The sequence below is a fragment of the Panthera onca genome, chromosome D1 (genome assembly GCF_046562875.1).
Source record: "Panthera onca isolate mPanOnc1 chromosome D1, mPanOnc1 haplotype 2, whole genome shotgun sequence".
In the NCBI taxonomy this organism is placed as follows: Eukaryota; Metazoa; Chordata; class Mammalia; order Carnivora; family Felidae; genus Panthera; species Panthera onca.
Genome location: NC_138348.1, coordinates 97,687,075 through 97,828,270, shown reverse-complemented (window position 1 = coordinate 97,828,270; position 141,196 = coordinate 97,687,075). Strand labels below are relative to the sequence as shown.

The 141,196-nt window shown below is 52.7% G+C and overlaps 1 protein-coding gene and 3 long non-coding RNA genes across 7 annotated transcripts; 1 reads left to right on the top strand and 3 right to left on the bottom strand.

Annotated features, from left to right (window-relative positions):
• Positions 1 to 40,904: 40,904 nt before the first annotated feature.
• LOC132662291 (uncharacterized) lies at positions 40,905 to 46,666 on the bottom strand. The gene is made up of 3 exons (XR_009602564.3): positions 46,580 to 46,666; positions 46,033 to 46,230; positions 40,905 to 41,401 (listed from the first exon to the last, which is right to left on the bottom strand). It is a non-coding gene; the product is annotated as an uncharacterized LOC132662291 (long non-coding RNA).
• Positions 46,667 to 54,313: 7,647 nt separating this feature from the next.
• Positions 54,314 to 86,534, top strand: LOC132660985 (uncharacterized). Of its 2 annotated transcripts, XR_009601994.2 has the most exons (5): positions 54,314 to 54,433; positions 60,407 to 60,584; positions 61,918 to 62,032; positions 85,573 to 85,719; positions 85,854 to 86,534. It is a non-coding gene; the product is annotated as an uncharacterized LOC132660985 (long non-coding RNA). The 2 variants fall into 2 exon arrangements; XR_009601993.3 differs by lacking the exon at positions 85,854 to 86,534 and having other exon boundaries at positions 85,573 to 85,835.
• On the bottom strand, positions 66,244 to 67,225 carry LOC132660986 (uncharacterized). Its single transcript, XR_009601995.2, has 2 exons — positions 66,776 to 67,225; positions 66,244 to 66,462 (listed from the first exon to the last, which is right to left on the bottom strand). It is a non-coding gene; the product is annotated as an uncharacterized LOC132660986 (long non-coding RNA).
• A 5,548-nt stretch (positions 86,535 to 92,082) lies between the features above and the next one.
• Positions 92,083 to 117,831, bottom strand: TRIM29 (tripartite motif containing 29). Of its 3 annotated transcripts, none has more exons than XM_060605032.3 (10): positions 116,932 to 117,831; positions 108,879 to 108,974; positions 107,866 to 108,099; positions 106,459 to 106,657; positions 103,798 to 103,899; positions 101,337 to 101,429; positions 99,228 to 99,323; positions 97,733 to 97,834; positions 96,186 to 96,262; positions 92,083 to 93,245 (listed from the first exon to the last, which is right to left on the bottom strand). In XM_060605032.3, the coding sequence occupies exons 1-10, from the start codon at positions 117,733 to 117,735 to the stop codon at positions 93,183 to 93,185; spliced, it is 1,866 nt and encodes a 621-aa protein (XP_060461015.2). In that variant the 5' UTR covers positions 117,736 to 117,831; the 3' UTR covers positions 92,083 to 93,182. The 3 variants fall into 3 exon arrangements, with proteins under 3 accessions (XP_060461015.2, XP_060461016.2, XP_060461017.2); XM_060605033.3 differs by having other exon boundaries at positions 97,733 to 97,831; XM_060605034.3 differs by lacking the exon at positions 97,733 to 97,834.
• Between the last annotated feature and the right edge of the window lie 23,365 nt (positions 117,832 to 141,196).

The following is a 141,196-nucleotide window of genomic DNA, read 5'->3' as shown; positions in this document are numbered from 1 at the left end:
CTTTCTCGCCGACGCCGTTCATCCTTCGGGAACCCCTGGTCCTGCTGGAGCTGGACTCTGGCACCCAGGAATCCAGCGCTCAGGGACAGCCATGGCCTTGCACAGTCCCACTTGTGCTTGGGCTTTGACAGATCCTTACACACTTGTGCGTTCATCACTGCATTGGACCTTCCCAACGACGCTGTGGGGGGGGGGGGGGGAGGGGCGGTGTGGATTCAGCCCCCATTCTACAGAGAGGGAACAGATGCCCAGACATGGGGACTCATCATCAGCAGGGCAGGACCAGCTCCAAATCCCCTACTCTTCACCCCAGCACAGTTGTTGTTTTCCTGTTTCAATGTCAACCTGAGCCAAGCGTGATTAGAGAGGTAAGGTCTGATGGAAGCTAAAAAAAAAAAAAAAAAAAAAAAAAAAAAAAAAAAAATTCTACAAAGCCAAAGAGAAATGGTTCAGGAATTACATTAGCATTAATAATCGAGAGCCGACTGCCTGTACATTTAAACATTTCCAGACCTAGCTTTTACCCAAGGTTGGGAACAAAAGCATGGGCCGCATCACAAGGAGGTGGTTGTAGGTGGTGGGGGCGGGGGGTTCCTTTTTGACAGTCCAGGAGAGGGGCTGTGCTTCCCAGGTGGTGATGGGGTTGGGGGAGGCAGGCTGCTGGCACACTTCAGGCAGCTCGCTTTGTTTTTGAATTGTAGATTGCCCGCTGTGATTGGAAAGTCAGAAGTGTAGCCAGGCCCCCTGCAGACCTATTTATGTAGAACTGGTCTCCTCTCTGGGGCTGAATAAACATCAGAGACCACCCAGCCCATTGTCAAAGCAGGTGCCAACTTCCAACTAAAGCTGAACATTTGGGGAGCGCTGGAACCCTGGACGGCACCCCCCTCCCCTCCCCCTGCCCTGTGTGCTCAGAATTTCCTTCTCTGCCTTCCACTCTGCATCCAGCCACATGAAACTTTTAGCACCTGCTTCCTCCTCGGCTCCTGTTTGGTTCAGTCCCTTTTCTTTCTCCCCCACCACTTCCGTTTCATCTCTAAATGATCTAATATTAACGCTCTCGTCATCCCAGCGTTCAGAGGAAAAGAACAGGTTTTGTCCACAGAGAGAGGGAGTTGAGAAATTAATATAATATTTGTTCAGGATTGATTTCAAGCTGTAATCCCTGCTGCCGGAGAGACCCATCTGTTTAAAACTATCAGACACTAATTACTCAGAGCTCAAACACAATAGCAGGATTGAGGAGCGATGCCCTGATACTCCCACACACGCTTGCAATTTAGCATTGTTATTTATTAAGGAAAAAAAAAAATCTCTTAGGGAAGACGGATCCCCCATCCACTTGACTGGCAGACGTTCCCAGAGGACCGAGCACAGGAGGGAAGAAGCCCCAGGAATTTCTTGATCAAAGACTGCCAGGAATTGCATTCATCCGGCTGTAAAGGCCAAATCCATTCCCCATTCTTTTCCTCTTGCCTCTCCAGCCGGGTCGGACTCCCCACCGAAACGACTCTTTGGTGAGAGTTAATGAAGATACCATCAACCTCCGGGTAAACCAGGGTTGAGACCACTGATTCATCTTTGAGCTCTCTCTTTCTTGCGTCCTCCTGAGTCATCGGGTGCCAAGTCCCACAAAGTCTATTTCTACCACCTCCCTCATATCTGACCCTGCGCCTTTAGTTTCAAGGCTAACACCCGAGTTCTTGGACAGTATTCCAAGTCACAGGTATCCAACTCCTGTCTCTGTCTCCTTCGAATCTATGTTAGGCTCCATTGCTAACTGAGTGGGAGGACAGTGAGGCTGGAGGGGGAGGAGGAGGGGAAGGAAGGAAGAGGAAGCAGAAAGGGAGGATGGAGGGGAGGAGAGAAGAGAAGGCAGAAGGGGAGGAGGAGGAGGAGGGGAGGGGAAGAGGAGGAGGAGGGATGCAGCAAATTGGCAGTAACATAGCTAATTAAGTCATTCACCTGTTCAAAAACCCTCAGTGGCCCCCCTGGGCCACCAAATAATTGGATATTTAATACCCTCCAAACTCTGGCCTCAAGGCATTTCCAGCTTTCCTTCTTCCTACTCTTGTCATTCTGTGAATGTATAATATGGATGAAATGGGCTGTTCTAGTCCCCAGATCCACCGTGGATGTTCTTGTGCCTTCCTCTGTTACGTTCAGTCTTCCTACACGGAAGGCCTGACGCTGCCTCCTGTGGCCCTTCCTTCTCCAAGCCCTTCTGCATTCCACAGCCAGGTCTCTCACCCTTCTCCTCTGCTCCACTGTCGTGTTTTATTTGGGCCGTGCTTTACAGCACCTATACTTTGCCTAAGATACTTGTGCGTGTCCCTGTTACAGTGGTCCTAGGAGCCCGAACCCTTCTTGAGTGGGGGACCAATATTTACGGAGCTCCTGTTCCGTACCAGACATTGAGCAAGGCACTGGGAAATAGCAGTGAACGGAAGAGACTCGGTTCTTCTATGAAGAGTACAGTGTGATGGGAAGACAGACAGTAAATGACGCACTGATGATGTCGCCACCCCTGAGCAGGACCTCAGTGCTAACCAGAGTACTTGACTGGGGTTGTGGGGGTGGGGGGGTGGTCTCCAAGAAGAGGCAGTGTTTAAGGTAAGGATGATCTAGGCAAAGGGAGGAGAAGATCCTCTTAGTTTCTATTTTTTATCTGGAAGGAACAACTTGTATCAAGGCTTTTCAGACATCACACACAAATTCTAGAAATCTCCCATTGGAAGTGGCTTAGAGGACTGGAAACCCAGTTAGAAGGCTATCCTAGTAGCTCAGGTGTGAGGTAATAATGACCTAAACCAGGCTGGAGAGGACGGGCTGAATTTAAGAGACACGACGGAAAGAGAGTCACCAGAACTTAATTTCTGATTGGCTGTTGGTGGAGGAAGAGGAAAAAGTCCAGGTTGGCTCTCACGTTTCCGGATTCTGGGTAGATGGCAGTGCCTCCAACCAGGAGAGAATATGTCAGGAGCCACATTGGAAGCAGATCAGAAAAGGAGCACCATCTTGGAGATACGGAGTCTGAGGTTCTGTAGACGTTAGGAAACTTTTAGCACTTTATAGGACTGGCCGTGGTGTTATTTGAAACCACCTTACAGGGGGCACCTGGGTGGCCAGTCAGTTAAGCGTCCGACTTCGGCTCAGGTCATGATCTCATGGTGAGTGGGTTCAAGCCCCGCATCGGGCTCTGTGCTGACAGCTCGAGGGGCCTGGAGCTACTTCAGAGTCTCTGTCTCCCTCTCTCTCTGCCCCTCCCCCGCTCACGCTCTATCTCTGTCTCTCAAAAATAAATAAACGTTAAAAAGATTTTTTAATCCCTTTGCTGAAGTATAATTGACATACAATGAGCTGCCATATTCAAAATGGAGTTTGGTAAGCTTCGTCACATATCTACCCCCGCGAAGCCATCGCCACAATCAAATCGTGAACATATCCACCACTCTGGAAGTTTCCTCCTGCCCATTGTAACCCCCTCCTTCCTACCCCTCCTCACCTCCCCTCCCAGGCAACCACTGAACTGTTTTCTGCCACTATAGATTAGTTTGTGTTTTCTGGAGTTTTACCCCAATGAAAGCATACAGCGCACACTCTTTCTTTGTGTGGCTTCTTTCATTCAGCATAATTCTTTTGAGACTCTTCATGTCGCTCCATGTTTCATTAATTCATTCCTTCTTATCAATGAGTAGTACTCCATTGCTTGGCTATACCACAATTTGTTTATCTATTCACTTACTGATGGACATTTGGATTGCTTCCAGTTTGGAACCATCATAAAATAGAGCGGCCAGAAACACTCGTATACAAATCTTTCACCTCATGAAAAATTATGTATTTCCCTTTCTCTTGAGTGAATACTAAGAGTGGGACGACTGGCTCGTATGCATGGCTCTAAGACTGCAGTCCAATTCTGGCACAAACCATCCGAGTCAATGCGGGCGGCACGGATTAAGGGCATAGGCTTCAGGAGGACTGTCCCCACTTCAGAGGCCAGCCACAAGTTCGGGGAGTCCCAGACCACCTGCACTTCCGGCCGACTGGCAGCTAACTCAGACATCCTTACAACTTCCTCAGCCTTGACAACTCACTAGACCAACTCACAGAACTCCAGAAAGCATAATACTTACAATTACCGTTTAGGACAAAGGATACAAATCAGGACCAGCCAAACGAAGAGCCATATCAGTGAGGTCTGGGAGGGTCGCAAATGCATAGTTTACTTGTCCTTTCTTTCCTGGAATCCAGACATGTTGCCCTGCTGACACATGGATGTTCTCAGCCACCAGGAGGCTCCACTGAGCATTTGGTGCCCGTAATTTGTATTGGGGTTTCGTTAGGTAGAAAGGGTTGACTGAATCATCAGCCATGTGACTGAACTCACTCTCCAAACCTCGTCCTCTCTCTGGAGGGCATTCAGTCCAAGTCACATAGCTCAGAGCCCAACCCTCTAGTGACAAGCCCCCATCCTGAATCATCTTTTTAGGGTACACTCAGGTGTGGTCCCAGGCCCTGTCATGAATAACAAACGCATTCTTTTTCAGGGTGTGAGAGCTCCGCCCCGCCCCCCCCCCCCCCCCCAGGAACCAAGAATAAAGATCAAATTCCTTGTGTATAACAATGGTGTTTTATAGTCAATAAATCTTTGTTAAATATATTAATGACTAAATTAATAAATGAAACCTGAAAAAAATAAATGACCAGGAATAGCTCTTCTTAGTTGCATACGAATGAAGACCATCCCAAACTAATTAAGCAAAGTGTTGGCTTGCAAAGTGGAAAATAACTATAAAGAGTGTTCAAGGAATTAACAGCTGCAGGTATCCAGCCATCAGGAGCTAGAATCAGGAACCAGGATCGTCAGAAATCTGCCTCTCCACATCCATAAGTTTTAGGGAAGAACTCTAATTGGCCCCTATTTGGGTCACGTGCTCAATTCTCGATCTGGTCACAGTCCCAAGGGAGGAGGTGACTGTCCAGGCCTGGGTCACATGCCTGTCGCTGTGGCCTGCTGTTGTGATTGGCACACCAATTAGAACCATGGGGACTGGTGGGTCCCCAAAGGGAGAGACGGCGAACTGATAAACCTCGGATATCCACTACCCTTTCCGTCTACGTTCTAAACTTGAGAACAGGCTTTCCCATGTATTATATCATGCCATCCGCATAGCGAGAGACTCAGTGAAGTAAGACCACGTTTCACAGATGAGGAATGAGGTTTGGTGAGGTTTTGTTCAACTAACAAAGTGAGAAATGACGAGCGCTTGGTCTTTTAACTATGAGTCCGGGAAAATGTGCTCCTAGCGTGCAGTTCAGAGTCTAAGCAAAACCTTTTCATATTCTTTTATCAACTAGTTGGCCACATGTTAATGGAGCTATACCAGGAGACACAGCAGGGAGACAGTCCTGTGTCCTGGGAGGCATACGATCCGGGGAGCAATGGGTGATAAGCTGACTTAGCTGGCAGTGCTATGCGGAAAATAAGACAGGTCAGGAGGAGGGGGCTCTCTGCGTACAGCGGCCAGGGAAGGCCTCTCTGGAGAGAGATCATGGGCACTGAGAGCTGAATGAACCACCCCCCCCCCCTTCCCCCCAGGCCGGTCCTCCTCCAGCTACAGCTCCCAAGTATTGACCATTCCTTTGGGAAGCTGGCCCTGCCTCCCCGGTAGTCGGGGAGCCGCGTAGTATGTCCACGTCAGAACCAATGACTCTCCTGGGAGGCTATCAAATTAAGACCCTTCAATCGGAAGGCCTAATGCTATTGATTAAAGGACAGACACCGAAGTCTGGACTCCCCCGGCCCTTGGCCGAACGGATTTATGTTCTCCCTGCCTCTAAATCTTGAGCCAGGACTCACTTGGCATCTCCAGGAAATCAGGATTCAGACAATAAACGGAGCCCTCTACCCTTTCCCTGGAACATTTCTGCATCAGCCCCAGTAAGGGGCTTGTCCTGAGTCCAGGGCTCTCTGTGTGGCCTGGTGTCCCCCCATCTTTCTGAACAGCAGCAGACATCACATGCGAGGTACCCTGCCCAATTAGAAGGATTCACAATATATCTCATGATTTCAGAATCTTTGCAGCTCAGGCGCTCTTTGCATTGAGACAAACGCCATGGACAGCAATTTAAATTGTTTGCTCAAAGAATGTAACATCGAATGTAACATGTAACTTCTCCTTCTTGACTGTAGCCAGCTCCTGTGTTTCCTTTGAAGGCACGGCTCAAATGTGGTCTCTTGCGTGATGCCTTCCCTGAGGCCCCACGTACAGTCACTGTCCCTGTGGCACTTTGCACATACAATGCAATCACCACACAGACTGTAATGCGCATTTGTATACACTCATCTTCCCCAAGACCATGAGTGCCTTGGAAAGAAGGACCATGTTTGGGGTGCTTGGGTGGATCAGTCGGTGAAGCGTCTGATTCCTGATTTCAGCTCAGGTCACGACCTCACGGTTTGTGAGTTCGAGCCCCACCTCAGGCTCTGCGCTGTCAGTGTGGAGCCTGCTTGGGCTTTTCTCTCTCCCCCCCCCCCTCTGCCCCTACCCTGTTTGCTCGCTCTCTCAAAATAAATAAACCTTGGGAAAAAAAAAAAAAAAGACCATGTTTTATTTCAGTCTCCCCTGTGCTTTGCCCTGTGACTGGTGGGGCTAGAAAGTCAGGAAGCGTTTGTTCAATGAAGAACTCGATGAACAGATGAATGGCTGACTTAAGCAGACCAGGGCCTTTCCTCGCTCTGAAATCTCTGTGGCCGTGGGTCACAGGTTGGAGAACGTCAGTCAGAATCTCAGCCTAGTTCAACTGCTATGAGGGTCTCGGCACCCAATAAGCAGTTACCCCGCCCCCCAAAGCTGTGCTTTCTCTGAGATGCTGTCTCAATTCCCACCACCACTGGGGATGGTGTCCCATCAAACGGAGATGCTAACAGGAAAAGAGCCATTTTTGGAGCCTGAACCAAAGATGGAGATGAGACGGAGTGGGAGTGACGTGGACAAAAGCCACAAATGAGGAAGGGACACCTGCTCCCAGTTCCTAACCTGCTAGACTCCTGACCCTGGAGACCAGGGGAGTGAGACCGAACACAACCTGACTTCTAAAGCTGCCGAGAGCAGGATTTAGGTTACACCAAGTCATTCCCACAGGAAGCCCCCAGAAGTGGGGAAGTGTGGAAGACAGAAAATAAAATTGCCTTTTCTGCAGTTCTTTGAAAGGGCTACTATTTGTCCCACACCGCCACCCTCCCCAGCCCAGGCAGAGAGGCCAGGGGACAGTCCTGCCTGCAGGCAAGGGGAAGAGACTAGGATCGTCACCAGCAGAGAGAGGGTTGTGGGAATAGCCTGGCGTTCTGTTGCCAGCATGCTGGGCAGCCCACCGGGATTTCTCCAAGCCCCCATTCGAAGCACAGCAGTGTCAGTAGTCAAAGCTCACTCCTTCCTGACACGAGCAGAAGCCGGTGTAACCAGAGAGGCCCGATCTCACACAGAGGGAAGCAAGGAGGGAAGACCATTGCTGCCGGCTGCGATCCTTCCTCCCTTCCCGGTTGGTCTGAGGCAAAGCCAGGTGCAGGAAGCAGCTGAATTAAACAATGTCATGGGGGTGGGAGCAGGAGGGAGGGACAGTGGTGACACACAGGAAATGCTCATTCCGACAAAGGGAAATCAAAGCCCCGATGATCCCACAGGGAGGGAAGGTGAGTGAGAGGGAAATGAAATGGAAAACAGCAGCAAATTGGAAATCAGGCACAGGGGTGGAGGGAAGGAATTTGGAGGCTATCAGGCAGGGAGACAGCTCCTCAAATGGCTGGGCTTTCTGGAGAGGACCTGAGACCCGGCAGGTCTGAATCGCATTTCCCTGGAGTCAGGGGGAGCCCAGTACCTGCTGCTGTAGCCAAGAGGTCTGGCGTTCCTCTGGCTGTTCTATGGCAAAGTCAAGTTAGTGGTCACCCCACGAGACTGGCTGAGTCGATTGCAAATGGGGGTCTCCCGGGAAGGTGAAGGGGCTCCTGGGTGCCCTTGAAAACACCCCTCATCTGGACCTCACTTCAGTGAGAGTGCTGGTGGCCAGACACATTGTGTCCACGTGCACGGAGAAGCCCAAACGCAGGTGTGGGCTCCACCCAAGTTCCACATCCAAAGGGTCCCCTGTCCTTCGTGAGTCCCCTGGGACTCGAGCATCCTTGCTAAAAGGTTTTCATAGGCACAGGGCTCCTCGCGCAAGGCTTCCTGCCAGGTCTCCAGAGCCACCTGTGGATTGCCCGTCTCACCCTCTAATCTCCCGTTACCCCCAGCACGGCCTCCCAGCTCCCTCTGCACCTGAATCTCTGGCTCCTGCCTCCTGCCATCAGGAAGGGGCTTCCTCCTGCAGGTTGACCCTGCTTTCTCCAAAAGCCTTGGCACGGGGTCACTGGGCGCTTCCTTCGCTGTGCTGCTCCAGATCCCTTGGGAACGTCACTCAGTCTCTGTCTCCTGTTTCTTCGAACCTGCCTTAATCCCCGAGAGGCCCCGGGAGCCGGCTCCAAGTCTCTTCCTTCCGTGATCCCCTCTCTGAGCCTGGGGTTCAGGCCAAAGGAGACACCCCACCAGCTGACTGACTGGCTCCCCGGGATCGGAACGTCAGCAGCCGGACAAGATTCAGCAGTTATGATGTCACTTTTACAAACCAACGGGAAGAAGTCTGAACTGAGATGGAATTTCAGCGTTCATTTCCAATCCAAAGGAAAAACTATGCGTGAGAAGAGCAGTTTAAGGAAGTAAAGGTGTTCTCCTGGCGGAGGTCATGTGCTAGCACCTTCCAGCGTGAGCCAGGCCATCATGGAGCAAAGACCTGACTCCATCCTTGTGCTTCAGGGGGAGCAGAACCAGAGCCAGTGGGTAGCAACTCAGTGAGGACAGACTCAGTTCAGTGGTTGGAAAAGCCATTGAACCATCCAGGCGGCCCTGAGCCTTAAGACATACCGACTTCCCTGCTGGCAGAAGGATACAAGTGCAGTGATGACCAACTCGTAGGGAAGGTTTAAGCATGGAGTGAGGGGAGGGGGAGGCAGTTAGCGGGGAGGGAGAGGGAAAGGGACCACATGACATTCAAAGTCTTTCCAGTCCTGGAGAATCTGACCATTACATGGGACAATGGCTTCGAACAGCAAGGGGCTTCAAAGGCCTTCAGGAACGATCATCCTAATCATGCGTCATAAAGTCTGGATAGAACTCCAGAGGTTATTTTCTACAACCTCCCTGTCCTAGGTGGCCCTCTCCAGCAGCGAATTTATTACCAGCACAGGTGGAATTTCTATGGGGCTGCGGCCGGGGGTAGTGGGGGGCTCCATGGTGGCTGGAAGGGAGGAGGCCAGCTCTCTGGGCTGGGCAGCAAGCTGGGGGGCTCTTGCTGAGGGCTCCCCTACCAGCCGTGGATGGATAACAGTGTGCAGATGTCCTCTCTGGGCCAGAGGGAGCCCCACTCAGCTGGCAGCAGCGAAACAAGTGTCTTCCTATCGTTGAGCTGCCTCACCAGCTGCTGACAAGGAAGGGGTCTGCAGACAGATTGAACCTACGGAGGGGATAAAAGTCGCTCCGAGACAAACACACACACACACACACACACACAGCATTTCCTGAGCTTAAGCTGTTTGGAAACCCCTGTCACACAGGCACCCCCAGCAAAGCGAAAGGAGGTGAGCGGGAAGTGACAGCTGCCGAAAGAGGCTGGGAATGTTTCCCCAGTGCCATTGCCACTCCGGGTAATTCTCCTCCTTCGTTACCGAAGCTTCCTCGCAGACCGATTGGGGAGTGGTGTGGCTCATGACAGCAGCACCTTTACTTCGTGAGGAGCCACACCCTGGTGGCCTCGCTGCGGGGTGGCTCTCGATGGGGAATTTCCCAGACGCCTCTGGGGCTACCTTGTGCTGGCTAATGTGGGCCACAGCCCCTGAGATGCCAACCCGCTGAGCCCTGGAAGCATCTGGTGAGCTTTTCACACTCCGTCCAGGTGGTTGGTGTCCTGTGGGCACGACCATGGGACCTCAGAGCATGCGCGGGCCAAACCGTCCCCCCGATGGAAGAGCAAGATGACCTGGGTTGCGAACGGGAGCCTGTGCTGCCGGTTACCTCCTGCTGGTGGATCCTTGAGACTCTGCCCTGCGGTCACCTCCTTGGCCCCGCGCCTCACGCCCTGGGTGAGACGCCGCCTCTTGGTCCCCGTCATCCAGACTTCTCTCTACCTCTGCTTGCCACGGCACACAGTCTGTCTCTGTTTACTGCTCCGCCTCGCCCAGAAGAGGCTGAGATCCTTGAGGCGCCTCTGCGGGGTCTGTTAAAACCGAGTGAGTCTGCTCCTGAGATCATAAATTGCTCAAGGGCAGGGCAGGACGGGGACGAGGGTGAACAAGACAGGTGCCCACCTGAGATCCGATGCCTCCCTGAAATACCTTAAACTGCCAGGCTGGGCTCACTCAGCTCCCGGCCCTGGGGCGCAGAAGCGGAACAAATATGAGTTGTTAAGCACCGACCACACAGAGACCACATATTACTTTGTCGACTCAGAGCAGCTGTAGGAAACAGGGGCTGACCCCTTACAGGAAACGTGCAGCCCCGGAGGCTTGGTACAGCTTTGCGCCTTGCTGTTGGTCCCCGAACTAGTACAGAGGCAGAGCTCGACCCCCGAGTGTTCCAAATGCTGAGGTCCTTGCTCTTTGCACCAGACCACAGGCTGCCTCCGGCAGCCGGGTGCAAATGCTGCCCCGGGTCAGGGAAGCACAACGCTGAAGGAGAGTCCCTGGGGCTTTAGAGGTCCCCATTAGCCCTGAGGGGATGGAGACCAACCCCTCCGGACTTGACCAGAACGAGCGTTGCTCTGGCGGGTGCCTCCCAGTCCCGGCTCAGCAGCCCTGGTGGTGGGGCCTGGGTTATCTGTGGGTACCAGGCTCCCCAGATGACTCCCGTGCCCGCCGGCAGGGGGAGGCCAGCCCCCCCCTTCACAGCTTGCAGCTCCTCACTGCCTCTGAGCAGAAAGTCCTCCCTACGGTCTGCCCTAATCTGCAGCCCTTGGGATGCACATGCCTTTCCCCACCTCGCCCAGGGCCTCCCCGGGGACTTTCTGCAGGCACTTCCTCGCCTGGAGCTGTCCTGGCTGCTCAGGTGGGACCCCGGGGCGGGGGGTGGGCAGTCTGTTTTGCCCGCTGCCATAGGCCGAAGGAGCAGCCCTCGGAGGGGCCTGGTGCTGCGGGGACTGTGCCCAGACTCAGACAGCTGGGCCATACGCAAGCACAGAGTTCTGCCAGCAGTACTCCGGGGCCCGGATGGTTCTGCATCCTCGGCCCCACCCCTCTAGCCCCTGCCTTCACGGCCTTGCAGCCTTTCTACCAGGGACGGCCACAGAGAAGCGGGAGCAGCCAGGGGGTAAGTCACGGGACGCATAGAAGAGCCCACCGAAGGGGCGCAGGTGCCCAGGCCGGCCTGAGGGGGGGGGGCCTCGTGAGCCCCCACCAGCAGAGCCTCCCCAGCAGCGCCAGAGCCCCCTGGCTGTCAGGGCACCAGCCGTGCTCCACGTTTCCAGAGAGAAGAAAGGATCCGGTGCTCGGGATGGATTCCAGGCGGTGAGATCAGCAGGTGGCCCGACTTGGAGCCAAACTGTCTGCCCTGATGGAGAGACCAGAGGCCCACCCAGGACACGGGGCTCAGGAGAAGATTTTCTGACCCCTCTCCGCCATCACCACTCTCATTACCTCTCGCCTGCCCGAAGTCCTCGGGTAACAGTCCTCCATGGACCGCCCTGCCCCCCACAGGCTGTGTCCAGCCCAAACTAGGGAGCTTCGCGTGTTTCCTCTCCCAAGCACAGTGCTGAGAAGCTGCACGGTGTGCTAAGGGGGCTTCAGGCCCCGCCCGTGGGTGGGCATGAGAATCACGGGGGGGAGAGACCCCAGAGAGACCCCACAGAGACCCCAGCCCCCCCCCACCCCGAGCTACTGAGTTGGGACGGGGGGGCACTGGCCAGAGCGACACCTGCCCATACCCCTGCACCCACTGAACGGAGAAGCAGCCCCTAGGCCTGGTGTTCCCGGGAATTCCTGGGGGCGGAGACCCCACCATTCTCACTGCCCTGCTTCCTTTCTGCCCACCCGACCCCTTCCACTCCCGCAGCCGTTTCCACAACAGAGGCTCTTCCTTTAGCGGACCTCTGGAGACGGGAAGTTCTGCCTTCCATCTAGTCTAATTCCGCCCTGCTTGTGGTTTGTTTTCATTCCTCAGTGGAGATGGAAAGCGGTGGATTATCTTCTCCTAAATAATAACCCTTCTGAGGCTTTAAGACTGTTATTAAATCACCTTTGAGCCACTTTCCCTCTCCAGGCTAAATAATTCCAGCTCTTTTCATGTTCCTTCAGAATGTTACCCCTGCCCTGTAATTAGCTTGGCAACACTTCTGAGTTCGCTCTGGCTCCTTCACACCCGGAATGAAGAAGGCACTCGAGAGGGTGACAGGAGGAACTGAATTGAGGGCCTACTGTGTGCCACGGATGTGCACACATGCACACACACGAAATTTAATCTTCCTGGCAACTAATGAGGTAGCTGCTTTTCACCCCGTTTTACACATGAGGAACGGGCTCACTATGGTTGACAGGGTTTGGCAATCTAGGCACTATTAATGTTTGGGGCCAGATCGTTCTGTCGTGGGGCCTGTCCTGTGTGCTCTAGGATGTTTACTTAGCAGCATCCCTGACCTCACTTGGTGCCTGTAGCAAAACCACACTCCCAATCGGGACAATCCGAAATGCCTCTAGATGTGATCCGGTGTCCTTTGGGGACCAAAAGTCACCCCTAGTTGAAAACCATGGGTTAGGGGAATTTCCCAGCGATCACTCAGCTCCTAAGTGACAGAGACTAAACTCAGCTCTGTCAACTTCAAAGACTTTTCTTTCTTTTTACTATCTCTATACAACCTCCTGAGACACGGCCTCACCTGAGACAATTATGGGATTTTAATCCTACCCTAACATTTAATCCTCTCTCTGTGTCACTGGGATCAACTAATAGATTACTTGGCTCCGGGTCGAACCTTATACTCTCCCAGTTTACCCATATTCAATTTGAAAGCATTAGCTTAAGTCCACTGTGACCACAGGAACTTTTTTGTTTTTTTATTAGTGTTCCATCAATTTCTTAGTATCACTAATTTCATTCCCACGGCAGGCACCTGAAAGAAAAGAAAATACCACGGGCGCCTGGGTGGCTCGGTCAGTTAAGCGGCCGGCTCTGGCTCAGGTCATGATCTCACGGCTCGTGAGTTCCAGCCCCGCATCAAGCTCTGTGCTGACAGCTCAGAGCCTGGAGCCTGCTTGGATTCTGTGTCTCCCCTCGCTCTCTGCTCCTCCCTCGCTCACGCTGTCTCTCAAAACTGAATAGACGTTAAAAAAAATAAAAAATAAAATAAATAGCAAACTCCTCCTCTTCCTCCTCCTCCTCCGCCTCCTCCTCCTCCTCCTCCTCCTCCAAGAGCAAAAGGGCTGACCTGGGAACCAGACGTACATAGGAGTGGTTCCAACGCTTCACTGGGAAGTGCACAGACCATTCTTGCACCGCCCCTAAGCAGGCATGTGGAAAGTAGGAACACTGAGTCCACTGAGCAGTTGCTTAGACTAGCGATGCCAAGCAGCCGGTTTAAGGAATCCGCTGAGAACAGCCTTTGGCACGGTGAGGACGCTACCATAACCAAGGCAGACGAATATCGTGGACGGCAGATTGTGGCGGGGACACGCGTGCGGATGAGACGCAGTGTAATGGAAGCAGGCGTCTGCGTGCCGCTCTTGCTTATTTCCGTGCCCTAGACCAGCCCCGGGGCGCCCGCTGTGCTCTGAGGCAGGTGCCCTGCCCGTGGTTTTGCCTCCTCTCCTCCAGGTGCCAAGGGTGGGAAAAAATCCCAGGCTCGTCCTCGGTGAACCGTTTCCTGTTCTCCTGGGCGTTCACATGAAGCCACCCCCCCACCCCACCTCCAGCCACCCGAGCCTCAACTGCAGCTCATTCTTTTCAATCCCCCTGTCAAAATCCGACTTCTTTAAGACCCATCCCAGCCCCTCTCCTTCGACTCCACCAAACCAGTCTGCCGGTCTCACCCAAACCTACGATTTGCCCTGAACATTCCTTCTCTCATCCATTCTCTCAACATATAGATTCTGAGAATCTCTCCGTGCTGGCACTATCCTAGGAACTGGGGATACAGCAGCTGACAGAAAAGGCAAAAATGCGGGGGCGCCTGGGTGGCTCAGTCGGTTGAGCGTCCGACTTTGGCTCAGGTCATGATCTCGCGGTCCGTGAGTTCGAGCCCCGCGTCGGGCTCTGTGCTGACAGCTCGGAGCCTGGAGCCTGCTTCGGATTCTGTGTCTCCCTCTCTCTCTGCCCCTCCCCTGCTCATGTGCTGTCTATCTCTCTCAAAGATAAATAAAACATTAAAAAAGAATTTTTAAAACAGACAAAAATCCCCATGTTCATTCCTGGGGGGAAAGCTGACATTCTGGTGTTATTATTTCTACCTGGATTCTATGGCCTCCCCCGCTCCGTCTTTAACCTTAAAAACCCAACCCTTCCTTCAGCCATAGGTCTGACCTCACGTCCTCCAAGAAGCCCTCCCTCATTCTGGACTTCTGTTGCCTTTACTGCATGAGCCATGCTCATAGTGTATGTATGCATGCATCATGCATTGCCTTTTATTATCTGTGTGTGTCTGTCCTGTCTCCCAACCACAATGTAAGCTCCCCAGAGGGCAGGAAACGGGTCTGCTTTCCCTCTGTAACCCTACAGCTCCCAACAGAGCGGCACACAGGGAGAAAAGAGCGTATTAGGACAATAATAACAATAACGAGTATTGATGTATGCTTACAAAGGACCCACTGTTGTCCTAAGTACTTAATAAGTATCAGCTCACTTGATCCGGGCCACAAGCCTATGGGGATTGGGGGTGGGGGGCGCTCTCAGGGGTAGGAACACAGGTGGAGGTGGCTCTGGCGGTGGCGGCTGCAGCGGAATGGAAAACGTGTGCGGGGAGAAGCTGAGCAGGTGGCAGCAGACGCGGGCTCTGGACTGAAGTCCTGGCTCCATCACTTCCCAGCTGGGTGACCTTGGACAGGTGGGTTATCTTGCCTTGGTTTTGGGGTCCTTTGCAACGACTGGATAATTCCGGCACCCACATCATGGAAGCACATGATGATGACATGAGCTAATGATGGCGCCTGACACACTAGAAGCGCTGGACGCAGGTGCCTGCTCTCATCATTGCTGTCATTGTTGTCGTTTCCCCCTTCCCGAATCGCCCACACCTGCTTCCTGCCCCGCCCTGCCCCGGCTCCCCGTCCCCCTGGGCCACACACCTTCACACATCCTTGATGGAGCGGAGGCATCTTTGAGTGCAATACACTGAGAAGAGACTCTTCAGCCTCCACCTTATTCCTCCCCTTGCCACCAATGTGCCCTGAAACAACAGATCCCAGACATCACACCTCATTTATAATAACCCAGGCCCTTGGGACCAGAGAAGGGGTGGGAGCTCTGCCTGGGCGTGGCCAGGGCATCAAGGAGTCAAAAATAGAATCAAAAATAGAAGAATCCAAGGGGAGAGCCCAGGAAACCAGCTGCAAGTGAAATGCTACATCTCTCTCGGCCACAACGGACGTCTGGACATCGGCTGGGGACTTTGGCCAGAAGGCTCATGCTGCTGCACGCAAACACCAGCGGGCCCCAAATGGAGGCATGAAACACTCTTCTGGGGGGAGCAGCTCTACTTCTGGCTCGGTCACCCACTGCCTCTGAGTTGTTTGGCTCCCCAGCCTATGGCCTTTGGTGACTCCGCGTTTGGCAGGCTGCCAGGAGGGCTAAACCCTCCACGTTGCCCGTGCGGTAGAGCAGTCAGGATCTCCGTTTCTGCCCGCAGCAGCGAAACATCAATTATACACTCCAATTATGTGATTACACATATTTTCACTAATTAATAACAATTCTTGCTACTCATCTGCCAGCTCCTATTGGAGGACCTCAGAGGCCAGGCGAGAGGATAACTTGCAGCTTTGACACCAAGGGGGGAACAGGCAAGGCCTGTAGAACTTCCGAGACGAAAGGGAAACTGAGTCACCGGGAGGCACCCTCTCCAAGTCTGTGATAGAGGTGACCATCGACTCTAAGACTTGGCTTTGTCTCAGTTAATTATTTACCAAACGTATGGGCCTGCTGGATGGTGCCACCGCCTGGAGAGGCGGCCGGAAGGAGAAAGTAGTTTGGCCCAAGGGCAGTACTTTGTGGGTGTCACACTGGCTGATGTTAAGGTTGAAAGTTTCTCCAACTTACAGAAAGCTGGATCTTTTGGGTTACATATCATGCTGTGTCCTCCCCTCCTGAGACTTATTAGCACGCTGTGACGAAAAGTCGCTTCCTGATCTGGACAAGAGCATTGCTGTATTTCCCGGAATCATATTTCAGAGCAGGGTGGCCCTGGGAGATCACCTGGTCCAGCCTCATCATTCTCCACAGCAGAAGCTTGAAGCCCGAGCCAGTAAAAACTACAAGGATACCTCAACATCACGTCCAGTGTCAAATTTAATTATCAAAAAAAAAAAAAAAAATACTGTGAAGTAAATTTTACTATCCCCATATTACAGAGGAAACTGGGGTCTTACCGACTTGCCCAAGGTCCCACCGCTTCTAAGTGACAGAGCTGTGACAAAACCCAGGTTCCAGGACACCCTGAAACCAGTGACTTTTTCACTGTGTCATGCTGATCACACAGCCAATTGGTGGCAGAAGACTCGAGCACTTTGATGCATATGACAAATCCATGAGCTCTTGGAATAGAAGATAAGCCAAACTGACAAAGAGAACAAGACATTCCATCCTTAAGCCGAGTGGTATCGTCAGACAGCAGCCCTGGTCACTGAAAAGAAAATCAATCAAAGCAGTTTTGAGACTGAACAGACTGATCAGCATAAGGGACCTGATGAGTTCAGGTCCCACGGTTCATCCAGGCCAAGTGAAAGCCTTGAGTGATGTCAGGATTAGATCTGCGTGCCCCCCACTGACAACCTCACTGGACTGAGTCCTGCCACCAGAATGCTATGGCCAGCTCCCCCACTGCCCAGCCGCCTGGGGCCAGGACCAGCAGGGAGAGCTGGGCATGTGGGCCCCTCAGCTCTGCCCTCCACCGCAGTGGGGAACCGAGGGTCAGGATCTTGCCCCTGTCGACTCTGTGGCCAAGGGCTTTGTGTCTGTGGCTCTGGTGGGCTTGGTGGGCTGAGAGTCCAGGCAGGCTCAGAACTTATGTCCAGGAACAAGGAAACCTAACGAAAGGAGGTGAGGCTCGGGGTCAGCCAATCCACCCACCAACCCACCACCCCACCACCCCACGGGTCTGTGCCCAACAGAGAGGTGGCCAGTAGCCAAGCACTGAAGCACCCCCATCACAGAAACGGGTCTGAGACCCCTTGCCCCTGTCCCAACTGCTTGGTTCCAGGAAAACGACACAGACCAGACGCGAGCTCTCCTCCCTGTCACACCTATACCTTTTCATCAGTCCTTTTCATAGAACTGATTCGCTGTGCTGTGAATTCATTTTCTGTATAATCTTCTATTGCCTCTGTTAGAGGTTGAGAGAGTCGGTATCGGGGTGTTATTATGTACAAATAGATATATGAATGGCCAATAAGTACATGAAAAGATGTTCAACATCATTAGTCATCAGGGAAATGCAAATGAAAACCACAATTAGAAACTACTACACACACACCCATTAGAATGGCTAAAAGCTAAAAGAATGAAATGCTGAGTGTTGCAAGGACATGGGACACAACATGTGCTGTGTACAGCCTCATGAAGTAGACCCTCATCCATTACCAGTGGGCGTGTAAAATGGCACAACACCTGTGTTGGGAAAGATACATGCTAGACCCAACATACACTGACCCCAACATACTCTAGACCCAACAACCCCACTTCTAGATACTTACCCAAGAGAAATGAAAACATGTGTCTACACAAAGACTCAGACATGTACATTCATAGCAGACTGATCTGTAATACCAAAACCTAGAAACAGCCCAAATAGCCATCAGCAGGTGAAGAGAGAAACAACCCATAGCGTAGCTATACAATCAGTGGAATATTGCTCAGGGAAAAGGAAAGGAAGGAACTGATTGTATATGCAACACAGTGCATGCATCTCAAAAAAAAAAAATTATGCTGAGTGAAATAAGGCAGATAAAAAGAGTACACAGTATATGCTTCCATTTGTATGAAATTCCAGAAGACAGAAATCTAATTTATGGTGACAAAAAAGCAAATCAGTGATTGCCCGGGACTGGCAGTGGTAGGAGATCAGACAGGAAGGAGCACAGGGGAACTCTGGGGTGGCGGAAATGTTCAGATCATGACTATAATGGTGCTTTACAGGAGGGTATGCATTTGTCAAGACTCTTTGAGCTCTGTACACTCAAAAAAGGTCTATAAATTATACCTCGATAAAGCTGGGGAAAGGCTGTGTACAAGATTATTATGAACAACCTTAATTTGGGATTTCAATAACACCTTGAGGTTAATAACACTTAAATATAACCCAAACTTAGAATAAAAGAATAAATGTCAACCCCCCCTCCCCCACCTCCCACACACTTGCTATTATTGATGGACTCTGGCCTGGGGACCCAGGAATACCTAAAAGCTGCCCCTAAGGAGAGTCCTTAAAGAGACGGAATATGAACAAAGGAGGAAAGCAAGACAAAGAAATAAGTTTTCATCGGCCACAACTTTGCCCCCAAACGCCACTGCAAAACCCTAGTAAGCTAGCCTGGCCCATGTGGAAGTGCCCATTTGCTAGGCCAGGTGGCCTTGAATGGCATAAAACCACCTAAGCCCCACCACTCTACCATTGCTCAAATCCAGGTCTCTGATTATGCCCCGCCCATGTAAGCCACGCCCACCAGCGCCGGAGGGAAAGGAGCCAGAAATGGGCATTCACCCACTCAGGTTTATTTCATTCCCTAAAGTACCACCCCCCCAGCACACACAGCCTAATCCATGGCCAGCACATCCTTACTCAAAACAGGGCTCACAAATTCAAATTCCCATAGGGGTCCACAGGTAAGGTACAGAAATGGGCAACTACCGTGAGACAAGAGGGGGTGGGGGGACTGCAGTGGACCGGGGGATTCGCAAGTGCTACGTGAATGGAGTGCCAGTCTGCAGACCCGCTGTTGTGGCAAGCGGGAAGTAGGGCTAGTGTTGCTGGGCCCTCTGATTTCTCAAGAGAAGCCAAACATTCAAACTTGTATGCAAACTGTCTCCATTTTAAATACTGGCAACCAGTTTTGGGGGCACCTGGGTGGTTCAGTGGGTGAAGCCTCCAACTCTTGGTTTCGACTAAGGTCACCATCTCAGGGCCATGAGATCGAGCCCCGCACTGGGCTCTGCACTGAGCGTGGAGCCTGCTTGGGATTCTCTCTCCCCCTCTCCCTCTGCCCCTCCCCTGCTCACTTGCAATCTCTCTCTGAAATAGAAAAAAAAAAAAAAAAATCTTTTTTGAATAAAAATAAATAAATATTGGCAACAAGTTTTTAAAACGTTAAACACGGTATGAGCCAAACAAAATACGTGCTCAGGCCAAAGCAACAGAGAACCACAGGGTTGTGATACTGCTCTAGAGGCCTCCATGTAGGGGTCAAGGGCTATATGTGCCCTTGAAAAGATCGCAGGTAAACTGCCTGTCAAGGCGTAAATCCCCTGTTCAACATTTCCAGCAAGTTGTTTTCCAGCACATTCTTAAAATCTCCGGTGACTGAGAGACTGACCACTCCATCACGGGATGGATCACTTTATCCTCTACCCCCTCAGCTGGCTCTGACTATTCATCCAGGACTCAGCCGAGAGGCTACCTACTGCAGGGAGCTTCACCGGACCCCCATACCTAGACTGGATACTTTTCATGTTTGCTCCGGTGGCCCCCCAGACTTCCCCATCTCAATACTTTCCATACTGCATTACTTATCTGTCTGACACTAGACTCAGAGCTCCTGGGGGGGGGGGGGGGGGGGGGAGCTGGGAAGAGGGTGTGTATCCAGCGATTAACCCATAGAGTAGGTGTATCAGCTAGCCTCTTCTGATTGCAAGTGATGAAAATCTATCAGGTTCGCTTAAGTGAACAGGAAATGTATTCTCCATGTTAAGTGGCCAGGAAGACATCAGGTTAGACTCAGACATAACTGAATCGGGGGTTCATACAATGGCAGCCAGCGTCCATGTCCGTGTGGGAGTAAGATGGCGGCCATGGCGGGGGGTGGGGGAGGGCGGTGATCCAAAGTGTATATGCGTATCATCCCCCTTGTGGGAAACAACGTACACAGAGGGTACCGACCCCATAGCACACGCCATTCCCGGCACCTGGTGGGCAGCGAAGTTCTTTGTCCTCCCGTGTGTTTTCTGAGCAATCTCCCTTGGCCGCTGCCTTCCATGGCTGTGTTTGAGACGGACACTGGGTGGGGAAGATGCAAACTCCAGAAAGGAGCGCTCCACTTACCGAGGTAGTGGGGACCTGAGGACCGCCTTAGATGACGGCACCTTACATAGATTACTCGACAGATTGAGTGTGTCTCTTACAGAATAATTCTCCTGGGTCTTTAGTAGGCTGTTGGCGTTTGCTTCGGGTCTGGTCCGTGGGTTAGAACCTGCAGTCAGAACTCTCGCTGAGGCACAGTCCTTCCATGTGCAACCTGGCCAGTGCTCTGCCCGTCCCCCTAGCCAACAGTTTCCCAAGTCTGCATCCTGGACTCCACCTTCCTAAGGTCATTGCAAACAATGGCCTTGGGGTGGGAAGGGATTATTTTGCTCCTCAACCCCTACTGTATCCCTTGCATGGGGCAGGGGTTCATCACAGGAGGTGACTGGGAGGGGCCAAGGGGACCAGGGCGTTCCCAGGTCTCAATCCGGTTTCTGCGGCTTCCCACTTTCCTGCCCTTGCCCACACTAATTTTAGGTTTGGGAAAGATAATTGAGCTTTCCAACCCTGCAGGCCTCCATATTTCTGGATTCTCAGCTGTTTGGGATTTCAGGTCACAGCAGGAAGTGGCTCTCTTTGTCAAGCCTCATGGAAGGGCCCTCTGCTTTTAAGCAGGCCAGGTTCAACCTAACCTTTGCCATTTCCCAATCGCGCCTTCCTGAAGGTCACTTCTGTACAAGGTTCCCTCCTTTCAACCCAGGGGGCACCGTCCTGGCACTGCCCCGCACCCTACCTCCACACAGGGTGGTCTGCCATTTGGACATGCCCACTCCCGGAACTAACATCTGTACCAGTTTTCTTAAAAAGTAAAAAAAAGAAACAAAACTATCCTAAGTGAAAAGCCAGGTGTTGGCCCATTGATCTGAACATCCAGGGTCTGGCTCCAGGCACAGCAGGCTTGAGGGCCACACACAACACAGTCTCTCTGCTCCGTTATGTTTTGCTTCCGGTTCCCTGTGGTTAGCAACGCGTAGCCCATAGTTCCAGACCTATGTCCTCACCGATCACCATCCAGCAGGTCAAAGTTAGCGCTTTTCTTCTCCAGTAGCCAAACAAACCCACCGGAGGCCACTCTCCCCGGACCAGACTTGTCAGAGTCCATTGTGGAACTGATCACAGGGCGCGGGAGATGCGGTGCTCTGATTGGCCGGTTCCTGGTCACATGGCTGCCTCTGGAGGTGGAGTCACCCTTACCTGAAAGGAAGGGAAGGAGGAAGAAGGGGATTTCTTCGCAGCGAAAATGGCCCTCGTGTAGCTGCCTCCTACAGGGCGAGTGGAGGCCTAGTGACCAAAACAGCAGGAGTCCCTACAACTGATGCTCAATAAATACCCTATGAATGAACACACAAGGGACTCACCCTCTGAACAGCAGTGGGAACGTATTCTGGAAACACATGCCTTACTGTTCCTTCTTACTGAAGGAAGTCTGAGCCAGCAAAAACAGTGTGTCCCGAGAACATGTTTACATTAATAGGGACGCCTGGGTGGCTCAGTAGGTTAAGTTTCTGCCTTTGGCTCAGGTCATGATCTCGCGGTTCGGGAGTTGGAGACCCACCATTGGGCTCTGTGCTGACAGCTCAGAGCCTGGAGCCTGCTTGGGATTCTGTGTCTTCCTCTCTGTCTCTCTGCCTCTCCACCACCCCCCCCCCCCTCAAAAATAAATAAAGACATTAAAAAAAATTAAATACATTAATTGTGAATTTCCAATGTTCAGGAGTGGCAGATTCTCTCTGGATTATCCAGGTCACGTGTTGAAGCCTTCGTGAGGGTCCTCTGGCACTACAGGGCTCCAAGCAGAACCCACGAGGCCAAACGAAATTACTTTGAAGTTCCCTTCAGTCGACAAGGCCTTGCCCCATTGCTCTGGACTGAACTGTGTCCTCCCCAATTTCATAGGCTGGAGCCCTCGCCCCCAGTGTGCCTATATTTGGACCCAGGACGTTTATGGAAGTAATTAGGGTTAAATAAGTCATGGAGCCCTTCATGCATACGCACCGAGGAAAGGCCACGTCAGCTGATAGCGAGAAGGCAACCATCTGCAGGCCACAGAGTGGCTCTGACCAGGAATGGAACCCTGCCAGCACCTTGATCTCAGACTCCCCCACCTCCAGAACCGTGAGAAATAACACCCATTGTTTAAGCCACGCGGTCGATGGCATTTTGTTACAGCAGCCAGAGCCGATGGAGACGCCACATTCCAGCCCTCGCAAAGGGTGTACTCAGGGAATGTAAGCTCATTTTAATGGCTGTCCACGCAAAGCAAACATAGGAAAGCAAACCTGGTTTTGGTAGCAGGAGGCAGGGAGTGGGGCTGGCGTGGGAGGTCATAGAAATCCTCCAGAGCCAGACCTGGGAAGTTGGATGTGCACATGCGTGCACACCTCGTATACGGTTTGAGTTATCAGCCTCGCTGTCTCCAGCCACTGGCGTAGGTCCTCAGGACCTGACCGTCCTGGTGGGGCCACCACGCTAACCACCCCGATATAGACTAGAAAGCGTGTGAACTCACTGCCGCTATCCACAAGCCTCTTAGGAGTGTGCTTCGGGCCTGTCCTAAGCTGGGGTCCCCAGAAGCAGATCCTGAGAAAAGGAAACACACGCAAGGTATTTATTAGAGGCACGCTACCCGGGGAAACCAATCAGGCATTGGGGCCTTTAGTGAGCACAGGGAAGGGTGTGATTTCAAGCGAAGTCCCAACCTCAGCCTGACCCCATAGAAAGCTCTGGAATTTTACGTAAGTGACTCTGCAGAGGTTTTTTTCCCAAGTTGAGGCAAAGGTACTGGGCTTCTGTGCCACTGCCTTGGAGGCGGTGGGTGAGGGTGAGGTCGTCTCACACGCACGTCCGGGTCGGAGGGCTCCGGGAGCCCCAGGAGCCCCCGGCTGAAGGATGCCCATGCAAGTTGTGAGCAGCAGGGCACTAGGCAGGGGCCTGGGTACACAGAAGCATGAGAGGGACACGAGGGGCCCTAGACAGGGCACCAGCCGTGTCCACTACAAGTGTAAAACCACAAGGATGTTGTGTTAGTGCACCTGCCCCAAGCCCCACAGGAGCAGGCACCTCTTGTCTTCTGGGATCCTCACTCTGACGTGTTTCCTTCCACCTCCCCCACCTCGCTCCCTTCCTGGTGTGTGGTCTTCCCTTCCTTCCATCTCTCCAGACTGCTCCCGACCGGACACGAGGTAGCTTGCTTGGAACTGCCCTTCTGCTCCTCCCCCACCGCCCCCCAGCCCAGGGCCCCCAGCGGCGAGCAGAACACAGAGTCCTGACTTCCCCCAAATGTGCTGCTCTGCCGGGGGTTCCTTCTCAACAGATGGATTACAGCAAGTTCGCTTTCTGTATCAATCACGTCACAAATCGTTAAGCATATTGACAGAGAGAGGAGCCAGCCCGTGCGCTAGCAAAGGGGTGGGTGTTTTTCTGCTGCTGAGATGGAGGGACCTCTTCTGCCCTGTTGCCAGTCGTCAGGAGACCTGTCTCCCTCCAGGGCCCAAGGCCAGCCGTCCCACCTGGCTTCTTAGGCCCACAAGGTGGGCAGAGTTCATGGTGATTTGTCTATATCCCTGTAAGGACCCTTCCACGGGCCACAGCTTTGCTCAGGGCTCTTCAGAAACCAGAGACAGGAGGGGCTACCTAAGGGAGTCCTTCTCTAAATCCATCCAATAGCAAAAGTTGGTCTAATATATACTCAGGGCCTCAACCTCTATAGACAGAGCCCCACACCTTCAAGGAGCCCATGGGTTCCTCCAAGGTCATATCCTCCAACCTCTGTCTCTGCTCGGGACCCTACTTTCTGATATCATGAGGTTTTCCACACTTTCTAACACTATCTCCTAATCCTCAGAAAAACCTCCAGGCAGTTCATATTTTTATTGGTATTTTATTTATTTTTTATTTTTTCTACGTCTATTTATTCTTGAGAGAGAGAGAGAGAGAGAGAGAGAGAGAGAGAGAGAAAGAAAGCACAAGCAGGGGAGGGGCAGAGAGAGAGGGAGACACAGCATCCAAAGCAGGCTCCAGGCTCCCAGCTGTCAGCACACAGCCCCAAGCGAGGCTTGAACTCACCAACCATGAGATCATCACCTGAGCCAAGCTCAGACGCTTAACCGACTGAGCCACCCGGATGCCCCAACTTATTGGCATTTTATAGAATTGGCCCAGAGACGTCCAAGGCCATGCAGCTAAAAAGCAGCAGGGCCTGGGTTTCAAACTCAAAACTGTCTGGTTTTACAGTCAGTACCAGTAACTACCACGCTATATTCTCTGCCTTTCAACTGAGGTTCCCCCTGTAATCCTGTCAAATAGTCCTCACTATATGTGCTTTCTGTTATCTGAATTAATTCCCTCCAGTTGTAACTTAAACCCACCTTCTGCCTCTTTTATACAGTTTGCCTTCATAATAAACTTCATTCACTAATGGACGGATGCTGGCCCAACCCACTGCCTGTCCTTTTCCAGACACACTTTTAATGTTTGTTTGAGCACGCTTGGAGGAAGGCGGAAGAGGAGAGGGGAAGGAAAGAAGAGGAGAGGATCGTGTGGGAAACAGAGTCACCCCCACCCCTTACAGATGCCCACAGCCTCGTTCTCAGAAGGAGGAATTGCTCCCTTCCAGGGTAAAAGGGACTTTGCCAGTGTGGCCTGGTTAAGGATCTTGAGATGGGAAGATTATCCTGGATCGTCTGGGTGGGCCCAGTGGAGCCGTAAGGGTCCTTAGAAGAGGGAACAGGGGTGTGATGATGCCGGCAGAGGTCAGAGAGGGAGATTTGAAGATGCTACACGGCTGGCTTTGAAGCTGGAGAGAGAAGCCACAAGCTGGGGCAGCTAGAAGAGACTAGGAAATGGGTTTTCCTGTCAGAGCCTCCAGAAAGAACTCAGCTCACAGGAAACTAACCCATGAAGGAAAACAAGAACGTTGCCCGAACAGTTAGGAATCTATTCTGGTGGCATATTTCCACAGAGTCAAGCTATTGTCACAAGGAGAAAGAAGCCCAAAGGGGTTAAGATTGCCCAAGTTCACGTACTTAGCTGGCATCAGAGCCCGGACCGTTTGCCACACTTAACACTCCATTCCATCAGCCAACAAATAGATATTTGAGGTAGGAGCCTTTGGCAAAGGGAGTGTGGGGAAAGCTCTTGAAAACATTGCCATGAGTCCTTCCAGAACCAGCTTCCAAGAGCTTGGACCCCTGTCTGCTGAGCTTGACCTGGCCGGCTTGGGCAGCTACCGCGGTCCTATAATGGACATATGCAATACGTCCACGGGCAGAATGTCACAAACGCAGAGGCATGCAACGCTCCCTCCCCTCGGCCACAATTCAAAGAGCTCCCCAAACCATCCCTACCTCCTCCTCCAGGAAGTCTTCCCAGAGAGACAGAGGAGAGTCGTCTGCTCCTCAACCTTACCTTCCCGGACGGGACGGGACGCAGCTATGTTACCCTAAACACAGTGGCTGTGCCCTCCTGCCTGTTCTCTGCACGTTGTCACTCCACCTTCTGTCTGTATCGTGGGTCTGTCGGCAGGGGGACGGGGGGCAGGGGGCGGATTGTGAGCCAGGACCTAAGTCAACGGTGCTCCCTCGGCACAGAACCCAGCCAGCACCCTGTGACAATTAGAATCCATTTGCACGGACCTGAGAGTGCCGCCCCCTTAAATTCTGTCCCCCGGGAGCCTCGGACCTCACCCCAGTCCAGGCCCGTCAGACAGTGTGCAGGCTTGTCCCTGTCATCTCCCCCGCAGCTGCCCCAGACCCCCATTTCCCCGACCCCTGCCACACAGCGCCTCCCATCCCTGGCTCCGACTACCCCCACCCTCCCTGGAGTCCCCCCCACTAATACGTGAAGCCCCACACAGCCCTCCCTGCCAACCTCCCCCGAGCTCCAGCGCCCCAGGTCCAAGAGCAGAAGCTACTTCCCTTCAGAAGCCACCACTAAAGAATTGTGTTGTGATTTTTCAAAGGAAATTGAAATCCTCTCTTTACTGCTTTCTAAATGAACCTTATAATTTTTCCCTGTCTACAACATCCCTATGAATTGCCGTGTGTGTGTGTGTGTGTGTGTGTGTGTGTGTGTGTGAAAGAGAGAGAGACAGAGCGTGCATGAGCTCAGTGCCGGCCAGGGGCCAGGCTGGGCCTGCACCTCAGGTAGGGGCAGGGGCAGGGCCATCACCCCGACGGCGTTGAGTGCAGGCTCCACGTCCAGGAGCCACATCTGCACAAAACAGCCTTCCCCCACCCAATTCTCAGTCCCTTAGACTGGAGACTCTGAAGGGGAAATGGCTCTGCCATGGCTGACCGGGGAATGGGATGGGACTAGCCCAACCTCAAGGGAACTCAAGGCTGGTGGGGTGGGGCGGGGGTGGGGGAGGAAGGCCAGCCTGGGGAGGGGCACAGCAGGGAACTCTGGAAAGTAATGGGTATGAGGATTAAAGGGTGGGACAAAGGTCCTGGGAGACCAAGAACAGAAGGTGGTCCTAGCAGAAAAGTCACAGAAGGATCTAGAAGAGAAGCATTGGGACAGGGAGGAGAGGGAGCCCGGGCCAGGGCAGCATGGGTGATGGGCACATTGTATACAGCATCTAGCTCTCCAGAAATCCCTGACCCTCCCTACGCCTGCCGCTCATCCAGGGAGGGTGGGAAATCGGGGACCCCTCTGTCAGTCAGTAGGAACAGGGAAAGGGGAGTCCAGGCAGAGGATGAGCCAGGTCCTACCTGTGTCCTAGGAGTCAGCCAGTCCCCAAGTATCCTGATCTGTCTGAGGACAGTGGTCTTGGATATTTGGGCTGGAAGTCTACAGAATACTGAATGGGATTTTTTTTCTGCTACCCCGGAGGAGGAGGAAACCAGGGCCGACAGTTGAAAACAGAGACATCAAGACTCCCATAGCCTACAACAGTTAGGTTTAGACCACCCCTCGGGGCTTACTGAGAGACACCCCTGCTGTCCCAATGCCACTGACTCCTCCCCCTGTGCCTGTCCTTCTGTCCATCGGGGGTGTGAGCCCTAGGCCTCTTCCATCGGACAAAGAGCAGGGATAGGGGCAGATGTCATGCTTGGGGTAGGACTCCAAGAGACTCAGGGGCTGGCAGAGTCTGCGAGAAGAGCAGTCTGGCACCTTACTCAGGCAGAAGGTCATCCGTCCGGGCAGCAGGCATGCCAAGGTACCCTGCACCTGCTGGGCAGGGGAAGGAGACTGGAGATGGCAGCGTGGGGGGAGGGACAGCAGGGAGTGGTCTGCACACCCGTCATGCCACGTAGCTGGGATAGATAAATTCTCCATGGGTCAGGGGACACTGCAGAACGTAATGGCTTGTGCCACCTCGCTGGTAGCCCCCCCACAAGAAAGCAGCCCACCAGGCAAACGAGAACTTGGTGGTGGTGATTGGCACCGGCCGATGGAGAGAGGACCTCCATGCCCCTGGTCAGGACTAGGCTCAAGTCACGTGTCCCTCCCCTCCCTGTCCTCGCCTCCAGCGGGGAGGAGGCTACCAGCGTGGAGAGGGAACATGCCAGAAGGAAGCTGTCCCATCCCCACCCTCCCTGCACCCCAGGAGGAGGAGGAGTAAAAAGCAGACCACCTCCGGCCCCACTCCAAGGCCCCTGGGCCACAGGCAGGGAGGAGAGATGAGTTTCCAACAGAGGCGAGGTTTGAATTCTTAAATTTGGTTTATTTAATAATCAGAAAGAAGTTACAGAATCTGCCCCGGATGTTGTCAAGGGACAGAAAAGAGAGATTCAACAGAGTACAGCTGAAAAGAGTGACTTGAGAAAAAACATTTTAAATAAGTATTTCATGTTTATGCTGAATTGAATTGAGCCTGAACGATAAACCAGTTACAGTAGGGGCAGACTGTCTTAGACGAGCTCAAAAATGCATGTTGGGGGGGGTGGGGGGTGGGGGGGGTAAGGGGACTATATTTCAGGAGACCAACAAAATAACAAGAAAGGAAACCAGAATCCCAAGGAATTGCTAACAGTGGGGCCGAGCCTCCCAATAGGAGAATCCAAGCACTGTTTGTTCAGAAGCTGACACTGTCCTATCCTCCATTCAGCCCCTGGACACAGCAGAGCTTTGTGGTTGGGATTCAAATCCTGGCTCTGCCACTGGCTACGTGAGCTTGGGAAAGCCATTAAGCCCCCTTGTGCCTCAGTTTTCTCATCCATAAAATGGGAGTGCAGCACCTACCCATAGGGTGGTTGTAAGGATTCCGTAAGTCAATACAATAAAAGTTCTTAGATTGGTGCCCGGCTTGGCCATTTTCCTTCCCTCCGGTGTCCCGTCTTTGGGGCTAAGTTACCCTCCCCGCACCTGCGCCTGTATCTCCCTCTGCCTCTTCCCCTGCTGCCCGCCCTCTACCCAGCCTTTCCTCTACCTCCCAGCCTCTCTTTCGCATCCATAACGGTGGGGCGGGGGACTTGTGCGACCCCCGCTGGCCCAGAATCTGCATCGGGGCCTCTTGCGGTCTATGCAGGCTTCAGCTGCTGCTGCTGGGTTCACAGGCTGATGCTTCCTGGGTTTCCTGGTTCGGCTTCTCAAGAACAAGAAGCTGGATGGCCCAGCCCTCCGGTTTAAGCTTGCCCTTCACAGGACGCTGAAAAGCGGGGGCCAGGGATGGTGGGGGTCACGTGATCTCAAACCCCAGGCCGAAGAGGCTTCCCCTTCAGCAGAGGCTGTGGGGGTGTGGGTGGGCGGGGCACAGTTTCTCATGGAAGGAGCTGTGTGTGAGCCAGACAGGCCCCACGAGTGGCACACCTTGCACAAACAAGGACACTTACTCACTCTGTCTCAAGGCTCCCATGATGGTAAAACTGGAAGAGCGTTAGAAAGACTCGATCGACGATGATTTGTCCCATCCCATCTGTGTGCTCAGGACGAGGCTACGTGACCAACGGACCTGGCAGCAGAGGAGAGGAGGAAGGTGGTAAGGGTGGTCCCGGCCCCCAGGTGAGGAGGCGGATTGGGTCAGACACAGACTTAGGGCCCCATGTGTGGTGAACACCCCAGGAGCCGCCAGAGCCACAGTGAGGACCCAGTGTGCCTCCCTCCTTCCCTCTCTCCCACCGCTTCCCTGCGCCATAGCCTGTGCTTCCCCAAGTCCAGGATCCTGCGAGGCCTCGGGTCCTTGCTCCCCATCCTCCTTCCACCCCTTCAGCAGAGGAGCTCCTGCCTGCTTCGTGCCGGACGTTCTCTTCCCAAACCTGCCAGGTCTATTTCAGAGGAAGCTTTTCCTGGCCCCCCATCAGCCATTCAGTCCCCGGGGCCCCTTTGTGGCCGACCTTTGTGTCTTCATTTTGTTTGCTTATTTACGTATCAAGGACCTAACTGAGGTCCTTGAAGGCAAGGATCAGGGCTCAGTCATCTCTAGATTCTGGCCCCTGGTGGCTAAAAAACAACAACAAAAAAAAAAACCTTTGTAAAATGACTAGCTGAGTCAATAAGGAATAAGGGCTAACGCTGCCTGGGAAAGTTTCCCTCAAGAGGGAGAGCTCTGAGAGTGGGAAGACAGGACTGGGGGAAACGAGGCACGGGAAGACATTCCCCGGAAACAATGTGGGCAGACGCAGGGGGATGGGATTGGGGCAAGGGAGCCCTAGAATAGTAAGACCACTGACGGGATGAGAGGGCCAGGTGGGCGGGGGGAGCACAGGACGGTCGTGTCCCCGGGCCTTCTACCACCTCAGCCATCTATGACCAGGTGCCTGCCTCCCCTACCCCACCCCAGAGTCCTCCCCAAGGCTCCTGACTTGACCCCTGCCGTGGATGTACCCAAAGCCCATTGTGGATCAAGCTGGCCTGTGCAAGATTGATGCTAAGAGATGCTCCAAGCACCAGAGCAAGCCCGTGGATTGATTGGCTGTCCTTACCTTGACAGTTGTCCTTGCCTGGAACCCCGCTAGGAAACCACCTCTTCACCTTGTCCTGCCAAGTCCTGGGCAAGCTGGAAGTCCTGTCCTCCTCTGGACAGCTCCCCCCGCCTGGTCCTCCTGAGACCTCCACTGTCATTCTGGGGTCTTCTTTTTTTTTTTTTCCAGTTTATTTATTTTTAAGTAATCGCTATACCCAACATGGGGCTTGAACTCACAACCCTGAGATCAAGAGTCGCACACTCCACTGATCGAGCCAGCCAGGTGCCCCATTCTAGGGAATTCTTTGATGCCAGTTGTGGAGGGCTCACCCACGGAAGTCCCCTTTACTCAACGTCAGGCAACCCAATCTTGCTACTGGCCTCAGAGAGGAAAAGAAAAAAGCCTAAGACCTCAAAGGGATTCTTGCAAACTCCCTCCCTACCTCCCTTTGCCTTCTTGGAGGACATTTCGTGTTTTGCTGCATTTCTCAGTTCTCAGACTGTCTTTTCTGACCCAGCCACCCTCGAAGGGAGTCAGTGGAGCCAAAGCAGGGAAGATGCCCTCTGACTGAGCTCAGACTAAATGCCACCAGCTTGGGGGCATCACTTCAACTTAACCCAGCAGTGGCAGTCTGAGTTCCCTCAGGTCACCCCCCCCCCACCCCCCCGCCGCAACTCTAGACGTTTCACAGAGGAAGCCGTGGGATTTCGGAGGTTGAAAGAAAGCTCCTGTCTCCACTGGGGTTCCCCCCTCACTGCCCATCCCCTGCCGCCTTCCGGATCATCAGCAACCCCAGCTATAGGAAGAACCGCCCGGGAGACGTTTGGATAATGAGATGCCCAGGCCCCAGGCCTACAGAGTGGGGGGAGTCTGGAGTTGGCCAGGCTGCCCAAAGATCGAGAAAACAGATGAGGACCCAAGGATCAGAGGAGAAGTGACTGCACCCCCACCCCCCATGCGTGGCGAAGGAGGCTGGCCTAGAGGCTGGGCCTCCTGGCTTCTTGCCCTGGGATCCCTTAGCTCCTCCATGGCAGCTCAGCAAAGGTCCTGCCTCCTCCGTACCAGCTTGCCCATACTGGCCCGCGCTGCTGGTTCCCAGACCTCCCTTTTTTCTCTGCTTGCCCGTCTCCTTCCCCCTTTTTGCACCGGGCTCCTTCCCCCTGACCTAGCCTTAGCCTCGGCTGCTGCAGAACAGAATGAGGACTCCCATCTCTACAGCAGCCTGGATGCATTGCCTTGTAACCGCTCACCACAGACTGAGTCGCTGGGAGAGGGGGACCCTGACTCTGTATCCCCAGGGCCCGGCACCAGTCAAGTGGAAGGAGCTCAGCGTTTGTGAATATTGTGCGGCTGGGGTAATGGCTTCCTTCCTGAGGCTTGTGGGGATATTTGCCATGTTTAGGGGCAATGCTTGACCCCAGGGCATACCCTGTTAAGGGTGGGATTTTGACCACTGGTGAGGGTTCTGCACGCTTCTAGTCCTCCCCTCGTATCCACACAGGTCAGATGGGCCCTGAGACCTTTCCGCTTCCCTTTGGGGGTTCACAGGCCTCCTCACTTGCGAGGGGTTCTCCTTGACCGAAGGGCCGGCTCCCCTTAGCTCCCACCACCTGCCAGCTGAGCGCAAAACTCCAGGCTCCCCTCATATGTGATGCCCCGATTTCTAGATTATGGGCGGAGGTGGGAACCTGACAGGCTCATTCAGCGGCCTCTTCGGGCCTTGGCCAGGCCAGCAACCACCTCTGGCCGGGGTCTCTGGGGGACTGCCGGGGCAGAGGAAAGCAAATATGCTTCTGTGGGGCTTTCAACGGATGAGCATATTGGTTCCTCTCTCCGGCTGGCTCCTTCTCTCCGCAGATAATCTCACAGACCATCGAGCTTCCTGTGACAAGAGACAGGCTTTGTTCCGGAGACGGTGGCGGGCAGGCAGCTGGTGTTGGAAGGCTTTGCGTGATCCTCTGTAACCCCGCCAAGCCACCTCCTCACTGGAGCTGGACCCGTGAGAAAGAGGGGAGCAGGCGGACAGGAGACAGACGTCTGCTGTGATCCCAGCTACGCCAAGTGGAAAAGGCCATGCAAATATTTTCCAAGTGATGGGTTCCAAGGAAAGGAGCTGGGGAGAAAGGGAGAAAGAAGAATCCCTTCCTGGACCCACAGTCTGTCTCACTGGCCACACATGTAACCCCAAGGGAGCCCAGAGCCCCCACGGCACCTGCTCATTCCCCACACCCACATCTGTCCCGGAGATGGGCTCTCTGGCTCCCTCCTTCTTCTGCTTCCCAGGGTCTGCCTCGCCTGACTCCCTCCTCAGAACACCTGGGATTTCAGGACCTGGAAAACTCACACCCTGGACCTTCTTCATCTTCTTCCCGACCAGCATTTCCTGAAAGTCACATCGTGGCTTCTAACACCTCCCACAGTCCTGAGGCGGGTTATCCTTCTCTTGGACAACTGAGACAACTGAGGCAACTGAGGCAACGGAGCCTCAGAGTAATTAAGGAACTTGCCCAAGGTCAATGCAAGCAGCAGATCAAGGAACCCAATCCGGGTCTGAGTTTCCTCCCCGCCTCCATGAGAACAGAGACCCACACACGGGCCTGCTGTGGTCCAGCTCCCTCCACTTTCTCCTCCAGGCTCCTGGTGCCCCAGGAGCAAGGTGAGGGTTGGGGGTGGGGCAAGAAGTCACCTTAAATCTCTTCCAGAACAAGACGGGGCATGAGCCAAGCAAACCCTAAGTGTCTAAGTGAGAAAAACTGAGCTATTTTTTCATGAGGCCTGAGAAATGTGTTCGGGTTCATCTCTGTGGGTTAAATAATTCTGGTCAGAAGACTGTTTTTGTTTTTTTTTTTTAACTCTCAACTCTTTACTATGAAAAGAATTTATACATCTAGGAAAGCTCAAAGAATAAGACAATGGGGTGGCTGGATGGCTCTGTTAGTTGAGCATCTGACTCTTGATTAGAGCTCAGGTCATGATCCCAGGATCATGGGTTCAAGCCCTGTGTCGGGCTTCATGCTGAGCATGGAGTCTGCTTAAGATTTTCTCTCTCTCTCTCTCTCTCCCCCTCTACCCCCTCCCCCACTCATACTATCTCTTCAAAAAAGAAGTAAATAAAATAAAATAAAATATTAAAAAAAAATTTTTAACATTTATTTATTATCGAGAAACAGAGAGAGAGAGACACAGAGCATGAGCAGGGGAGGGGCAGAGAGAGAGGGAGACACAGAATCCAAAGGAGGCTCCAGGCTCCGAGCCGTCAGCCCAGAGCCCAACGCGGGGCTCGAACCCACAAACTGCGAGATCGCGACCTGCACAGAAGCTGGACGCCTAACCGACTGAGCCTCCCAGGTGCCCCGAAAATAAAAAAAAATTTTTAAAGAAGAATAAGACAATAATAGCCCCTTGGCCCCAAATCTACATTCCACAATGAACGTTTTGTCAAATTGGCTTTATCTCTGTATTTTTCTAGACCATTTGAGTCTAAATCGCAGACACCAAGAGAGTACACTCTTAAATACTTCAGCCTGTATCTCTTAAAAAGGACATTCTCTTATGTAACCAAAATGTCACCCGAACACCTTAAATAATTAACGATTGCCTAATATCATCTAATATCCAGCCCATATTCAAATCTCCACAATTATTCCAGAAATGTCTTTCATAGCTGTGTTTTAATATTAGATGCCAAAGGTCGAGCACAGCATTTGGTTGTTATATCTGTTTAGTCTTCTTCTGTCTAAAAATAGCCCCCCCCAACACACACACACCTTATTTTTGTCCCGACACCGACTTTTTGAAATGATTGAGCTGATGGTCTGGCAGAATGGCCCAGTTTTTGAGCTCTTGTGGCTGTTTCCTTATGGTGCTATTTAACTCGTTGCTTTATTCCCTATATCTCCTGTAAACTGTGCCTTAGATCCGGAGCTTGATTAGATCAGAACTGAAGATTTTTGGTGAGAAACCCATCTGTGGTGACAAGTCCTAAGATCCCTGCCTCCTGGTACTCCCACTCTCGTATAGTCGCCTCTCCTGGAGCTTGGGCTGGACTTTGTGACTCGCTTCTAATACGTCGAATAGAGCAGAAGTAATGGGTTGTCACTTCTGAAATTAGATGACCTAAGAGCTGTGGCTTCTGTCACGGGTGTCCTCTCTTAGTCCTGGGTTCCCATCCTGGAGGGAGCTAGATGGCACGTTGTGAGGCCGGCCTGTGGAGGGGTCCAGGTGACTGAGGTCTGCCCCCACCACATGCATGAGCCTGAAAGCAGATCCCCCATTAAGCCTTCAGATGAATCCGCAGCCCCCACCAAGAGCTTGACCTACAACCTCATCAGAGAGCCAGAGGCACCCAGCTACGCCGTGCCTGGCGGAATCCTGACCCACGGATACTGTGCGGTAATAAGCATTTCTTGTTTAGGCCACCAAAGTTTGGGGTATTTTGTTGTGTTTTGCTATAGACTAAATTGTGCCCACCACCACCACCAAATTCATACGTTGAGACTCTAACCCCTAATGTGACTGTATCTGGGGATAGGATCGTTAGGAGTAGATAAGATTAAAGGAGGCTATCTGGGCGAGGCCCTAATCTGATGGGACTGTGTCCTCATGAGAAGGAGAGGGAAGCTCTCTCTTTTTCTCTCCCCACCATGTGAGGACACAGCCAGAAGGCAGCCTTCTCCAAGCCAGGAATAGAGCTCTTGCCATAATCAGCCGGCACCGTGTTCTTGGACCAGATGCCAGAACCGTGAAGAACACGTTTCTGCTGTTTAAGCACCCCCACTCCCGTGTCTGTGGTCGATGGTGGCCCCAGCAGACCAATGCAGAAATTAATAGATAATTAACACAACTTCACAGGCGATACTATCAACTTCATATTTCCTCCCATGAGAAGGCACATAAGGCCAGGGTTCCCACTGATCCTCATCACTTGGTTAAGGTGGCCCCTGCCAGATCTGGCCATTGAGTAATGGTCTTTTCCCTTTTTACAATCAGTGAGTAGCCTGTGGAACAGTACCTCGACCCCCTGGAATGTCCTGTTCTTCGACACGATCACCGATGCATTGACCATTTATTGATGTTTGCCTGAGTCGACTATTTCTTTGAAGATTGCAAAATCATAATTTTTCTCATTCTGCCACTCATTCCATACTCATTGGCTAGTGTTCTTTGCAAAGAAGTGTTTCCCCTTCATCAACAGGAATTAACCATAATTCCTCCTACAAAGGCGGGATAAATGCGTAATTCCGTCTTTTAATTACTAATTTCCTGAAAAGAGAACTGGTTCAAAAGTCGCTTCCAATAGTGGTGAATGAGCTTCTCTGTCTTTCAGCTCATACAGTTATTTACGTATCTATTTATCTATCACCATAGTCTGCTGGGTATCCATTTGTTCAATGTTTTACAATCATTTGTACTCATAATTCTTTTCAGTCCTCATACTGTCCCAGGTCTTGCCAGTAAAAGCCCTTCCAAGCTGAGGAGCCTGACTTAAAATTCCAGGCCCCTAAGGAAAGCTTTGCAAAGGGATCTCTCTTCAGCAGTTTGCCCGCTATTCTTAGAAATCCCTGCCAGACGCCATGGATGGGGTTGGGGGAAGACGAAAGGAAAGAATAGTAAGACCAAATGGCAGGGGTTTCCAGAGCACTTATTCTATTTAGGAAATAAGGTGTACTAGAAAAAGTAGAAACGAGGTATCCGGACCCCTGAGTTCCGGTCCTAGAGGCCTAACCAATTTTCTCTTTGTCATGCAGACCAGGGACCTACTTCTCTGTGCCTCAGTGTGGAAATTTGCCATAAAGCCTGGAGGACTCAGGGACTCCAGGCCTGGATTTCTAGCCCAGAGGGGATGAAATTAACTAGCACATCTGCATTGCCCAGAGGAGGACTGGCTTTGATGTCCATACGACCCCTGGTGGCCAGGTCATGCCCACTCTGCCCTTGGAGTGGGCTGAACAGAGCCGAGTTCTGAGCTCACTTCCCAGCCCTCTCTCTTTCCGCCTGAATCTACACCAGCCCCTGACTTGAACTTCCTAAAAGGCAGTGAGTGAGCTTACAGGCCTTAGTGAAACCCGTTCCAATTGCTTACTCGTGAGCTTTCTGATATTACTGCATAGTGAGAATGCTGTCCTGGCCTCCACTGAGAATCAGAATGTGACCTTGGCCCAGTTTGGGAGGAACCAGAGGCTCCCATTTTTCCCGTCCGCTCGGGCTCAGCTCTCCTGCCCTAGAGATCCCCCTTCCCCATCCTCTCTGTTCTCCCACTGAGACTGAATGTCAAGGTGTTCTAAAAGCCCATGGGTCAAAAGGTGGGGGCAAGCATATCACACCTCTACTCTAAACATGATGGAACTACATCTCAGGGAGAGACTTTCTCAAGGCCCCACCACCCCAGGCCCACTGCAGAGTGGAGAATGGACAATGTGTGAAAGCCTAAGAGAAACCCAGGAACACAAATGATTTGCTAAGTGTCCTTGTACTACAAGCTTGTCCCAGCAAGGGGCCTGCACCTGTGCATGTGTCCAGCCAAGACTCAGCCTGGTGTGTCTGTCCCATGAACGCTCACAGCAATTGCTCAGCAACAACAGGCAGAAGTCACTCTAAAGAAAACACTCGTCACCCAGACGCCTCTTGGGTCTCTCTGGTGACAGAGAGCACGATTTCCCTGCGCACAGTCTCCATTCGAGCGCACACACGTACACACACACACACACACACACACACACGGCTCTCCACCCTCTCGCAGGTGAACCCTCTTCTGTCTACTTCTCTCTCCCACAACCAGCACTCGCACAGGAAGAAAACAGTCTGCACTTGTCCTTGCCGGGCCCTCACTTGACCCGAGGAAGTCAGGCTAACTTCTCAGACTGCCCGGCACTTGCCAGGCACTACGCTGCGGCATCTCGGGCAGCTGAGCTCAGCGGGGGCAGTCTCATCTCTCTGCCTGTCGTCCTTACCTCATGCCAGCCAAGCACTCCTGCTTTCTATTCGGTTCAGCTGACATTACTTAGACGTGCCTGCATTTACCCGTACTCTAACATATGTCAGCAATATAAGGATGAGTAAGGCATCTTTAAAAATTTTTTAAATGCTTATTTATTTTTTGAGAGAGAGAGAAAGGGACAGACACGAGCAGGGGAGGGGCAGAGAGAGAGAGAGAGAGAGAGGGAGACACAGAACGCAGAGCAGGCTCCAGGCTCTGAGCTGTCAGCACAGAGCCCGACGCGGGGCTCGAACCTATGAGCTGTATGAGCAGTCCTTTCTTCTTACACCTCAAGAGATCATCTAGTACACACCCCCTTGGAGACCACTAGTCTTGACTAAAGATGTAGATGTATAAACAACAGCAAATAGGTAGCATATGGCTGAAGCGCTGCAGCAGGACGAGATCCCCCGAGGAGAGCACAGACGTAGAGGGAGAAGAAAGTCCCAAGGACAGGAGATTAAGGAACATCAACGTTTAAGATACGGACAAAAAGTAAAGAAACAGGAATGATCTGAGAAACTGAGTAGGCATCATTGAGGGGTAGGAGGAGAAATGAGATATGGTGGCGCTAGGAAATCTGGGGATAAGAGAATTTCAGAAAAAGCCAACCATGGCGAAGACTTGAAAGGGGGCCATCGGTTTGCCCATGCGAATGAAGGTCACTGGTAAACAGGCTGAGAAGAGACGAAACATAGGATGAACAGGTGAGGATTAGATGGTACATTGGCTTCTGTGTACTAGAAAAGAGGGAGCCATGGAAGATTATTGAGTAAGGGAGTCACAAGAGGACAGCAGAATGTAAGGAAGACTCACTCGGGTATTTGTATGAAAAGTAGGTTAGAGGGGCCAGTGTCTGAAGTCTGGAGGCCCACTAAGGAGGATGTAAACCCAGACCAGGCTGACCAGCCTAGAAATGGCCTCAAGCACATTGCTTAGGAGAAATGGAAATTGCCCAGTGACCAACGTGATATTGAGACTTATGGAGAAGGAGGAGAAAATGGACCCCAAGGTTGGAAGCCCTGGAAGCCGAGAAAGTGGAAGCACGATCATTGTTGGGTGAGATTCCGGTGGGCAAATGCGTGTGTGGTGTGGTCGTCCAGGAATGCTTCCTGGAGAAGGTGCCGTGGGAATGCCAATCCCTGGGTGCCTGGTCTTCTATCTTAGGCTCTTTCCGCACACCTAGGCCTACAGACTCTCATGGGCAGAGTCCCCAACCCCTGCCCCTCAGTGCCAAGGATGCGGTCGTGGCTGGATAGTATCCTAGAGACCCTCCAACCGGTCAAGGTAGTGCCCGGGGGCTGTGAGATTGGCACTGAGGAGAAAGAGAGCTGCTCCTTCCCATGAGGGTCAGGTTCCATCATGTGCCAGCAGCAAAGGCCCTGTCAGCCGGCATCGGAGCAGGACATATCAGGGCCACGGTGCAGCTCGTCTCTGAGGCAAATTGTACGCACAGCTCTAAGGGCTGGGGCATAAGTCAGCACTTGCTAGAACCATCCTCAGTCATTGCCATGGCCTGTACCTCTCATCAAGAAATGGGTAAAAGGGAAGGATAGGCAGTGAATCTCTATCAGCACTTGAGGAAGGAGCTGCTACTCTCGACAGCCACAGTGTCGCGGAGGAATGACCCTCCAGCCCTCGGGGACTCCCTGCAGGATTCTAATCCACTTGGTTTACCAGCTACAATGCAACAGGACTGCCCCTGAGAGCCCTCTCTGGGGAGGCCCCATGGCTGCTTTTCTCAGGCCCCTCACGGATTGGATGGGAGTTGGATTGTAGGACAATTATAGTGAAAGGTGTTCGGGGAACCGGTCACATGGGCCTGGATGAATCTGGGCTACCAGGGGGTAGGAACGGTGTTCTGCCACCTCTCCTGGCCGTGACTCGGGCTGGACCTGATATTCTCCAGGTGTGGGACTTCAGTGTGATGCTGATGGGTGCTGAGGAGGCCTCCCTCAGGGGTCCACAGAGGCCCCGGCCCTGGATGGTGGTTCTGACTAAAGACACTGATGGGGAGGCCCACCCACCTCCACGTGAGGAGCAAAGGCTACTGACCCAGCTGCCTCTGCATTGACACTTCCTCCATCAAGTTATTTTAAAGATACAACAGGAAGCCATCACTCTCATAAAAAGGGTTAAATCCTGATATGTGGGCTAAATAATACGAAAAACTTCAAAGTTCCAGATACGGTTCGCTGGATAAATGGGGGGGGGGGGGGGGAGGGGGCGACCCTGGATTTCCAGAGCATCTCCGAGGGTGGAATTCACTTACGCTTGGTGAGTCTCCCCTCCGTGCCAGGCCCACGCTCTGAAACTTGAAGGAGGACGAAGAGGAGTTAAAACAAAGAGTGGAAGGTGTTCCAGGCTGAAGGAACTGCTTGTCCAAGGGACCAAGTGAAAGGAAGCATTCTATGCCGGCCAGGGTTAAACACATGGTTAAATTCCAGAATAATCTGGCCGCAGCAGAGGGAGGAAGGACAGCCGTCATCCCAGGGCTGGAGAAGTAAGCTCTAGCCAGATCATGACGTTCTTATGTGGTGGGAGCTTGGGTTTTATCCAGAGGGCACTGGGGAGCCATTGAACAATTTTAAGCAGAGAGGAGACATGATCAGATTCGTCTAGAAATGTGGCGGGGTGGCTTAAGAATGTTAGGTGGCAGAATAGCCTATTGAAAGACTAGCTGTGTCTTGCTTTCTCCATTGCAGGCTGCTTGGTAAAGAATGAAAGGTATTTCCACCCCTCTTCTTCCTCACTCCCTCACCAGGAGGGGAGCCAAGCCACTGTATCTGTGAGGCCTGGGCTTTCCTTACCCAAAGGGGGAACTGACAATGTTTTTGTGTATCTTAAGGCAAAGGAAGAAGTTGCCAGGCTGGACCGCCTCTTTGCTTTAGAAGGCCTGGGTCCAGCCAGGGAGTATCTGTGCTGAGAAGTGAGGCACTAGACCCAGAGAGGTTTGGGCATGAGTGGGGACTTCCAGACAGTCTGAGAATAGCTGTGAACCCAGGGGAGGGAGGAAATCTAATGGCTACTCTGCTGCCAAGGAGCCTGTCAGTCTCCTCGGCCCAGGCGCTGACGCTCAGGAAGATCCTTGGGGCTGGTACCGAAGGTGGCCGACCCCTTTGTACTGACGGGAAATACCCAGAGCGAGCTCCGACCTGGGACTCGGGATCCAGGCCCACCACAAAGCACGGTGTGAGATGAAGCCCATCCCAAGGGCTGTCAAGCTTCATCTCCCTCATTGGTAAAATCAGTGCTTTGTGGGGGGCGCCTGGGTGGCTCAGTTGCTGAAGTGTCCGTCTTCGGCTCAGGCCATGATCTCGCGGTTCGTGAGTTCGAGCCCCGCGTCGGGCTCTGTGCCAACAGCTCAGAGCCTGGAGCCTGTTTCGGATTCTGTGTCTCCCTCTCTCTCTGTCCCTCCCCCATTCATGCTCTTTCTCTCTTTCTCAAAAATAAATAAACGTTAAAACAATTTTTTGATTAATTTTAATTAAATTAATTAAATTAAATTGTATTTAATTGATTAATTAATTTAATTTAAAAAAAATTTTTTTTAAGTGCTTTGGACTCAGCGAGACGCACGGCTCCTACTGGCCTGCACATTCCGTGAGGCCGAAGGACACCCTTGAGCGGCCAAACGGAGCATAATGCCTTGTCACAGCACAGTGACAGGCACACAGAGCAGCTGGGGAAGTGGCCAGAACCCCTGGAGGTCTTCAAGGAGAGATTCCTTAGAGATGGGGTTTTGGGGCCCAGCATCAGACCCTGTAGCCGGGGCGCAGGGGTGCTAGAGTGCCTGGGTCCAGGGGTCCCAAGTTGAGCAGGTGCAGCCGCTCTCGGTGGGGCTGACATCAGCAAGACAGAGGACCAACGTCTCAAAGCTCGTCTCCAAAGTGCTGAAAAGACCTCCAGGTTTATATAAGGCAAGTACGGGGCAAAGGTCCGTGGGTTCCGTAGGTGGGCAATAAAGGTCAGGTGGATCATTGCCTTGGGGTCTTGCTGCCATGGGGTAGTCATTATTGCTTGAGGGGGTAGTTTCAGCTTCACCCTCAGGGTCTTTTGCCTGAGGTAAGAGAGAAACGGGAAAGAAGAACTCAATCGGTTAGAAAGCACAGACCGAGGTCCAAATGGAGGTCGTCAAGTCGTGTTTCAGCCCCTGGGTTGCGCGAAAATCGAGAGCAGCAGCCGTTTTCCCCGCCTCACGTCCAGGCCCCGGCCTGGGTGGAGGACGCCGCCTGGCCCCGGGCAGGGGTCCAAGGGACAGGGTGCCCGCTTGCTGACCGGCCCAGAAAGCAGACCAAGGTTTCCACTCCTCACTCCGCACTCCTAGCCTTTTCTCTGTGGCTGCACACGAGCTTCCTGCTACTCTCAGGGACACCCTCACAATAAAAAGTCCCTTTCAGAAGCTGTGGCTCATTTTCCATTCTCTGTCTCCAACCAATTCTCCTCTCTCTTCCTACTCTATTATCCGCAAGTCTTTGCTTTCCTGATTGCTGAATTCATCTTTCCTGATTGCCTTCCCCAGGGACTGGACTCCCCTTGAGAGAAAAGAGAATGTGTGACCAGTGACCTGATGCCCTGGAGGGTGGGAAGGGAAGCCGTTAATGGCAAGGGAAACATAACTAACTTTACTGAGCAAACTAAGGGTCAGGCTCTACACATAGGAGAGTCATTTGAGGGGCTGTTACCGCCATTTTACAGATGAGGAAACTGAGACCAAAGAGTATGATCACTTGCCCAAGATCACAAAAGCAGCATGTAGGGAGGGAAAAAATATTTTCCTCTGTCCACCTGGGGTTCTCCAGCTGTGGCCCTGTAATTAGACTGACCACAGACAGGTTAACAAGAGAAAACAGAAATGTATTAATGTGTGCTTCATCCCACGTATACATGGGAGCTCCCAATAGTGAGTAATCCCCCAAGGGGCGGATAGACTTGAACTCCTGTTCCGTCTTAGACTACATAAAGGAAAAGGGGGCTTTGGGGCCGGGGTGGCAAGTTGTGGGGAGGTAACCGGAAAAAATGGGGGGTATAGGAGTTGTTTAGTAGGGCTGGGTATGCAGATATAAGTCAGGACCTGTTCCACTAATAAGAGTTGTGAAAAGTCTGGGGCACCTGGGTGGCTCAGTGGGTTAAGCGTCCGACTTCGGCTCAGGTCATGATCCTGTGGTTCACGGGTGGTTCACGGGTTCGAGTCCCGCGTCGGGCTCTGTGCTGACAGCTCGGAGCCTGGAGCCGGCTTCGTGGATTCTGTGTTTCCCTCTCTCTCTACCCCTCCCCCGCTCGTACTCTGTCTCTCTCTCTCTCTCTCTCTCTCTCAAAAATAAATAAAACATTAAAAAAAATTTTTTTTTAATTTTTTTTTCAACGTTTTTTATTTATTTTTGGGACAGAGAGAGACAGAGCATGAACGGGGGAGGGGCAGAGAGAGAGGGAGACACAGAATCGGAAACAGGCTCCAGGCTCCGAGCCATCAGCCCAGAGCCTGACGCGGGGCTCGAACTCACGGACCGCGAGATCGTGACCTGGCTGAAGTCGGACGCTTAACCGACTGCGCCACCCAGGCGCCCCCCAAAAAAATTTTTTTTAAAGTTGTGAAGAGTCTCCTCTTCCAGGTACAGGAGAGACACTTTTCCAAGTGGAAATTTCCTTGATTGATGTCCATTCCCTCTACAAAAGGAAAGCTCGTTCCCTGTTATAGAGCTTTCCCTATACCTGCTGGCTCTCCATGGCCTTTAGCTCTAAATAACCCATGCGCTAAGGAGACATACTTTGGGGGTGGGGGGGGGGTGTAGTCAAGTAATGTCAGCATTTAAGTCCAAATGTCTTTGGCTTTCTTTGTACTTCCCTTCCCAGTTTCCCCCCAAAACGTTCACTGAGCATCTATTTTGTGCCAAACACCGTACTGTGGACCGGAGAGCCAAAGGTGGATGATGCCATGTGCAGCCTTCAGACGCTGTGGTCCAGATGGGGGACAGACCCGGAGACAAAGTGTGGTGAGTGGCAGATGGGGACGTGTGCCATGTCCTACAGGACCTCAGAGCAGGGCAGGCTAAGCAAGGTTTTGTTGGGGCGGGGAGGGCATCCCAGGGGAGTTCCAGAGGATGGGTCCCTGTCTATCAGGCAGAGGTGAAGGTGAGCAGGGGTGAAGGGACCAGGGCACGAAAGCATGGGCTGTCATACCTTTGCACCTCCAGAGCAGGGGATGCTTCCTGCTGGCATCCACGGATGCCAGGATTGCTGTGAAGGTCAGGGTCGTGCCCTTCCTCCCTCCCAGGGCCCCTTTCCAAGGGGCCTGGGTCAGGGACTCTGCCCCTAAGCCTGGCTTCCTGGGGGATGGCTCCGCCAGTGCCTGAGGCCCTCCCGACAGCCACAGCCCCCTCCCTCAGCCGGATCTTCAGTTTAGCTAAACTGCTGGGTCCCTTTGGGTTCGATACCATCTAATTGGTTGTGGCTAATCCCATATTAACTCTCCTCGCAGAAGCTAGAGGGCCTCTCCCCACCCTCCATCACGTCCCAGCCCCTCCAGAAGCTTCTGTTATCATGTTTATGAGCCTCCAACACCACAGACAGGCAAATTTGCATATAAATAACCTGCCAGCACAGAAGGCTGCAAGAGGCACCTGGTAACGACTCTGTTTATTACTCTGGAGAGAGAAGGGGAGCAGGAAGGCCTTGTGCTGGGTGGCCCAGTCGGGATGGTTACATTTCCACCTGCTGATTAGCTGAGAAAGAGTCTGTGACCCTCAACTGCGGAGGAGGAACAAACATAAAGCCTCTCAGTTCCTCCCCTTTGGGAAACCCTATACCAGCCTACGTGTCACCTGAGACGGCAGGACCCACCTTCGTCACCAAGGCTGGCCCTGCCTGAGCACCGAGTCAGGTAGGCAGGGAAGGCCCTGGGCTCGGTGCAGTTGGATGATGTGATGCAAAAGGGAGATGGATGGGTGGCGTCCTCAAACAACTGTGTGTTGCAGAGGACATGTCACAGACCTAGCCGGGGACACCGACCAGACAAAAACTTCGAGATGCGGTCTGTGCGTAGCGTGGCCCAGCCTGAAGGTGCTGGCGGGGGTCTTGTTTTGATATTTGCAGGGGGAGGAGCACGTGGGCTGGTTCTTGAAGAAAACCTAGACCTTGCCTGGGTGGAGACCCGAAGAGGATACATTCCCAGCCAGAAGGAATGAAGTGAGTGAAGGCACTTGAAAATAATGCAAGGCTGGGTAGATTATCTGCGGGGCAGGGGACAGAAAGGAATAGGGAGATAAATTGGAAGAAGGGCAGAAGTTATGCTGGTGGGGGGAGTGGTACATGACTAAGCTGTGACTTCACCTCTTAGACCTCAAAGGTTTTTGAAGACAGGGGTGATGTCAGTTGGAGGGGGGCAGCTCTGCGGGCTAAAGCAGTAGTTGCTAAAACCTCCCCCCAAATGTGGGATGGCCTAACAGTTACCTAAGAAGGCAGGGAGGGATCACCCTTCGCTGGGGTCAGATACCTGTTCACACACCAGCAAAGCTTAATTCAGAATAGACCACGCCCCCTGAGACCGGGAACCTGAACATCCATGAGCATCCAGTCTTAGGGGTGAGAGGCACACCTTCAAAGTACAGGGAATCTATGACTGGAAAGGCAAAGGGACTGTAGGGGAAGTGAAATTAAAAAAAAAAAAAAATCTCCCAACCCAGAAAACCTCCACCAAGGTAGAGGGAACAGTGTTCTTATCGAATATGCATTAAACCAGAAGGCGATGGGCATCACCGCTTATCACGTACGAGAATTCAAAGACAGAATGTTCCTTTATCAATGTAAATTTTCTTGACAAAAGAGCCATTTATGCTCTGATTTTAGAGGTTTTCCCCGCATCTGCTGTTCCTCTGTGGCCTTCCGCTCAAAACAATCCACTTGCCAAAGGGGCATACTTTGGGGTGGCTTATTCTGGTCCCCTTCGGTAGCCAAGTGGCCACAACCCATTATCTACATACATACCCCTTGTTTATACACCATGATCGACGAGAACTCATCCTCATATAAGAGGTGTTGATAGCGCCATTTGTCACACATCCTGCTTTTACCTGGTAACTGGGCGACCATCTGTGTTAGTTTATTGGCTTTATCCAGAGGAAAAACAAACGCAGAATTTGCAACGGGAGGTAGTTTTGCAAACGGGAGCAAGGCACCCACCAAAGTTAGGCTCCTACCTTCCCACGGGAACTGAGAGTGATGTGCCCTCTCTCTCTTGATGTTTGCATTTCAAAAAGATGGCTCTTGGGTCTTTGAGGAAATATCTGAGCTCTGGGACCAGCAGGAGACTCATCTAGCCGTTATAAAGATTTCCAAACATTTGAAAAGGACACAGGAAAAAACTCCGAAAGAAAAGGGAGAGGAGGAAGAAGTCTTCTCCTTATTTTCAACCGGGGCAATTAAGTCTCTTATTTTAATTCTTGCCCTTCCAGGACAAACAGGTTCCTGAGAGTAGCTGGGTCCTCCTGGGAGAAGTACCGACCATATTGCCAGACCTATTGGAATCCCACCTCTGCCTCGTGCCAGCTGGTGGACAAGTCAACTCTCCTCCGCAGGTCGGTTGGCTCACCTTTGAAATGCAGATTAGAATTGCCACCTCCCAGGGTCGTCAGGAATAAATGAGGTACTATCGTAAAGTCACCTGGAGCACATGGGGCATGGTGAAATACTCACCTTTGAAATTAAAGTGTATGCTGCCGTGAGGGTTGGAAGGGCAGGATGAAGAGTCGTTCACCAAATCCCAAAGCACCGAACACGAGGGGATTCCTTTAACGCGCACATCAGATGGGTACGGAGCAGATCAAGGGGAACGCTCCTCTGAGCAGCTGGCCATAAATTCAGGGAGCTCATTCCCCGAAGAGATGTCACAGTCTGAAAACATAAATAGGTTAAGGGAGGGTGTAGGCCACTCATGAGTGCCATCTCCAAAGGGGCTGTTAGGGAAGTGGCAGGAGTTGGGGCACGCTCCTAACTTTGAGGTTGACAGCTTCTAGGGTAAAGCCTTTCCCATAAAGTGGTCTTGGCAGCTCTGTCACAGGGAAGCTCTGCCAGACAGATGTATCGCGGGTTCGGACTTAGAGGATAATTCTTCTATTTCTGTGCTCCACGGCCCACGGGTCGCCCAAATCCCCCAGAATGACAGGCTGCCCTGGCAGTGGCACCGTCCCTGTGGCTCCCTTGCCATTTCTGCCACAAAGCCCGCCGTGGGACACCTGCCCACCTGTGCTCCAGAAGGGCCACGTCCCTTGAGATGGGGGAAGGAGGGCACAACACAGCCACCGTGGTCAAATTTCGTGTCCCTCTGAACTCTCCGGCTCCCTACCCCTTGCCTCCGTGGGGGCCGGGGGGGGGGGGGGGGGGGCGGGGCGCCTTCTTGTTGCCATAGCAACTGGATTCCCAGGGAGGCAGCCATCTTGGGACAGTGATGCAGCCCCAAGTTGAAGCTGCTGGGAGTTCAGAGGGAGAGAGCGTCCTGCAGGGAAACCACACTCTCTGGCCAGGGTGACCCGCCGCTCTGGGGCTTTTCCCAGCTTGCTTTGGTGAGATCCCACCTTGCCAGCCCCTGGGGAGAGTCTGGAGGCTGAAAAGGAGGAGAAGCCCCCTTCCCCCGCCTCCCGTGTTCCCATTGCCCTCTCAGGGAGTCAGAGAGGAGCAAGGATAGGCCCAGCCCAGCACACTGGGCGGTAAAATCTGATGCCAGGGAGGGCGGTGGGGGGGGGGGGGGGAGGGGGAGAGGAGCCTGAGTGATGGCAGGAAGTAGATTTTCATCTGGGGTGGCTGCGGGCCAGAGGGGGGGCTGGTGGAGCAGGTGACAGGATCAGGCTGGGTGATGGGGTTGACAGAGCCCACGGGGAGGGCTGGAGCAGAGCTAAGCCGGGCGCTGGGGGGGTGATTGAACGGGGCGGCTGGCTCCGGAGGGATTGAAGCAGGAGACAAAGGATTTGCTGCGGAGCCCAGCGCCCTGATGGAGCGCGGGACGCTTTGATGCTGATGATGGAGATAGCCAGTCGGGGAGGGGGGACGAAGCCGGGGCTGATTTAGCACCTTGGCAGGCAGGACCGGCAGGACGCTTGCTCCTGGGACAGAGCCGCGCGTGGGCTTTGCCCATCCGTCCCCGGCTGAAGGCGCGGTGACAGAGCAGGCCCGGCCGAGGCGCGCAGAGCTGGCCCCGGAATGCAGCCCGCAAGCACATTTCACCCTTGACGTTCAAACCAATTCCAGGGCAGCTTTTCTCCGGAAAAGGAAGCGCGGTTCAAAGAGAACATAATGAATTGGCTGAAATAAATAGCTGATTAGTTGCAGATAACATCAGAAGCTTGCAGAGCGCAGTGGAGCAGCCCTTGGGCCCTGGCAGCCAGCCCCCCGCGCCCCCCCACCCCCCCACTGCTGGATACAGCCTCCCCTCCCTCTGGGGGCAGGGCTGCAGGCTCAGCCTGCAAGTGGGTCCCAAGGCCAGCAGTCTCAGACAGCAGTCCTTGGCTGTCTGGACAGCACCCCCATGGCCATCCCCGAGAGGCCTGGCCTGTTAATGGAGTAAACAGCACGTGGGGAAAGGCAGTCCGGGCTCTGTAGCTGCCACCTTGGACGCCTTCAATGGCCTTTCTGAAAAAGGAGATAAAGCTCAACTAACGTCTGCCCTGACTGCTCCCAGGGAGCTTTCCAGAGCCAAATGAGAAAAGGTTATGGCACCAACTCTGGCCTCCATAAGACACCGCCCTCCATAAGGGAAGGGGGGCTGTTTTGCTCACCTTTGCACCCCCCGGATTGAACATAATGCCTGGCACCGGTGTTTGTTGAAGGTTGTTGAATAAACGTGGACCGTTCACTACCCCAGTGGCACCCCCAGCCATTCCTAGGGGGACTGGGCCCCCCAAACTTGGGGGTCCAGCCTAGGGGCATTCGGTTGTGACGCTGCCCGACGGCCAAGCTCAAACGATGTTTGGATTGGCCATCATTCTGAGTTAGCGGAAGAATGGGCAGTTATTTGAAGTTTGATGGAAAGGGCGGGCCATGAGCTAGATTGCCTTCCATGGTCCAGAAGCCTCACACAGGAGCAGAGCTGGGCTCCTCCCTGCACCCCACCCCCCAGCTGAAACTTCCCTGCTCCTTTTCCTCCCAGTCCTTTGTCGGCTTTCTGATGCAGAAGCAGGGATGGGGAGGGGGACCGGGTCATTTTATGACCTCCGTGCGCAATTCAGTCTGATACTTGGGAGGCCACACAATGTATCAATCATCTTAAGCTGCATACACACTCCACATTAATTATAATTTAGCATAACCGGGAGTTGAGTGAAGTGGCAGTTGACTAGTTGACGTGTTTTGTAGACATGCAATCAAACCTTTATTAATTTTGATTTTGCAGTGTTCCTTTGGCGTCAGGGGGCCAATCGGTTCTCTTTTCAGGTACCAGACACTTCTGGAGGGCCTTCACTTCAGAGGACCCGGGCACCCAGGCAGCTGGGGAAAGGAGGTGGTGCCAGGCCACCCTGTGCTTCCCTAGAGAGGGGAGAGGCGGCGTGGCCCGTGGCTTCGGCATTTTCGTGGGAAGTCAGAGACAGCATCTGTGCCTAGAAACAGTCACCATTTGCCGTGTGACCCCGGGAGAGCTGCGCGATGGTCTGGGCTTTAACTTGGAAGCCCTTTGGAATAAGGTTTTCAGGACTGGAGGCTCCAGGCAGAGGACGATCACCACGCCTTGTCTCCCCCACATCAGAAGGTGGGACTGAGAGCGTGTGTGGGGGCTCCAGGCACCTGCAAGATTCTTTGCCACCTGGAGAGACACCCTATGGGGGGCGTCGGCAGCTGGCACATGAAACCGGGGTCTGTCTAGGCCCTTTTTTGGTCTCCAGTGACCTTCACTGGTCATCTCCTATAATTATTGTCCTGTTTCCTGTCCGTCTGGGGACAAGGGGCCTGGGACAGTGGGGCTCTGGCAATGCGGTGTCATCTTTCTTTCTTTCTTCTCTTTAATTTTTTTATTTATTTTTGAAAGACAAAAACAGAGCACAAGAGGGAGACACAGAATCCGAAGCAGGCTCCAGGCTTGGAGCTGTCAGCACAGATCCCGATGCGGGGCTCGAATCCACGAACCGTGAGATCGTGACCTGAGCCAAAGGCGGACGCTTAACCGACTGAGCCACCCAGGCGCCCCGCGTCTTCTTTCTGACAACAAATAACATGTGGCTTTGCCACACTACGACCAATTCTGTACTCTCTGAAACCAACCCTGTGTCCCATAATTCAATCCTATTCTGACGCTAACGACCCAGACTTAGTGTCAGACCCCCCAGGTCACAGGGCTCAGTCCCACAAGACCACCCCCACTCCAAACACGAGTCACAAGTCCTGACCGACTGGCTGTAAATCATGAGTTCTCACAGCCTCCTCTCAGGTGCAATAATTCCACAGAACGACTCACAGAACTCAGAGAAACACTTTATTTATGTTCACCAGTTTATTAGAAAGGACGCGACCGATGGAAGAGACGCTCAGGGTAAGAAATGAGGGAGGGGTGGGGTGGCAGAACTCCCCCAACCTCCCTGTACGCCATATCCCCAGCACATCTGTATTTTCACCAGCGAGGAAGCTCTCCAAACCCTGTTGGTTAGGGGGTTTTATGGAGGCTCCGTTACGGAGGCATGGTTGATTAAATCAATGGCTGCTGGTAATTGGAACTCAATCTCCAGTCCCTCTCTAGAGTTCCAAACCTCTAACCCGGGCTCAGGCTTTCTGGCCACCAGCCCCCATCCTGAAGCTGTGTAGCCCCCACCCCCCACAAACACATTCCAACCCAGCTGGAGTCCTGGCATCAGCACGCAAAAGACACTCTTATCACTCAGGAAGATTCCAAGGGCTGGAGGAGCTCTTTGCCAGGAACCCCGGACGAAGACCGGACCAGATGTTTTTATTTTATTTTATTTCATATAGTATTTTTTATTATACCACAGGCAACTTGCAGTTACCCTGCAGTCCTCAGCGGGATGACCAAGTGTGGGCTGAGCTTGGGTTTCTCTAACATCCCCCTAAAGCATATCTTTGGGTCACCAGGCAGACCCCCAGGGTTTTTTCCAGTGTTCTAGGGCAGCCCCACCCTGCACGTTGTCTTGTTAATCAGGCCCTAAGAGAAAGACCCAGAAAGACAGAAAGGAGGGTAAAGATACTCTCCCATCGCCTTTGAGCCCCTTCCTGGAGGACCTGAGAGCATCCGTCCTCGTTTCCCGGGCTGAGTCTCCACGTCTCGGGAGCAGGACCCGCGCATTCCTTGATAAATAACGCATCTAATCCCAGTTTTTCAGGAGCTCACCTGGTCCAGACTTCACGATAGGGACTTCTCTTCCTCCTCCTCCCACCTGAACATGCAAACACCCCATCTCCCCAGAGGGTAGAGAGGCCAGAACAAACTTCTGGGAGTGTGTGGACAGAGACACGAAAACAAACTTGGCCCCTGGCAATTTTCCTGTCTGGGTTTTATAAACCAGTGCAGTTTCTGAGTGAAATCGGATCCATGTGGGTCCTGATTCATTTGTGCGCTGGGAAAGTGTTTGTGCATGAGAGAGGAGATCCCAGGGGCCCCTTTCAGTTGATTTAACAAATCCCTTTCAAGCTTTTATTTTTTCATTAGGAAGCAGAAGTTGCTTGTTCCCAAACCACACACGCACACAAAGGCACATATACCCACACCTCACTGGTTTCAAATGCTGTACCTCTCCAGGCCCTTCAGCCTGGAATGTCCCCATGAACCGAGAGTTAGGAGACACTTTTCCATCTCCCCCACTTAGCACCTGCTGAGAAAGGGCCCAAGAAAGAAGTCTAGGAAGAACTTGCAGGAACTGGGTGGAAGGGAGGAGGGTGCCCTCCTGCCCTGGGAAGCCGGTGCCCTTGCAGCCTCCTGTGTCAGAAGGACAGTGGTGGCTCCAGACCCACCTTTCTCCCGTCTGGGTTCAACTTCAGTTCGGTGGGAGGGTCTTGGGCTAAGAACAAAGACCCAAAGGGGATGGGGACGGCCTGAGCCATGCCATTGGTTTCCCATTGTCTCTGCTGGGCAGGACCTTCCAGAAGCACCCACAGCAGCCCTTCACCCACAACACCAGACACAGACTCCAAGGTAAATGGAAGAGAAATGGAGTCCAGGGAGAGCTCAGCTGTGGTCCCAGCTCCCCGGTTACTGGCTTTGTGAACGTGGCCACGTCACTGAACCACTGAGCCTCATTGCCCTGCCTCTGCAACATCTATAATCTGATTACCTTCCAGAAACCAATGAGGATGGGCACGAAGGTACTTTGTAAACTGCCAGGTCCTATGGAAAGGTGAGGTGTTGGAAGTACCTATCTTGGGAGGTGTCAGTTAACAGTCCTATTTGTAAATGTTCTCAGGACAAGGGCTAGGGTGACTTCTTCAGTCACTGTGTCATAAGTGCCCGGAAAGTCCTTCCTAGCATCCACTTGAGTTGCTTCTGAAGCATCTCACATCTCACGTCATCAGGGGACCTGAGCACGCTGTCCCGTGACAAGTTGTCCCGTGACAAGTTGTCCCGACTGTCTGTGTGCATGAACTGTGCACATGTCCCCCAGTGGGAGAGGGAGCGTGGCCGGGACGGGAGGAGGGTGGGACTCTGGTAGGGTCTCCCCTCTGAGGCCTGGCCCGCAGGGAGCAGCGCAGCACCTCCGTTGCCTAACGAGCCACAGAGCGAGGTCTCTCTCCTTCCTTCCTCAGAAGGAAAGTCACCTGAGCAGCTTTGGCCGGTTTTCAAATCAGTGGGTGTGAAAACGCACCCAGATCTCAGGTTATGAAGTGGGTCATTTTCATCTGTGCAATTTGTACCCACTGACCTTGTAGCCTCCCCGAAGATGGGGTACCTTCTCACCTCCTCCCTCCAACCTAATCTGCATCTGATTTGCTGGCGGATCTCAGACTCATCTGCACCTTTTGGAGCCATTTCCTTCCACTTAGGAGTAAATGGTGGGGCCAGGGAGCACGCTGATGGGAATGGCACTCACCCAGGGGTGGCCCTTCTTTCTCTTGTGCCCTTCTAGGGCCTTGCCTGGCACACAGGGAGGCCCCAGTGCACCGAGCTTTGCAGCCTGCCTCTGTCTGCACCCACAATGCAATCACACAACCTGTGAGCATAAAAACGGGTTTTCTCTTCTAATGACTCCCTTAACTGAGCTGGTGGCTGCCCTCCCTCCGGGCCCCGTGGGTAAGAGCACGGGAGAAAGACGGCCCCTCGCCTCCGCATCCCTCGGCCCCTCCTCCCCTCCGTCTCTTGGAAGCAGAGGTGCACAGATGGACACATTCCTTGAATGGGCCCAGCGCGGGGAAGAGGGGAGAGTACGCTGAGCGACAGGAGGTGGGATGCACGGTCCCCACGGGGCTCCCCCTCTCCTGCCAGCCCCATCTCGGTTCCATTAACCTTGCTCCGCATGTGCTGTGTTAATGGGCTGGGAAGGACGGATCACCCTGCTCGCCTACAGAAAGGAGCAGCTGCTACATGTTGCCAACCTCAACGGCGGCTGGGAGGGCGGGACTCAGGGCCCAGGCGGCCCCGGCTTGTGACCTGGCTCCCCGCTGCACCCCTCACCCCTGCCCCAGGGTGATGTGAAGGGTGAAGGGCAGCCTGATGCTGACAGGCCTGGAGGAAAAGTCCTCCCTTGATCCTCGGAGCCCCTCCTCAACAGCTAGGGAGACTCCATAATGTCAACTTCCTAAGTGCAGTAAAAGGGTCTTTGACTAAGCGTCCCTTCTATTAACTCTTCCACTTGTGCCCGGTGGGCCTCGTAATTCACTCATAGGCTTGCGAGGAAGAGGAAGCCGTGAGGCAGGTTTCACGGAAGCAGGAGGACAAGCAGTGTGGCAAGTTGAATGTCACAGGCTCGAGTGGTGCAGAGACCCAGCAGTGGTGATGCCTCCATGGCTGAGGATGGGCACGAAGGTACTTTGCAAACTGCCAGGTCCTATGGAAAGGTGAGGTGTTGGAAGTACCTGTCTTGGGAGGTGTCAGTTCTATCTGTAAATGTTCTCGGGGAAAGGCAAAGGTGGCTAGAAATCTCCCAGAGATTTCTCCTTGCCACATTTCACAGTGCTATCCCCGAGCGGGGCTAGACCCAGTCTTGTGAATCGAGGCAGGATCGCAGTGTCAATGGACAAGGAAAGAATAAAGCCATGGGCATGGGAGGGAGAAGTGAGAAGCCACAGAAGAGAAGGCAGATGAGTCCTTTTGGTGGTAGAGTCTGGAAAGAAGAGAAGTGCTGGCCTTTGGGGGGCCTTGGGGAACCACCCTGGACCCCCCCCCCCCACGTCACCTCGTCTTCCTGCCTAAGCCTCATGCCGCAGCTCCTGTCCTGGAATGTTGTCCTGAATATCTTTGCAGTAAATCTCCATGTTCTGGACAGACTCTAGATAAGCTGGGGGAAATAGCCCAGGGTTTCCCCATTTTACCTGATTAAAAATCACATGGGCAGTTTGTTAAACCTACAGATTCCTGGGTTCTTTCTCAGACCAAAGAGCAGGATCTCCAGGATGGATCGGTACGTGCACTTTTTACCAACACCCAGAGTGGGTCTTACAGCAAGTTTGGGAAACAATGGCTTACTCTCGTCCCCCTTAATTCATCCATGAAAGACGGCTGAGTTAAGTGAGCACAGCCACATTGCTTAAAAAAAGAGGGGGAAATGCCCATCTGGGGGTGCAGCCGGGCAAAAAAGGAGACTGCACAAATTTCTTAGCCCTTCTTTTCCTCCCTAGCCCCAAGGCAGGATATTCTAACAGTTGGAGCAGTTTCCCTGAGGATGGATGTGATATCCGGGCCCCTTCCAGGAGCATGAATTAACTGCTGCTGGGTTACCATCTTCAGGGGTAGGAAAGAGGAAAATTCCAGTTCTAGAATTTTCTAAGTCCAATCGTCACTACATATTCATTTTCCTCCGCCTCTGTGGTAATAGAATTTTTAGCTGAACAACATAACAGCCGGAATTCCAGCCTCCCTTTCAGCTTTATGTGGCCACACAACGAAACCGTGGCCAAAGGGATGTGCGTAAAAGTAATGTAGGCAACTTATGGATCAAGGCTGGTAGAAAAGGTACATACCCTGCCCTCCCCTTTCTCCCTTCTGAGGCAGAGCTGGGGCGGGGGGAGGGGGGGGGTAGGGCAGGGGGCACTTTGGCCCACGTGAAGAGGGGTATAGGAAGTGCCTCCTCTTCCAGGGAAGGTCAGCCTTTTGGTCCTGGTTGGGCGTTCAGCTGATTGAATGAGGCCCACCCACAATAGGAAGAGCAATCTGCTTTCCTCATTCTACCAATGTAAATGCTAAACTCCCCTAAAAGCACAGAAATACTCAGAATAACATTTGACCAAATATTTGGGCACCCCATGGCCCAGTCAAGTTGACGCATAAGATTAACTGTCACCAAGGGCAATGCTGGGGATGCCAGAGCAGCAAAATCAAAAAGGCCTGGCTTTCTCTACCAGCCCTGTGGTAGGAGAGAGAAAGAAACTATTTGGTATAAGCCACTATTATTTTGGATTTTGGTACAACATTACTGCAGCTGATCTGTATCTTAACTATAGGATCCTAGGGTAACTTTCACCCAAGAGATATGTTCACCTCAGCTGTCCCACTTTATGGCAGGGCTCAACCGCCCCTAGAAGGTTCCCCCACATCCCTCCTGTCCATCACATAGGTCCTTGTTCCCAGAGATGGGACATAGGTCCTACGGTTCATAGGTCCTTGTTCCCAGAGATGGGACATCAGAAGAGGGACTTGTTTCCTGTGGGTATATTCAGTGGCATCCCTAACACATTCCACACTGAGAGTGGATTTTTAATTTTTTTTTAATGTTTGCTTATTTTTGAGAGACAGAGCATGAGCAGGGGAGGGGCAGAGAGAGAGGGAGACACAGAATCTGAAGCAGGCTCCAGGCTCTGAGCTGTCAGCACAGAGCCCGACACGGGGCTCGAACTCACAGACCGTGAGATCATGACCTGAGCCGAATTCGGACGCTTAACCGACTGAGCCACTCAGGCGCCCCTCAGAGTGGATTTTTTTTTAAAAACCTTTTCTATATTCAACAAAGTTATTTGCAGTAATAATCATGAAATGAAACAAATAATAATAAAGTACAGAAAAGAAACACAGAGAGTATAAATGTTCTTATATTGAACTATATATATACAATCAGTCCAATAAAAAAATAATAATATTTTAGGTAAATAATTTTCTAGTAATTAATAAGGGAATTTTAATAAAACCCAAACATTTGCAAATGGCTCAATTTAGGCCATACTATAGCGTACCAATGATGTTATATTTTATCTTTCGGAATCATTCTTTACCTTTAAAACAATTAACAATTAATTTTTTTTAAAGAATAATACATTTTAATTTTAAAGATATTATTTAAATTAAGCAAAATATTTCATATATTTAAAAAAAAAACATTGCTAAAAGGATCTAGGCCTTTTTTGTCATTGGCATCATCATTGGCTGCTGCAGTGTTGTATTCAACCAACAAGTGTCTGTCAAGATATTGGTTCTGTGCCCAGTGTCATTCTAGGCACGGACAATCAGCAGTGAACAGAACAGAGATCCCTGCCTTCCTGGAGCTCGGTCGTAATGGGAGAGACGTAGGCAAACAGGGGAGTGAAAACTGCTAGGAGGAAAACTAAGTCAGAGTCAGAAGGTGGATGGTGACAGGGGTGCTGTTCCTACAGGGGTCCGGGAAGTTCTCCGTGAGGAGGGCTGTAGGAGCCTTGGACCCCATTTCCTACCTCCCTAGCTCAGGGCGTCAGGCTCCCTGGAATCCAAGCCCACAGGCCCTGAGCTGAGCACCTGTTACTAGGCGGGTGTTGATTCTCCCTCCAAGTGCAACCAGAATGTCACAGGAAGTTAACAGGTTGTCCCATTGATCTCAGTGCTCCAAGCCCCCAGCCGCGTGGTGTCGGGAAGGCTGGTCTTTTAGGGAGTCATGGCTATATATAGTCTTGAGACTTTTCAGGGAAGTCCCAGGTGGGCACAGGGCCACTCTAGCCTTGTTCTCTGCACCTACCACCCAAGGCCCAGGGCCCGCAGCATCCCTGAGGCATCACTTCTAGGACTCCATTCTATTGCTAGTATCTTGCCACCACCAAGTCCGCTGTTACTGTCGTGAAGCCGTAAGTCAGAGACTAGGAACGCGGCCCATGATTTTGCCAACACCGGGGAAGCCGAAACTCGATACCGTCGCTCTTGCAAAGTGAAAAGGGAGTACCACAAAGAGTAACACAGCACAAAGCTGTGCACGGAGAGTAACACAAACAGCACAAAGAGTAACACAAAGTTGGTTCCTAAAATGTTATCCAGTTAGTCAAGCAGCAATCCCACTCCCCTGGACAGAGTCAGGGGAAGGCCTCCACCATGGCCCCCCATCCCTGGTGGCCATGGCAGGGCTTTCCCAGGCCAGAACAGGCGCTGCTCCAATGAATCACCCCCTGCTCCTACCCCAATGGCAGCTCTGACTTTGCAAACAAGAATAATATATCTGATCACTCAGTCGAGGGATGGCACACGGATTGAGTGGCACAAGGATTTCTGAGGTGAGTTCGTTCTGAGTGCCCCCCGTCATTCTCTCGGGTGATCTGCTTTCCTTTGGGTGTCATCCCTCCCAGTGCTCCCTCTAGCCCCCCATCCATCCGACATGTTTGTGTCCATGCTCCAAGAGTCGACAAGGTTTGTCTCTTAATCCTATCTTTTGTATGAGAAAGAAGGGAAAATAAGAGAACGTATGTATCTATCAGCTTCGGATTCCAAAAGAAACACAGGGCAGATAAACCAGAAAATAATGAGGTTGGTTATCTACAAGAAGTAGGAAGGAATGGGGCTACAGGTGGAACATGTGTGTCTACTCAGAGGTTGACTTCATATGTTGAAACCTAATCCCCAGTGGGATGGTATTGGGAGGTGGGGCCTTTGGGAGGTGATGAGGCAATCAGGGCGGAGCCCTCATGAAGGGGACTACACAGCCAAAAGGACCCACAGCTTATGAAGCTTAGTAAGCAGGCTCTCACCAGACACCAAAACCTATCGGTGCCTTGACCTTGGACTTCCAGCCTCCAGTACTGCGAGAAATGAAGTTCTATTGTTTCTAAGCCCCCTGGTCCATTGTATTCTGTTATAGCAGCCTGAGCAGACTGAGACAGATCGGGTGGAAGCGTTATGGGAAGAAGTGGTACTTCTCTGAGTGTATCTTTAAAAAAAAAATTTTTTTTTAATGTTTATTTAGTTTTGAGAGCGAGAGAGAGAGAGAGCAAGGGAGGGGTAGAGAGAGAGAGAGAGGGGGAGACACAGACTCTGAAGCAGGCTCCAGGTTCTGAGCGGTCAGCATAGAGCCTGACAGAGCCTGATGCGGGGCTCGAACCCACAGACCACGAGATCATGACCTGAGCCGAAGTTGGACACTTAACCGACCGAGGCCCCCAGGTGCCCCGAGTGTATCTTTTTTAAAAAAATAGTTTGGGGCACCTGGGGGCTCAGTCAGTTGAGCGTCTGACTTCGGCTCAGGTCATGATGTCAGGTACATGAGTTCGAGCCCCGCGTCGGGCTCTGTGCTGATGGCTTAAAGCCTGGAACCTGCTTCGGATTCTGTGTCTCCCTCTCTCTCTGCCTCTCCCCCACTTGTGCTCTGACTCTCTCTCTCTCTCTCAAGAATAAATAGACATTAAGAGAATAATAAAATAAAAATAATTTTGACTTTTGTAACCATGTCAATAATCTACAAATTCCAAAAATGAATTAAAATTCATACAGATGGGAAGAAAGGAAAGAGCGAAACCAGTGAGCCTAATTATATTTCAGGTGAGAATCATAGCCGCACTGAAGGGGGAGGAAAGAGAGAAAGAACTAATCCAAGTAACTTATGAAAATAGTTTTTCACTATTTACCCTTAACCTGGGGCAAGATAGAGTATGTGTGTGTGTTGGGGATGGCAGAGGAGGGGAGCAGGGGCACAAGCACAGACAGATCCCAAGTTCTTTAGAGATTAGTTTACTGTAGTGGAATGAACTACATGTTTCTCACTAAGGAAAAAAGGCTATACAAATATAAAAGTGGGAAGGCAAGAAGAACCCTGTGTGAAGAGACTTGAATTATAATTCAAGTATTGGTGTGACCTCGTGATTTTACAAATGTGTGCATGTGTATGAATGTTTACATGCATGTGCATAATCCAGGCAGGTGCATATGTGTATGCATATTTGTGTGTGTATTTGTATATTCGTGCACATATTTCCTAGCTCAACCACTGAAAGGGCCAAGAAGCAAAGATACCCCGGCAGCAATGAGCACACCCAGCCCCCAGATCTTGGTCTCTAATACCATTTTCCCTCTAAAAGGAGCCAGGACTTCTCAGAGAAGTGGCTGATTCTAGGACTAGAGCAGAGTAAGGACAAGACAAGCCTAGAACATCTTAGGCCACAAAGTAAGGAATTGCTCAATAAAAAACAACAATAAAAAATGATGAGGTATGTCACAGAACAGAGGAGCCACCATACTGGGGCTCCCACTGGCCCAAATCTGGACAATTTGGACAACAACAAAATAATGGGCTAGAATAATGAATTATGAACCACCGAAAAAATGGAAATTTATGAGTCCATATCAATAATAGATATTTATTTATTTAGATGATGATGATAGATAGATAGGCGGATGATAGATAGATAGATAGATAGACAATAGTGGATCAGCTCTTGCTTACAGTAGAATGTTGAGGACAAACACATAAATGTAGAGAGAACATTAGAGCTGGGCGACTAGCATTTTACAACCATTGGTAAAGATGGATTGAGTCGGTCAAGAATCATTAGTAGTTATTAAATCTAGGAGAAAATTCTGACAAGAAATGGTCTTCTCTTCCCAGACTGCTTACTAGCTGCAAAGGTGGGGGGAAATGATGGTAATTAATAGTGGAGAAATCAGGCAACACATGACTGGATGATCAAAACTAAGATCACCTGTGAGGAACAAATGGCTGTTATGTGCCTCCAGATGGGATACCCCAAGAAACATGCAGCATCGCCTACGTTGATTTGTTCCCAAGTATGCACAACCCCAGCCTAATCAAACTGGCACACAAACACAGAATGAGAAACAGCCTATTTTTAAAATGGGGGCGGGGCACCCGGGCCGCTCAGTCGGTTGAGCGTTCAACTTCAGCTCGGGTCATGATCCCGCAGGTTGTGAGTTTGGACCCCATACGGGGTTGGGTTCGTTGCTGTCAGCCTGTCAGCGCAGAGCCGGCTTCAGATCCTCCGTCCCCGCCCCTCTGCCCCTCGCCCACGTGTGCTCTCTCAAAAAATAAATGATAATAAATAAAAATCAAAAATGGGGGCACTGTATTCTTCAAAACTGCCAATATCCTACAAGGCAAAGAAGGGCTGTGGAAAGGTTTCAGATTAAAGGAAGTGAAAGGGACGTGACAACCAAACACAATATCTGAGCCTCCCCTGGAACCTGTCCTGGAGGGGAAATGCTATTAATAGATCAAGCAAAAAAAAAAAAAAATTCTAATCTGGGTGATGGACCAGATAATGCCCATCTATCAAGTTGGTAAGCACACTGTGGCATGTAAGAGAGTACCCCTAGCTTCAGGAAACATATACTGAAATGTTTAGGGGTATAGAGCCATAATGCATGTAACTTACCACAAATCACAAATGGTTCAGAAAAAAAATATGTATGACATATATACATATAAAACTATGTGTGCATGATATATATACGTATATATATATATATATAAAGAGAGAGAGAAAGTACACTGTTCTTAGAACAAAGTAAACTGTAAATAATACGGTAAATCTGGGCGAAGTGTGTGTGGCTGTTCTTTGCGCTATTTTTAGTTTTGCACCTTTTGTGAGTTTGAAATTCTTTCCAAATAAAATGCTTAAAAATACCCTTATGTTTGCCTTGCACTTGACCATTTTTTGTCATGTTCATGTGCTCTGGTACTTCGGATGCTCCCAGCATCCCCCTGAGGCAGGCAGGACACGCATTGCTATTTTATTTCCCATTTTTCAGATGAGGAAGTGAAGGCACCGGGCCGCTGAGCGTCTCGCCAAGTATTCCTTCCGGTGCAACGGGGGCTCGGCCCCTCCCCTCCAGGTGTCCAGCGCAGGCTTCCTCCTGTGACAACCACGCGCATTTCTCCCATCCTATCGCGATCCATTACGGTTCCTGCTACTGATCACTCTGGGAGGTAATGAGTTTCATAATTCTGTTTCCCTGAGTTTATTACTCAGGCCTTTGAAACCCAAGGCGGGAGTCTGTTTCTTCAGTGATCCCCTGGCCCCCTGTGTCCCCTCCGCTGGCATTACAGGGGCCCCTCGTGTGTTCTCCCCGGTGCTGGACACACACTGACTTCAGAACGGGTTGCACGTATTGTCGCCACTTCCGATTTGTTTCTGTTTGTCTCCCTAAAGGGCAGGGACCACGTATTGTACCTCTGACCCTCAGCCCCAAGCTCTGTGCCTGGCTCTGAATGCTTGACGAATAAATGGCTGTGGGGCTGAATGAAACCTTCTCTTATTTGACCTAAACTCACCTCAATCAAGTCTCAAAGTGAGCCTTTCATCATGGAATTGGAATTAAGTAGGATTAAAGTTAACACTGTCCTGGCTGGCACACCACTCCGGCTCCTTCTCTCTTGTTGTTGTCTTTTTGTTTATAAATGTTTATTGACTTATGGTGAGAGACAGAGACAGAGAGTGCCTGAGGGGTGGGGAGGGGCAGAAAGAGAGGGGGAGGGAGAGAGAATCCCAAGAAGCCTCCACACCCAGCGTGGTGCCCAAAGCGGGGCTTGATCCCGTGACCCTGGGATCATGACCTGAGCAGAAATCAGGAGTCAGAGGCTTAACCGACTGAGCCCCCCAGGCCCCCTGGCCCCTTCTCTTTCTTGCAGGGGGTAGCAGATTAAGGGTGAATCCAGGTCATATGGAAGCAGGTGGGGGTTTTTCCCTACCACGGGAAGGAAGAGCTTCCTAGTGAAAGTGGTCCAGAGGGGGGTGGGAAGCAACAAGGTTAGGGGATGGAGTAGACAGAAGAGTTGAGGTCTGAGGCCGGTGAATAGGAACTTACTACTGAGTCCCAGGCTCCACGTCAGCGGGAGGTTCAGCCCTCAGGGAAATGGGAATTTTGGTGGACCAACCTTCAACGCAGTCTAAGTGACCACCTCCCCTATGTAAGTAGCCCAGAAAATAACTAAGGAAGGGACCCTGCACACCCATCCCAGGGAACCAGACTGATAGCTGCCTTCCTGAGTCATCGCCCTCGGGGGACTGGGGGCTATGATCTTCCCAGCACAGCTCCGTACAGAGCGTGAGAAGGTAGTACCTCCAAAGAAACCCCTGGATTTGAGACAAGGCTGAAATCTTATTTGAAGGGATTTGCTTTCGATTTCCTTTTTTTAAATGCATTTTTAATAACAAGCCTGTTCAATCAAAAGGGGGTATTGGACTGCTCGGAAGAGCAGCGGGATCTCCGTCAGTGTAATTTGGATCCTTTCCTAAACCCACTTCCTTTGATTCTGCCAGCTCAGATCTGTCTTCAGTCGGGAACTCACAAAGCCTTGTTGTCAGTGGTGTGGAAGAAATTCAGTTAGAAGCGTCCCCAAGTACACCCCTGGACCCATCCTTGGCGGGCAAGAGGGTGAGTTCCCTTTCGCCGGGTACCAACGAGCGACATCACACAGATACTTTAAATGTTAGAGCGGGACCCTGGGTCGTATGGGCCCAGCCTCTCATGGCACTGACACCCGCAAGGCTAACCTCCTGAGCCCCCCGTGAGGATAGACAGGTTCCGGCTCCTGTGGCTGACCTGTCCTTCCTCTTACGGAACAGGAGGCTGGACAGGCGGCCATGACCCTGGGGCATGGCACCAACACGCCTTGTTTTCTGGACCATGGAAGAAACAATGAGCACTCAGATCTGGTAGGCAAGTCTGGGGATTCTTGGGTTAAAACTCCCAAGGAAACCGGGGAGACGATCGGTACTGTTAACCGCTGGGGTTGGGCTGCTCCAAGCCGGTCTTGGCTGGGCCATGGAAGTCAGTCTAAGGTCAGAGGGCTGGGGGCCCTGGACCTCAAACCGATCTGAGTTAGTCACAGTGGTGTTGCATAGATTCTTCCAGTTCAGAAGAGGGAGGTGTGATCTAAGCCTCTGTGCCCAGCAGCAGTGCCCATGTGGCAGAGTGGACACACCGCCAGGGGAAGGAGGTGGCCATGGAGCCCCACGGCACAAAGCGAGGCTGCGCGGCTTGGGAGAATTTGACCAGGGCAGGAGCCTGGGTATCAGAGCTGGCCATGGCGGGTGCCCCTAAAGCCAGGGTAGAAGATGAGGCCGGAGTCATACCTAGATTGAGCCAAGTCAGCCTCCTCCCTCATCGGTACAAACATGGGGCATGTTCTTTTCAATGTTTTCCTAGAAATGTTCCAATCCTAGAAGGGTACAGATAATCTGGCAATCATATAGACCTTCTCCAGTCCGGGGACAAGGACAGAGTGAGGACCTAATCTCAATTCAATGTGTTCTGAACGCAGTACCCAGAAGGATCCTGTAAGAGCTCTCCTCTGTCAAACCTCCCTTGCAGTGGCTGCAAAGCCCAGGGTGTTGTGGTTGCCTGTTAGTTCTCAGACAGCATCCTCTATGGTTCCCCCCACTTTGTGGCCCCGTTCTGGCCAAGCAGGCCTTCTCCCTATTTCCCTGGCTCACCAGGCCTGCGGGTACATGCTTGGTGTTCTCTCTGTCTGGGTCTGCCTCTCCCAGATATCCCCAGGGCTCTGGCTCTCTCCTGCAGTTCTCTACTGAAGCATCATCTTCTCAGAAGGGCCTGCCCTGACCACCCTATTTTAAATGACAACACCCCTCGGTGGCTCAGTCGGTTAAGCGTCCGACTTCGGCTCAGGTCATGATCTCACGTTCCGTGAGTTTGAGCCCCGCGTCGGGCTCTGTGCTGACGGCTCAGAGCCTGGAGCCTGTTTCAGATTCTGTGTCTCCCTCTCTCTGACCCTCCCCCGTTCATGCTCTGTCTCTCTCTGTCTCAAAAATAAATAAACGTTAAAAAAATTTTAAAAAATAAATAAATAAATAAATAAATTACAACACCCCACACTCCCTATGCCCCTCCCCTAGTGTAGACCTTATTTACCATCTGATGCACTTGGTGCTTAAATGATCTGCTTATTATTGGGCTCCCCAACCAGAAAATGGAGCTCCGTTGGGTTGGAATTTATGTCTGTTTCGCTCACCACTCACTCATGAGGACCCAGAATAGTGCCCGGCACAGAGTAAGTGCTCTAAAAGATCCGGGGAGTGCGTGAAGGTGAAATCGGTTAAGATTCCTGGCTCCTGGCTTGACCAGCCATGTCGGCCTGGGCCCCCTACCTGACCACCTTCTAAAAGGGTTCCTCTCCCCAGGCCCCGGATTTGCTTAGCTCAGCTCCTGGTCCCCCACTCCCCTGCCTGCCTTCTGCCCTCTCCCACCACCCAGCTCAGTCCTGTCCCATCCCCACCACGAGAGAGGTGCCTAAACTCAGCATTTCCCTGTTTCCCACAGCACGGGATCCACTTGTCTCTATAACAACCTTCTTTGATTGGGAGACTTTTAATTAGCAACCCAGTCCCTCACTGCCTCTCTCTTTCGGGCAAAGCAATTGACAATATCTTTAAAATATATATGTGTGTGTGTGTGTGTGTGTGTGTGTGTGTGTGTGTGTTGTGTATACCCCGAACCATTATACTCAGGCAAATAAGCCATCAATTTGGTCACAACAGGTGGTCCTCTAGCTATAGGGGAAGTTACAAGCCTTCCCAGTACAAGCCTGCCTGCCTGGTAACCCTCAGCCATGGGCAAACCCGGCCAAAGCCTCCTCCCCACTGATCATCAGCGAGCCAACAGGGAGAAGAGCCCCTCTTCGGGCCCCTTCCCTAAATCAAAGGAACGTATGCTTTCAGAATCATAAAGTACGGGAAGGCCCCAAAGAGAAATTCAATAGACACGTGTCCCATTTTGCCAGGGCAATTCTTTCAAGGCTCGCCGATGTTGACATCCAGAGCTTGCGTCTCAACAGCCCCACACAGACTCCAGGATTTCTCAAAGCAATAGAGCAAAACAGAAACACCAGCCATCTGTCTCTTGAAATTTCCTAGGAGGGGCAACCCGTAGCTGGGAAGACACTCGAAGGCAGTTTTCAAGTCTGAGACGCATCACCCTGAGTTATGGGAGCAGAACTTTCGGGAGGCCTTCTCTCCAATGGTATGAACGTGAAGCAGGCATATTTCGCACCCACGGCCACGGCCATGGCCCCTCTACCGCCAGTGGCCACAGCTGTGGGGGGGACCCCGCAGGAGCCAAACAGCCTGCAAGAACGCTGACTCGGGAGAGCGAACCCTGGCCCAGCAACATCCCCAGTCATTCCGGGCCAAATTCAGTTGAAATGAGACACTTTTCAAAAACGATTTCTAGGTAAGTGGTGGAGAAAATAGGATCACCCCGAACACGCGGAGCAAAGAAAGGAGCAGCCCCGTAAGTGTAGAGATGGGTCCTCCGCCTTCAGGCAGGGTGAGCCCAGACGCGCCTTCACGCAGAGGCATTGGCTGGGACAATGACTTGTGTGGGTTGTCATGACAATGAAATTGAAACTGGGATAAACAATAGCCACTCTGCCAGCCGCCTAACCTCTGAGCCGACCTGTCATTATGACAGCAGCTGCCTGGGCCTCAAGCAGACGTCAGGAGATGAGCATCCCTGGGTCAGGCTTTCCTAACAGGTGGCCAAACGTGAGGCTGGAAATCAACTGGGCCCTTTTGCTCATTCTTGAGCTACCCTAGGGAATCCAGCAGCCTCCTGTAAAAGGTCCCCGGAGCCTGTAGAGGGACCACAGAGCCCAGAAAGTTCATGCAATGGGCCCACAGACCCACAGCATGCCAGCAGAAAAGGCTAAGAAATGGTACCTCATCCTAAGTGCAAAACCTCAGAAACCAGTGTTTCCTGGGAGTGGCATTTCTAAAGGCTACTTTCGGCAAAAGCTTCCCGGCATTCCTCACCAAATGGACCGATACAAAATTGAATTATTGTCTCTGATAGAACTTGAAAATCCCTTTGTACTTCCAAGGCAAATGCAAATGCACAGTCCTGTGGCACCTCTGTCCCACCCTCCCCACCGCCTCTGCTCGCCTCAGACTCCAGCCTAAGCCCCCACCGCATCTGCAGGAGCCGAGCACCAGGAAACAGAATCAAATATGCCCCATAGGGCTCAACTTGGCTTTAAAAAATGGTATTATTTATATTTAATAGCAGCTTCAGAAAAAGCTGCAAATCCTAGGGCATGGCAGAAATGTAAATGCTAACTGATTGTTATTCTTACGGAAACTTAGAATTCAAAAGTTTAATCAACCTCGTTAGCATAATTTGGGTGACTTCAGTCCATAACCTTACCCTGGAGTTGATTATTTATGGCGCCCTGAACAGAAGTCGAAAATTAACTTTGATTTAATGTAACAATTCCATCCCCAGTATAATTCATAATGCAGATACGTTTGTCAAAAATAAATCACGTTGCTTCGCCCATCTCAGAACAGGAAACCCAGAAAGGAATAGAAACAGAATCCCTAATCTTTGGTTTCTGTAGTCGTTCTGGCTCTCCCTTCCCCTGCTCAAGTCTGTGCCTGCCCAGGGACAGGCTTTGGAGGAGGCTGAGAGCATCCGTGTGCAGAGAAATCTATGGATCAAGACAGACGGGCCCGGGGGGGAGGGGGGTGTGGGGATCTCTCGGGGTGGGTATCTTGCTTCTCTTGAGGGTTTTACCCGAGTAAGCAGCTTTTTAATAAGGCGGAATGAGAAAACATCACAGGAGGCCAGTCTGGTGAAAGGGCTGTTTGTGGAGAGCACAATCCGATGTCTTGCGTGTGTTCGAGGTGTATCTGTGTACAGTTTGCTTCCACCCGTATCACTGCCTCAGTCTTCACATTGATAGATGGGGCCGATGGCAACTGAGCCCCGAGGAACCTAAACGCCTTGTCCACATCCCGTGGCTGGTGAAAGGCGGTGCTGATCTCGGAATGCTGGTCTCCCAGCACCATCTGTCAGCAGGTGGAGAGAAAGGAGTCCAGCTAAGCAATCTGCCTCCTGGCCAAGGAAAGCAGAGTCCTTGCACACCCCATCAAGGGACAGTAGGAGACCCCGCTCCCAGAGCAGACAGGAGAAATCCTCGAGACATCACCAGCGTAATCAATTTCCAAGAACTCAGAAGTGGCATTCGTTACGCGTGCTGGAAAACCTCAGAAAATGTAGGTTTCCCACACGTTTGGCAAAAAGCACCGTATAGAACCTCCCTAGATGATGGGGGGCATAGAACTGCTGGGATTCTCTTTATCCCCCTTCGCATAAATTTACCTCTGCGATGTACCAAGCTCCCTGCCAAGGAAGAAATCTCTTTCCATGGGCAGTACCAAGGAGCCAGACTGGCGTTGCTGTGTGCTAATTCTCTGTCTGGACTGCTAAAGCCACCCAGACGTGCCAAGTTTTAGCGGCAACAGGTTTGCCTGCCAAGAACCAGCGTCCCCTGCTTCCTCTCCCACCTACAGGCCGGGCAGCGCCAGCTCCCCTTTTCCATGCCAGGCGGAGCCGATGCGATCTCACAATGGGCCGCAGAGCAGGGTGCCAGCAGCCAGAGCCTTGGCCAGTGGCTGGCAAACTCAGACTGTGCCATTTGGCTCTTTGGCTTCTGCTGTGGAAAAGAACTGGCTGAGAAGAGGTAAAAGCTTTTGGCAAAATATGAAGTTTGGGTTCTCTTGGTCCCAACCCAGCGGGGATAATCATGACCTGGCATGGCTTGTGTGTGTGTGTGTGGGTGTGTGTGTGTGTGTGGGTGTCCTCATGCTTAATCGCATAGCTTTAACGGTTATAGAATTAAGATGAAACCAGGCCACCTGAAACTAACACAGCACTGTATGTTAACTAAGTGGAATTAAAATAAAAACTTAAAAAAAAAAAAAAAAAAAAAAGACAAAACCAGGCCAAAAGATTCATTGTGAAACAGCACCCAGGGCCTTGGGATAAATTGTGACCAGCCTTAGATTGGGTCACCATGATGTCATAATGCACACGTGGGTACATCAACCACGGGCCAATACTCTATTGTGTCCTCTATCCATGTTCTTTCAGGTGATCTTCTCAACGATATGCAATCAGTGTTTTTATCGTCTGGACTTTAAAGACGAGAGGACTGAGGTTCAGAGCCGTTGAGTAGCTTGCCCAAGGTCACACAGCCACTTAATGACCTATTCAAGGCCCGGACCCATATCCATCCAGTTTTCCTCTTTACACTTACATGTATGCAGTTGTCCCCTAACCAGACCGTAAGCTCCATGACGAAAGGGTTTGGATTCCCACGTCTGAAACGGTGCCAGCATCCAGGCGCAGAATAGGCTCTCGGTAAATATATATTAAGTACGTGCACGAATAAATGAACGAGCCCCACTGTGACTATGTCACGGAAGCAAACGGCTTCATATCCACTCCCTACCTGAAGCCCCGGAACAGAGTAGTTAAGGATGGGGCACTGGGGTGTTACGCTCCCAGGGGACAAGGGTGAGGTGAGCCTACGCTCTCTGCTCTCTGCAGGGTCCGGACGACAGAGACTGCCTGCCTTCCTGTCTCCTAGATATTTACTTCATCACACCCCAGCGCAAGCTTCCCGTCGGTCACACGTCTCCCTGATAGGCCCCTGCGCCGAAACGCCCCGTGCCCCTTGGCACCCACGATCATGGCGGAGGCATCCATCCTCCATCTTGTCAAACAGCTGTCACACCTTGACAGCAGATGGCCTTGGCAATCTTGGCAATCCAGCCGGACAAGTTTCTACCTGAACTTTGGCTCAGCCAGTGCCTGGATGGAGGAGTCAGAAAGGAGACCTAGAAAGGAAAGTACCTTCTGTTTTCTCATTCCCAACCGCACAGGGCTGGGGGAAAGAGATATGCTAATGGCCGTGGGGAAACACCAGTGGGAATATGCCTGCTTTGGACAGATAGGAGCTAGGGTCCCCCACTGACCCCCTTGCCTCCAGGTATGCCTGCACACAACTCACCTGCGACAGACCTGTTCTTCCACAGCCCCCAGACAGGAAGCGCTCTGATATCATATCTATCTGCCACGTTGAGTCCCTCCCCATGGGCAACGCCACAGGGGTGGGGAAATCCAACGATCTGATGATTCTCTCCAGGGGCTCGGGGTGGAGCAAGCATCCGTTCTCGGCCCAGCTTCTCAAATGTATGTGTTGTTACTGCTGCTATTTTCAAGGACCTGCTCTATTTACGCCTCACTCCTCGTTGCTGCTCCTAGGACAAGAGAACTGAATAAATAAAGCAGGCAGGCTTAACCCCTCCCTTGGCAGGGATAGGAATTTGCCAGAGTCGAGTGGGAGCAGAAAGTCCGCAAGACACATACCTTGGGCCCACAAAATGCTTTATATTTGGCAAAGCATTTGCTCATGTAAGCCCCGCGGCTGTGAGATACGAAGTCCATGTTACAGGTACGAACACAGAGGCGAGGCCAAGGCCACGAAGGTTGCTCTAAGCCATCTTTCGTCTCCTCGTCACCCGGGTTCTCGGTGCCTGGAGAGCAGGAGAAGAGAAACAGTGGTGCTAACGGGCCCCACCACTGGCGGCACTGCCCGCTTGGTAGAAGGCGGCCTGTCGCTGAGGCTCCCGTGTCCTGCTCTCCCTCCCCTCTGTGAGGGCTGGGGCGGATAAAGGGCCCGCGGAGCCAATCCTATGTGCCAACTTGACTGGGCCATGTGTGCGGTGCCCAGACAGTGAGTGGAACATTATCCTGGGTGTGTCTGTGAGGATGTGTGGAGAGGATTTACCATCTGAATGGAAACATCGGCTCCTCCTGGGCCTGAAGCCCTAGCCGAAAGGCGCCGCCAGCTTCCCCGAGGCACCAGCTGGCCCACTCCTGATCTTGGGACTTGTCAGCCTCCATAATCACGTGGGCCAGCTCCTTGGCGTAATTCTCTTTCCATTTCGATGTATCTATATCTACACCTATTGGTCGTTTCTCTGGAGAATCCTGACTCACACAGAGCCCCGGACGGGCTCTGAACGGGAAGATGAGCTACAAAGCCAGGCTGGGCCGAGGCAGGCGGGGACCTCCCATCCTGGCATCCATCAAGAAAGGAAGTGTTATTAAAATTAAAAAAAAAAAAGGAAGGAAGGAAGGAAAGAAGGAAGGAAGGGTTTTCTGCTCTCTTGCACAGACTCTTCCTCAGAAACTGCCCTTTCTCTCCTAAAGCATTTCTCCAAAAATATTCACTGATACCTGCCTTGTAGAGGCGCTGTTTTTGGAGTATGAGTATATCAGTGAATGAAACGGACCAAGATCCCTGCCCTCAGGACACACAGTTCCCATTGCAGATGTAATAAGGAACTTAGATAATATATTGCAAGGGGAGAAATAGGAGGAAAAAATTAAAGATTGACTAGGGTAAGGGGGACCAGGTGTAGCGAGGTGGGGGGCAGGTGTTGTGCTGAGCAGGTGACCAAGGAGGGTCGCGGTGGGAGTGAGATGTGGGAGGTACTGAAGGAGGCAAAGGGGTCAACCAAGCAGGTATTTGGAGGAAGAGCACTCCAGGCAGGGAACAGCCAGTACAAAGGCCCTAAGGGGGGAGATGCCTGGTGGGCACAAGGAATTGGAATGAGGTCAGTGTGGCTGGCACAGTGAAGGTGAAGAGGGCAGAGGGTCAGGCGATGGGGATGACGTCACAGAGGCAGGATGGTGCAGGGCCATCGGAAAGATTTGAAAGGAAAGCCATGGCAGGGCTTCCGGCAGAGGAGGACATGATCTGCTTTGGGTTTTAAAGGGATCTCCTTGGCAATCTCTTGACCCCTTTTTGTAGGGGCGGGGGGAGGAGAGGGTCAAGGATAGAAGCAGGAAGACCAGTTAGGAAGGTCTTGCCAAAATCCAGACCAGAGATGGTGGTGGCCCTGCCCAACGTGGTGTCAGTGGTCAGGTTCCAGATGGAGTCAGGCGGAGATGCCCCCCAGAGGAGAGTACGTGTTTTCCGGTCTTGAGTCCTGCTCTCTGCCCAGGGACATGCCCTAAGGTGTCCTTAGGGTCCCCTCCCCCCCCCCCCATCCCGGATATCCCTAGTCACAACTAGGAAGAGTCTTTTTATGAATGGAGCTGGGGAGAATGATGAGAAGGTCAAGTTCTATTCTCTTCCCCAACATCTGGAGCAGCATTAAGGGCTGATGATACCATTCAAGTCCTAGAGCCAGGTGGGGGACAAAAAGGAAAGGGATAGTGGTCTCTTCCATAAGTATAGTCAGTGGTGTGCTGGTGAATGTTTGACAATTGGCTCTCCAGGAAAAAAAGTGTGTAATTTTATGATATGTGTGTAATTTTACTGATAAAAAAATATGTTGCATATATTTTACAAATACTAGGGCACCCTGGGTGGCTCAGATGGTAATACTTCTGACTTCAACTCAGGTCATGATCTTACAGTTCATGAGTTTGAGCCCCCTGTCGGGCTCTGCACTGACAGCTCAAAGCCTGGAGCCCGCTTCCGATTCTGTCTCCCTCTCTCTCTGCCCCTTCCCTGCCTGTGTTTTCTCTCTCTCTCTCTCTCTCTCTCAAAAATAAATAAAACTTTAAAACAAATACTAATAAAATACACAATAGCCTTTACTGTAAATTCTATAACCAATTGGTTCTCACAAAATGCTCCTGTTGATTTTTGGAGAACTCGTATCTGTAACCAATGTATGGTTGCAATTGACAAATGAGTGTAGTTCCCACATGAATGTTGGTTGATATTTGTATTTACATTAATGGGTAAGAAGAAAGTGAACCAGCAAAGATGTTCCTTGGGACTTCCTTCTGTTCGTCAATGATGTGAACGACATCTCTGCCGCATCTGATTACTAGTCTTCAATTACTGCGAGAATATTTCCTCGATTTCTTGTGCCATTTACAATGTAATAGCTACACACCCAAAACACTTTTAAGTTAAATCTGCATTATTAAGATTTTCCCCATCACTGTTTAAGTCTAAACAAACAACAAACCATCAAAGGAAGTCCTGACTTAAGCATTTGCCAATTTCCATCTCGTGAATACTCCCACCCTGGCCGATTTCAAGCTACCAAGGTGACATTACTGAATGTGGACTTGGAAAGGGATTCTTAGCCATGAGCCATTATATAATATTTCCAACATACAGATACAGTTGATGTAAATAACCTCAAGCGTAAAGATAATAGTAAAATGGAGTAAAATAATTAGGAGCTAGTAATGAGTTTTGAGTATTTATTACCTTTGCGTTTAATATAGCTTATTTAATTGTAAGTTTATATAATTTAATTTTTAATAATGGCTGTGTTTATCAACCAGCTTGCAAAATCACTGGAAGTTTAACAGTCGACCCTCGTGAGCCAATTCGAGCAGCCCTAGTGCCCCGTCGACCGTATGGTACTTTCTCAGACATCGCCCATCTTCCCACTGAGAGATCTGCTAGCTACCTATCAAAAACTGGGGACACTGGGGCTGAGGGGGTGAGGTGAGATGCCCAAGGCACCTAGCAGCTGATGTCCTCGAGCAAGGGTGGCCTCAGGAAAAAGTAGCTGGTCTGTGGTCGGGGAGGGTGGGGGAAATGCGAGAGGGCCAGAGGAAGTTTCACACGAGGGCAGTGAGGTCGGCGAAGGTTGTGGATGAGAGGGAGTTCCAGCCTGTCCTCACATTGCCATCACCAATTCCCCTCAAGCTGCCTAGGCTGGCCTCTTAGAACAGGATCTTGGCGGATCTTCGTGGAGAGGTAGCTGCACCCTAGTTGCATAGGCTGTGGTTGATCAGCAGCTTAGCTGCAAATCACTCGCCAATCAACATAAACACCAAGTTCGTCTGCATGATGGACAATCTGCGAGCACCAGCCCCCTCAGAGTCAGTGTATGAGGATCAGGCCACAGGGAGTCAGGCAGAGTGTCTGGCTCTATCTGCCCAGTGCACTAGTGTTTTACTGTCCCAGAACTTAGAGAAGGGCCAAGAGAAGAGTTGAGAGGCAGGAGCTGGCAACCCAAAGATCATAGGTGCACCTGCTGGGTAGGACCTGGTTTCCCTGGGGACAGCCCTACTGTCCAGGGCCCTGTTTCAGCTCCCAAGTTCCTTCTCTACGCACCAGTGCCTCCAAAAGGCCCAAATGACCTTCGGGGCCCCAGAAATGAGAGTTTTGGTGGCGAGGCCGGGCCCTCCCAAGCCTCCCCAGGCCCACCCAGGTCCTGGACGTGAAGGGAGAGCGCTGTGTCATCCTGAACAGCCAAGAGGCCGAATGGTGGCCAAAGTGCGGTCACTCAGGTTTCGCCCAGCTTAGAAGCTGAGGGCAGAGCAGGCGTCCTTGGGTTCCGGACCCTGAAACAGGTGAGGGCAGCAGAGAGAGTGTAGTCTGAGTCTGGCCGGAAAGTGGTCTACACCCTGGCTTGTAAGCACAGAAAGGAGAGCCCCCAGCCCACCGCTGTCTTTTCTGATTCCATTAGCTGTGTGACCGTGGGCAGGTTAAAAAACTTCTCTGAGTTTCCAGTTTCTTCATGTTACAAGAAATGAGTTAATAATACAATAAATCCTTGGCTTCCATGAATTTAATATTTGGCTTTTGGTTGTTATTGTTTTTTCACTATTTAATGATCTGCCTATTTGCCTGAGGAGCACCCACTTGCTGGTCCTGTTTGCCTTCCCAGAAGTCCTTGGTCTCCTGCCTCACCAGCCCTGATGAAAGCTTGGGAAGAAGGACCCAATGTCTGCTTTGAGCCCCCTGTTCCCTACTCCTCCGTCCAAAAGCTCGTTCCCCCAGGGGGACTTGGGGTCTGGGTTCTGGTAACTCATACCTTACAGTGTGAGGTCCCAGCCAAGCACCGGGACCTTCACACAGGGCTCTGTGTGGCCCTGAGTGGGGCGGCTGTGCTCACTCCCCTGGTGTCTGTACTTTAACCACCTTGGGGATGGAGGAACACGTGGGCCGGGGGGTCCCACAGACCCTAAGGCTCAGAGTTGGCTCTGCTATTGAACAGTTACTGAACACAAGTAAGTGACTTGGCTTTTCTGCCTCCAGGTCCCCTTCCTGCCTCGTGGAAGATCACCTGAGCGCGCCTGCCTGGGCCTGGGGCTGGCGGTAGGGTGGGGGCGAGGGGAGGGAGCTTCTTCATCCTGCTCTCCCCCACCTGCCCACCCCACGCTCAAATTTCCTGTCCGCTAGTGACAGCTCAGCTCTAGAAAGGAGCTGAAATGAGGCCCAGCTCAGCCTTGGGCAACTCCTAGAGGGGAGAAGCAGTGGGAGGAGAGCAGCAGGCAGGGAGAAGCAGGGGTGAGCAGCCGATAAAGGGAGGCAGACACCAACGTGGGAAGGTTAGGAGGGGAAAGAAGCGCTGATACAGCACTCACTCTGCAAATTTCTGCCATAAATCACTCTCAGGAGCAGCCTGGGAGCCCTCACAGCTGGAGGGAGAAGATTCTCGAAATCCCAGATTCTGAGCCTAAAACATTCTCCTGGAGGGCTGGGGACCTTAGTCAGCTCTTTGTTCTCACTGGGGGACTCAGTTTACCCCACTGCAAAATGGGGAGCACTAGCCCCTCCTCTTAGGCCCTGTGCAGAGACAGTGTCCCCAGAAGCATTGAGGTCCCCATGCAGAGGTCTGTACATAAGCAATGGGATCGTTATTAGCAATTATCATTCCTGACAGTGTTAGTAAAATCAAAAACAAAAACAAAAAAGTCACACTGAGCTCAGGAACATGCTTGCTCTGGGGTGTGGAATAATAACTAATGTTTATGTAGCGTCTCACAGCATGAAAACCCCAGTCATGTGTATTTTTCTTATTTGATCCCCACAACAAGGCAGCAATGCAGGTAAGGCAGAGATCTTTCCCCTGGTTTTATAAACCGGGAATTTTCCATTTATAGAGGTAAAGGGGCTGCCCCAGGCCACGGAACCACGTAGTTTGGGGGAGCAAGAATGAGAACCCACATTTTCCCTTTCCGCTGCCTCAACTGAAGACGCTGGGAAACAGGAAACAAGCTGATTCCCAGGAAGGTGAAGGTATCACAGGATTTGGGGGTCCAGGTTTGGCTCCCAAATGTGCCGCTTACGAGTGGTGTGGCCTCAGCTACTTCCCCAGTATAACGGGGGTAATACAAGCAGTCCCCAGCTGCTGTGGTCATTGGACGCATTAGGAGAGATAATGGATCAAGGAGCTCAGCAAATTCCCAGAACAGAGTAAGTGCTCAATTGACGTCAGCAATTGGCTTTCTCATTCCTTTGTTGTTGTTTATTTTTTAAAATTTTTTAAAATTTTATTTTTTTAATTTACATCCAAGTTAGTTAGCATATAGTGCAACAATGATTTCAGGAGTAGATTCCTTAATGCCCCTTACCCATTTAGCCCATCCCCCCTCCCACACCCCCTTCAGTAACCCTCTGTTCTCCATATTTAAGAGTCTCTTATGTTTTGTCCCCATCCCTGTTTTTATATTATTTTTGTTTCCCTTCCCTTATGTTCACCTGTTCTGTGTCTTAAAGTTCTCACATGAGTGAAGTCATATGATATTTGTCTTTCTCTGACTAATTTCGCTTAGCATAATACCCTCCAGTTCCATCCACGTAGTTGCAAATGACAAGATTTCATTCTTTTTGATTGCCGAGTAATACTCCATTGTATGTATATACCACATTTTCTTTATCCATTCATCCATCAATGGACATTTGGGCTCTTTCCATACTTTGGCTATCGTTGATAGTGCTGCTATAAACATTGGGGTGCATGTGTCCCTTTGATGGATGCTGTATCCCTTGGATAAATATCTAGTAGTGCAATTGCTGGGTCGTAGGATAGCTCTATTTTTAATTTTTTGAGGAACCTCCATACTGTTTTCCAGAGTGGCTGCACCAGGTTGCATCCCCACCATCAGTGCAAAAGAGATCCTCCTTCTCCGCATCCTGGCCAACATCTGTTGTTGCCTGAGTTGTTAATGTTAGCCATTCTGACAGGTGTGAGGTGGTATCTCATTGTGGGTTTGATTTGTATTTCCCTGATGATGAGTGATGTGGAACATTTTTTCCTCTGTCGGTTGGCCATCTGGATGTCTTCTTGGGAGAAGTGTCTATTCATGTCTTTTGCCCATTTCTTCACTGGATTATTTGGTTTTTGGGTGTTGAGTTTGATAAGTTCAGATTTTGGATACTAACCTTTTATCTGATATGTCGTTTGCAAATATCTTCTCCCATTCTGTCGGTTGCCTTTTAGTTTTGCTGACTGTTTCCTTCGCTGTGCAGAAGCTTTTTATTTTGATGAGGTCCCAATAGTTCATTTTTGCTTTTGTTTCCCATGCTTCCAGAGATGTGTTGAGTAAGAAGTTGCTGCGGCCAAGATCAAAGAGGTTTTTGCCTGCTTTCTCCTCGAGGATTTTGATGTCTTCCTGTCTTACATTGAGGCGTTTCATCCATTTTGAGTTTATTTTTGTGTATAGTGTAAGAAAGTGGTCCAGGTTCATTCTTCTGCATGTCGCTGTCCAGTTTTCCCAGCACCACTTGCTGAAGAGACTGTCTTTATTCCATTGGATAGTCTTTCCTGCTTTGTCAAAGATTAGTTGGCCATACATGTGTGGGTCCATTTCTGCGTTCTCTATTCTGTTCCATTGATCTGAGTGTCTGTTCTTGTGCCAGTACCATACTGTCTTGATGACTACAGCTTTGTAGTACAGCTTGAAGTCTGGGATTGTGATGCCTCCTGCTTTGGTTTTCTTTTTCAGGATTGCTTTGGCTATTCTGGGTCTTTTCTGGTTCCATACAAATTTTAAGATTGTTTGTTCTAGTTCTGTGAAGAATGCTGGTGTTATTTTGATAGGGATTGCATTGAATATGTAGACTGCTTTGGGTAGTATTGACATTTTAACAATGTTTGTTCTTCCTATCCAGGAGCATGGGATCTTTTTCCATTTTTGTGTGTCTTCTTCAATTTTCTTTCATAAGATTTCTATAGTTTTCAGTGTATAGATTTTTCACCTCTTTGGTTAGATTTATTCCTAGGTATTTTACGGGTTTTGGTGCAACTGTAAATGGGATCGATTCCTTGATTTCTCTTTCTGTCGCTTCATTGTTGGTGTATGGGAATGCAACCGATTTCCGTGCATTGATTTTATATCCTGCAACTTTGCTGAATTCATGAATCAGTTCTATCAGCTTTTTGGTGGAATCTTTTGGGTTTTCCATATAGAGAACCATGTCATCTGTGAAGAGTGAAAGTTTGACCTCCTCCTGGCCGATTTGGATGCCTTTTATTTCTTTGTGTTGTCTGATTGCAGAGGCTAAGACTTCCAATACTATGTTAAGTAACAGTGGCAAGAGTGGACATCCCTGTCTTGTTCCTGACCTTAGGGGGAAAACTCTCAGTTCTTCCCCATTGAGGATGATATTAGCATTGGGTCTTTCGTATATGGCTTTTATGATCTTGAGGTATAATCCTTCTATCCCTACTTTCTTGAGGATTTTTATCAAGAAAGGATGCTGTATTTGTCAAATGCTTTCTCTGCATCTATTGAGAGGATTATATGGTTCTTGTCCTTTCTTTTATTGATGTGATGAATCACATTGATTGTTTTGTGGATATTGAACCAGCCCTGCACCCCAGGTATAATTCCCAGTTGGTTGTGGTGAATAATTTTTTTAATGTATTGTTGGATCTGGTTGGCTAATATCTTGTTGGGGATTTTTGCATCCATGTTCATCAGGGAAATTGGCCTATAGTTCACCGTTTTAGTGGGGTCTCTGTCTGGTTTTGGAATCAAGGTAATGCTGGCTTCATAGAAAGTGTTTGGAAGTTTTCCATCCATTTCTATTTTTTGGAACACCTTAAAGAGATTCGGTGTTAACTCTTCCTTAAGTGTTTGGTAGAATTCCCCTGGAAAGCTATCCGGCCCTGGACTCTTGGTTTTTGGGAGATTTTTTATTACTAATTCGATTTCTTTACTGGTTATGGGTCTGTTCAAATTTTCTGTCTTCCTATTTCAGTTTTGGTAGTTTATATGTTTCTAGGAATTTGTCCATTTCTTCCAGATTGCCCATTTTATTGGCATATAATTGCTCATAATATTCTCTTATTATTGTTTTTATTTCTGCTATGTTTGTTGTGATCTCTCCTCTTTCATTCTTGATTTTATTTATTTGGGTCCTTTCCTTTTTCTTTTTGATCAAACTGGCTAGTGGCTTATAAATTTTGTTAATTCTTTCAAAGAACCAGCTTCTGGTTTCATTGATCTGTTCTACTGGGTTTTTTTTTGTTTGTTTGTTTGCTTTGGTTTGGTTTCGATAACATTAATTTCTGCTCTAATCTTTATTATTTCCTGTCTTCTGCTGGTTTTCGATTTTATTTGCTGTTCTTTTTCCAGCTCTTTAAGGCATAAGGTTAGGTTGTGTATCTGAGATCTTTCTTCCTTCTTTAGGAAGGCCTGGATTGCTATATACTTTCCTCTTATGACTGCCTTTGCTGCGTCCCAGAGGTTTGGGGTTGTGGTATTATCATTTTCATTGGTGTCCAAGAACTTTTTAATTTCCTCTTTAACTTCTTGGTTAGCCCATTCATTCTTTAGTAGGGTGTTTTTTAGTCTCCAAATATTTGTTACCTTTCCAAATTTTTTCTTGTGGTTGATTTCAAGTTTCATAGCGTTGTGGTCTGAAAATATGCACGGTATGATCTTGATCTTTTTGTACTTGTTGAGGGCTGATTTGTGTCCCAGTATGTGATCTCTTCTGGAGAATGTTCCATGTGCACTGGAGAAGAATGTATATTCTTCTGCTTTAGGGTGAAATGCTCTGAATATATCTGTTAAGTCCTTCTTGTCCAGTGTGTCACTCAAAGCCATTGTTTCCTTGTTGATTTTTTGATTAGATGCTCTGTCCATTGCTGTGAGTGGGGTGTTGAAGTCCCCTACTATTATGGTATTACTGTCAATGAGTTTCTTTATGTTTGTGATTAATTGATTTATATGTTTGGGTGCTTCACATTTGGCGCATTAATGTTTACAATTGTTAGGTCTTCCTGGTGGATAGACCCCTTGATTATGATATAATGCCCTTCTGCATCTCTTGATACAGTCTTTATTTTGAAGTCTAGATTGTCTAAGTATGGCTACTCCGCCTTTCTTTTGTTGACCATCATGTTGTTCTCCATACCCTTACTTTGTTGACCATGCTGTTCTCCATACCCTTACTTTCAATCTGAAGGTGTCTTTAGGTCTAAAGTGGGTCTCTTGTAAACAGCATATAGATGGATCTTGTTTTTTTATCCATTCTGTTACCCTATGTCTTTGGATTGGAGCATTTAGTCCACTGACGTTTAGAGTGAGCACTGAAAGATATGAATTTATTGCCATTATGTTGCTTGTAGAGTTGGAGTTTCTAGTGGTGTTCGCTGGTCCTTTCTAGTCTTTGTTGCTTTTGGTCTCTATTTATTTGTTTGGTTGGTTGGGTTTTTTTTTCATCTTTTCTCCCCTCAGAGAGTCCCCCTTAAAATTTCTTGCAGGGCTGGTTTAGTGGTCACAGACTCCTTTAATTTTTGTTTGTCTGGGAAACTTTTAATCTCTCCTTCTATTTTGAATGACAGCCTTGCTGGATAAAGAATTCTTGGCCGCATATTTTTCTGATTTAGCACACTGAATATATCCTGCCACTCCTTTCTGGCCTGCCAAGTTTCTGTGGATAGGTCTGCTGCAAACCTGATCTGTCTTCCCTTGTAGGTTAGGGACTTTTTTCCCTTGCTGCTTTCATAGTTCTGTCCTTGCCTGAGTGTTTTGTGAATTTGACCATGATATGCCTTGTTGATGGTCAGTTTTTGTTGAATCTAATGGGAGTCCTCTGTGTGTCCTGGATTTTGATGTCTGCGTCTTTCCCCAGGTTAGGAAAGTTTTCTGCTATGATTTGTTCATATAACCCTTCTACCCCTATTTCTCTCTCTTCCTCTTCTGGGACCCCTATGTTTCTGATGTTGTTCCTTTTAAATGAGTCACTGATTTCTCTAATTCTTAAATCACGCTCTTTTGCCTTAATCTCCCTCTTTTTTTCTGCTTCATTATTCTCCATAAATTTGTCCTCTATATCGCTGATTCTCTGTTCTGCCTCATCCATCCTTGTAGCCGTGGAATCCATTTGAGATTGCAGCTCAGTTACAGCATTTTTTTAAAGTTCATCCTGACTAGCTTTTACTTCTTTTATCTCTGCAGAAAGGGATTCTAATCTATTTTCAACTCCAGCTAGTATTCTTATTATTGTGATTCTAAATTCTGGTTCAGACATCTTGCCTGTATCTGTGTTGGTTAAATTCCTGGCTGTCGTTTCTTCCTGCTCTTTCTTTTGGGGTGAATTCCTTCATTTCATGATTTTGAAGGGAGAAAATGAATTAATGAGGTAAAACAAATTAAAAATTAAAATTAAAAAATTAAAATTAAAAAAATATTAAAATTAAAAAATTAAAACACACACACACAAATTGAATAAATGATGCTAGATCCTAGGTGTGTTTTGGTCTGGATGTTGAAAGGGACTTGACAGATTAGAGAAAAAAGAGGAAAGAAAAAAAAAGAAAATTGTTTGAAAATTTGAAAAAATGAATACACTGAAGTAGACTAAAATGAAATGATGGAAGTAAAATGGAATTTGAAAAAATATACACAAAAGTAAAAAATATAGTAGAAGAAAACAAACAAAAATGTTTTTAATAGAAATTGAAAATAAAAATGAATTTTTTCTCTTTCTGTATTCAAGAAAATGAAAAGAAACAAAAAAGAGAAAAAAAAAGAAAGAAAATTGAATAGGTGGACCAGCGAACAGACTGAAACATGACTTCGTTTTCCCCTAGATGTCAAACTATGAAACGCTTTATTGTCCATAAACTAAGCAGACGGAGAGACTTGTGTTCCTGAAGAACAAGGTTGGCCCCGTTGGGCTGGGCTTAGTGTAATGGGCTCCACTCTCCACTAGATGGCGCTGCTTAGCTTACTGGGGCAGATCGTTGTGGCGCACGTAGGTGCGTATGCGCATGCACGGGAGCGGTTAAATGGCGTCACCCAGCCACCCGGTCTGTAGTATCTGAATTCTGTTCTCCCCGATCAGCAATCACGCACCCGTCCTTTGTCTTCGGCTTCCATCTACTCCCCGCTTTTACACGGTTCGTGACCAAGCCCCAGGCAGCACCTCCCTCCCGAGTTTTGTCTCAGATGCGGCTGTGTTTCCCGACTCCTTACTTCTGAGAAGCTGCGGCTTTGACCCGTTCTGCCCGTCTGCTGGAGGGTCTCACCGAGCAATGACCGGGTGCCGGTCGCACCCAGGAACGTTGGCAGGACCGTGCTGCTGCTGCCCAGAGACTGCGGCCGGGGGCCAGCCCGTCCCAGAAAGAGTTTGCGAGACAGTGTAGCAGCAGCATTTCAGGGACTATGGAAAATCACAACACCCATCCGGCACCAGGCTTCACCCACAACGACCTTGTTCCAGCACCGGTGAATGTGGTTGTTCTCCCGGGGCCACTGGGGCCTTGCCTTTGGGGGCGGGGGAGCCACACAGCCTCTGCCAGGTGTCCTCCCAGCAGGGGAACCACCTCTCCCCGTGTGGCCTGAACCCCGGACCCCGCTCTGCTCCTGGGGATTCGCCCTTCCCACCAGAGCACCACCAGGTACCAGCTGCGGAGTTTCAGACTCTGCGCTCCCCGTTTATAGTCTTAATGGAATTGAAACCCTCTCCTTTCTCCCTTTTTAGTTCAGTCCCTGCGGCTGTTTCCACTTTTCCACTTTCTCTCCAGCTGCTTTTTGGAGGGGGGGTGCTTTTCCCATATTCTCCTCCCCACCCCCCCCACCCCCACCCCCTGTCTCCATCCTCTCTCCACACGCAAAACACCTCCCTGCCCTCCGCGGCTTCTCTCTTCCCAAGTTCACCTCTCCGCTCCATGTACCTGCTGAGTTGTGTGGTTCAGGTTGTGCAGATTGTTGTGTCCTTCCTCAAACCAGTTTTCTAGGTGTGCAGGATGGTTTAGTGTTGGTCTGGCTGTATTTTGGGGACGCGAGACACCTAAAAAACTTCCATGCTGTTCCGCCACCTTGGCTCCTCCCCTGTTGTTGTTGTTCATTTATGAGAGAGAGAGAGGGAGAGAGAGGGAGGATCTGAAGCAGAAAGCAGAGACAGCAGCTCTATGCTGACAGCAGAGAGCCCGACACGGGGCCTGAACCCGCGAACCATGAGATCATGACCTGAGCCGAAGTCAGAAGCTTAAGCAAGTGAGCCACCCAGGCACCCTGGCTTTCTCATTCCTAAGATTTGAGGAAAGGGGGATATGTCCTTGGTTTGCCTGCCAACTAGAGGCTGAGGGATGGATGTGGTGAACCACCCTCCCCCAGTTCCTGCCCAGATTGAGGGACTCAAAAAGTCATTTCCATGGTCTTTCTCACTCTCCCCTGGAGTCCCATCCCAGGGGCTTCCAGGCCCACAACAGCCAGCATCACCAGAGAGCCAGAGGACGTCACCAAGGTGATGGGTGTCCTGAGCTGAAGCGGAGGGAAGCATGGATCTAGACCCCGGAAGTTTAGAAGCTTCTGCTCTGACCTTGGCTTTGGAGCTGATTTGAGCTCAAGGCAAGTGCCCAGGACAAAAGATCTGCTTCTGACTGAAGTGATGATTTGGGAGGAAGCTTGGAGCAGTGCCAGGAGCACAGGCTCTGGGTCCCGGCTGATCTGAAAGCTAACTCTGCCTCAGTTTCCTCTTCTGTAAAGTGGGCTATAATAGCCATAGTGAGGCTTGAATGTAGTTATCTGGTAACGAGTTTCCCTCCCTTCCTTCACCGTGGAGGCCGGAATAAGGCTCAGGAGGCCAGACCACCAGGCAGAGCCACCCGAAGACCTTGCTTCTCTTTTTGTGACTGCCCTCGGGTAGGGTTCCCCGGGATGGGACCCTCTCGTCAGGCAGAACTTGGCAGGTGGGTGTGCTGGTCACAGGAGCACTCAGGGGCTCTCCGCTTCTCCAGGGCACGCCAGCTGCCTCCACCTTTCAGGATGTACCCACCCAGCTGACACTCTGAGCCCTCCGAGAATGCCCTGCCCCCCCTCTGTGGCTGCCTGACTTCCCCGGTCCCCGGCTCCCCTCCAGGGTCCCCTTGACCTCCATGCCACACATAGCCATCACACGTGGCCGCCTCCTGCCGTCCTCACCCCTGTGGTGGGCGAGCAAGTCAGGCGACGTGTCGTGAGGCTCCGAGGGCTCCCCGTTAAGTGCTGTACTTTAGCCCGGGTTCTGTGTTTTGATTTTGCCCAGCTGCGTCTGTGTGCATTTAGATTAATCCTGTTAGCTAGTGGGAGCGGGGCTACCTGCTGTTTATCAAGAGTGCTTGTGTGATGCCCTTTTGATGTGTAGCCACCGTCCCCCGGCGGAGAAGCCTCCGGTTTCCTTCTGCCCGTGGGAGCGGGGAGGGGCGTGGGGGTCTGGCCTCAGCCACTTTCGATCTTGCCCAGACCCACCCACCGGCTTGCACCGCCTCTTCCGTCCTCGGCCCCTACCCACGTCCCACTTTCACTGCACGGCCTCTGACCTGCTGCATCTCGGAGTCCAGAAGCTTCCAAGGACGTAGCCGTGGCTGCTCTAAAGCCCACAGGAGGCAGGTGCTCTGAGTGTTCAGAGACCCATCCCGACTCTGTTTTCTCGCCCGTGAGTTGGGCTGACTGATAGCCATTCCCACTTATGCAGACATTTGCCCCGAGGGTGAAATGAGAGCGCTTTGACGGGAGTCGCCCCTGCCATGTTGCCAGGTACAAGGCAGGAGGGTGGTGTGGTGGAGCATCATGGGAAGCAGGGTCGGGTTCTGCTGAGACAGGTGAGGGACCGTTATTACTCCCATTTTGCAGGTGAGGCAAGTGGGGCACAGAGAACTTGCCAAAGGTGAGTGATTCCAGAGCCGAGAGCCACAATGGCGGATGGCCTTCCCAAGGGAGACAGACAATCAATGTGTGTTGACTGAACGAGCGAATGCCTCCACCGCCAGGGAACTTGCTACCTCACCAAGCAGTCTGCTCGACTGTTGGATAGTTCTAGTTACTGCAAGATTCTTGCATTGAGTAGACATTGTCTGCCTCTTATCACACCTCCTTGCCATTGGCCCTGGCCCTACTCTGATGCCCAGGGGCTTGGGTCACCCCTGCTATCTCCGGCCCTAGTCTACAGCCCACCCCAGGCCAACTCATGTCCTCAGGCACAAGCCCAGGGACCGCAGGGCTGAGTCTGGGGAATGACCACCCCCTACTGGGTACAGAAAGAGCCAGACCCCCCTCCCTAGGGAGCAGGATCTAAGTCCTCCTCATAGAGACGAAGCTCTTGTTACAGTGATATGGGAGCCGTGGGTCCTGGCTTGGGAACCCCCCATCAGCCACTGGGTCAGGGTATGGCAGGAGCAGGACCCAGGTGACAGCTGGCAGACGGGAGGGGTGCACACGGGGGAGCCGCTCCTTCCAGGAATCTGAACAATCCCACGCTTGGTTAGCTCCGCAAGTGACGTTGCCTCGGAGCTGACCGGTTGCGGCCCTGAGTCTGACCTGACTAGAGGGCCATGAGACCCAATCTCGGGCTGTGAGGCTTGGAGAGCGCTCGGAGAGCCGCAGCGGGGAGGTGACTTCAGGGCGTGAGCCTCCCTTCCCCCCGTCCTGAGGAGTGCACCCAGCCCGTCACGATGTCAGGCAGGAGACAGCACCTGAGTCCACTGGGGCCCCTCCGGACAAGGTGGAAGGTCTGTTTCCAGGAATCATCCTGCCTCAGGATGCCCTTCACCACAGCAGGGGGCCCAGGGCAGGGCCCCCTTCTGTCTGCCCTTGAGAAGCCAGGCTGGGAGGCACAGGCTGGGGACTGCTCCCTCCCGCGTCCGGGACTGAGACCCCCCAACAATCCAGGGCCAGGACCTCCGGCCATGTGCTGGATGCCGAGGGGACTCCCCCTGACAGGGGGAGCACTGAGAGTCATCGGTTCCAATGCCACCTGCAAGTCAGGGTGGCCACGGCGAGCCAGGTCCGGGACTCAGGATGAACCGGGCTTGAATCCTGCTTCTGCCCGTTACCTCACTGCCCCGGCCTCAACTTGCGTTTCTGTAACACGTGGAGTGATGCTTACCTTGCCACGTCACATGAGTCACTCAGGCCGACTTGCAAAGGTCACTACGTATTTGGCATTGTGAAATAACAAAATGAAAGAAAGGGAGAACAGATCAGGGGCAACCCCTCAGGGAAGGGGAGGAAGGGGAGGTGAGGATGTCTACAGAAGGGCAACAGGAGACATCCTCGTGGAAAGGATGGAAACCAAGGAAATGCTCTGTGCCTGGACCGCATCGGTGCCAGTATCCTGGGTTGCGATATCGTACGTAGGTTCTGCAAGATGGTGTTAGCGGGGGCAACATGGGATCCCTTCGTGAATCCACTGCGTGTGAATTACCACTGCATGTGGATCTTCAACGGTCTCAATAAGCTTAATTTCTTGAAAACCGTCATTTTATGTCTGCTGAAGAGAAAGCATCTATGACATTATCTGTTCTTCCTCCTCCCCGCCTCGAGTTCTTCTGTGAGCTGGGGTGGCCTGGGAATTGGCATCATATAGAACTGTCATGGCGAATGGCGGGGGGGGGGGGGCCGGGGGGGCTGGGTGGGTAAGAGGCGCCTTGACTGTGTGTCTAGCATCTTTTATTTCCATGCCTTCCGTGAGTGCTTAATAAATGCACAAGTGATTGAATGAGTGTGTGCGTGCATGAATGAATGCCCATTAACAGAAAGTAAACTGTTAACCTCTCACGAAGTGAAATGGGCTTAAAGCGCGAGATACTTGGGGTAGACGCGGGGCCAGTCTTGCAGCCCCCAGATTGGCCAGCCCAATTCCCTGCTTGGCCTCGTCCACCCCGGGGCTGCATCGTGAGGCGTGTCGGGGGGTGGGGGGGGGGGGGCGGGAGCCAGCTTCGTGCCTGCGAGGACAGCAATGTGACAGTTTAATTAGCACAAGAGTAAATTACATCAGACGTAGCGAGCCCCGACTTCTCCCGACGGCGTGGGGAAAATGGAAGCCTAGCATTTTCAATTTAAGGTTTAGTTAGATAATACCTATTGGTGCCAGTAGATTACAGAGTGGATATTAAATCCTGCAGGATTTGGAATCGGAGCGTACAAATGGAATCCATAAGTAGGGGGAAGCAGCCGGAAGGAGCTGGCCCTGTGTCCTCAGCTAACAAGAAAGCGTCTCTGCAGCCAGCACAGACCCGGGTCCTTAAGCTCCCACCAAAGACTCCAGGCCGGTGAGAGGGGTCGGTGATCATTCTAGGGGCTCCCCCAGCAAATTCTCCCCACGTTATGGGTGCGGGTGCCGGGGCCCAAGTGCAACCCACATTTTAACAATCAGAATTGCAACTCACTTGTCGGCTCCATCCAGGTCTTCCTCTCCTCTCCATCTGGTCAACTCCTACCCTACCTTCAAAATGGCTCAAGCCTTCCTCCTCCAGGAAGCCCCGAACTCCACTCGGATTCCTCCCTGAGCCCCACAAGCCTGGGCTTCTGGGCGTTGCAGTCACCACTGGTTATGGTCTTCAAGGATGGCCTCGTACCCCCACCTCTCACTCTTTGAAGAGAGTGACAGGACTTACTCTCCTGCACCCTCGTTCTCAGGCGCGCGGGGGAGCCAACGAACGCGGGCTACACAGATGGGCTGTTTGCATTACACGCGTGTTGATTTGTGGACAGCCGATGAATTCTGAGTATGAGATACATTCGCAGCATTTGAGACTCAAAAAGTAGAGAAGGATCTGGCCTGCTTTGCAGGGCCTCGGCTCCCCCCCGGGAGCAGCCCGTGGCGGGCGTAAGCCTCCAGGCTCGAACCTCCAAGCAGATCTGCGGGTGCATTTCCCCCTTTCTTAACAAAACAGCAGAATCCGCTCCATGTTACTCCCCCTTCACCGGCTTCCCTTCACCGCCTTTCTTGGAGCCTGGTCTCGTCACTGCCAGGTGAAACGTCTCTGGCAGGCCCGGCACGGAGGCTCAGACTCAGTGGAGAAGGAGGATATAGAAGCTTATTAGTCTAAGCAGGATGAAATGTGTAAATTAATTACCTCGGCCACCCGTGCATGTAGTGGCCCGCCCTGCACTCGGGGAAGACAAGAATTAGCCTCCGTTCTTACAGTTTGGCACCCCTGCCAGACGCGACTGGGAGGGCCCCTGGCCGCCTGCCCGACACGGGGGAGGGAGGGCCCCAGGAACCAGAGTCGGGTGGTCTTGTGGGACAAGCAGGTCCCTCCCTAGATGGGGGAGGTTGGACTCTGTCTCCACCAGCAGCAAGAGCAGGGGGATGGGGAGGGGCCTCCCTCTGTCCGGTCCTCGATGCCCGTTCACTGAGCACCTATTTACCAGGTGATACAAGGTGTCGGTCACCGTGGTGACCCTTTCCTAGTTTCCCTTCCTCTGATCCTCACAAAAACCCCAGGGGGCAGCCCCACTTCACAGAGGAGAAAACTGAGGACCAGGAAGAATAAGTAACTAGTTCTACTGACCCAGCCACTAACTGCCCGGGTCAGGATTCAGATCCAGGACAGCATGCTGCCTCCCAGGAGGACGGACAGGCAAGGAGCTGTCTCTGGGGCCCTGTCGCCAAATGCGCCTTCCCTGCTTCCACGCCCCATGGCAGGACTCGCTCCCCACACCCCCACCCCAACCTCCCCCCAGCCCCCCCCCCCCGGAGCCTGTGCAGCTGAGCCTTGGCCCTCCTCCCCCTGCAGCTGGGACCTCCCACCTGCCTCACCTGCCCACGGGCCCTCTGCTCTCGGCCAGTTTCCCAAACTGCCTCACCCCCCTGCAGGCCTAGCCCCCTTGTCGTTGCTTCTTCCGCCATCCGGAATAGCATCACCCGCCACAATCGGCCCCACCGCCCGTGTCTCCGGCCACCGCCACTGTCCGCCTGGACCTCCACTCCAGTGTCACCCCAAACTGTCCCGGGGCCCTCTTCTTAGGGCGCTAATATGATCACTCACCCTCCTGCCGTGTCAGTGCCACCATTTACGGGAAGCCCCAATTCCCCACGAGGCGCTGTGCCCTGGGGCCCTGCCCGCCTCACTGCTGCCCAGGGTCCCCGCCTCAGCACCCCCAGCCGGCTGGCCCCCGCCGTCCCCATACTTGCAGAACGTACTCTTTCAGGCAGGTCCCCTGCTGGGCGATCCTCACCCCCAGATCCCCTCAGAGGGAGAGCCCGCCTCCCCCAGCCCTGCTCCCTGATGGCACCGTGTGTCATATCGTGCTCTGCAGGACACTTATCACATCTAAATCAGCCCACATTCACCGGTGACTTTATCTTCGGCTTCCCCGACCAGCTGTAATTTCCACAGAGAGAGAGCCTCCTGTCTCCCCGTGCTGAGATCTTGGTGCACCACGAATATTGGCAATGAATGAGGAAGCCCCTGGGTCCCGCCATTCTGAATCCTCACCCCCAGCCCTCTCTGTCACCTGGGCCTGCGCGGTGGACCCAAACCTAGGCTTCAGGTCATCTGGTCCAGGTCGCCCCCTAGGAGGGTCCCCTGCCTGAGCCATCGAAGACCCACAACCTTGCCTCCCAAGGAATAACCGTGAGTCCTTTTCAGTGACAGGCTCTCAAGGCCGTGCCTTCCTCTGACAGATTCACCTTCTGCATGTTGCCAGTCAGCGCTAAGGCTTGCGGTCCATTGAGGGTCTACACACGAGGACGGAAATGCAGTTTGCCCCCCAAAGCCACCCCAAAGCCAGTAGGGAAACAAACTATCAGTCCACTTAGGATTAATTCCTTCACCACCAGCTAGCCAAAGACCTTCCCTTCCTCCCTGACCTGGCTTCTGCCCTCCCTGGACAGCCCCCAGGGACTAGGGCATCATTCTCAGTCCCTGGGGGAGGGGGGGGGTCCTGCCCCCCCCACTGCCCCCCCTCTTGCAAGAGGGTCTAGTGGTTCCCATGACCCCGGTCCCCGATTCCTCCTCCTTGCCTTGGCCCTTCCCAGCCTCAGCCTTGCCGGTTTTCAAACTTAATCGTCAATCCTCAGAAAGATAAAACTGCCTGGGTCCCTCCTGGGAGGCGATTTGAAGGTTTGGTGGGAAGAGGAGGCCCAGACAAGAGCTGGGCCCCACCTCTGCCTCCCAGTCCCCACCCCCTCTGGACATTCATTCCTGGCCCCAACTCTTATCCTTCCGATCTCCCCGCACAGTCAGTCAGAAGGGAGATACAGATCTCCCCATCTGGTAAGCAGGAAATCTGAGGCTGACAGAAGTCAAGGGGCTCTGCCCCTCGATTTGCTGTCACCTTCGATTTTGAGGACTCTGCCTTTCTATTTACCACCTCACCTGTTGGTCTGCCCTGTACAGAGTCCCCTCAAGCTTCAGGGGCTGCAGAACTGAACCTGACATGCCCACCAGACCCCCTCCCTCAGCCTGCCCGCCTGCAGGGAGACCCCAAGGGCAGCAGCTCCCACACGGAGGGGACCCTCCCCATGCCCCACCCTGCAGCCCCCGGAGCCAGGCTGGGCAGAGTTCGGTGGGGTCAGCAGCAACCTCTCCTTCCTGCCTAGCTGGGGGACTGCTGGCCTGTAATCACACGTCCCACAGTCTAGGGCAAGATCTGCTTAGCTCATGCAGAAGGAGTGCAGAAAGGGGCTCCCCTTGAGAATGAGCTGTGGGGGGCCGCCTTCGGCCTGGGGAGGGAAGCTCAGCGCCCTTTAACTGCAGTGAAATGCTGCCACCTGCTGGCCATGTCTCAGAACTTCAGGGAGCCGCCGGGCTGGTTCTGGGCCCGGAAAGCCGAGGGAAACCGTCCTTTCTGTGCCCCTGGTCCCTTGTCCAAGGGCGGAAGCTAACAAGGATGGGGTTGGGATGCTGTCGTCGCTGCTGCTGCTGCTGCTGCTTCTGGCTGCTGTTGTTAATGCGACCACAACCACATTACCACGTCTCAGTTATTGATCACTTGCTGTGTCAGGTGCTTTGCACATTGTTCTTGTTCTGGCAATCTAAGATGCTTCCTTCTTGTAGGCTGGGTAGCTTGCCAAGGTCACACAGCTGGTGAGTGCTGCAGCCGGGATTCTAACTCAGGCAGTCTGGCCAACTGTCGCCCAAACTCAGAGTCCCAAGTGTCAACTCCCCCAAGAAGTGTCCCAGATATGCCCTCATGCCTGGCACCTCCCCAACTCTTCTGTTAACCTTCCCCACCTCCCCCCACCCCCCAGGGAACTGCTCCTTAGCCTCCAAGGCCTGTCCACATGGCCACACTCTTCTAGAACAAAACGGAATAACCCCTGACGTCATGGAGTCCCTACTGCAGCGGGTCCTGGAGATCCAGGCCCAGAGCAGAGCTTAGTTGCCTCGGAGGCTCCCAGACCCTCCCTTCTGAGCAGGGAAGGCTTCTGTTGGGGAGGGACCCAGGCCCTGACAGGGCGTGGAGGTAAGGAGGGGAAGCTGGGCTGGGTAAGGGGAGCCTCGGGGATTTGAGAATCCGATCCACCCGGTTCTCAAGCCAGTCCTGGTCACGGAGCCCCCGCTGGGATGGAGCTCGATTCCCAGTCCTCCCAACTATCCTCGCTGTGATCCTTACCTCACAAACTATCACAGCTGGGAAAGGACCTCAGGAATGATCCAGTGAAAACACCACCTCCTTCTGTAGATGGGGAAGGTCAGGCCCAGAGAGGGCAAGCAGCTGTCCCAGATCACACAGCCAGAAGCGACTGAGCCAGGAAGAGAACTCCCAGCGACCTAGCCAGGGCTCTCTGCTCAGCCCCAGTTCTGCCTCCCCCCTCCCGCAGCCCAGAGCCCTGTGGCCCTTCCCCAACGTGCCTGTAGGCTACCCACAGCAGGCCTAGAATTGCCTAAAGCCCACAGCTTGCTGGGACCAGACACAGGGGAGCAGGGACAGGGACTTGGCTGGGGCTGAGAGGAAAGAGAGTGGAAACAGCATTGATCCTCTCCTTTCTCTCCCTTTCTGGGAGAGACACCTCCCTTCCCCTGCACTCGCGTCCCTGAGCCCCTCTCTCGAGGCCTCCAAGGGGGCCAATGTTTCACTCATGCTGAGGGAGGCATGCTCAAGAAATGGAAGCAAGGATTCTCCTGATCACTGTATTATCACAGCTCTCATGGTAATGGAGCCAGTGGGGAGTGACGGGGAGCATGGTGCTCAGGGGACATCCCCACCCAGGCCCCAGCAGAGGGCCCGGGGCCTCTGGACATGGCTGTCCTCCAGCTGTGCCGGCCTCCGGGCTGCAGGTGGAGGTTCCCGGTGAGGACCCAGCCAAGGACAGACGGGGGCCCGGGGGATTCAGCGAGACAGAGGGTGCCCGTCCTCTCTTCTGGAGCCAGTGGCTTTGGGAAGGGCCCCAAATGTTGGGGGACTAAGGCCTTTCTCAGAGAATCTGGGCATCCCTGGAGCCCAGGAGAGTGACCCTCCTCCCGCTCATAGCCACAGGATGGCAGGTCCTAAAGAAGGTCTGGGAGGCTGTAGGGCACCTAGTGCCCACGGCTGGACCTACTGGCCCGGGGGAGGGGCTCCAAAGAGCATTGCCTGTGGTCACGGGCTGCGGGGAGCAGCGGCCAACCTGGGGGAGACCGTCCTCACGGCTCCCGAGGGAAGGCACGGAGGTGACACAGCACACTGGTTCCATGGTAGGTAGCTTCCCTCACACTGCTGCACATCCTCCCAAGATGCCCCGTGTCCCCTCACCATCCTTTCCTGTCTTACCCCTTCCCCTCTGTGCTCTGCTTCTGGCTCAATTCTCCCCTCCCTTTTCTGATTCTAAGGAGCCCCCTCTGGAAAGTCTGGCCACTGGCCCAGCAGGGCAGGGAGAGGGAGGAGGGAAGGGGGTTGTCCCTCCATGATGCACCAACAGCTAGCTCATTTAGGTACTTTGACTATCTGGCAGGGGAGAGAGCTGCTCCCCTGGTGTCCCTTGGCCTCGGGTAGGGAGAACAAGGAAGGACAGTGAGAATGAAGGAGACTTGCGGTGGGGCGGGGGGTGGGGGTTCCCGGCCACATCAGGGAAAGGGCGTGTTTTCCTTGCACCCTCTTCCTCTCTCTTCCAAGTCATGCTTCCTCCTGTCTTGCTTGCCTCTTCCAGGAAGCCTTCCCTGACTACCCCTCCTGGCCTCTCTGGGCTTCCAGGGCCTGGACAGCCTCATCTCCTTCCTGCATGCCCCCAGCCCAGGATGGTGCTGCCCTCAGGAGCCCACTGGTTCTCCTGCCAGGCCTTGGCCGTGGGGTCCCCCTGCCCAGAAAGCCCTCCCCACCACAGAGAAGCGCTTGGCCACTCTCGACTCCAGCCACTCCTGGGTCCTGATCCCCTCCAAGGACTGCAGGATAGGCTGGCTGGCAGGGGGGTAGGGGAGGCGGTCAGAGCACTCAAAGCCCTCTGGGTATGCGATGTACCCCAGGACCCTACCCCACCATCCTCCCTTCTGTTCACTGTTAGCTGAGGCCCGCCTGACAAAGGTCCAGTCTCCTGCACTGCACCCCAGGGACTCTGACGGGGGGTGGGGAAGGAGAGAGGGAGACCTGAAGGAGCCATGTCTTCTGGAGGAAAGGGGAAAGATGACTCCAATGCCCCCAGCGGTGGGGAAGTGTTCAGCAGAGGGCCCCTCTGGTGACCCTCGAGAAATGCTTGTTCAGTACAGAAGTGGGTGATCAATGGTTTATTCAGGAGGGGAAAGCCCAGGCTGAATGTCCCCCTCCCCAGAACCCTCAGGGCCCTTGGAAGGGACAGCGAGAGGAGGAAGGGCCCCACCTTGCCGTTCCTGGTTTGGTCCCCTCTGCAGGCCCCGAGCCCCATGACGGCGTGTGACATGGAAGGTAGTCAGAGGGAGGAGGAAGACGGGTGCGGAGCAGTGTGGAAGGCACCCTGGGAAACAGCGGCAGTTACGTGGAAATTGCAAGTTACCAGCCCAGCCCCACTTTCCCCCCACCTGCTCACTTGCCATTGCTGGAGAGGACACAGAGTTGTAGAACCATGAAAATTCCATAGGTAAATGGCATTTCCCTTGGGGCAGCTGGGCCAGTAGCTGTTTTCGTGGATGGATTGTATCATGGTGAGGAAATTGCTTATCTCAGCTGGTGGAAGAGGGAAGTATCTTGGCTAAGACCATCCTAACAGCCAGGAGAGCCCATTCCCAGGGACTTCAGACTCAGAGTAGATATGGTGATGCCCAAAGTGGCCAGGATGATGCCAGACACTGGGAGCTTTTCCTGCATGGTGGCCAGGGCCTGCAGGCTCCTCCGGGCTGGGCACTGGTGGGCAGGACCAGAGCAGGGCACTTAGGGCCAGTCTCCGGATGGGGCCGGGCTGCTGGGAAGAAGAAGGTGGGCCCATGCGGGTGGAAGATGGGCAACTATCTTGGCCAAGCATCTACTGACCACATCACACAGGAAGGAGCCTTGGAGAGAAATGGCCAATAGGCCTCAAGACAGCAGGGGGGGCAGGAGAGGCAGGCTGCTACCACGTGGGCACCCATGGGAGCCCCAGCAATCCACCCTGGAGGAGGGTGGTGGGTTAGGGGAGGCAGGCCCACCTATGTCCCACCCCTGCAACGGCTGGCCTCTGAGCACAGGAAAGATGGTGACCATCAGAAGTCCCAACGCTGGAGAGGGGCCTGGATGGAGCATGGCTGATGGGGGAGGAGGGGGGAGGCTCCCATCCACCCAGATGAGAAGGATGGCAAGAGGAATAGGATCAGCCGGGGAGGGCAGGGGTGGCAGTGCCTCGTTTCTGTCCGTCTGGAGCTCACGGGGCCTCGTTGGACCCCATCGCATTGCCTTTGTTGACGTAGAACGGTCGGTAATGAGACTGCGGGAGAGGGGGGGAAACAAGAGTCGTTAAAGGAGGCAGATGAAAGCTGAGCCTATTAGCCAGACCCCCTAGCCTAATGTCCCCGCGGGAAGCAGCAGTAACCTGAACCCACAACTCTAGGGCCCTGCGGCCTCGCCTGCAAGCTCTCCCTGCCTTGTGAGCGGGGTCGGGCCCCAGTATTATTAGAGTCTCTGGGCTCATATCCTAATGAGAGCTCATTCCCGTCCGTCGGTAAGTGAGCAAGAACCTCAGCCCCTCATCAAACCTTCTCTCCGTGGCCCAGGAACACCCCCCAGCCCACCATAGCCCCCATTTGTATACGCTTTCACCTCTATGGAACTGCACTATGCTGTTACCAGGGTCTTCTATAGATGGTCCCGTTTAGGTTTTTACAGCCACCCAATTAAGTGGGTTATTATTACCATCCTTGTTTTATACATGAACACATCAAGGCACAGAGAGGCTAAGCAGCTTCCCACGGCCACCCAGCAGCTGAGTAGGGGAGCTGGGATTTGAACCCTAGCATTTTAGCTCCAGAGCACGCCCCCCAATTCCACCCGTGTCTCCGAATGACCTCTTGGGTCTTCAAGCATTTGCTTCTGTCGTCTCCGCGTGACTCCCACTGACAGAGAGGGTGCAGGTCAACACCCAGCTGCCCAACCCCAGCCCCTTCGCCTCTCTCATCCTGGCCCCTCATCGGGATTCAGGAAGCGTCCTCAGCACAGAGTCAGCAACAACTTTCCTCCCCCCACTCTGCTCCCAATCAGCTCACCAGGGCCCTGAGAAATCCTCCGGCAGCGAAGAGGCCGGGATTCGCTGCTGCTTGCCTTGTGTGAGCACCCCCGGCCCCTCTGTGGGCTTCTGGAAGTGGCTCTGTCCCTGAGCTGGGTCAGGGACCGAGCCCATCTCACCCTCCACTGATGCCGGTACAGGAGACACCGAGGATGTTTCCAGCCCCTGCCCTTGACCTTGCTTGCCGGGAAACTTGTATCTACTGGTAGCTCCTTGCCCACGTCTGGACCACGTCTGGTCCAGAGCAGAACTGGGACCTGTGGAATGTGGGGGCCGAGCCCTTAGCTCAGACCTCGGTTAAACCACTTATTAAACAATGCAAGAGGGGCGCCTGGCTGGCTCAGTGGGTAGAGCACGTGACTCTTAATTTCAGGGTTGTTGAGTTCGAGCCCCATGTTGGGTACAGAGATTACTTTTAAAAAACAAAATCTTTAAAAGTAAAAAAAAAAAAAAAAAAATGTTTTTAAAAATAAGCAACGCAAGAGACAGAGGCCCAGGAAGGAGAAAGGCATGGCCAAAGTCACATAGCTCCCCAGTGGCAGAATAGGCCTGGACCCGAAGGTAGGCAACAAGGCAACATGAATAGACCTAGAAATGGATGAACTCTTTCTTTCTGGAAGGCTGGGTCAGGCAAATGGGCCACAGGTCAGTGAAGGGTGCTGTCCTGTTCAGAGCCCAGGGTGGTGGGTAGGCAGGAACAGAGCTTCAAGGCCTCTGGGCTTGTCCCCATTTTCCCAGCCTGCCCCTGTCCCCTCCCTGGTTCAGGGTCATGGCACATCAGAGCTGGGAGGACTGTGAGATCATCCAGGCCATCTGACTCTCGTTACAGATGTGGAAACTGTGGCCCAGAGGAAGAAGGACTCACATGAGGTCACACAGCAAGTCGGTAAGAGGGTGAGGGCCAGACCCCAGGCCTCCTGACCCCCAGGCCAGCCTTCTTCACATACGATCACCTGCCTCGTACATACGAGCCTCCTTCCAGTGCTGCGTGCGAGCTGCGGACGTCAGAACCCTACCTGCCAAGCAGTGCTAATGAGCCTTCTCTGCTGGGACCCAGGCTCTCAGAGGTGAGAGTATGTGGTTGGGAGGGGAAGGACCGAGTCCAGGAACAAAAACCCTCTTTCTTTCTCCCCGTATCTGCTCTTTGCAGTCCTGCTGCTACAATGCCCCTGGACCCAGCTCCAAATTATACACACGATCACTTAGCTCCCCTCACCAGCAAATTAAAAGATTCTCTCCAATTAAACCAGCCCCAGTCACCGTGGCCTGGAGCAAATCACTTCCCCACGCTCTGACCTCGAAATGCAAAGACAGCAGGGAGCGAGGGACTCGAGCCCCTGTCCCCGGCAGAGCCCCTGATGCCACCCATACACCAGGGCAGCTGTCTGACTCTGTCAGCGGCAAGGGATATGCACAGCAGAAGGTGGGGGCACAGCCCGTCGAGGAAGCCCCTGCTTGCCTAGGTCTTGGGTCAGGTCTAAAGGTTATCAGGGGTCACTTCATCTCAGTACTACATTATAAAACGGGGGCAACAGTCTCAGAGAGGGAATCTGGGATCCCATGAGCTGGCTGGCCCCCAAGGTCATGCTCCCCTCTTGTGTGGCTTTTCAGTTCCTGGTTCAGGGTCATTAGCTATTGGACCCAAAACAACTCTATTCTTAACACTGTAGCCTCTGCCTCACCGCACTATAACCCCCATGGCCTCTGTGCTGTCAGAGCTGGGGAATGGCCGCAGGGAAGTGGGACCCGTCACTAGGATGTCTGTCCCCTGGACGGAGACTATCACACTGTCAGAGCTGATGAGGACAAAGCTATCATTCAGCAAACACAGGCACCCAGCAACCATTTGCCAAATGAAAAAAACCAAAAAACAAAAAAAACCCCAGGGCTGCCCACTTTACAGATTAGAAAATTGAGGCCCAGAAAGTATGTGCTTACCCAGACCCACTGCCTATTAGCCCTAGGTCTCTACTGCCCTTTGCTGAGTGTCCATATTCAGGCCACTGTTGCCTCCCCCCTCCATCCCAGAGGTGTCCCCATCCCCCTATCACCTCCCCTGGGAAGTTGCCCCTGGGGAGCCCCATTCAGTGCCCATTCTGGACACACCTATGCCCAGGCAGGCTCTCCTGGCAGTCCCTTACTCACCAGCAAAGTCTGCTTGCCAGATTTCCAAGTTTGGGGCTGGGTCTTGGGGCTCTGGCTCCTGATGAGGGAGGGATAGCCTGCGGAAACAGGAGGCGCCGGTCAGAGGGAGAGGGGCTGGACAGTCAGGGCCTCCAGGACCACAGCAACACAGGTGCCATCTCCAAAGTGACCACCAAGCTCCATCCAGCCCATTACCAAGTGTGGCTACCCCTCAAGAGGTATGCAGCAGCTGTGGGGGGGGCGGGGGGCAGTGGAAAACCCTGGGGAGGCTGGCCAGAGGGAAAAGGCACCCAGACAGAGGGAGGAGGAACAGGCCAGGAGGGTGGGGCCAGGCCGCAGGGGAGTGTGGCCGCCAAATCCAGGTCGGGCTCACATTACTCCCCAAGGATTTCCCCCCACCTGCCCTGAAGGTTCACACCACTGGCTCTGTCTCTTCCCATGAGCACAACCTGCCAGGGTTTCTACCAGGAGGCGCCCTTTCCAACTGCCCACGCTGCCTGGACAGGGCTCCATTGTCACCACCGTGGGGACTTTGCACGTGGCTTCTCCTTCAGCCTCACCCCGTTTCTGTGAGCTCAGCGGTTGGCCCCAGCTGCACGGCCAAGGGAGCGGCAGTCGGGATGTGAACGCAGGTTTTGTGGGATGTCGAAACCCATCCCCACGTTCCTCCTGCCCAGTTCCTCTGCCTCTGGCCTATTGCGGGGCGGGAGGCTGGGGCCAGGGACAGGCAGTAATTTGCCTGGTGGCTATGGTCCGGGCTTGAGAGAGCAAGCCCACGGAGCCCAGAGCACATGGGTGCTACCCGGGCCTGATCCTCCCACCTACCCCACTCCCCTTCAGCCCAGTGGGATCTGGGAGGACCTCTGGACCACAGAACAGTGGAAGGCACTGTCAGCCTCAGCCATCGGCCTGCTGGGACGGTCTGCAGGGCCTGGGAGGAACAGACTATGACCCGGACTAGAGAAGCTCAAGAAATAAACAGGGTCTGTCCTTGGCTGGGGCAGCCCGGAGCCCTGTTCTGGGCTGCTCTAGAGGAGGATGAGCTGGTCAGGCCCAGAAACCACCTGCAGCCCTGCCAGGCTGCCAGCCAGGCTGACCCTTCTCTTGGTCTGCCCTCCGCAAGAGGGTGGAGACAGAGCAGAGAAGCCAGGTCTCTCCCCGCATCTGGGGGTGGGGGAAGCCTTGGAAAGAGAGGGTTCCACGGGTCCTGAGCGGCAGATGGAGAGAGGGAGGGATTCAGATCTCGATTCTCAGTTCCCAGAAAGAAAAACCCATGCCAGCCATGAGAGAGGGGAGGATGGGGGTGGGGCCGGGGGGTGTGGTCCAGAAGACCAGCCTCGTAGAGCAGACAGAAGTCCAGGGGAAGGGTGAGCTAGGGAGGGTGCTGGGGGGGGGGGGGAGGGGGTGGTGGGTGCGGGGATGCATCCCTCTTCCAGGGGACTCTAGGGAGGAGGGACCAGGGTCCCCTAGAAGTGGCAGAGAGCCCCATAGGATTTCCCGTCTGCCCTGCTGTGGGAGAGACAAGGGGAGGGAAAACAGGCAGGTACCAGGATTGTTTTTAAATAGCCCACTGCCGTCCAGGGGTTTGGAAAACTCTGTGGTGGCCTGTCCCGAGGTGGTGAACTGATAGGGGACTTTCCCAGTGCCTGCTGGGAGAGAGAGAGGCATTAGCAGCACGGCCTGGTCCCAGGAGGGGCCAGAGGGAGTCACAGCTCACCCCGGGGCGCTGTTATTCTGGCAGCCTTATCCAGGCAGCGCTGAGCATCTCTGCTTCCTTCCAGGGCCGCGGGAGTAGGTGCAGGTGGGGTCCACCCTCACGGCGGTGGGGGCGGGCTGGGGGGGCACGGTGTGCGGATTCTGCTTGCACACAGGCAGGCATCTGCCCAGAACCCCCATCCAAGGCCATTACCGGCTGGGATGGGCTGATCCGTGTGAAGGGGACCACAGATGTTCCTGGGCTGTTCCTCTGGGGCTCGGTATATTTGAGGAGGGGCTGTCCTCGGGCCAAGACTTTGACAGGGGAGGTACTGCAGGCCAATGGGGGGATCCAGGGAAGCCTGAAAGCTCCAAATCACACCGGAGGGTGACTGTCTTCCCTGACTGGTGGCCTCTGATCTAGAGGCTTGACCAGAGAGCAGGGAGGGATGTGCTAAGAGGCAGACAAGGCCAGGGCAAGTGCCAGTTTCCTGGGCCTGACTCGGGGAGAGGACATCCCGTGGGGGTCTTGCGGGCTGGGACCCTCCGGTCACATTGCCTTGTAAGGCGAGCAAGGGGAGCTGGTCCTTCCAAGAATCCCAGGCCTGGGTACAGGCTGGGATTCCAGCCCGGAAGGGACAGCTGACTGATAAAGCCACCCTCGGAGGCCACAGTTTGGGGGTCTGCTGCCCTGCACAGCCCCTTTCTCCTCCCCCTCCCTGACTCTGGCCAACCTGCTTATCCTTGCTTCCGGGCCAGATGCCTGTCCGAAGACAGACGGGCTTAGACCGGAGTCCACAGAGCTGTCCCTGGGGCCTTTCAGAAGAGACACGAGGGCCCTGGCCAACCTCAGGGGACATGAGTCACTGACCGCTCAGCTTCATCAAAGAATTCTGGGGAGCAGAGTCAGACTCGGGAGGCCTTAGAAGTGGTGTAGTCCTGCCTTTGCGAAAGAAGGCTTCACAGGACTCTGACTCTGCAGCGTGTTGGCAGCTGCTACGTGGCCACAGGGCTCTCGAGTCAACTGAGGCCGGCTGTCGCCGGATGAACCAAGTTCTGCAGCGGGAGGACTCCAAAGTTAGGCCCGACGGAAGCACCCTGGGGATGTCAGGGGTGGCAGTGGGGATATGGCATGGTCACGTCCTGACGATGTGGCTCATCGTTAGTGGCCATTGCTGGTGTGGCCCGTGCTTCTCTAACAGCAGAGGCACGGGTGGAGGCAGCTCCCTGGCTCTCAAGCCGGGGGTCTGTGCCCTACAGAGCGGGTGGCTGGTGAGGGAGGGAGCAGAGACCAGCATAGAGCTCAGCGAGTGACGGGAAAAGTAGGGCAGGGTGGGGACCGCTCACCTTTCAGGGAGAAGGAGGAGCTGCCTTGGATGGCGGGCAGGTCGTCAGAGCTCTGAATGGTGGAGGAGTATTCCCAGACCCTGGAGGTGTAGTTACCTGGCAGGACACGGGAAGAGGTGTCAGACCCGTGCTCCCCCCGTGCAGCCTCGTATGGGGGCTCAGAGAGCAGGACGAGACCATTTCTGCCAATCTGTCCAGCCCCCGACCTGCTTCCTGCCAATCCTTCCTGCCATCAAACTCGTGCTAAACCACAAGGTGTCTGCACGTCCCTGCCCAACCTCAAGGCCGGGACTCAGGTGCCAAGTCCTCAATCAGTGCACAGCACTTTCCTGGGCCGCCCGCCCCCACACTCACCGGCACCTCCACCTCCCGGCTTCACCTCCCTTCCCTCCTCTCCAACACTCCACCCTCCATCCAGGCTACCCCTGAGCTCCCCAGCACCCCAGGCACAGACACTCGACCTGCTCCCCATCCTCAACAAATATGTTGGATCTTCTGACGTCAGCTTCCCTGTCACTCCCCCAAATCTGCGTGTGCCTCGGCCCCAGGCTTCACGTCACCCTGCACCCCTCGTCCCCCTGGGTCCTAATGGCAAGTTTCATCGTCTGTGTCCCCCCCGGGCTCCATGGGGCCAGGGGGCAGGCCTGTCTGGCCCACCATCACGCGCAGCACCTGGCACTGAGCCCGGTTCCTAGAAGATTTCCTTGTATGGTTGATGGAGGAATGAACGAAAGAACAAATAAATACAAACACATGCGAACACCCGGGGACGGAAGCGGCTGATGCTACTCCTGAAACTCTGCTTGCCAAGTTGAACAGGGGCAAGTGTCCGTTTGGAAGTATGCCCCGTAGTCTAGAGGAGGAGAGGCAGCGGGGAGGGCACGGAAATGGGGATGCTCAAGTCTGGGGCTTCAGAGCCCCCCATGGATGACGCAGCCGTCCCGGGCCCTCCCTCTCAGCAGTCCGGACAGCCCCCTCCCTGGTGGTCCTCTCCCACAGCTGCCTGCCTGGGGCTGACGTTGGGGCTTGGCGGTCAGAGATGGCTGGGGCCGCCTGCCCACCCCACCGTGAGCCCCTGCCAAGGGGACCTCAGGAGGGCTCTCCAGCACGGCCCCTGGGGAGCAGACCCACACAGAGCTCCAAGGGGCCAGAGGCCCACACCCTTTCATCCACTTGTTTGGATCCACTCCTAACACTCTTTCAACTCTTCTGTCCACTCTCCACTCCTCCTCTCTTTACTCGTGTTTGCTGAGCTCCCCCCTCCAGGTTTGCAGCAGTGAGCCGGACAGACCCAGCGTCTGCTTGGGAGCGCACCGTCTACCATGCATGTGGTAGTAACTGTGTGAACCCAGTCCCGACACAGAGGCCTGGCCAGTGCCCTGTCCACGGGTGCCCTTGACCCTCCAACCCGCCAGATCTCTGAGGGCCCATGTCCTCACCGAAGAGGTCCCCCACCCCCTTCCTCACCTCTTCAGACCTCCCGGTGCCACATCCGAGGTGGGGGTTCTGGTGGAGATGCCCCAATCCCCTCCTTCCCTGCACATGGCTGGCACGCACCTCAGAGCCTCCCGGAACCTGGGTTCTTGGGGTGCATGGCCCTACCCCTGGCACGACGGTGCCCTCGGTGCACCGGGCAGAGGGGTCTCTGTGTTTGGCAGCTCTCCCAGAGGAAGCCACGTCTCCACCCCTAGTTCACCTTCTCCGGGTCTTACAGCTACACTAGTCTGTCTTAACCACCGTGACTTCTCCGTGCAGAAGTGTCCAAATCAATAAAGGACCGGGTCCCCCTCAGGTCCTTGTGTCCCCATGCTTGCTAAGGGAAGCTTCTACACCTAACCCCAGCTCCCAGTATCCCTGACTCACCCTTCAGGGGGAGGAAGATCGTTCGGACTCAGCGATGCCCAGGTGCCCGGCTGCCTCTCCGTAGCCCAACTAATGAGGTCACACCCGCCCCCCCCCACACACACACACACACGCACACTCACACGTACACACTCTGAGCTCAGCAGGCCCCCTCCCACCTGTCTCTGGGCCCCTAGCCCGCCTCAGCCCCCATATTCACCCCACATCACGGGCCCTGCCCATCTACACACTGGGCCATTCTCTCACCTTTGGTGCCATAGAGATTGTTGAAGTTCTTCTGGTTCGTCTCCTTGGAGAGGCGGCTGGGGGACCCTGGCTGGTACGATGTCCTGGCCCCACCTGTGAAGCAGACGAGCAGGAACCATCATTGCAGAAAGGTGGGTCTGGTTCAAGGCAGGCCCATGGCTCCTGACTTGGGAGTTATATGGGACTCTTTGTCCCCAAACAGCCCCCATTGCTTGTCTCAGGACCTGGGTTTCACCACCGAGCTCCTCTGGGTCTAGGATAGGCAGTCACTTAATCTGCCCTCCAGCCAGGACACTTGAGAAGGAAGGAGGGCTATTAAGTATGCAAGAACATCAGGTGTAAACCTGGACAGACTGGGGCGTATGGTCACCCTATCCAGGGGGCTTTGAAGATCACCAGAGGCTGGAAAAGCCAACACTTCCCTCCTGAGCCAGTCCCCTGTGTGAATGAGACCCCAGAGGCCAGGAAATGAGGCGCCCTTGAGGAAGGAGGATCACGGCAACCGTGGAGGGGGCCCAGGCATCAGGCCCTGGGCCAAGCGAGAGCTCTCCAGAGATGGTGAGCGGGTGCCCGCAAACACCTCTCGGGTGCTTCCCCGTCTGGGGACAAGACCTTACACTGCACGGCAACCTCCAAATTCGGGTTCCCACAATCTTGAGAGGACGGCAGGCTGGGATTCATACCCCCACCTCACAGGTGAAGAAAACACATTCCCCATATGTGCCAGGGTCCTTCTTTTGGCCCCCTCCCCTCCCACCTAACCAGCACCTGCTGGTCCTTCTCTAAACCCCTGTGCCTGTGGTTCCTCTCACCCAGGTGCCCTCTGTCCGTCGCAGCCACGCCTCTTTACTGAGCACACTGCCCGTCTCGGGGGGCCTGGAAGCTGACCTCCGCCGGGAAGTCTCCCTGCCCGAGCCCACTGCCCCGGGGCCCCCAGACTCATGCCAGTGGCCCTCGGGTGGGCCTTGCTTCCCGATCCCCTTGCCGACTCTCCCTGGCCCTTCCTTTGCCTCTACCCTGAGCCTGGGAGCTCCCGGAGGGCAAATTTCCTCCTTCCTCCTGTCCTCCGTGCAGGGGCGGGGACACCGGATGAACCTGTTTCTTCCACCTACAAATGTCACAGCCTGACTCAGTGACAAGCTCAAAGGCTTCCTAGCATCTGAGCCTAATCTGTCTCCTCTCAGAGGGGGCAGTGACCAGGCCAAGGTCACCAGGTCCTGGCTCTGGGACAGCCCCTTGGCAGCCCTGTGCTCCTCCCTCCACCCCTGTTCCTGCTCTGCTCCCCTCCCCACGACCAGACTCACGGTGGAACCCACACTCTCCTCGGTCTTCCACAGAGCAGGGGAGCCCAGCAGGGGCCAGCCGAGGGGAGCGATCGATGCACACCGGGGTCCTCAGAGGGACCAGCTTGGGCAAGGGACGCTGGGGAGGCTGGTTAGTGCAGCTCAGCCACTGGCAGACCTGGGACAGAGCCCCGGGAGGGGAAGGGGCAGGCCTCACCAGGAATGTGGGGCAGGGGGCACCCGGGGTGCCCAGCTGCCTCGCCATGCCTCTGCCAGAGCCCAGGTGTTGTTTTCAAGTTGGGTGGAGCGCAGAGTTTTCTCCCGCTGAGCTCATCTCTCTAAATCCCCTACGCCCTTCCCATGGTGGGTGTGTGTGTGTGTGTGTGTGTGTGTGTGTGTGTGTGTGTGTGTCTGAGGTGTGTGAATCAGCGCTCTGGCCTGGAGGCCCCCCCCCTCCCCAGTTCCCTGCGCCTTCCCCACGTCTCCGGTCTCCTTTCCCACCTTTCCCCACACCCCCATTCTTCTCCCGACGCCCCCCACCCCCACTCACACACCTTCTGTCTGAGGGCCCACAGGCCTGGCACACCCACCCTTACGTAACGGGCATTACTGTGGTTTGTTGCTAGTGCAAAAGAATGCGACAGGCTACCTACCGCCCCGGGCGAGGACAGGCAGGCTCTGGCATATACCCCCACCCGGCTGGGACCGTCCAGGCCCAGAGAGGGAGGGCCAGGCGCAGGCACGGGAGGGAGAGGTGAGGCAATGTGGAGCCAGCCGTCGGTCTCCCTGCCCTTGAGGAGCAGACTGGCTCTGGAGGAGCCAGCCGCCCACGGAACCACAAACACTCAAGCGGAAGCGGAACACGGCTCAGGCCTGGCAGACGGCCGCTGGTGAAAACAGCGGCCAGGGGACCCTCCGGGAGGAAAGGCAAGGAAGGGTTCGGACTGGAGGCAGGGACCCTCCGGAGGGGAGGGAAGCCGTGAGGGGCAGGGTGCCAGCAACTTATCTCTAACCCGGATGCTTCTGAGGGTGAAAGAGGGCACCGTTCGAGGCTCTACCGGGACAGTGGGTATATTCCAGGACTTCCCGAGGCAAACCGAGTGACGGTCACTCGACCAAGGCGGAACCCGGCTGAGTCTCCGGGCCCATGGCCCGCAACGGCAGGGTCTCTCCCTTACCCTTGGGCGTGAGGTACATGGAGTATCTCTTCATGGCATCAGGCGCACTCCACTCGCTCGTGTAGCTGTTAGCGTAGTTGTTCATGTAGCGGTGGTCGCTCCCTGGGAAGGAGAGGGGTCAGTCACCAGAGGGGCAAGTGGAGAGGAGAAGCCGGCCCTTGGGGGCATCCCTGGGCTCTGCTGAGTCGGCCCACAGCCCCTCTGTCCCAGGGAGAGGCAAGAGTCTCCGACTTCAGAGAAGGCAACACCCTGCCCTCTGCTCCTGAGCTCCCAGGAGGCGAGAGAGACTCTACAGTGGGACATCTGCTTCCCTGGACTGAGCCTTGGCAGTAAGGCCACAGGGACAGCACCTTGCAGTTGACAAGGCGCTGCCGATCTCCGTTTCTTCTTGGTTGTGTACATCCTCATGTGACAGACAAGGAAACTGCGGCTCAGGAGGTAAGTGAAGCCACTTGCCCAATGTCACATGGCCCATAAGGGCAGCGTTGGGGTGGGAGCCCTCGTCCCCGCTTCCTCACTTCGTCCCAGCCACCGTTGGTGGCCCGAGGGGATGGAATGACGTTCTCGCGCTGACCCCCATGGCCAGGGATCCAGCTGGCTGAGCAGAGGCAGGCAGAGGGGAGTGAGCTGAATGGGAGGGGCACTGACTCTTCCCACCCCACCCCCACCCACCAGTAAACCCCCAAACCCAAACAGATCTGTGGAGCCAAGCTCGCCCTCCCCGCCCCATTCCTTCCTCTCGCCACTTCCCCATCTTCTACTTTCCCTCTGCCCTTCCCTCTCCCTCTCCCCGGGGCAAGAGAAGGAACGAGAGGAGGCTCAGACCCCCGTCCTGTATCTCTACCACCTGTCCTAGCAGGGGCCCGACACACAGTAGGCCCTCCTAGGTGTTGGCCCAGCCCCCACCCACCCTTCCACCACCATGGCAAGCCCCGGATGAAGGCGATCTGGTGCTTCTTAGTCTCCGGGCCCAAGGCTGAGTCCCTGGTCTGATGGGCAGGCTGGCATCCGGGAGGAGAGGAGGTCTGACTCACTGGCCACCCACCCATTCCCCCCGGCCACCCCGCCCTAGCCAGGGACACTCCCAACAACAACACAGCAGCGACCAAGAACCGACGTGGAGGCCCAGGGCCCCGGGCACAGGTGCAGGGCTACTGACATCAGCAGCGCCTCCCTGCACACTCTGCACCGGGCACCGGGCCACACCTGCACAGAGGCCATGGCCAGCACGGCCATGACCTAGAAATGGCACGGCGGGCGGGCGGGCGGTAGGGCTCACAGGCCACCCTGACCCAGTCAGGGCCACCCTCGTTGGTCTGGCCAGACCTCAGATGAGGGGCTCTGCCCTCGAGGTCCTACCCCAGGGACCGTGATCGTCACGCTCCCCGACCCCTCTGCACAGCCACCAGCAGCGGCAGCTTCTCGGAGGGGAAGACGTGGAAAACTGAGTAGCTGAGTGTGAATCCTAACTACATCCCCTGCTTAGCTGTGTGCCCTTCGGAAAGCTGCTCCTCCGAGCCTCAGCCTTCTCGTCTGTGAAATGCAGTCCATCCAGCATGGAAAATAAGCTGCGGTAAGTGGAGAGCTCCCACAAGGCCAGCACACAGGGAGTACTCAGTCACTGTTAGCCATCGCCATCAGTGTCATCACCATTGTCATTAGGAGGAGTTCAGGATCTGAATGCCTCTTGAAGCCAAATTATCGTCTTGCGGCAACGGCTCAAGAACCCTCAGGTGTGGCTGAATGTCCCTCACATTTCACAGGGACACCGTGTGATGGCACCATCACCAACATATATAGATGCCCCCCTAAACTTCAGCACATCTGCACGCCGTTATCCCCTTCTCATCCCCAAAGAATCACATGCTCCATCTGGAGACAAAAGACAGGGACCACTCACTTCCTTTGGGCTGTTTGGAGCCAGAAGTGTCCTTAAGGCCCTGTGTTGGGCCCGGGCCACCGGGTGGGGCCTTGGGAGAAAGTGCTCTGGCTTCAGGCCCTGAAAGGACTAGGCTGGGCTGGTGAGAAAAGACTTAATGGACTAGTTTCTCAGATGAGGAGGCTTTCTATGAGATGATTCAATTGGCCTCCGCGGGGGACAGCATGACTCAGAAGAGAAGCTGACTTCAGGGGAGCTGGTGAATCACTGAGACACATGTATCACATTGTCCCCAGCCAGCCCATTAGGCCAGGTCTAGCCTCTGGGCTCAACACCACTCAGTGTAGCCATGGTGACAGGTAAGCTCTCCCTCCAAGCATGATGCGGTTCTAGGTCATGTCTACTGGAGTCTGCAAAGCCACCAGGTTAGCGTCTGGCCCTTACAAATGGCAGCATCTGCTTTCCCACACAGCTGTTGGATTGAGCTCCATAATCAGATGTAGACCTGAATGAAATTAATCCCTGAGTTTGATGGATGACCCACAGAGAGGAGGCATTTGTGCAGCCAGTGCCCAGACGTTCGCTGCCCTTGAGGGCCCTTGTAATCACTGCATGACCTTGGCAGCAAGTTCAAGGGAGGCCTACAATCCCCGAATCCCTCGGGTGGGATGGGTGGTTTGGAACAATGAGGGGCTGGCTGGCTAGGTGCCAGCCCGGGCAGCAGGGATTGGCCTCAGAGGAAAGTGCCCGTGGCCGTGGGACCTGCCCACAGAGGGACCTACCGTTCTCCATGTGATTCCTCTCAATGAAGTTGCGGCTCAGGTCGGCCTTGCACATCTTCTCAACGTGGCGCATGCACACATTGAGTAGGTCATCCTTGAAGTTGCCAAGCGACTGTCCCAGGCCCTCCCCCTCCAGCAGAACGTGGTAGGTGGGCAGAGGTGGGGGGAGGGAGTAATTGCTCATCAATGCACCGAATTCCTACCAAGGAAGGAAAGAAGCCATTAGCTTTCTAGGTCTTTGGGAGCTGGTGGGGGGCGGGGAGGGGGGGCTCCTCTGCAGGGGGCTCTCAGTCCAGCTGGAAGACTCAGTACCCGGAGCCAAATGCGCTGGATTCAAGACACAGCTCTGCTACCAACTAGCCACACTTGTCCTCATAAGTTTCTCCCTCCGTGAAATGAAAGGGTTTGACCAAACTCCACCGGAGGCTAACAGCTCTGATGGAGCTGGTAGTCAGATATGCGACTCTATGGTTCCTACTTCCACAACTGGACACTTCATCCTACCTCACAGGGGTTTATGAGAGTGACACAAGCTGTAGCATCTTTGGGAGTGAAAGCACTAAGGAAATGCAAGGAACTTCTAGAATGTTCTGGGTCAGCCATGGCACTACCTCCACCTTTACGTGCCATACTCAAGCCTGCCTCACGCTTTGTGCTTCTCCCCTCCCTTCCCCCTCACTGGAAAGTCCCTCCTCTTTCTCAAACCTCTCTGGGCCTTCAAGACCCAGTTCAAATTCCATCTCCTCCACAAAGCTGTCTTAGATTACTCCTGCCTGCTTGCCCTTCCCAGAGCTTCCACAGAACTTATCTTCCAAACCACATGCTTTATCATTTAATTACACACTCTTCTATATTGCTCTCTAATTGTACACATCTTATCTTCCCAGCTGGATTGTAGCTCCTGGGGGGCAAAAACCATATCTTGTACTTTTCTATTCTCCACAGCACCTAGCAGAGTCCTGGGCATGCTGTAGTACCCAAAACACTCTAGCAGTTGGAAGGATGGGTGGATGAATAGACACACAGATAAGATCAAGGACAACACATGGGTAGCGCTTACATGCCACTCCCCCACAACCACAGCAGACATCGTTAATCAATCCCAGAACTCTTTCCTACTGAGCCCGAAGCAACGTTAGTACATATCAACTGAAGTTGGTACAAGGTGATATTTGTGTGCCATCTTTAGAGTAGACAGGAAAATGGCTTGGATGGAAAAAGTAAATGGGCAGATGGGATGGAGGATGGATGGATGGATGGATGGATGGTGGATGGATGGATGGTGGGTGAATGGATGGACACATGGGTGGTAGATAAATGAATGATGGACCGATGGATGCTGGATGAAGATCTGGGAAAGCAGATGGAAGAATTGAGGGATTGAATGGTGGAGGAATTCCTTGTTACCTGCAGAAACAGCACTGAGTCACTGATGCTTTGCATCTGCTCCCTGGTCTGCTTGTCCTCATGCAGCACCTTGGCCCTCTCGTCCAGAGCATCCACAATCACCTTCACTTGGTCCACAGCATCCTGCTCCCGCTGCTCCAGGGCAGCCCTCACTTCTTCCTTTTGTTTCTCCAGGTCCCTCACCAGGTCCCGGAAGTTTTGCTCCAAGATAGCCTTCTCGTTGGTGGTGAAGCTCTGGGTCCAGAGTGAGAGGAGAGAAGAAAAAGGCTTTCCATAATTAAAAAGAAACTCCCTCGTGGGATGTATCTTTAGGTTCCCAACCCAGAATCAGAGCCAGGCAGGGTATTTCTACTGCCCCAACCCAGCAAGCCTGTTTGGTTAAGAATCTCATTCAAAGGCACCATTGACATCATCTATTGACAGAGATGGCCAGGGTTTTTTACAGCCCATTCTTCCTTATCTATCTGTGACTCCTCCCTGGGTGGGTTGACTAGAGCCATCATTCCAACCTTGGGTGATTCCAGAGACCCAGAAGTTCCCCCATGAGTCAGGCTGTGCTCTATGAAACTCAGCTAGAACCAAACATCATTCAGAAAGTGAATTGATGGGCTGTTTATGCAGCCAGGGTCAAGAGTCAGTGATTTCGGACTGTGGTTGGTAGTTACTCAAACCAGGGCAGGCATACATCCAGCCATACTGGCACAAGTCAAAGGACAACGTCATGCATTTGGTGGCCGGGGGGTCTGGTAGACAGACCAGACAATGGAGGGCCCCGGAGGACCGGTTGATGTAGGGACTTTATTTGCTAGGATGATGTCAAATGAGCACAAGGTGATGGACAAGATCCCACCCAAATGCCTGGCCCAGACTTAGAAGGGGAACTGGTGGGGATGCCAGAGGGGTGGGAGGAGCCAGAAGAAGTGTGCAGCATAGATGGGGGCCAAGCCTGGCTCCTCGCAGGTGGGACAGGTGGGGTGAGCCCACGGCAAGGCTGAGGCATGGAGGCGGCCCACCTTGATGCGGTCCTTCTCTTTCTGCCACTTCTCAGCTTCGTCTTCAATCTCGATGATCTTGAGCTGCAGCTGTTCCTTCTGCAGCGACAGCTCTGTCTGCAGGGAAGGAGCCAAGGTTGGAGAAGTCAGGGAGGAGGAGCACCAGAGAATCCAGGAGTGGACCCATCCAGGGGGCCGGCTTGGGCAAGGTTCGCCACCCAGCCCTTTGGCCTCCATTCTGCAGACATTCATCGGGACCCTAGGTATGCCAGGCACTGTGCCCTTCATCAGGGATCCAGCAACAAGCCAAACACTACTTTGCTATGAACTCGGGCCTCGGGGGCTGGACATCCCAGCTGTGTCTCTATAAGGACTAAACCTCCGCCAGGTCTGTCCGCCCAAAGTGAGCAGGAAGGAGGTTTGTTTATGGGGTTCCCCCTCCTTTCAATGGACCTGTGGCCACTGGGGAGAGGGAAGAAAGCTCCTGTCTCCTTCAAGCTTGGGGGAGCAAGGGACCCAGCCAAGCTCAGCCCAGCCCAGCCCAGCCCAGGGAGTATCCCGTGGCAGTAACAGTGTGCAACGTTTCTGTGCCATGACGTGGGGCCTGTGTTGCAAGCAGGAGCCCAGGCTGCAACCAGCGGAGACTCCTGTCTGGACAGGCACAGCTATAAACCTGTTTACAGGAAAGAGAGTGCAGTCTGCAGTTTGGGCAGGATGGGGACCTCTATTCAGGGTCCCTGGAGGAGGAAGGGGAGACCAGTGAGTGAGGCAGTGATAGGGGGGTGGAGGGAAGGATAAGAGAAGACAAGCAGAGATTCCAGGGACCCCTGCTCAGGGGAGGACACAGGCTGCTGGGGTCTGGGGTGGGTTGGGAAGGGGACCAAGGAGAGGTGCCTTGGGAGGGGAGCTCTAATGGATATGGAAAGTATGGATAATACTTTCCTTCCATTTGGGGAAATGCCTTCTCTGGAAAGCAGCTACCACAGAGACGAAAGGGGAGGCATGAAGCCAAGGCCAAGCCGATTAGGCCAAGCCAGGAAGCACCTCTTTGTTCTGCTGGGCCCCCTGCCAGTGCTCTCAAAGCACCTTCCAGCTCAGAAGACTGGTGGGTGATCTCCACCCAACAGGCAGGAAGACTAAGGCATCTGAGAATACCTTGGGGTGCTTGCGGTCACCCCACTACCCTGGGTTTTGAACACAGAGTTCCAAGCCTTTCTCCAGCTGCCTCTTTGAGGAACCCACAAGAAGAGTCAAGATGAGGAGGCCACAAACCGCTGGGAATGTGAGCTCCGTTGGCACGGAGTCGTGAGCCGGGTATAGACTTCGCCACACGTCACACTTAGAGTGCTCCACCCGGACGACAGGAGGCCACCTGGGGTCCCTCAGCACATGCCCAAGGGGAGTGGATTGGTAGTGGAGACAGCTTCCCTGGCTTTCTTGGAAAGGGTGCCCAGAGGGCTAAGGGAGCTGGTGGAGAAGATGGGGAAGGCCCGGGGCAGGAGGTGTGGAGCTCCCTGGTCCCTGATCCCACCCGCTCTCTGCCCACGCTCCTGCGCCCTCCAGGCAAGGAGACTCTGAGTTCTCAGTAAGCATCCGCCCCACCGGCAATGGGCTGAAAATCCCGTAACGTGGAAAACGCCATCACCAGAGAGAGAAAATGGTGGTCCGGAGGAAAGAATGAAGGAAGTTGAGGGCAGGGTCCGGCCTGGTCTCTGGAAGAAGGCTGGGGAGAAGCCAGGAGCTGATAGACACCGCGGTGGGGGAGCAAAGGAGTAAGACCCCACTGTGGACACGGAGACTCAGCCTTCGCGCTCCCTGAGGATGCAGGGCCCGAGAGCCCAGGCCACAGAGAGTAGAGCAGATCCAGTGGCCTGGAAGGACCTGGGTCATAGGAAGAGACAAGAGTCTGGACAATGGGTCTGTGCCAGGCACCTTGCCCATCCCGGGAGAGCTGCTGGGTGAGGCCCGAGGTCAAGGGGACAGCTGGAAGCCACTTCCTGACCTGGCTGGAGGCAGGGAATTGGCCGGGCGCTCTCTCCCCTACCTCGGCACCCCCAGAACAAGGCCTGATGGACAGGAAAGCAGAGAAGGAAAGTGCATTCACTCCCACCCCCGGGCCTGTGGCTGGTGGGGGGCAGGGGCAGCCCTCCCATGAACGAGGCTGGGGGATCCAGCAGGGAGCCCACCCACAGCACGGGACTGCGAGTCTAAACATTTGGATCCAGTTACCGCCGCCCCCAGGAAAGCGACTTAAGTGCTCCGTGCCTCGGTGGCTCTATCTTCCGTGGACACAACAAGAGGCCTGCCCCCCAGGAGGTCATGGGAAGAGCTGGGAGCAGGACAGTGAAGCTGTCAGAAGGTGCCCGGCACAGAGAGAGCCCCGGCCTGTGGCCCAGCATCGTGTTGTGTGGGGCACCTTCCGTGGACCAGGAGCCATGCCGGACGCTCTCGCTCGGGCCAGGCTTGGCAGAGTGAGTGCAGTGTGGCGAGCAGGCCAGCGGGGCACAGGCGAGCGGGGCGGGGGGCAGGGGGCGGACAGTGCGATCAGGTGGGGCCTAGCTGGTGTCCAGAGGTGAGGACCGCAGGTGTGGCCTTGGATACACAGTGAAGGGTGCACACACAGAGGCCTGCATCGTGGGGAACAGAAGCCCGGGGGACCCTGGGGAAAGCAGAATGGGGATGAGGGAAGGCCGACCTTGCCAGTGGGAAAAGGTATGACCAGAGAAGGTGAAGGCCAGAGGAGTCACGTGCAGCCAGCAGCACCTGCTAGCCGCTGTGGGGGGAAGGGGGGACATGAGGCTGGGCTGGGGCCTGCAGGTGAGGAGAAGTCTCACCAGACAAGCGTGGATTCGCCGGCCAAGAGAGTGGAAGAACCATGGAGTAAGAAGGAAGGGGTTAGCACGATGGAGAGCCGGGGCCAGGGCGGACCCTAGAAGCCCATCCTGCGGAAGAGAAGGAAGGAAGAGGGCAGCGGGGCTGGCAGAGGTGTGGCGAGGAGAGCCAGAGGGGAGGAGGGGGAGGCGGCGGATCTGGAAACATGTGAGGGCAGGGGCACAAGTGGAGCCACACTGTCTGCAGCAGTGGGCGGGAGACTCAGGGCGGAGGAGAGACTAGTCTCCTTCTTTCTTTGGGGCACTGGCGAAGTCGGACACAGGCTGGGAGGGGGCCTCGCAAGACCAGACTTGCAGGACGCAGCGGGATCAGGGAAGGGCCCTTGGCCTGGGAGCCCTGTGCTGCTAGAATGGTCCTTGCTCGCCTCTGGGATGAGGGCTACGCTCTTCGGAGAGGAGGGTTTGGGGTGAGACCCCTGGGGACGCAGCCAGCATCTGCGTGGCCCTTGGCAGTTTCTGCCCGCTTAGCAGGGCTGCACGAAGCTGGAAAAGGCGGGATGTAGGAAATAAGATAACGTAGGAAGGCTCCGCGATCCTGGGTTCCCCCACAACACTAGGAGGAGGAACGACACTTAACTGTATTATTGAATATCACCTACACATGTGGCGTTGTCTCCTTTAACCTGGTGTCACCCCATTTCACAGATTCAGAAACGAAGGCCTAAGAAGATGACGTACCTTGCCCGAGTTCTCACAACTAGAAAGCGGCTGCGGCCAAGATACAACAAAGGACTCAGGTCGTAGTATGTGGCCTCTTCACCTGCAGCCTCTTCTCCGCATCTTCGGGGACAGCGTCCTTCCCCTTCAGTCCTGCTGCTGGGGCCTCAGCTCCCCACCCCTCCATCGCTGTCTGCACCTTCCTCATCACTTCCTCCTACTCCCGGTTCATTCCCTCCACCCTGCCCAGGCCTGTCCCTAAATGCCTCCTTTGTTCCCTTCTCCTACACTCGTCTGGTTGCCTCCCGCTCTGTTGCCCGGGATGGGCACTGGGTAAGCCACCCTGCCTGCAAATCCTTCTGGCCTTGGGGGACCAGAGGTCTCCCTGAGAGCAGAGTGATGGCACAGCAGCCGGTGCCTCCATCCGATGGGGCCCTCAGACACACCCGAGCGAGCGCTCACCTGGACACGTGACCTGCATGCCCCCAGGGAAGGGGGCGAGGAGGCTGTGATCCTCTTCTGGCTTGATTTGACCGCACGGGCCGTTGGCTCTGATATTTGCCAAATGAGCCAGTTAATTGCCAAATTTGTACTCTCAGACAAATGGTAATTATCTGGATAAGGATCTGAAAGCTGGATGGATTTCCCCATTTCCACCCAGATGTCAAACAGCCCAGCATTAGTCTGTCTCACTGAGGCTCACTGTCCCTTCTGCTTCCTCGGGTGTCAGGACAGGGAAGGGGCGACTGGGGGCAGACACAGCACCACCCAGGCTGGCTCCAGACCAGCGGCGGGCCCTTGAGAACGTCGGCCCGCCTGTCCAGGCCTCAGTTTCCTCCTGGTGATGTTGGACGTGATCCCTGACTCCCAACCTGGTTCCACGTTAGAATCCCCAAGGGAGACTTAAAATACAAGATCCCAGGCCTCAAACCCCTGAACCAGAACCTCCCAGGGAAAGGCCCAGGGAGCAGTGTCATGATTCACCCGCCAGGTGACTCCAACCTAAGGATGGCTGTTGGGAGCCACTGGGCCCAGTGGCCCCTGGAAGGCCTGCCATCACCTGAAAACAAAGTTTAAAATACTACAGGGGCACCTGGGTGGCCCAGTCGGTTAAGCACCTGACTCTTGGTTTCGGTTCGGGTCTTGATCTCACAGTTTGTGGGTTCGAGCCCCGGGTCGGGCTCTGTGATGGCAGCGTGGAGCCTGCTTGGGAATCTCTGTCTCCCTCTCACCCTGTCGCTCGCACACTCATGCTCTCTCTCTCTCTCTCTCTTTCAAAATAAATAAATAAACTTTGTTTTGAAAAATGGTAGCGAGGAAACAGTCACCGGAACAGTCCGAACCCCAGCTCTGCCGCTCTGCACTGTGACTTCAGGTAAGTCTCTTAGCACCTTCAAGCCCCTGTCTTCATCTATAAAATAGATGCAAAAGCCCATACCCTGTGGGGCTGTTGTCAGGACTAACATGTAAACATCTGGTGCATAGATGTCTCCATAAAAACGGATGCATCTCCTGCCACCTGCCGGTCCCTTTCTTCCCATCTCCAAATAGTTCACAGGATAAACTGCTTCCCCTCGGCACCCACAGGCGAGTGCTCCCCCATTCATGCCTCTCCAGGCTGCCGACCCAGAGCCCAGGCCAGACCCACGCCAGGGCCACGCAGCTGGTGGTGCAGAGGCCGGGCAGGTCACCCTCGAGCAGACAGCCATGGGCCAGGAGGAGTCCTCCCTCCCGAGTCGATGCAGCGGGAGGGACTTGGGATAAGGCAGGAGGCGGGCCTTGAGACACAGAAAAGGAGGGATATGTGCAATGTAATCTCATCAGCCTACTCCAGCCCGTCCAGAGGCAGGAGGGCAGACCGGAGGACATCTGTGGAGCGGGACTAGAACATTCTGGTCTTGGATCCACCAGAGGAAGGACTGTCATGCTTCCGCATCAAGTGGCCTTTTCCCCAACACCGCCTCCGCTCAGAGGCTCCAGGGAGAGTTGAAACCCAGGAGATGAGCACCCCCGCAGCCCTGGGTGTCCTTTGCAGCCTAATGCAACCATTCAAGGTAGCTCTAAGATGACCTCACCTGGGCCTTCACCGGCCGGCCTGCAGAACAGGTTCTGGACGGGGCTCCTTGCAAAAAAAACCTGTGTGTGGGTTGACGTTTGGGTCTGCAGGGGATGCCTGCAAAGGACGCCAGGATTGACACGCTTATTCATTTCAATCAATCAACCCACTAACCCCGCTCTGTGCCAACGTCCCCCACGTCTGACATTCCAGCAAAGCCAGGCCTGGACAAACAGCCGTGCTCCAGCTCAGCCTCCCGGCTGGCCCGCACCACTCCCTGCCTACCCCCTTGGCTGCTGGTGCACGCTCGTGCACACGCACACACACGCCGTCTGAAGTTCCCACCATTAGTCACTCCGGCGGATCAGACATTTTCCTCTGAAAGCCCCTGTAAAGCACGCGTATCCTGGATCCCATCCCCTCAATGCCCTGCCTCTCAGTTGCTCTCAAATCTTGGAAGAGAATCAGGGGGCTTCTTCCTCTACATGCTGGCACAGATCCCTTCCTCTCCCCGGGCATGTGTCCCCGTCTGCAAGGTGAAGGAGGGGACAGAGGAGACTGCTACAGTCCAGCTGGCCTGGCATTCCGCCCTCTACAAGTTGATGTTGATCTACGGCTGCTTCTGTGTAACTGGGCGGATGTTCCCCAGGCTTGTTTGTGCGTCTGAGCTCTGCCTCCTGACCTACATCGTGAGCCCTCAAGGGCGAGGGCTGTGTCTCTGAGTCCTGCGGCAGCCCCAAGCACTGGAAGGTGAACTCTGAGTTTCTGGCGCCTCCACAGAGGGCTGACCAAGACCCTCGAGTCCTCCAGGGGCACTTGGACTTTTCTTAGGTGATACTTTTGTTTCAGACACACTTTGCGGGCAAACCCTACGTATAAAACAGATAAATAAGAATGTATTCTGCTTGTAGAAGTGGGAGCCGGAAGCCCCTGCCTTCTTGGCACCAATATCTGCCCCCCTCCTTGTCGGGGAGGTGTCAAAGACATTTCCAAGAATCCTAGGACTCCATGGGGGAATTTGAAAATCACCAGTCTAGTCCAACACCTTGGTTTCACACATGGAAAAACCAGGACTGAGAGAGCGGTAGGGACTTGTCCACAGTCCAACGGCTAACGAGAGGCAAACCCCAGGGCTGGACCTCGGTCAGGCCTCCCAGAACCCTCTGCAGGGTTTCGGTCACAGTGGATGAGGATGATGGCCCTTGCTCTGTTGTGGTTCCCCAGGTAAGCTCCCAAAGGACGGGTTCCACGGCTCCGCCCCAGCCCCGTCTCCCAGCGTGAGGCTTGAAGCCAGGCTGGGGTCCGGGGCGCCGGGAAACAGGAAACACCTCCCTGGGCTAAACGAGGCCTCTGAAAAGGATCTTTGGGTCTTTCCTCATTTGTAACCCGTCTCTCTCTGCCCAGGGCTGTGGGCACCAGGGGTGCAGGAAGACAGTAATCGGTCAACTCTCGGTCAGGAAGGCTGAGCAGGGAGGAGTCCCGGGCTGCCCCATCTGGATGGTCACAGAAGCTGTTGAGGAAGGTCAAGTCCCCCACATTGAGCACCAGGAGGTTCACGCCGGGGGGGAGGCTGTCCACGGCCACCCGCCGTGTTGGTGTTACAAGAGAGCAGGACGCAGCATCCACGGGGCTAGGGGCAGCAACCACAGCTGAGCCTTTGGCCCAGAACACCTTCCCCAGGTGTAGCACATTCACAAGCCTCCACACGCCTCTGCTCCTCCCCGTGGAAGCCCAGACGCAATCACGTCGACAGAACCCATGCAAACACTTACACATCACCTACACAAACATATGCACTAAACACCCACACGCACATATCACACACGCATATATACGTACATCCCGCCCACACGCAGACTCCAACCCTCGCCAAGTAGTGTCCACCTACAAGCATAGGCACGTGCACACGCAACCACACAAAGCACGCAGGGCCGGCCCAGCTGAGAGAAGGACAAAGGAGGCCACTGGGGACGGCAAGAGACCGGCCCGGGGATCAGATAAACAACAAGAAGCCTCTGTACTGCAAATGCAAGCTCTAAAGCCAGAAGAAAAGAACGTTTAAGTGGCCCCCAAATGCCCTCCCCCTCCCCCATCACCCCTGCCCCAGGGGTCAGTCCTGCTCAGGTGGTAAGAATTATTTGGCCCTCAAATTAAAAAAATTAAAAAAAAAAAAAAAAAAAAAGAATCGCCCCAGCCAGGCAGAGCGCAGGATTGAGCACTGATTCTCTGATCAGACTTGAATTTATCCTATGACCTTGGTCAGGCCCCCCAGTCATTCCTGCCCCTCCGTTTGCTCATCCAGGCAGTGCCCCTGTCTCCAGAGGCCTCAGAGCATGAGGGAACTGCCTCTGCCCCCCCAGCCTGCAGGCGCAGAGGGGCAAGAAACGTATCCTGAGAGAGCCAGGGACCGACGAGACTCGAGGCCCAAACCCTGGGAGCCCCCAGCGCAGAAGAGGCCCCAACAAATTACCTCCTTCTCGGCCTTGGCCTCTTCCACCGTTACCGTGCTGTGGTTCTTGTGCTCCTGGAACATGCAGAGGTAACAGATGCAGGTCTGGTCGGTCTGGCAGAAGAGCTCCATGGTCTTGCCGTGCAGGGGACACTTCCGGGCCTCGAAGTCCCGGATGGGCTCGAGCAGCTGGTGGTCGCGGAAGGCGGCGCCCTCCAGGTGGGGCTTGAGGTGCAGCTCGCAGAAGGACGCCTGGCACACCAGGCAGGACTTGACGGCCTTCTGCTTGTTGCCGATGCACGAGTCACACAGGACCTCCTCGGAGCCCGACTTGGAGCGCAGGAGGAGGCCGCCGTCGGCCCGGGGGTAGCTGTTGCGCCGGGCCTCCCCGGGCTCCACGATGGACACCGTGGGCTTTCGGGGCTCCGAGAAGATAGACTTGCGCAGCTCCCCCTTCTCGGCGAAGGAGACAGGCTGCTTCCTGGCGGCCCCCAGCTGGAGCCCGGCGTAGGGGGACCTCTTGCCGTCCCCGGAGTCCATGCTGAAGTAGCTGGAGCCCTTGTCGTCCACGGACTCGACAAACTGGATGATGGGCCGCCGCCACTCATTCCCCGAGAACAGGGCGCTCTTGCCCTCCCCCGGTTTCGGGGCGCCGCCCAGGCTCTTGCCCTCGGCCGCCTCCCCGCCGTGCCCATTGGTGGTCTTGGCATCCTGGCCTTCGCCCTTGGCCCCGTTCTCCAGGGCGCCGTTGGGCCCCGGCGGGCTGCGGGCATCCCTGGCTTCCGGGCTGGCCCCGTTGCTTCTGGAGGCATCCGCGGCTTCCATGGCGGGTCACTGGGCAGGCGTGTTTGGGACTCGCTGGGGCTGCAGGTGGGTGACCTCTCGGGCCGGCGTCTCGGAGGGGAGTGGGACAGGCGGCAGAGCCCATAGAAACACCTATAGGGAACAGGGGAGGGGGAGGAGGAGGAGCGGAGGGAGAGGAGGGGCAGCAGGCCCAAGCCTGACACAACGGGCCCAGGAGGAGCAGGCAGCTCCCAGAGCCAGCAGAGCGGCTAATTATACAGGGGGCCACGCCCTGCACATTCATACCTAACCTGATTTCTAAAGGACCTGGGTTTTTGTTTTCTTTTTCCTCCCCTGGTTTAATTATCTTCCACAGCTCAGCAGGCACACGGCCTGCTTCCTTCCGACGCAGCACCGTCTTCTCCCGAGGAAGTGGGGGGGGCCTCTGTCCTCGCAGGTGGGTGGGCTTTGCTGAGCCAAAGGGGCGCCTGGGGCAAAAGTTGAGGTGTCTGCAGAGGCCCGCGAGACAGAGGGCTATTAATTGGGTCACACAAGCCAAATAGCCTTGTAATTTGCCGGATTTCAGAGGAGAGACTCCCCACCCTGGGACGGCGAACTTGCTTCTCACCTTAAGGGGAAAGGTGGGTGCAGTTCGATATGGACTGTAGGATGGGCAGCGAAGTGGCTACTGATTACTGAACCCCACTTGCCAACTTCCAGGCATCGACCCAGGTATATCGCCTACATGAGCTCGTTTCAACCCCACCATGACCTGTTCGATGATCCTTTTTTCATTTATTTATCCGTGTTCATTTATTTTCGAGAGAGAGAGAGAGTGGGGGGGGTGGGGGAGCAGAGAGAGAGGGAGACAGAGGATCCGAAGCACAGAGCCTGACGCGGGGCTCGAACTCATGAACCGTGAAATCATGACCGGAGCCAAAATGGGACGCTTAACCAACTGAGCCACCCAGAGCACCCCAATGACCCTATTTAATAGGTGAGAAAACGGAAGTTCTAAGAAGATGATTCGCTGGCCTACGTCAAGTGGCAGAGTCGAGATTCGAACCCAAGGCCTCTGAGCTGCCGATGTTCCTTCTTCAGCCGGGGTGTCACGGAGCCGCCTGAACGTCTCAGTGGAAGATGACCTCTAGAAGTCGTGCCTATCCTAGCAGCCCCAACGAGATGCACGCGGCCCTTACGTTATTTCTACTCCCCCCCCCCCCACTGGTATTCTTTTTTTCATGTTTTTTAATAGTTATTTTTTTATGGAGTTTTGTATTTTAATTCCAGCAGAGTTAACAAGTAGTGCGATATTAGCTGCGGGTGTACAGCAGAGTGATCTGACAATTCCATTCATCACCCAGTGCCCATCAAACCAAGTGCACTCCTTAGTCCCCGTCACCTATTTCCATCCCCCCCCCCCCACCTCCCCTCTGGTAACCAGTAGTTTCTTTCCTTAAGAGTCTGTTTCTTGGTCTCTGCCTTCTTCTTCTTTTTTTTTTTTTTCTCTCCTCTGCTCGTTTGTTTTGTTTCTTAAACTCCACATAGGAGCGAAATCGTATGGTATTTGTTGGCCCTTATGTTATTGCTACCAGAGCAGGTCAGAACCTGTGTGGACTAAGACACAGAGTAACAGTCATGAGGGGGGTGCAAGCAGCGGCAGGCCGGGTGGCTGAGGCCCTAGGCCCCAAACCCTTCACCCTCCTCTGTCTCCACACCAGTTTTGCTGTATGGCTCAGAAAAAAAAAAAAAAAAAAAAAAAAAATCTGCCTGCCCCTTCTGGGCCAGGCCACAGAAAATATCCTCCGAAAAGAGGCCAGTGAGGGGTGAAACTCAGTCTCAGAAGGGAGCTGTTTGAGTATGACCGTCATATAAATACAGACCTCAGGGAGCAAACTGAGAAAGATGACTGCCACCGCCTTCTCTCTCTGAACACCTGCAGGAACACTGGGGACCCTCAGCTCCTGCCAAGACATGCTCTCGGGTCACCTCTGGCTGCAACCCATTGCCACGGTCCTGGGAAGCCAACACCCCCATCGAGGAAAGGGCTGTACTTCTCCGAGGCTGGACGGGACGGGGCGTGGCGGCAGGTGAGTGTGGTGGGGGTGGCAGGGTCTGGGCTGTGTGGAGGGGAGTGGGTTTCCCTTCCTTTCCCTACAATCCAGGTCAAGTTCTGGGGGCCCTGCCCCTTTGGCTCACTAGGCTGAACAGCTAATCCTTTGCAATAACAGCCCCTGGGAGCAAGAGCAGAGACAAGCTTTTCACAAAGCAGCCAGAGTTTTAAGAAGAGGTGGGGGGTAGGGGCGCCTGGGTGGCTCTGTCGGTTGAGCGTCCGACCTCGGCTCAGGTCACGATCTCGCGGTTTGTGCGAGATCGTACTGGCTTGGGAGCCAATAGTGTGGAGATTTATTGACATGTACTCATCCTTTTGTAAAAAAAAAAAAAAATGTTTTTAATGTTGGGGCGCTTGGGTGGCTCAATTGGTTGGGCATCCGACTTTGGCTCAGGTAGTGATCTCACAGTCTGTGAGTTCGAGCCCCGCGTCGGGCTCTGTGCTGACAGCTCAGAGCCCGGAGCCTGCTTCAGATTCTGTGTCTCCCCGTCTCTCGGCCCCTCCCCTGCTCATGCTCTCTGTCTCTCAATAATAAATAAATGTTAAAAAAAATTGTTTTTAAAAAGAAGAGGTGGGGGGTAGTGTTGGAGATGGAGAGAGCTGGCTTCATGAGGGGCTTTCTTCTTACCTGATGTCTCTGTTCCCAAGCCCTACTAAACCCCCTCTTGTTTTTACTCACCGGTAAGTTAGCTAGCTCATTGGGCCTTCTGGGGTGGAGAACCGTTTCTCAAAAAGTCGGGCCCAATTCCCCTGGGCTTTTGCTTGAGGCTTGGAGGGAGAGGTAGAGAAAGAGCAGTACGGGACTGTTGGGTGGGGACACGTCCGTCCCTCTTCCCCTGATAGTGACTCCCCCACCCTGTGAGAACGGCCTATGGAGAAGAACGAGCAGGGAGGGCAAGGAGGAGAAGAGGAGCACCCAAGCATTCCAGTTATGGATCCAACATCAGTGTTGGCTGAACTGGGGGTGCCATGCTAGTGGGTGTCTGCTATTCCTTAGAACTCATGCACCTGTCTTCTAGGAGTCTAGGCAAAGATTTTGAGCCTTGGGAACAGGTCAACACAGAGTAGATGCTTGTGGATGGGTGGGTGGGTGGTTGGATGGATGGATGGATGGATGGGCGGACAGTGGATGGATGGGTAGGTGGGAGGGATGAGTAGATAGTTGGCACATTGGATACAATAATTGAAAAGAAAGGGGAAGAAGGAAGATAGGTGGGAAGCAGAGAGGTAAGAGGAAGGAAGAAAGGAAGGAGGAGGGTAGGTAGTGGGTAGGTAAGTGGACTGACAAACTTTAGCCCTGGCTCCTCCAGGGTGACAAAGCACCGATTTGTGGCATTTGCCGGTTTCTCCCACCCTGGCCGATTCCAAGCTACCAACACAAGGTGTTCTGGGAACAGAGGCACGCTATTGGCTCCCAAGCCAGTATGAGCCGGTTCCAGCATATCACAGAGGATTGGTGGGTGATTGAAGTAGATAAATTGACTGCAGGAGGGAAGATAGAAAGACGGATGCTGGAGAATGCCGCTCTCAATTGTCCTGGGGGAGGAAGACAGGTTCAAGGGATTTCAAGGCAATGGAAGACAAGGCTAATTTATCTCTTCCGCGAGCCTTTCCCTCTACTGCTGGTCCTCAGGGATGGCTCCCTCCCCTGAGCTCCTGGAACATCCCTGTCTCTCCTGCTAGAGGCATTTAGCTCGGACCACCCAATGTCGCCAATTATTCACTCATTCACACAGATTTCTCGAAAATTCTTCCATGTGCCAGGCTCTGAACAGGGACTGATCACACAGACATGAATGAGAGTCCCAGACCTCGCTGTTGGGAAACTTACAGCCAGTCTGTTAAGAAAACAGACCAGTGAGTCAATTGTTTGAATTCGGTGTGAACGGCGAATGAGAGACATCTGTGTGAGTGGCTCGGGGAAGCCCGGAGGAGAAAAGCCCAGGACGCGCTGAGAGAGGCCTGTGCCTCCCAGCAGGCTGAGTGTGGCTCACTTCCCCACTCCCCGTGCACAGGGGCACCCTCCCCGGCCAGCCCGAGGCAGCGTTTGACGTGGCTCCAAGGAGATTTATTTGGTTCAATTCTCAGTCGATGCTGGGGGACTGGCTTTTTGGTCCCCCTGAGCAGGGGTCCCAGACCCCTCCCTTCCTCGGGGGACTGCTCCCTGCAAATGCCTGGTGGACAGTAGGGTCTCCTGGGGGTCCCCAGAATCCAGGGCCTGAAAAGACATTCTCAGGGGAAGAAGTCAAAGAAGGAGTTGTCCTTCCCGGACTGGTTGCAGCCTTCACACAGTTCCCCAAGCCCATCGGCCGGTGGGGCTGAACCAGAGAGGCAAGGATTTCCACCCGCTCGAGTGCTGAGGTCTGGGATGGACACTGATGACCCTCCATGGGGAGTGATCGCCCCCAGAACCCCCCACCAGACCCCTCGCTCCAGCTCTGCCCTCTGTGCCCACCAAAGGGCCTAAACACACCCGACCCCACCTGCCCGAGGTCCCACCCCTCTGCAACTCCGAACCCAGTTGCCCAAGTCCCAAGGAAACACATTTCCTGATAACCTGCAGGGCCTATGTGTCACGTGCAAACTGGCAAAAAAGCCCCCAGAGGCCGATGCATCCACCCCTGCGGCTTGGGAGTGGGGGCTGGCTACAAAGGGAGCTCTTGATTTTTAAAGGCCTGGGAAGAAAGGGATCCCGGGAGCCCCCTCAGTCAGTCATCTCCCGTCTCATCCTGTTCACCCCCCCCCAGCCTAGCTTAAAGCCCTCCTGCTGCAACATCTCTCCCTACACCAGGTGAGGGTGGAATTCGGCTGCAGCCCCTCCTCTAGCCTTTGCAGGTTTGGGAGGAAGAAAAGCAGGCAGGTGTGGCCTCCAGAGAAGCATCCTTATGGAGCTGGGGTGAAGTCCGTCTCTTCAGATGAGGCAGGCCCAGCCAGCCCCCACCGAGTCCCTTTCTCCCACGCCCACCTACTGGCCAACCCCAAGCTGCCTCCTGGCCTTCTTTCATGAGGCATCTCAAAGCCGTTCCCCTCCTAAGAAGCCTCCCTGGGTTCAACGGGTGGAGCAGCCTCCCCCACCCACAGCTGGGGCCTGGTAACACCTGACTCCCTCACCAGTCACCTTCAGATGAAAGAGGAAACCCCTTACGAGGAGTTAAAACTCCTCCGGCTTCCTTGAAACCCCAGGGCTGGGAGGGAGCCGCTGCCTCTGAGCAAGGCTCTGTCTTGAAACGTCCTCCGGAAGACTGAGAAGCGAAAAGCTGCCTCCACCTCCTTCAGCCATCCGCATCAAGCTCCAGGGCAGCTCACCGCAGTCTTAGATACTCTCTGTTTTTCCCTCTGAGTCTAACTTAGTCTATACGTTTCAGCCGCAGATGAGGAACTGAGCCTCCAGCTCAGCAAAGGCCGAGATGAGGGACCATGGCATCCGTGAGGGGGCAGCTCTGGTCCAGCCCCGGCGGTCCTGTGGTTCTTTTGGCCGCTCGGCATCTGTGTCCTTTGGGAGCGCCTCTAATTGTAGATAACAGCAGGAAGGCTGTGGTGGTTCAAAACTTTATAGAAAACTCCTCAAGTCTCATTTTCTCGTGTCTGCTAGCCTAATAGTAGGGGGTTTATCCTGAAGTTGGAGGGGTTTAGATTGTATATTAAGAAGAACTCTCTAGGGGCGCCTGGGTGGCCAGTCGGTTGGGCGTCCAACTTCGGCTCAGGTTATGATCTCACAGTTTGTGAGTTCGAGCCCCGTGTCAGGCTCTGTGCTGACAGCTCAGAGCCTGGAGCCTGTTTCAGATTCTGTGTCTCCTTCTCTCTCTGCCCCTCCCCACTCATGCTCTGTCTCTGTCTCAAAAATAAATAAACATTAAAAAAAATTTTTTTTTAAAAGAAGAACTCTCTAGGGGCACCTGGGTGGCTCAGTCGGTTGGGCATCCGACTTCGGCTCAGGTTATGATCTCACAGTTTGTGAGTTCGAGCCCCGCGTCAGGCTCTGTGCTGACAGCTCGGAGCCTGTTTCAGATTCTGTGTCTCCTCTCTCTGCCCCTCCCCACTCATGCTTTGTCTCTCTCTGTCTCAAAAATAAATGTTAAAAAAAAATTTTTTTTTTTTTTTAAAGAAGAACTCTCTAGGAGTGCCTGGGTGGCTCAATTGAGCATCTGACTCTTGATTTCAGCTGAGGTCGTGATCCCAGGGTCGTGGCATTGAGCCCCGAGGAAGGGTCTGCACTGGGATTCTCTCTCTCTCCCTCTCTCTCGCTCTCTCTCTCAAATTGAAAAAAAAAAAAAAAAAAAAAGAGGAGAAGGAAGAGGAAAACAAGAAAGACAGCAACAATAACAACAACTTTAAAACCAGGACTGATTTCTACCTGCCTAGGCTGTTTCAGGCCTCCACCTGGGAGGGAAATGGAAGGGGAAGGAACAGACACTCGTAGCACACAGTGAGCCATGGTCTCAGCCTGGGGCGCAGAGAAAATACGACACTGTCCCCTCCTTCAAGGGCCCTTGGCCGACTGGGTCCTCAGGGCTCAAGCAACAGTGTTCTTACCCTTCCTCCTACTCTAGAACGTCCCCTTTCCTCCCCCCCTGAACAGACACTGGGCCTTAACTGTAGCTCTCAAGTAAGCAGAAGCAAGGAGGGGCCTCCCCAGGGGCAAGTGTTGAGGTCTGGATCTGGCGGCATAACCCTGACCTAGGACACCTTCAAAATGAAGAGGTTCACAGAGGGATCCGCCATCCCCAAGTTCCCTCGCTTGGCACTTGCCTGGGACTCCGTGGAAAAGGCCCTTTGGATCAGGCTGGCTTCTCCCCGTGGCTCCCCATAAACACCCATAAAGGAGGGGGTGATGATTAGTTTCATGTGTCAACTTGGCAAAGCTATAATACCCAGTTATTTAATCAAACACTAATCCAGGGGCTGCTGTGAAGGGATTTTGTAGACGTGGTTAATATCTACAGCCAGTTGACTTTAAGTGAAGATTATCCTCTATAATGTGGCTGGGCCTCACTGAATCGGTTGAAAGCCCTGAAGAGTAAAAACTGAAGTTTCCTGGAGAAACGGGAAATTCTGCCTCAAAACCATACCCTCAGCTCCAGCCTGAGTCTCCGACCTGCCAGCCCGCCCTCTGGATTTTGGATTTACCAGCCCCCACGATGGCATGAGCCAATTCCTTGAAATGAATCTATTTACATAAATATATATCCTGTAGGTTCTGGTTCTCTATGAAACCCTGGCCGATTCCTGCTGCGGCCCAGCTCTGGTCCCCCGGGGGGGGGGGGGGGGGCGGGGGGTTGACAGGCTCTTCATGAGAGGGGCGCCTCCCTAAGGGCCTGCGGGTGCAGCCGGGTTGGGGTGCCAGTAACATGCCGGAGGGAGTTTGGGCGGAGGAGGCTTGGAACTTTCTTGGTGTGTGAATCTGGCAAGTTACTTAATCCCCTGGAGCCCGGTTCTGGGCCTACAAAATGAGACGAATCATAGCTCCTTGGCAGGACTGTTGAGAGATTAAGGAGGCAACAATGGTGAAAATGTCCACAAGGAGCACAGCTCACAAAAACTGCTCGACAAGGTTTTTGTTTAATGTATCGCTTTAAGGGAAAACGAGCAGGGCTTTCCTCTGTTGGAGGAAGAATAAGGAAGGGGGAATTATCTAGGGGACAGCTGGGCTTCCTTCCGGCCCCCGGCCTGGGTGGGGCGAGGCCTTGCACCTGGCTCTGTTCCATGCATCTGCCAGGTACCTTCCAGCTCTGAAATTCTATGATTATAGGGCTGCAGCCCACAGAGAAGGGCAGTGAAAATAATTAAAGACTTGGAAAACACAACCGGAGAGGAAAGGGTGAAGAGCGCTGGGATTATTTAGCCTGGAGAAGGGGTGGTTTAATAACACCCTTCTTAACCAGGGAGGGTTATTTGGATGTAGGCACCGGCCAGCTCTTCTCCCCTTCTCCAGAGGGCAAACAGGAGGGGACAGGCTCGCAGCACAGCTGGGGGGACGGGAGTCGGCCAGCAGAGTCTGTCTCACCTGAGATAACATCTACTCCTGTAGAGGGTTTGGGGTTTGGGAAGGTGATTTTCAGACCTGCCTTGTGGTTGGCAATGGATTGGGTGACCCCCGAGTTTCCTCCCTGCTGTCCTATTTCTAGAAAGTCATTTCCCCCAGAATGGTGAACACTAGGAGGAAAGAGGAAAACCTGAGAGCAGACCCAACAGGTGTGGGGAGGCTGGCCCAGAGGTTAGGAGGGGTCAGTCAGCTCAAGCCCCGCAGAGCAGGGACCGGCACGGAAAGACACCTGTGCCCTAGGCTGCTCCCGGGACCTCGGGAGGCACCTGCCTTCCCATCCCTCCCACGCAGATTAAACGTGAACCTGCTCGGGTTCTGACAGTGCTAACATCTCAGAAGGACCTCAAGGGGAATAGAATGCACTTCTCATCCTGAGGCTGCAGCAGGCAACGCTCTCTCCCAAGGGACATGCGCGTACGTCCACTTCCCTCCTGGACCCCTAAGCTTCTTCCCCAACTCTGTCATCAGAAAGACAATACTAGCCACTATTTTTTACTGTGGGCTCTCTGCCCACAGTAGGTTAGCCCTGATTTCACAACTCTCCCTGGAACGTGGTGCATGGTTCGGATGAGGAGACAGAACACAGAAGCCCAGAGAGGTGAAGCAACTTGCCACGGTCACACAGCAGAGCTGGGACTCAGCCCGGTGCTGAGTCTATCCACGCCACACCGCTGAACTTCACTACCAACCCGTAAGATAACATTGTCCCCGTCTTAGTGACGAGGGAATGAAGACTGAGAAGTACTCGTGAAGACTTCCCAGGTGCCAAACCTGAACATCTCCCCAAAGAACTGAGGATGATGGGCGTCGCCCCCTCCCCCAGTCTGCAGCTCTCTGATCCCCACAGAGGGAGGCAATAAATCCCTGTGACACCCCCCAGTGGATGGCAAACAAGGGTCACTCACCTGTCCACCAGAGGAATCGGACAGGATAATATTAACAAATAGCATTACTATCATTATTCACTAAACATGTACCATGCCGCAGGCCCTAGGCTCAAGCCTTAGGTGGATTATCTCCCTCGATACTCCCATAATCTTACAAAGCGGCTGCTTTCATTCTCCCCGTGTTGCAGAGGAGGAAACTGAGGCACAGAGAGGTTAAGTAACCTGCCCAAGGTCATGCGGTTAATAAGCAGCAGAACTGGGTTTTGAACTCCACGTAATCGGACTGTGGATTCTAACCCCTTCAACCATACGGTTAATTTCTTCCTGCCAAGCTAAGCACGCGAACTGATTTTAGAGTCTCACGGTTACCTCTGTGAGGTCAATTCCCTCCGTGCCTGCTCCCCTGCATGGCTGCCCCTGGCTCAGGGGTGGGGGAGGACCCTCCCCAGGAGGAGGCCAGGAAGCCAGAATCTGCTGTGGATGGCCTCACCGGAACTAGGGCCCAGACCGCCCACCCAGAATACACTCTGACTTCTAGCAGGAGCCACAGCCAGAACTAGACCCAGACCCAGAATCCAGAGCCCCAAGCAGGACCGGGACCGGGACTGCAGCCAGCCGCAGGGCCACAACCAGACCCAGAGCACTCCCCGAAAGGCACAGGGGGCAGAGGAGGCTGCCCGGCCCCACAGAGGCGTAAGTCCCAGGGGAGAAGGTGAGGCAGGCTCTGCCTGAGTCACTGCCCAGCCTGAGGGCTCTCTGGAGGGAGGGCTGGTGAGGGGAGGACGTGGAGGAGGAGCACCCAGGTGCCAGCTCAGCATCACCCTACTCCAGTCCTGCTCTGTTCCAGGGGAGTCCCCCCCACCGATCTGGGCAGAAGCACAGTGCCCTGGGGAAGGGGTGCGCAGGCCGGCTGGGTATGGCCGCTTCTGGCAGGGGTGCTGACCTCCGGGCCTCATCTCCCGGCCGGGCCCGCCCTGCACCCTCAGAGTCTGCCCAGACAGAACTGTCTGCAGTTTCCAGAAGGCCCTGCCCCTGAGGTCTCACTCTGGGGCTGTTTCACATGCTGTGTCTTTGCCGTATGCCGCCGTCTCTGGATCTTAGCTTCGTCGGCATTTCCTCTGAGAACCGCTTCTTGAGCCCTGCTACCCCGGGTCCAGGCTGGGCGTCCCCTCCCTGTGCCTCCCCTCCCTGTGCCTCCCCAGCTCCTCCTGGTTCCCCGGTGGCTGCCCTTGTCACACCGTACAGTAGCCATCTGTTCCTCCACGTCCGCCGCCAGCCCGTCTCTACGGCCACCAGTGTCTAACTCGGTGCCCAGCATGCAGCGGGTGCCCAGTAAATACCTGCTGAGTTAAGGGATGGTTAGAGCAGGAAAAAAGAGAGAGAGCAGACTGTAGGTGTCTTGTGGGGCCTGCCCTGGAGCCTGAGGTTTCCGGAACGGTGCCAGGCGCTCAGCTGGTTCGTGGCAAGAACAATCAGGGGCACAAGGGCTGAGATGCTGACAACAGTCATGAATGAGGCAAGTCACCCCGACGGAGGGCGGGGTGGGGCAGGGCGGACCCAGAGAGGAGGTGCACTGGGGCGCAGCGCTGGGAACTCGGCTCAGATTCCCCTCAAATCTGACAGTTTTCAGGGAGGCCCGGTGAGGAGACATGTCAGGGCAAAGGCAGCCCGTCCGTCCTGTTGCAGGGAGCAGGCTGCCTGCTGCGTAGCCACAGGGTCAAGACAACACCCTGACCCAGGAGGCAGCTAGGCGGGTAAGAAAGGGGAACTGGACGGAGAGCAGCAGTAAGGACGAAGCGGAACAAGAATGCAGCACAGAGAGCAAGCCCCCGAGAGCGAGAGCGCAGATTCCAGAAGGGGAGGGAGGCGGATCCGGTGGAGAAAGCCAACGTCAAAACGTACTTCCCAGCCTACAAAACCCCTTCCCCAGCACTGTCTCCCAGGCCCGCACAGCAGCTCCGCGAGGTGTAATTACCCTTTTCCTTCCTTTTCTTTCACTTCCTATTACGGGGACCTTCAAAAGCACACAGTGTAAACATAACAGTATAATTGAGATCCCTATATACCCATCGCCCCACTTCAACAATTACCAAGCTGTGCCGTTCTCTGTATTTTCACTATGTTTTCGCCCACTCAACTTTTATTATTGACATTACTAGTTTTTAGAAAAATTTGCATGCGTTGAAATGTACAAATATTCACCGTAAGATGTTGATACATCTTTTACCCAACTCACCCACATCCCTGTCATAATATGGTACTTTACCATATCTCACTGGAAAATTCTCTCCTGTTCGTTCCCCGTCAGTCTCACCCCAAACTAATCTCTTTATGTTATTATTACTTAAGGTCTTTATTGACAGGTGTTTGCTGTTGGCTTTTTTTTAAATCAAATTGTAAACTATTATTACCAGTTAAAAGTGAGGTTCTTAAAAAAATCTCAACTTCACCAGATATAAAATGATTTAAAAACCTTTAAAGAGCAGGGCACCTGGGTGGTTCAGTCGGTTAAGCCTCTGACTTCAGCTCAGGTCATGATCTCACGGTCTGTGAGTTTGAGCCCCCGGTCAGGCTCTGTGCTGACAGGTCAGAGCCTGGATCCTACTTCAGATTCGGTGTCTCCCTCTCTCTGTGCCTCTCCTCCACTCACACTCTGTCTCTCTTTCTCAAAAATAAACATTAAAAAATTAAAAAAAAAAAAAAAAAAAAACCTTTAAAGAGGTATTGAGAAAGCCCAGGCTTTAAACACACACACATACACACACACACACACACACACACACACACACACACACACACACAGGGGCGCCTGGGTGGCTCAGTAGGTTAAGCATCCAACTCTTGATTTGTGCTCAGGTCCTGAGCTCACGGTTCGTAAGATCGAGCCCCACGTCAGGCTCTGCCCTGGCAGCACAGAGACTGCTTGGGATTCTCTCTCTCTCCCTCCGTCTCTGCCCTCCCCCTGCACATGCCCACACATGCTCTCTCTCCCTCTCAAAATAAATAAATAAAGATTTTTAGAAAGTAAGCACAAGAGCGCCTGGGTGGCTCAGTCAGCATCCGATTTTGGCTCAGGTCATGATCTCACAGTCTGTGAGTTCAGGCCCCGCATGGGGCTCTGTGCTGACAGCTCAGAGCCTGGAGCCTGCTTCCGATTCCGTGTCTCCCTCTCTCTCTCTACCCCTCCCCAACTCGTGCTCTGTTTCTCTCTTCCTCGCTCAAAAATAAATAAACATTAACCAAAAAAATGTTAAAGTAAACACATAAAGAGACATCTTGAGATAAACGTAATTAAAAACCCCAAGCTGCATACATAGTAGAGACAGGTCCAGTCATCTGGTCGACAGGGAAAAAGCAAGCAACTTGAGGTCCTCAGCTCCAACCTTGTTCATTTCTTACTGCCGGAAGCTACTGTTCGTTTCTCCTTTTGGTTTGACTAAACCGGTGATGGTGGCACGAGGAGGCTGGCGTTGACTCAGCCCGTCCTGCTCAGCCTCCAGAGGGATCAGACAAGCCGACGACTTCTTAAAAGTGGGAATTACCCGAAGAGTGGGCGTATGTGGAGCTTTAGAAAAAACCGTCAAAAGTTTTTCCAGAGAGATTGCACTCTTTCGCATTCCCACGGGCAATGTGCGTGCATCCCAGCTGGTCCACGGCCTTGTCCATGTTTGGTGTTTGTGAGGCTTTTAAAATTTAGCCGTGCTAGTGGGTGTGTAATGTGCATCGCGGTAATGCCCAAGGATGTCAAGCAATGTTTCATATGCTCGTGGGCATTCACATGTCTTTTTTTCTGAAGCACCTGTTCGAGCCTTTTGCCTGTTTTTAATGGAGTGTTTGTCTTTTTATTATTGAATCATAGGAGCTCTTTGTATATTCTGGTAACAAGTCCTTGATCAGATATATGTCTTCTGAATATTTATTCCAAATCTATGGCCTGCCTATTAGTTTTCTTAATGGTGTCCTTTTATCAGATTTATCAAGGCATAATTCACATAAGATTCACTAATTTCAGTGAACAATTCATTGAGTTTTTAACAAAAGTGTGAAGTTCTGTAACCACCATGAGAAGCAGGGTGTAGAACTCCAAAACGTTCCCTCGTGCTCCTTTGTAGTGAATCCCATACCCCTCGCCCCTGAAAATCACCAATCTGCTTTTTCACACTATAGCTCTGCCTTTTCTAGAATTTCATATAAATAGAATCTGGCACTATGTAATCGTTTACGTCTGGCTTCTTTCAGTGTAATGCCTTCGAGATTTATCCGTGTCGTTGCCTATGTAAGTTCTTGGGGCACTTGGTGGCTCAATCGGTTGAGTGTTCAACTCGATTTCGGTTCAGGTCATGATCCTAGAGTCATGGGATTGAGCCTTACATTGAGCTCATCACTGAGCTTGGAGCCTGCTTTAGAGTCTCTCTCTCTCTCTCTCTCTCTCTCTCTCTCTCTCACTCATCCTCTGCCTCTCTCCCCCACTCGAGCTGTCTCTCATAAATGAATGAATGAATGAATGAATGAATAAATAAATAAATAAATAAAAGTTCCTCTTGGGGCACCTGGCTGGCTCAGTGGTGGAGCATGTGACCCTTGATCTTAGGTTGTGGGTTTGAGTCCCATGTTGGGTATAGGGATTACTTGGAAATAAAATCTCGGGGCACCTAGGTGGCTCAGTTGGTTAAGCTTCCGACTTCAGCTTAGGTCATGGTCTCAGGGTTTGTGAGTTCAAGCCCTGCATCAGGCTCTGCCCTGTCAGATCCTTGGGATCCTCTGTCTCCCTCCCTCTCTGCCCCTCCCCCACTCATGCTCTCTCAAACATAAACATTTAAAACATAAAATAAATAAAATAAAATCTTTAAAAAAAATTTTAAGTTCCTTTTTATTGATGAATAGTATCCATTGCATGGATAATCCACAATTTTTTTATCCATTCACCCCTTGATGGGCAGTTAGGTATTTGCATTTGCAGCTGATATAGGTAAAGCTGCTATGAATACTTACATAAATGTCTTTGTGTGTTTATTTTTATTTCCCCTGGGTAAATACCTAGGAGTAGGTTTGTTGGGTCATACAGTAAGAATATGTTTAACTGTATTTTTTAAATTTCTTTAATGTTTATTTAATTTTGAGAGAGAGAGAGACAGAGAGACAGACAGAGAGTGTGAGTGGGGGAGGGGCAGAGAGCGAGACAGAATCCGAAGCAGGCTCCAGGCTCCGAGCTGTCAGCACAGAGCCTGACGCGGGGCTCGAACCCGCGAACCGTGAGATCATGACCTGAGCCAAAGCTAGATGCTTAACCAACTGAGCCATGCAGGCGCCCTAGCTGTGTCATTTAAAAAGCAAAAAAAATTTCATATTGATAAATCAAATCTATTGATTTTTTTTTTTCTTGTAGGGATTGTGCTTTCTGTGTCCTATCTGAAAAAATCTTGGCTAACGCAAGATCAAAAAGAGTTTAAATCTCTGACCCACCATTTCAAGTTAATTGTTGTCTATGGTATGAGACAAGGTTTTGTTTTGTTTTGTTTTGTTGCTTTTAGTTTTTAGATTTTCAGTTGTTCCAGGACGATTTGTTGAGAAGACTGTCCTATTTCTCCCATTGAATTACCTTGGCATCTTTGTGAAAAATCAATTAATCATCTATGTGTAATATATTTCTGCACTCTCAGTCTAAATGTTCTACTCCATACCATACTACACTGTCTTATTGGAATTTTACTGTAAGTCTTGAAACCAGGTAGTAATTTCTCCAACCTTGTTATTTGTTTTTCACGTGTTTTGTTTTTTGTTTTGTTTTTTGTTTTTAGTTATTCTAGTCCTTTGCATTTCCATATGAATTTTAGAATCAGCTTGTCAATTTCTCAACGTACCTGCTGGGATTTTGACCGGGAGTACGTTAAATCCGTAGATCAACTTGGAAGAAGGACTTGTTACCCATATCAAGTCTTCTGTCCATGCATGTTATTTAGATCTTTAATTTCTCTTTTTAGAGCTTTAATTTCTGCCAGCAGTATTTTGTACTTCTCAGTGTACTATATAACTTTTGCTAATTTGCCCCTAAATATTTCCTGTTTTTATGCTGTTATAAATGTTATTTTAACTTAAATTTCTAGTTGTTAATTTCTAATAGAAAATCATTAATTTTTGTAAATTACACTTCAATGCTGCAACCTGCTAACCTCACTTATTAGTTCTAGTATCCTCGATTTTTTATGAGTTCCTTAAGATTTTTCTAAACGGATAATCATGTTGACTCCTCCCTTCAAAACAACCTACACTTTCTTTCCTTTTCTTAAATTTTTGCAGTGGCTAAGACTTCTAGCACACTGTTAAAGAAAAAGTTATAAAAGCAGGGGTGAAAGTGGTCAAAAGGTAAAACTTCCACTTATAGTACTAGTAAGCACTGGCAATGGAATGCACAGCATGGTGACCATAGTTAATAATACCGTGCTGTTGGGGCGCCTGGGTGGCTCAGTTGGTTGAGCGTCTGACTTCAGCTCAGGTCATGATCTTGCGATTGGTGCATTCGAGCCCTGCATCGGGCTCTGTGCTGACAGCTCAGAGCCCGGAGCCTGCTTCCGATTCTGTGTCTTCCTCTCCCTCTGCCCCTCCTGCACCTGCACTCTGTCTCTCTCTCAAAAATAAAGTTTAAAAAGGGGGCACCTGAGTGGCTCAGCCGATTAGGCATCCGACTTTGGCTCATGTCATGATCTCAAGGATTTGTGGGTTTGAGCCCCGCGTCGGGCTCTGTGCTGACAGCTCAGAGCCTGGAGCCTGCTTTGGATTCTGTGTCTCCCTGTCTCTCTCTGCCCTCCCCCCACTCATGCTCTGTCTCTCTTTGTGTCAAAAATAAATAAACATTAACAAAAAAAAATTTTTAGTTAATTTTAAAAATTTTAGGTAATAATGCTGTGTTGTATATTTGAAAATTGCTAAGAAAGTAGATAGTTCTCATCACAGGAAAAAAATTATAACTATATGAGGTGATGGATGTCAACTAAACTTATTGTGGTAATCATTTTGCAATATTTATATTTACCAAATCATTATTTTGTACACCTTAAACTAATATAATGTTATATGTCAATTGTGTCTCAATAAAACGGGGGAAGGTGAGAAATAGTTATGACAGATATCCCATCCTTCCCTTGTTCCCGATCTAAGAGGGAAAACATTCAACCTCTCACCAAGTACGATGCTAGCTGTAGGTTTTTTGTGGACATCCTTTGTTGAAGATTGTGTAAATTTCCTTCTATTCCTAGTTTGTTCATGTGCCTTGATGTCATTTTTCTTAGTTTTATTCTACTTGGGTTCATGGTTGCAGGGGGGGGGGCGGTTGATCTGTGGTCTCACACTTTTTATCAAATCTGGAAACATTTTAGTCATGAATTTCTCGGTTTTCTTCCTGCCCCCTTATGGAATGCTAATTCCACGCATATGAGACAGCTTGACATTGTTCGACAGATACTGAAGCTCTTTTCATATTTTCCCAGTGTTTCTCTCCGAGCTTCATTTTGAATAATGGATACTGCTGAATCTTCAAGTTCATTGATCCTCTTTAGTATCCAACTTGTCAGTCATCCCTTCTGATCTATTTTTTATTCCACATACTAGATATTCAGATATTTTCATCTCTGGAAGTTCCATGTGGGTTTTTTAAATATTATCCACCTCTCTCACATTATGTTCATGTCTTCCTCCACCCTCTGGAACCTGGGCAGCCTCTTTACGATACCTCTTTTAACACCCTTGTTTGCTAATTTTATTATGTATGTTTCTCTATTGGTTGATTTATCTCCTGCTTGTGGGTTGCATTTTCCTAATTCATTTTATGCTTAGAAATTTTTATGAAATGCTAGGCATTGTAAATTTTATGTGATGGGTGGTGGTTTTTGTTGCATGCTTTTAAGTAGTGCTACACTTTATCCCGGTGCACAGTTAAGTGACCTGTAATCAGTTGGAGCCTTTTAAGCCTTGTGTTTAAGCTTCATTAAAGTGGACCCACAGCAGCGTTTAGACCGGAGTTAATTTAGCCCCACTCCTAAGGCCATACCCTTCTGAGCATTTTACCCAACGTCCCATTATGGTAAGGTCTCTCTACTCTGGCCGGAGAGAGTACAAGTTCCAAGTTCTGTGTGGGCTCCAGAAATTGTTCGGCTCCCTCCTTTCTGGTGATCCTTTCCCTAGCTTGGGGCCCTTTCCTCCCACACATTATGGATCCGTAGCCAAAGACGGAAGGGGCCCCTCTGCAGACCTCCAGAGCTCTCTCTTTCTGTGTAGCTTCCTCCTCTTTGGCATGTCGCCTGCAAGTCCTTGGCTCCCCTGAACTCCGGTCACTTTCTCCTCAATTCGATGAGGCCACCGGCCTCTATTTAGCCTCTCTCTCCCTCTGTTCTGTGACCTGGAAACTGCCTCCAGGAAATGAAACTTCACTTCATTTGTCTCCCTTCTCTCAGGAATCACGGCCCTGTGCTGACTGTTGTCTAATATCTAAGAAATATTTACTATATATTTTGTCCAGTTCTCTGGTTGTCTAAGGTGTCAGGTGTCTGTGACGCCGATCACCAAGCTGAAAGCGGAAGTGTTTCGTGATGAACACAGTTTGGGTTTAGTTGTTTTCCGTGGGTTTTTTGTTTTGTTTTGTTTTTTTAATGAAGACTAATTTATTATTTTTTTGTTTATGGTTATTGACTTTTGGGTCCTGTTTGAGACTTCTTTGCCTACCTTTGGATTTCAAAAATATTCTCTCCTATGCTTGCTTTAAAAATACTTTAGGGGGGCGCCTGGGTGGCTCAGTCAGTTAAGCGTCCGACTTTGGCTCAGGTCACGATCTGGCGGTCCGTGAGTTCGAGCCCCGCGTCAGGCTCTGTGCTGACAGCTCAGAGCCTGGGGCCTGTTTCAGATTCTGTGTCTCCCTCTCTCTCTGACCCTCCCCCATTCATGCTCTGTCTCTCTCTGTCTCAAAAATAAATAAACGTTAAATAAATAAATAAACTTTAGGGGCACTTGGGTGGCTCAGTCACTTGAGCCTCTGACTCTTGATTTTAGCTCCAGTCATGATCCCAGGGTCACGGGATCGAGCCCTGCCTACGGCTACGTGCTGAGCGTGGAGACTGCTTGGGATTCTCTCTCTCTGTCTCTCTCTCTCTCTCTCTCTCTCCCCCCCCCTCCCCAACTCATGCTCACTCTCTCTCTAAAATAAAATAAAATAAAATAAAATAAAATAAAATAAAATAAAATAAAAAACTTTATAACTCTAACTGCTATATTTAGGTCTATGTTCCAACAGACTCTAATTTTTTTATATGTGATATAAGGTTCAGGAGTCAAAGCTTATTTTTTGTCTAGACAAAGATGCCCAGTTGTTTCAATACCATTTGCTGAAAGGTTTTCTTTTCTCTATAGAATTGCCTTGGTAACCTCCATCCAAAATCAATTAACTGTGTAAGTACAAGTCTATTTCTAGAACCTCTGTTGTGTTCCATTGATCTACTTGTCTATCCTTACGCCAATACAACAAGGCTTTGATCGCCACAGCTTTATAGTAAGTTTTACAGTGATCTACTATAAATTCTTGAGCTTTGTTTTTCTTTTTCAAGATTATTTTGTTTCTTTTGAACTTCCATATAAATTTCAGCATAAGCCTATAAAATGTTACCACCAAAGCCTTCTAGGATTATGACGGGAATTACATTAAAATCTAGGGATTAACTTGGCAAAACTGACATATTGTCAATATTGGGTCTTAACAAATATTATATTTCTCTTCATTTTTTTAGGTCTTCTTTAACTTCCCTCAGCAATGTTTTGTAATTCTCAGTGCACAGTTCTTGCGTATCTTTGGTCAAAGTACTTTCCTACGCATTTTGTTATCTATAATACTATTGCAAATAGAATTTTTCATTTTCCAATTGTCTGCTGCTAGGATGTAGAGTCACAATCCACATGTTTATATTGACCTTGTAGCTTTCAACCTTGCTAAATTCACTTATGAGTTCTAGTAAGGTTTTTATCCATGTAAACTCTTATGGCATCTGTGAAAACAACGCGTTTTACTTCTTCCTACCCCAAATTTGTGTTTTTTTTTTTTAAATTTCTTTTTCTTGCCTTATTGCATTGACTATGATTTCCAGTACGGTGTTGAATAGAACTAATGCAAGTAGACAACCTGATGTTATGGGGAAAGCGTTCAGTCCTTTACCAGGAAAGATGACATTAGCTATAGGTTTCACATAATGCTCTGTATCAGATTGAGAAAGTCTCTTATTTTCCTCGTTTACTGAGAGTCTTTGTCATGAACAGGTGGGATTTTGTCGAATGCTTTTTGTGCATTCATTGAGATAATCAAATGAATTTTCTCCTTGGCTCTGTAAATGAGGTGGGTTATAACAATTGATCTACAAATATGAAATGGATAAACCTCGTATAGTCAGATATGTTTTACATATTATTGGATTGAATTTGTGAATATTTTGTTAATACACTGTCTATCCACTTATATATGTATAGTTGGATTCAACTTGTAAGTATTTTGTTAAAGGTTTTTGTATATATATTTATGAGAGACAGTGACATATAGTTTTCTCGTCTTTGTCAAATTTGGGTCGCCAGGTTATGTGCGACCCTGACAAGACTTGAGGAATATTCCTGCTTCACTCTTCTTTCTGAAAGACTATGTGTAGTGTTGGTATCATTTCTTCCTTAAATGTTTGATAAACCCAACAGTGAAATCATCCAGGCCTGGAATCTCCTTGATGAAGTTTCGTAGCACAAATCCAAGGTACCGGATAGGTATAGGACTACTTTGATTTTCTATTTCATTTTATGTGTGTTTTGACAAGTTCAACACTGTGGTCCTCAAGAAGGGGTGGAGTGGCAGGAAGGCCGAAAAAGAAGGGACAGATGTTTCCATGAGATCCAACAGTTCCTGGAGGAGACCTACCATATTTCTCCTGGGGGAGAACAGGGATATTTCAGGCACTAGAGAAGCATGTTCTGTGGGAGGGTAGGGGGAATTCACTGGGCCTCACTAAGGACTTCTCGGTGACACTTTACAACGATGGATGAACCAACATGTGTTCTGAATACAAGCTCACAGAGAAACCTAAAAACTTAATCAGCATCCCAGAGAAGCAGCATATTTGGTAGACCCCAAGACGGCACCTGCTTTACCTTCATTACAGTAATAACTTTCTTTGTACAGCTGTGTGTGTGTGTGTGTGTGTGTGTGTCCCCTCAATATTTGAGTCTGCCAAATATGATGTGAGGATGCCTTACAACCTGTGAAAATAGTACAAACTGCATTGTTATTACGCTTTCTATTTCAGTCTCCTGTTTGTTTATCACGAATCAGTTTCCTGGAGATACATTGCCTCCAGGTGTACTGACAGAATCAAGCTTCAGAATGTGAAAACAATGGACAGACTACAAATTTCAGTGATACCCCCCCCCCCCCACACACACACACACACGGTACTGTGGGTACCCTTTTGAAGAAGGCCTGACATGTAGTCCAGCCAGGCACACGGTGGCTTAAGGTGGGTACAAGAAATGAGGAGGGGCTGGACCAAGGGCCGAATCCCACATACGTATGTCATTCTGGGCATTGCATCTGTCCCCGTCACCACCCTGGACTTCTCAAGAGCCTCCTGCTGCACTCCCCACAGTGACTCATGCCCCGTCCAATTCATTCTCCATGCAGCAGCCAGAGGGACCTTTCTGAAACATAAATTTTAGCTGGCCATCGCCTCCTTCTTTCACATGCCTGCCCAACCGAAATCCCTTCATGGCTTCCCATTTCTCTCGGGGAAAAGACCCAAGTCCTTTCTCCTGGGGTAAAGACCCTAAGACGGTTCACAGCCTGCATCCTCAGAGCTTGGCACGCAGCAGATGCTCATTGAATGAATGCGGTCCTTGGACCGGTCAGCACCCCTGAGCCATCCTAATACCTCCTCGGTCTGTGATGCACATTAAATGAGTAACTCGAGTGAACTTGCTTCCGAAAGCGGTAAAGCGCTGCAAAGTAGTGTTTATCCCCATCCGTGAAGTGGAACTTGGGAAGGACGCAAGCGGAGGGGGCAGAGGTGCGCGGGCGGGCGCCCCCGTGCGGCGAGACCGAACCAGTGCGGCGGCGGAGGCGGCTGGAGGTGCGAGCGGTGGGAAGTCAGCGAGGCCCAGGCTCTCAGCCTCCCAGACCCGCCCGGGCCTGCTGGGCTTTGATGGCTGCTCCCCCGCCCCCCACCCTCCCTGCACAAAGTCCTGTTTCATGCCCAGCGCTGGAATGGACTTTATGTGTGCCCTCGGGCACCCGCAGCCGGCCGATGGGGGACCTGGTTTAGGTTTCTAGTGAGCATCCGGGGGTGGCAGGGGCCTGAGCTCCATAGGTTCTGTCCAGCATGGGAGGAGGGGGAGGGGAGACCAACCTGACCAAGGACGCAAAGGGGCTGTTGGGAAATCCACGGTCCAGCCAGGTAACCAGAAAGATAAAGGCGGTGCTCGTTCTAAACGGCAGTCCAGCTAGCTAATATCCGCTGGTAGTGTGCTTTGTTCGGGGCTCTATGCCCAGCCTCATCAGGGAAATGTATCTTGGTTTCTGTCTCTGGGTCTGTGTCCCTGCCCTGGGTCTCCTCCCCCTCTTTGCAGGCAGGCACCGCAGGGCACGGGTTCATTTCCCATCCCTAACACCAACCACTGCCTGGCACAGAGCAGGACTGGAAAGCCTTGCTGAGTGACCGGATGTACTCATTTAATGCCACAAGTACCCTCTGCAAGGGTGGGGGGTGTGCGTTTATCATTTTCATTTTCCTGATGAGAAATCTGGAGCCCAGGGAGGCCACCTGCCCCGCATCTTGCAGCTATAGAAGTGAGCAGGTGCAGGGGACCCGGATAGATAAAATGTGCTTCTCATGGGAGATTCCCTGAGCTTCATGGGCTCTAACTAGGCAGCTTCAGGGCAGAGAGCCCACCCACCGGGACCGACCAGACCCACCCCTACAGAGCCCCCCAGCACTGCAGCGTGGGAATGGCTGTCTTTGCCTGGCTCTGAGACAGTACTCAGGGTGGCTGTTGAAGCAGCGTCTCGTGTGCTGAGCCCCTGGAAGGGTGAACAGGAACCTCACCCTCGTCCAACCCAACCCAGCTCGCCCTGCACAGCCAGCTCTCGGCCGGAATCGATGCTCTCAGCAAGTCCGTGGTCAGGGCACGTGGGCAGAGCAGACAAGAACCTGGGGAGACCCACTGGCTACACGGGTTGACACCGAGAACGGCTGCAATGTGTCCAAGACATGTAAGAGCCGAGGACGAAGCAAAGCCTGGGTTGCCCGCTGTGGCCACAGCGTCCATGAGGACGTGATCGCCGACGGGACCAGCCTCTGAGTGGTCATCTGAGCACCCCGGGAAACAGTCCCTTCCTTTACCTTCTCTCACGGAATGTGGCCCAGGCAATGATGGCTTCTGTGCCACCAGGGATCCATCTTCCACCCAGGAAGTCTCTCCTGGAATCCGACTACAATCCCTCCTGCTGGCGTTAGCTCACTCCTCACGCTCTGACCTGAGAGGTGAGGAAGACCGGATCTTCATGCTCTTCCCTTGCCCTGGGCCCAGGAAAGGTTGTCATGAAGCTGAGGAGAGAAAGTGCTCTTGAACATCAGACTTGCGGTCCAGGAGCCTGGCCACCAGATACCAATCTGATGTCCCACAGCTTCTGCCCGACCGGCGCCAGGAGTGACCCATTGGGCTGAGCCGCCAGGCGTGCTGTGGACACGTCCTTGAACCCCTTATCCGTTACAGACACGCAGGAACACGCCTATACTCGGACCGGCCCTGCCGATGTCAGACTGAAGGGTCCCAGCAGTGGGGAGCCAGGGAGGCAGCTGGGACCTGTGTGCTGAGACACTGGCCCGGGGGCTTGGGCTCCTGGGAGTGGCTCTAGCATGTTTCGAGGTGAGGTTCCACCGTAGCTCTTGGGGACAGGATCCCAGCCCAACCAAGCCACGACCACACCCCGGGGCCCGAATCGAAGCAGGACACAACCCCTGGCTGCGGGGAAAGAGAAAACAAGGGGTGACAGCAGGGGCGGTTCTCCCGAACACAGCTCAGGCATCAGAAGGGTTCAGAGCTGCACAAGCCTACGCTCACCCCACCGCACGAACGATCCCCTGGTGATCCTCCTTGGAGAGCCCGGAACAGTGGGGAAGAAAGGTGGGTGAGGAAGGAGTGCCATTAGGAGCCTGCTGCCGGCGTCCAGGTAGGATCGGGAGGGCCTGGAGGATGGCCTCGGAGGAAGCACACGGCGTACCCAAGCCCCAGCCTGGAGATAGGGCAGTTGGAGCAGTGCCTGAGCTCAGGGATGAAAAGGTAGTCACGGCCCTGTCTCAGCTCTGCCCTGTGCCCGTCCCATCTTGCCCAGGTCACTTGAATTGGCCAAGCCTATGATCGATCTCCTCTTTAAAATGGAAAGGAGAGGGGCGC

Excerpts from the sequence above, each read along its gene's own strand:
- TRIM29 (XM_060605032.3), bottom strand. The coding sequence starts at position 117,735 with ATGGAAGCCGCGGATGCCTCCAGAAGCAACGGGGCCAGCCCGGAAGCC. Across the intron at positions 103,900-106,458 it reads GAGGAATCACATGGAGAACG|GGAGCGACCACCGCTACATG; the intron begins GTAGGTCCCTCT and ends TCTCCTTCCCAG. Across the intron at positions 96,263-97,732 it reads GCTATTTAAAAACAATCCTG|GCTATCCCTCCCTCATCAGG; the intron begins GTACCTGCCTGT and ends CTGTTTCCGCAG.